The sequence below is a fragment of the Sphaerodactylus townsendi genome, linkage group LG01, assembly GCF_021028975.2.
Source record: "Sphaerodactylus townsendi isolate TG3544 linkage group LG01, MPM_Stown_v2.3, whole genome shotgun sequence".
NCBI lineage: Eukaryota > Metazoa > Chordata > Lepidosauria > Squamata > Sphaerodactylidae > Sphaerodactylus > Sphaerodactylus townsendi.
In genome coordinates, this window is record NC_059425.1 from 180,638,065 (window position 1) to 180,780,758 (window position 142,694).

The 142,694-nt window shown below is 49.6% G+C and overlaps 2 protein-coding genes across 2 annotated transcripts; one reads left to right on the forward strand and one right to left on the reverse strand.

Annotated features, from left to right (window-relative positions):
• Positions 1–5,902: 5,902 nt before the first annotated feature.
• Positions 5,903–18,159, reverse strand: LOC125435107 (McKusick-Kaufman/Bardet-Biedl syndromes putative chaperonin-like). Its single transcript, XM_048501157.1, has 4 exons — positions 17,150–18,159; positions 14,405–14,580; positions 10,735–10,843; positions 5,903–7,484 (listed from the first exon to the last, which is right to left on the reverse strand). Exons 1-4 carry the CDS (start codon positions 18,138–18,140, stop codon positions 7,042–7,044), a joined length of 1,719 nt encoding a protein of 572 aa, XP_048357114.1. The 5' UTR covers positions 18,141–18,159; the 3' UTR covers positions 5,903–7,041.
• Positions 18,160–37,592: 19,433 nt separating this feature from the next.
• LOC125435144 (SLX4 interacting protein) lies at positions 37,593–105,389 on the forward strand. The gene is made up of 5 exons (XM_048501219.1): positions 37,593–37,729; positions 41,605–41,658; positions 103,725–103,814; positions 104,589–104,706; positions 105,315–105,389. Exons 2-5 carry the CDS (start codon positions 41,632–41,634, stop codon positions 105,317–105,319), a joined length of 240 nt encoding a protein of 79 aa, XP_048357176.1. The 5' UTR covers positions 37,593–37,729; positions 41,605–41,631; the 3' UTR covers positions 105,320–105,389.
• The last annotated feature ends 37,305 nt before the right edge of the window (positions 105,390–142,694 follow it).

Sequence of the window (142,694 nt, forward strand, 5' to 3'; positions counted from 1 at the left end):
CTTTTCCTGGCTTACGTGAGGCAGCTGGTTCAACAATGATCTTTAATTCAAACAAAAAAACACACAAGAGAAACAGCATCCAGAACCATTTTATTTTAAGGAGAACACCTATTAAAAATCAAACCCATATATCTCAGAGGTCTGGCGTTGAATGTGTTATTTTATGGCTTTAATATTGTACTGATATGTATATGTTAATACTTTTAATGAGTGTATAATTGATTTTGTGTGGTGACCCACCCTGAGTACTGTGGTGATAGGACAGGATATAAATTCAATAAGAAGAATGAACCTCCTGCTGCTTGCATGAAAAAATCAACAGAGGGGGGGAGGGGGGTGAAAATGGAAAAAAATGTATAGATGAAAGAAAAATACTAAATGTAACAAATGTATAAATACTCTATACAATAAAAAATTTATATAAAAAAGGCTATAAATTCAATAAAATAACAAACAAACAAATGAGAAGTGTCTCAGGGTGAAGACAGCCCAGATTGTTTCCATGATCTCTGATCGCAGCCTGCATGGCACGCATACAAATGGAAAACAGGTTCCTTTATAACAACTGCAATGTGTTATACATTTGCTGTGCGGAATACACCTCAATGGTTTCAGTTTTGTAAGTTTAATACACTTCTGCTAATTGGAGGGAAAACTTAACAGTGCCCGAGGTACCACTTTTTAAAACCTCTTTCAGGGGTTAAACCTTGGCCCCTTCTGCACACGCAAAATAATGCGTTTTCAAACCACTTTCACAACTGTTTGCAAGTGGATTTTGCTATTCCGCACAGCTTCAAATAGCACTGAAAGCAGTTTGAAAGTGCATCATTCTGCATGTGCGGAATGAGCCCTTGTTTCATTGGGAAATGTGGTCCCCACCATGTCCTCGGAAAAATACGATGCAAGAGGCTATCTTCTTTATAATTTTTTCCCTAATGCCTTTTGTGAATATTGCATTGTTAAATGATGAAAAAACAGTACTGGCAGTGTTACCAGTTATATTTTGTCATGAAATGTGGTAATTGCTTCAAAATCCAAGTTGTCTGTCACCTCTCTTAGGTCCTGTTAATGGACCGTGTGGCACAGTTCAGGTATAATGCCCAAGAGAGAGATAACAACATGGTACTATCTGAACTAGCCAATTCTTATCACCCTCATTAGAAATGAAGGAAGAAGAATAGAATCATAAAGTTGGAAGAGACCACAAGGGCCATCAAGTCCAATCCCCTGCCGTGCAGGAACTCACAATCAAAGCGCTCCCGACAGATGGCCATCCAGCCTCTCTTATAAAAACCTCGAACAGTCCTGGCAGTCAGAAAGTTCTTCCTGATGTTTAGCTGGAATCTCTTTCCTGCACCTTGAATCCATTACTCCGTGTCCTAGTCTCCAGAACGGCAGAAAACAAGCTTGCTCCCTCTTCGACATGACATCTCTTCAAATATTTAAACATAGCTATCATGTCCTCCCTTAACCTTTGCTTCTCTAGACTAAACATCCCTAACTCTCTTTATACAGCATGGATTCCAGACCTTTTACCATTCCGGTTGCCCTCCTCTGGACCCGTTAGCTCTTTATACTTAACTGCCTCTGGGACATTTGTAGGAAGGGTGTTGCTCCGTAAGTAACACACGTTTTGTCTATTGTTCCCCTACCAATATCCATTTACTGAAGACATCGGCCCAAAATCTTGACAGGCTCCTGCCAGTTAGTGTTATATTTGGAAAGTTTGAATATTGTGAATGATCTCCCCCAGAGGTGGGATCCAGCAGGTTCTCACCAGTTCCCGAGAGTGGGTTACTAATTATTTGTGTGTGCCAAGAGTGGGTTACTAATTGGGTCTGCTTTTCCGTTAGAAATTCCATTAGGTCCAAAAATCATAAAGTCCTGTTGTTTCCTATGTGGCTGGTTAGTGAAGGTAGAAAACGGGATAATTCTCCCTATTGGGCTATTTTAAAAACATGTTTTAGAAATATGGTAAAGTTCCTTGTTTAAGGAAAGTCTCCTTCTTTTGATTTCTAGAAACAACATTAAGTATTTGAAAGTATTAAATATTTGACAGGCAGTCAATTAGAGGAGAAGTAGTTGTTTCTGTTGGCAGTAGACGATAGGACTTGCTACAATGAGTTTCAATTATGGACAGAAAGATACCAGCTGGAAATTAGGAACTTTTTTTTACAGTAAGAGTTTTTTACAGTAACAGAGAAATTATTAATGCCCCGCCCCCAGAATGCCCGGCCACGCCTCCGTCGTGCCCCGCCCAGCCCCATTGGCGCTATGCCACGGTTTGAATCTCACCACCATGGGAACTTGTTACTAAAATTTTTGGATCCCACCACTGATCTCCCCCCACCTCCACCACGGCTTTCATTCTGTGACGGTTCCCATAGCGAGGGGCCCAATTTTCTGACTGCACCCTTTCTAAAAAAAACCCCCCAAAGGTGCCCACAGACTCAACAAGGTTGGTGGCACCCTGCGCTAACTAGTTTGCAGCTCAGCTCTCAGGTCGACTGGGATCATCACATTTTGCATTAGTGCTTTAAATGCGTAAGCAAGCTGCAATTCTGTCTTACAAAAAAAAACACAACAGCAGGATAAGTAGGTTGCTTACTCATGCTTGCAGCTAAGGCAACTGCTGGGTCCTGGGAAATAAAGGGTGAAGGAAAGCAAGCCAGGAAGGTTTCCATTTGATTGTATGTTTCGACGTGAATTACATAAAGCAGCACCTAACGTGAGCATCGCTTACAGAAACTGAAAGAAGCTGGAAACAAAGGCTTCTGGCCTAGTTTAGGGTAAGGAATTCCTGAAGTGACTTTTCCCACGTGGGCAGAAAATGGTGGGAAGGGAGTTGCAGCTAGAACTCTCGCAAGTTGTCAACATACAAGTCCCTCCATCTTCGGCCTTTTTTTTGCATGTTCAAACCCAGCACAGTCACTTTTGAGTTCTGCATCCTTGTTTAAAAGGACCTACCCACTCAAGAGTGGCCTCTGCAACGAGGGGACATGTTGTCCAGTCGATTGTTAGCATTAAACCTAAGACCTAGTTTTGGGGAAGCAGTGAAGGTGACCCTGTTAAGCGCTGCTAAACCTCACTGATTTTCATGCGAAGAACGAAAGCGCGGTCCTTTACCTGGGAGTAAGCTCGGTTGCTGGCAATGGGGCTTGCTTCTGAGCAAACCCTCCTAGGGTCGTGATTCACCCGTTGGAAGAGTTCCACCGTTGCTTCAAAGCAAAGCCACCGACTACCACCAAGCTTACTCCCGAGTCACGCCTCGGAGCACACCGTTTTTTCCTAAACTAAAACCTCAGTATTCAGGTTAAATTGCCATGTTGGCACTTTGCGATAAGTGGGTTTTGGGTTACAATTTGGGCACTCTGTCTCGAAAAGGTTCGCTAACACTGCTCTAACTGCTACAACACACTGGCTTTCATAGGGTGGCTGCTGCTGTTGGAGAGTTACAAGCAGTCAGGCCTAGTGGGGCCATGCAAGTCGTATGGAATCAAGAAGCCACTGAATTATAACAGAATTCCTGATTATAGACATCTGATCTTCCTTCCCCAAAGAGAATGGCTGCTTTTGGGAATGGACTCTATGGCACTATCCTCTCCTGCCCAAATTCTCCCCTTATCAGACTTCACTTCAAAATGTCCAGGAATTACCCAACATGGAGCTAGCAACCATTATGGGCCTGACACCAATAAGCCCTCCCTCAAAGGCCAAGTTAGGCCTAGAAAACAACCTGTCTTCTTCCGCTGCCCTTTGCTGATAGAAACTGAATTTGTGATTGCCTAGCAACAGCCACTGAAGGAATTAAAGCTACAAATACTCCATTTATAATTTGTGGTTTTTTACCACTTCTCAATGTAGGGGTTGTTTTTTCAGTTTTTCACAGTTTTCAGCAAACGCTGGGCTCTTTTCAGGTTTGTAGAAAGACCCAACCTGTCCACAGCTTTTGTCACCACAATGAAGTATCCAAAGATATCTCCGACTTTGCCATTAGAATATCTATCTATCTATATAAAAATCTATCAGTGCATTTTTCTGCTGACAGGTAGTCTCCCAAACTACTGGACCGATTGCTTTGAAATTTTCAACATTGCATTCGCGTTCAGCCAGGTTTCCATACTGTTTCCATACCTCCTGTTGTGTACATGTCACCACTGTGACAGTTATTGTGTACATGCCACACCTGTGACAGTTGGAACCACAGTTCTGTTCCGCAACAGCGCCATCTGCTGGCCGTCAAAGCAACACCCTCTGATACAAGGGAACCAACCATGCCTTCCTTGAAAACCACTGCCTTATGGAGTGAAAGGAATGGGGCCCGCCATCTGGACATGATCCACCCACCCTAGCGGAAGAAGGGGAAGGTGAGGGAGGGTCCGGGGGTTTGCTGGACCAAACGCTCTGAAATTTGAACACAACATAGCTCATGCCTCCCAGTGTGTTTTACGCTAGATAATTTGCCTGCAAGGGAAGGGAGTGAAAGGGACAGGACCAGCCACCTGCACATGGCCAACCCACCCTACCAGAGGAAGGGGAACGTTAAGGAGGGACCAGCCGGGTTGCCATGCAAGGGTACGGGAGAGAGGGAAGGGAGCGAGGGGCCCCTTGCCCCTCCCCTCCCTTGCAATCATTGTGCAATGATACATGTTTGAACCGTTCGCTTCCCCTTTTCTTTCTTTTCCACTTCACCAGACTCAGCCACAGCAACGCGTGGCTGGGCCCGCTCGTAAGATTATATAGAACAATCATGAAATAAAATTAATATATAAGATTACTGGCTTGGGAGACCTACCTTCATCCCTGTACCAACAGTAGAACCACAATAGTTAGTTTTAAAAACCTATTTTAGATCACTTCTTTTCCTTCTGTGAAAGACTTTCACTTCCAAGAATTAACACCACATTTTACTGTATGCTACAGAACCTGGCCACAGAAGCAAATCATATCACAATGGACATATTTTTATTGACAAAGCAGAACAATTTAATAAACGATTCCAGGGGGAAAACTACACTGCGGATCATGCCTAGAGAAGAGTCTGGACATTTCTTTGGGCAAATCTAGCAGAATTAAAACAACTCAATTATTAACATTAATTTTATTCTTGCAAACTAATGTTTCAACTTGCCTTTTTATATACCTTCCAATGAATTAGCTGTGACCAGTGCTGCCCTTGACCTACAGTTCGTTTTTCACTCTGTAATCATCCTTTCGTGTATCAATAAGTCTCTTGAAACCCGCAAACATGAAAGGGCGTATCTCTGCTCAGGACTGCCCTGCTGGTATCTTCTCCGCTTTCAGATAATCTGTTATTGTTCTAGCACAGTGGTGGCGAACCTATGGCATGCATGCCAGAGGTGGCACTCAGAACCCTCTTTGTGGGCACGTGCGCCATCGCCCCAGTTTGGGCACTTGGTAGTGGCATAGCGCCAAGGGGGTGAAGGGTGCATGACGCACTGGGCGCATACCCCCGTGGGGGCATGGCAAGGGTGTTCCGGAGCTGTGGTGGGGGTGTTTCAGGGCATTCTGGGGGTATTCCAGGGCAGGGTGAGGGTGAACAGGGGCATGGCAGGGGCACAGGGCGCACATGTGCCCCAAGCACAGTTTCCCCTTGTTCTGCCCCTGGCACTCGGTCTTTAAAAGGTTCGCTGTAACGAACTTGCCCCACCCTGAAGGGCTGGCGTACAGCAGGCCTAGTTAAGAAGGCCGTAGCAACAGCAGGAGTAAAGAAAAAGGCTCCCCCTAGCTTTGGCCAAACGTTATTGGACCTTTTCCAACCAATCAGGTGGGTTCTTTGCTTGTGGAGCCTTTTTCTTTACTCTGGCTGTTGCTAAGGCCTTCTTAACTAGGCCTGCTGTACGCCAGCCCTTCAGGGTGGGGCAAGTTCGTTACATTCACCATCACTGTTCTAGCAGAACAAAGCCAACCGAAAGAGTTATGGGGTGCTTCGTGCTGCAATCCTATGCCGAGTTGCTCCCCATAAACTCTACACTGGATTGCAATGTCGATTTGCATTCTCCTCACCGCGCCTTGTATTTATTTGACTGTCTGCCTGACAACAGGCCTCTAAGGAAAAACTGAGATAAAGTTTTTAAAAATCACACACACACACACACAAAAGCCTTGACAGTGGGAGAGGGAAGGAACCTTTCTGGTCTTTTTTGCTCCAATTTCTGCTCTGTAAAGTTTTTGCAAAGGCTGGGAGGGAGCCGCGCCCGCTGGGACACATCTTCCCTAGCAACCAGGCCAGGAAGCACCAGATGTTTTGATCTTTGGGGAGAGAAGGATTGCCTTCAGGCAGATAGATGGAGAATCGGCTGCCCTAGCTTTTCCTGGCAGCAGCAATGGATGATAAATACGATATTGTTCAGCTGAAGGTTTTAAATCTGTGTGCGGATATTTCCCACAACGGAGTAGCAATCAAATCCTTCGTGCGGGCAAAATGCATTTGAGGGGAAGAACGGCTCTGCTCCGGTCATGATTAAATGGAGTAATGTCATCTTCTTTCGGCCTCCGGGGGGCGGGGGGGCGGGGAAGGGAGGGAGTAGAGTGGGGGGGAGGCTTCATCGCCATCTGCTTTTAAACACCTGTTCTAGAATTGGTTTCAGCACAATAGTATTATATTTGTCCTGTCATCATATATATATATATTAATGTTTCGGGGTTTGGGCTGTTATATTTTTTGGAAATTCTGTTTGTAACCCACCCTGAGCTCTACAGGGACAGGGCGGGATAGAAATGGAAAAATAAAATAAATAAGTGACGAAATAGTGATATTTCTTCCATTTCTCATAAATAGAGAAGGTGGGCTCCAAAGAATCTTGCGCATGAAGCACTTGTGCACATTGAGGTATGTACGGTTGGGGGAGGAGATAAAATGCGGAACAAATACAGATATCCAAACACACACACGTGTGTGTGTGTGTGTGTGTGTGTGTGTGTGTGTGTGTGTGTGTGTGTGTGTGTGTGTGTGTGTGTGTGTGTGTGTGTGTGTGTGTGTGTGTGTGTGGAGAATGCTGCTAGAACAGGGAAACCAGGCTAATTTTGATCTTCAACTATGTAAGACAGACCAGAAAGCAGACAGGCCGTCTCCACTGCAACTTGCAAACCGTTACATTTGGCAGCAAAACAATCCAGAATGGGATGATCAGCGGAGGTCACGGAAGATGCACTAACACAGCTTTGAGGAGGAAAAGGGCAAGGCTGACTATGCAGCACCCGCCAGCTGAGGCCCTGTTGGCTGCTGCAAAGGCCACATCCACACCTCAAAGCAAAGTCTGACCAAGGGGAGTCGCCGGGGACATCCGGTGGAACGGACCAACAGTGGCCCCAAGTCGTATCAGTGAGGGACTCGCCGTTGTCGTGCTCTAAAGAGCGAGCGACAGACTCTAGTGAGTGGCAGAAAGATTCAGCTACCTGATGGAACTCGGCCGGAGAGCACCCTAGATCTTCCAAGGTGCTACGTGGCACGTTAACATTCTGAAACAGAAGGAAAAGAAGAAATATTAAAGCCATCAGAGCCCTTGCACATAATGACGAAAGATGCAAAACAAAACTTCTAAAATCCACAAAACAAATGCATCGCGGCATGCACAGCGAAGACTGGAATGGATACCTCTAGCGAGAAAACAATTTAAATGGCAATTCTAATCATCCTTGCTTGGAACTCAATTGCATTTATAGCACTGTACTCAGAAGCCTTGTATTGCTTTTTTTTCATAAAAGGAATACTGTACTGAATTTGATTGCTTGAGGAACTAACTGACTGCAATAAGACTCTCAGAAGTAAAATTTAAAGGAGGGGAAAGAACAGGCTTCGTCTTTTGTTGGCCTGTAAAATTTCAATTTACCTCACGGTAAAGACATTTCTATGATCATTTAAACGTCAAAGGAATATTAAAGAAGATAAATAAAGCAGGAAAAGGACAAAATATGCCATGCTGCTTTGTACTAGGAAGACTATAAAGCAGTGGCGGGATCCAAAAATTTTAGTAACAGGTTCCCATGGTGGTGGGATTCAAACTGTGGCGTAGCGCCAATGAAGCTGGGCGGGGTATGACGGGGACGTGACTGGGCATTCCGGGGGCGGGACATTCCTGGGCGGGGCTGTGGCAAGGACGCAGCCACTGTGCCGGTCCTTGGCCGGGAAACGAATGCACACAGGCGCAGGCTGCCATGCACGCCAAAAAATCTCCTGCCAGACTGCTTCGCCCCCATGCTGCCATTGCTGAGGAAGGGCGTAACTAAGGCAAAAATCACATGGCAAAATCACCAATTAGTAACCCCCTCTCGGCACACACAAATAATTAGTAACCTATTCTCGGGAACCTGTGAGAACCTGCTGGATCCCACCTCTGCTATAAAGCCCAAACCATGATTTACAGCCCCGTCCAAAGGAGGGGGCTGAACCCACCACAGGAGATAGTGCAAGGCTGCGCCAGCGAATGTACCTTTCCTGGGGCACTTGCTCCAGCGAAGAGGCAGATCTGCCACAGTGGTGGGCGGCTGCCACGGCCCTCCACAGCGGTTGAACACAGTACAGAGTGGGGCATCAGCGCTCCTGCACCCGCACTGCTGTTGTAGCGGGGGTGGTCTGGAGGCAAGGGGAGGGGAGGAACTGACACTAGTCGACTTCCACCCAGCCACTGCCTCAACAACGACAACGGCGCTCGGGGCTTTGAATTTACGCCACCTTTTTGGTAACGTCAGTCCATTAAGCCCAATGGAAGCTTTCTGGCAGCGGAGAGGCCTCTTTGTGTTTTTTGCCTCCCCGTGCCACCCGAAAGCCCTCTTGGGAATGGAATGGCAGAGTGGCCGCAGCATCAAGTCCGGGCACCGGGCCCGTTGGATGGGGCAGCCCAAGAGCTCCCTGACAATTTCTTGCAGTTTGAAATCCAGACTATCCTAGGCAGAGAAATGGTGGCTGCTTCTTGTGCCTGCACATAATTTTTTAAAAAAGGAATAAAACACAGAAATGGGTATAATATGTAACATCCTAAAGCAGGAAAAGGGACAGGGCACTTTGGACTCTTGTCATCAGGCAGAGGAACAACGGGCACCCTCCGTCCTCCTGGGAAATCCACCCTGGCAAATGGGGAACAGCTGGCTGCAGCAATTGTCCGAACAAGACAGAGATGGGGATGCTTCCCCCGAGACTGCAGATCAGAGGCGAAACTACACCCTGACCGGGTCTCCAAAGGACAGAGGAATCCACCAGAGGAATCCACACTGATCTCTGGTCCATTCCCCCTTTCCCAGCAGTCCTTTCCGACCAGTGGTGGGATCCAAAAATTTTAGTAACAGGTTCCCATGGTGGTGGGATTCAAACTGTGGTGTAGCGCCAATGGGGCTGGGCGGGGCACGACGGGGGCGTGACCGGGCATTCCAAGGGCGTGGCATTCCTGGGCGGGGCTGTGGCAAAAACGCAGCCACTGCGCCGGTCCTTGGGCAGGAAACGAATTCACGCAGGCGCAGGCTGCCACGCACGCCGGTGCACCTCCTGCTAGACTGCTTCAAGTTCTGCGCGCTACTGCTGAGGAGCAGAGGAGGGGCGTAACTAAGGCAAAAATCACGTGGCAAAATAACCCATTAGTAACCCCCTCTTGGCACACACAAATAATTAGTAACCTACTCTCAGGAACCTGTGAGAACCTGCTGGATCCCACCTCTGTTTCTGACTCTTGGAAACTAGATATTGGGATGCTATACTCCAGTGTGGATTAATAGCCATGAAGGTTTGGGGGCTGTGATGGGAAAGAGGCGAGGGATAAAAGGGGCTCTCTCTTTTTTCACCTGGAATACTGTGTACAGTTCTGGGCACTGCAATTCAGGAAGGATATTAACAAGCTGGAACGGGTCCAGAGGAGGGCAACCAAAATGGTAAAAGGTCTGGAATCCTTGCCCTACGAGGAGAGACTTAGGGAAGTGGGGATGTTTAGTTTGGTGAAAAGAAGGTGAAGAGGTGACCTGATAGCCATGTTTAGATATTTGAAGGAATGTCATGTTGGTGAGGGAGCATGCTTGTTTTCTGCGGCTCCAGAGACTAGGACCAGGAGTCATGGGTTCAAGGTGAAGGAAAAGAGATTCCACCTAAACATCAGGAAAAACTCCCTGACAGTAAGGGCTGTTCGACAGTGGAATGCACTACCTCGGGGTGTGGTGAAGTCTCCTTCTTTAGAGGTTTTTTAAAGAGGGGTTGGATGGCCATCTGTCAGGAGTGCCTTGATTGTGTGTTCCTGCATTGCAGGGGGTTGGACTTGATGGCCCTTGGGGGTCTCTTCCAACTCTATGATTCCATCTTCAGTCAACAGAGATTTTTGCCTCCTTTCTTCTCCCCACTGCAGGTCCTGACCTCTGTGGCTATTAATCCACATGGACCCGCCACCTAGCTTTTGGGGGTCAGAAGGGACTAGTGGGGTGAGTGGGGAGCACATGGCAACCCCCCCCCCCAATCTCCTGCTGGTGGTGATTAGGATGCAGCCCAAGGGGTGTAGGATACTTCTGCCACTGTCATACAAGCAAGACGGCCAGCGACGGATGACCTGCCTGGCCCCATAAGAGACGAACTGCTCCACCACCTCTACCTGCCTCCCCCTTCACCACAGTACCTTTCCCATTGAAATCCTTTTTGATGTCAGCCATTTTGGAGGGGGAGGGGGAAACGAGAGAGGCACAAACGTATCAGGATGCCTAAGCAAGGCACCAGCCTGCTTGCATTCTCTTCTGCATCTTTGTGCCGCAGGTACGAGGACAGGTGTGTCTCCGTGCAGCCGCCGCCGCATAAGGCCCAGGGATCCTTGAGTGTTAACTGCAAAACACGTTCCGCTGCCTGGCAAGCGAGCTGGAAAAGAAACCAAAGACAGGGATGGCCAACGTATGGCGCTCCAGATGTTCATAGTGACTCGCGCCGGCCTGGGGACTCCTCCTTCGCATTTCTGCGGGACTGTCTTACCCTATACTGCCCCGAATCGCGCCCCGTGCCTCAGCAGAGGCCAACTCCACTGGTGATCCCTGGCCCCTAAATGATGCGGCTAGCCTCCACCCGGGCCAGAGCCTTTCAGCTCTGGCCCCGGCCTGGTGGAACGCTCTCCCTCCAGCTGTCAGGGCCCTGCGGGATCTTAGCGAGTTCCGCAGGGCCTGCAAGGCTGAGCTGTTCCGCCGGGCCTTTGGGGAGGCTGGCCGCTGATGGCCCCCCTCCTTTATAACATCAGTGGAACCTGCCGTCCCCTTCCCCCTTTTCTTTTAGGGGACTTGATAGTAGGTGCCATCTATCATGTTGATTTTAGTATGCTGCGCTTAAATCGGGATGGGTAAGCATTTTTTATATAGAGCCAGGAAACTAATTTAATAGATTTTAGTTTTAGTCCTATATGCTCTATTTATGTTTGTGCTGTTCACCGCCCTGAGCCCGCCAGGGGAGCGCGGTATATAAATATAATCAATCAATCAATCAATCAATCAATAAATTCCCATCAACCTCTGCCAGCAATGGCCAGTTGGCAGGGGCTGATGGGAATTGTAGTGCATGAACATCTGGAACGCCATGCATTGGCCACCCCTGGAATAGCATAAAGCAAGCAGGGAAAGCAAGTTTTAAAATCTAGAGGGAAAAAAAATAAAAATAAAAGAGAGGTAGTATAGTGCAGGAGTTAGAGTTTCAGATTAGGATTTGGGAGACTGAGGTTCGAATTCCCGCTTTGCCATAGAAGCTTGTTGGGTAATCTTGGGCCAGTCAGGCACTTTTAGTCCAACCAACCTGAAAGGGTTGTTGTTGTGAGAATAAAAATGGAAGAAGGAAGAGGAGTTTGGATTGATACCCTACTTTTCTCAACTAAGAAGTCTCAAAAAGGCTTACAAACTCCTTTCCGTCTCCCCACAACAGACACTTTTTGGGGTAGGTGGGGCTGAGAGAATCCTGATAGTATTGTGTCTAGTCCAAGGCCACCCAGCAGGCTTCATGTGCAGGAGAGGGAATTGAACCCGATTCTCCAGATTAAAGTCCACTACTCTTAATCAGTATACCACACAAAAGAATTACATAAGCCACCTTGAGTTTCCGGGGGTGTGTGGCATACATTGAATTCAAATTAGGAGCAAGCAGGAAGCGTAGGAGGTTAAGAGCCTGCAGGCGTCTAATCTGGAGGAACCGGGTTTGATTCCCAGCTCTGCCGCCTGAGCTGTGGAGGCTTATCTGGGGAATTCAGATTAGCCTGTAGACTCCCACACATGCCAGCTGGGTGACCTTGGACTAGTCACAGCTTCTCGGAGCTCTCTCAGCCCCACCTACCTCACAGGGTGTTTGTTGTGAGGGGGGGAAGGGCAAGGAGATTGTCAGCCCCTTTGAGTCTCCTGCAGGAGAGAAAGGGGGGATATAAATCCAAACTCCTCCTCTTCTTCTTCTACATAAATATTTGGGGGAGAGGGCTCTAATATTTTTACTGGTTTTTCTTCCCACATCTCCAACCACTAGTCATTTCATCAGAGTTCAGTGAATGGGGATTAACTCACTTTATCCCCACAAACTGTTCTCTGAGACAGTTTTGTCTATAAAGAGGCAATAAGATCAACCACATGCATGGCTGAGCAGGGATGTGAAGCTTGGGTTTCCAAGGTCAACTTGCAGCTGCTGCACCACAATGCTTAGAATAATAAGAATTTTAGGAGTTCACTAGATGTCTCACGATAATGCCTTCCTGCGACCATACTTAAGATGCCTTATTCCTACTGTGCAGTTTTCAAGAGCCAGGATGATTTCAGATGGCACTGCACAGCTGGAAGCTTGTTTGGGAAGCCATGTTTGTTGCTTATGTATAAAATAGGAGGGGTGTGGGGGGGGGGTCTAGTTTTTATGAAAGAAGGCACCTGCAGATAAAGGGAACTAAACCTTCTCCTTCTTGTACTTTATTTCACCACAGTCAATTTTTCCCCACCTGATATGGGAAAAGAGGGTCATCTAGAAGGAAAAGCAGACGAGAGAAAGGATACCAGTCCCCTCGCCCGCACATAACATTTGAAGTTGAGCCCTCCTCCCCAACAAATTAATGGGGCAGACATATGAGCAAATGTGGCCATTGCCCTGTCAGCTCATGTTTGGCCCTCAGACAGGGATTCGCTGAGGTAACTTGCAGGCCAAAACATTTTCTCTCGATCGAAACACCTCACAAAATCACAGTTGACTGTAAAAGTCCTCGCGATCTCCTTAGAACGGCAGGTTTCACAAGGAATTAAGGTCCTCAGAAACAGACAGCTGTAGTCGATCCACGTGGTCAGCGCAAGAACGAGACGAGACGCGGAGATAACATCTGGTGGAGATCGCCAGCAGCGGGAGACCTGGGGTGGGGACCAACGTTCCACCACGGCACTGCTGGGTCGGCAGTGCACTACTACAGACAGCAAACAGAATCCCAAAACGGGTCAACAACCCCAAATAAAAAGAACTTGACGGTTCTGTTCCACTGCCTGTTTTACAGTATGCCTCCCCTTTCCAGGTTCCACTTCTGCTGCAAGCTAGCAGCTTTTGACATTCTTCCATTGGATCAGGGGTGAAATAATCTCAGTGAAGAGAATTGGTGTGGTCCAATGGCTGAACTGCATCCACCGTTTTTGCTTTTATCTCACCTGTGGGTAATGGCGGAGTTCATAAGGAAAGCGAAAGTATAAGGCTCCTGAGAATACTGGATCTAAGCTTTGAAGCCTCCTAGCGTCTCTTAAATCCCCATTTTGCCATGGGAGCTTACTGTGTGAACTAAAAGTGCCTGACTAGCCCAAGGTCACCCAACAAGCTTCTATGGCAGAGCGGGGATTCGAACCTCAGTCTCCCAAATCCTAATCTGAAACTCTAACACTGACACTATGCTAGCTCTCTTTACTTTCTTTTCTCAGCATAACCCACTTCTAAGTGTTGCTGTGAGGATAAATCTATATGTTATTCTCTTCTGACCTCCCTAGAGAAAAGCTGAGATTAAAAATATGCTACAGAGAACAGTGGCAAAAGGGAAAACGTTTGGAGGGGAAGAAAGCTTTATTTAAATGCAATGAGTTTTGCTGTGGACTTGAATCTGCGTGAGAGACTTTCATGTATCTATGACTCCACGAAGCAACCTCTAAAGCCTTTCTAAAGACCTAGCAGCCTTCCTTCCGTTTTAAGTGGTGCTTGTGGTTTCCTTTCTTAGGTTGGTGGAACAGTCCTTGGAGCATGGTTGGAATCGAACCCGGTTCTCTATATCGGCTCTGCAACCCAACTCTATGACCTCATGTCCAAGACCTCTACTGCCTCTTACCAGCTGGAGTAACAGAGATAGGCCTGGGAAGAGAGTTTCTCTCATGTTTACGTTTTTTGATACATGTTTCCTACATTTCCTCACTAAGTATGCTCCAGTTAACATGCAGGGATTTTTCTTACCTTCAGCTCGTCCCACGAAGTTTCATTCCTGTTACAAAGCATCAGACTGCACACTGCCTGATCCTCAGGGATTAGATGCAAGAACCACTTGGAAGCAAAATACTGAATTTGCAAGCCCTTCAGATTGCCGTAGCAAGCAGGGGACAGAAACTGTAGAGACGGAATAGGCTGGGATCCTGTTCGATGGGGAAAAATAATTACGTGCATTATTGTCTTAACAGAAAAGGTCATACGTTGTTTTAGTATGGTATGGCACTGAAACTATTTGGTTTCTTTCAGAACCAACATGAATCAGAGCCCTGAAATACACTAAAGGTTTTCCCTGTCCTCAAATGACACGTAGAGTTCAATTCAATGTCAATTTATTACAGTCAAAGACCAGCAAATTACAGTCAGGGACCGACAAATTCTATACAGCAAATTACAGTCAAGGATCAACAAATTCTATACACCTCTCAACCTTGTAATTCCCAGTGTAATTGTAATATATAAACTACCCTAAAATCAACACTGAGGCCTAATTTGTTTCACTTGTCCCATACATACGGTAACTTAGAGTTAAAATACATCCAGTCCATAACTTAGCGTTAAAATAAATCCAATCCATAACTTAGCGTAGAGTTCAGGGACAAGACGGGCTGTTCCATGCCACACTCAGCTGGATTGAGCTTTACACTGTAGGCTCAAAGCCTGCAGTTTAAATCTGGGCCCGACCAAGCCCAGCCCAGCTTCAAACAGGCCTGCCCCACTCCCAAATCCCTTGTGAAGTTTGGGGCAGGGTGAGCCCACTTGAATGCTGGCCAGGTTCAGCGTTCAACTGCGCTCCGACCCCCGAACTCTATGTGGAGTTTGGGGTCAGTGCACAGTTGTTGTGGAACGAGGATTGGCACACCTCAAGGGATGGCACCCGGGTCCTGTGCCCTGCCTCGTCCCACCCTAGATACCCCTCTGCCTGGGAGGGAGGGAGGGAGGGAGGGAGGGAGGAAGGAAGGAAGGAAGGAAGGAAGGAAGGAAGGAAGGAAGGAAGGAAGGAAGGAAGGAAGGAAGGAAGGGGCCTTGTTAAAAGGACTCTGAAGGACATTCCCCTCAGACCAAGTGTGTGTATGTGAGGTGGGATCCTTTATGTTTTGGCAGACCAGCAGCAGTTTGGGGGATTTCTAGTTTTCTTTTCTTTTATGGTGGCAGCGAAGTACATAAGAAAATTCCTTTTTCTTAGTCTGAAGGAGAGTGTGGGGATTTTTGAATCTCTCTCTCTCTCACCCTCCTTCTTCTCCCAACGGGGTCTCGAAGTTTTGAAAGGGCCTCTCTCCTTCCCCGCGTATCCTTTATCCTTTACAATAATGCCCCCCCCATTCATTAATGCCACTGAGAGGCAAATCCGTCAAGGAAGGCTATAGGGGCCATTTATTGTGACAGTGATGGCACGGAACAAAATATCTCCCCCCATAATGCCTAATTTTGTTTACTTCTATGGCCTGCGTGTGTGTGTGTGTGAGAGAGAGATGCTAGTCACACTGGAAGCTGTTTGCTTGAACAGAGTCCTCAAGAACCAGGCAGCATACAAGCGGCTTAGAACGCGATAAGCTGAATTGTTCGTGTGGTACATTTTTCCTGAATTACTACTGGCCTCCGTATTACCGTGACCAGTTCTTCAACCAGTTCTCTGGGAGAAATGGGGGCTTCGGGGGGCAAACTCTAGGGCAGGAGTCCCCAACCTTTTTTGAGTCTGCGGGCCCCTTTGGAATTCTGACACAGCTTGGTGGAAAAACCCGCAAAATGGCAGCTGCAGATGGCAGAGCCCACCACGCAATGGTTGCCACGGGAGGTGGAGCCAGCCACAAAATGGGTGCTGCAGCTTTCTTTCGGTCACGCAGGGAAAGTCCTTGAGCTGTGGGTACAGTTGCTGCCAAACCAATGTTGCTAATCTGCCAATGGTCAACAGGAAGCCTTGCATGAGGAATCCCTCACCTACTTTCTAAAAACAGTAAGAGAGAGCCAAGGAAGGTACCAGAGGGCACCATCCCCACAAGTACCCCACCGGGGACCTCTGCTCTATGGTATCACATCCCTCCCCAAACTCTGCTCTTTCCCTGTACTCATCGGACAATCCTCCCAATACAGGAGCAGCAGTGGCGTAGGAGGTTAAGAGCTCGTGTATCCAATCTGGAGGAGCCGGGTTTGATTCCCGTCCGAGCTGTGGAGGCTTATCTGGGGAATTCAGATTAGCCTGTACATTCCCACACATGCCAGCTGGGGGACCTTGGGCTAGTCACAGCTTCTCGGAGCTCTCTCAGCCCCACCTACCTCACAGGGTGTTTGTTGTGAGGGGGGGAAGGGCAAGGAGATTGTAAGCCCCTTTGAGTCTCCTGCAGGAGAGAAAGGGGGATATAAATCCAAACTCTTCTTCTTCTACCTGCTCATTTGCACATCACTGCAGGACTGTGGCCACTTTTATGCACATTCTCCTTTCAGCTCACCCTGTCAACATTTGCTGAGCGGAAAATGGGCCAGACATCCATGCATTCGGTATTACACCACACCAGGGATCTAACAGAGCTCGCTGGCCATACTGCCAGAGTATCTATCAAAAGGATCTTTGGCTCTCAAAAGGTTATACTCCTGAAAATCTCACTGGACTAGAAGGTGCTACTGGACTCCACCCTACCTGGCAGAGTGAGTTAGAGAAACGTGGCTGTTCTTTGAGACGTGCACCATGAGGCCGCCGCCGACAGTTGTATCCATTACCTGTTATTTCCTTCAGAGGCTCCATCATGGCCACTCCGACCCGTTCTACGGCGACCACTTGGTTCTCCTTCAAATACTGTTTCAAAGCCGGGTGGATGACCTTCTGGCAAACCACAAGGCCCACTCCATCTTTGACCATCCGCTGGCCTAAACTAAGCAACTGATCCAACACCGCCGCTTCTAGGGAAACGCCGCGATGGACGATGATGGATCCTTCTCCTGTATCACCAGTGTCTCCAGACAGAGACGCAGAGAAAAGGGCTGTTTTGATTGGGCTCGAAGCAGTTATTCTCGCAGGAAGCAATTGTGTCTGGTGGAACCCGGGTGTTTCAATCAGGAGCCCCGGACAGACCATGGAATCCATAACCCTCTTTTCTTTTATAGGTACATAAAGACATTTCCCTAATCCGACACCAGCTCCAACATTCTGGGGAACCGTGAGCAAGAAAGCTTTCAATATCAACAGACTAACATGATCGGCTTCCTTTCGGCTCAGCATGCAAGCGCGTTTGCCGGCTAATACGCTACGGACCAAATCAAGGAGAATCTTGGAGCAGCTAAAATCCACCGGAATCTTACAGCCGCAAGCTTCGGAAGGGAGATAGTCGAGACACTGGCTTAAAAGGTGCTGGCTAATTTTGACCCGGGTACAAGGAGCAACGTTTAGGTCTCGCCATTTCTCCAGCAGGCTACCGCACAGAACAGCCGTGAACAAACCCGCGTCTCCAAAGCGAGAGACGTGATTCTGCACGGAGGCTGTGAGGAGCTTTAATACGGGGTGGGTGATGGAAAGGGAGCCCAGCAAGGCTGACGAATGTGACGTCGTGCGGACGTGGCCACCAGCGCCGTTGTGAAGCTGCTTCAGCCTTCCGGTAGGGCCAAAGCAGGATCTCACTATTTTACTGAAGGCAGACAGAGCGTGGCCAACAGTTTCTTGACTTAGAGGTTCACTGGTACACAAGGATGCCTTTTTAACATCGACACGAGACATCTTTGCAAGAAAGACTCCAGTCCAGGATCAGTTGTATTTCCACTTCTAAAATTTATATAATGAATCACAGTTAGCATGTGCACATTGTACGTGTACTTTTGCAACAGTGACAATCACGTCAACAGAGCAACCCTAAACAAGTTACCAAGCGAGTGTGAAATGTGATCCTGCAAAAGTACTTCATTTGTCCAGATCCTTGCGTTTAATTTCCGTGCCTGATTTCGCAGAGCTCTTGGCGGCCCTTTGGATGAGATAGGTACCGATATGGACACTGACAAAGGCTGTCCCAGCCACCAAGAGCCAGTTCTTTCTAATCCAGCTGATTCTCTTCATCTCTTCGTTCACGTAGACTTTTGAAAAAGCTATATATACCTGCAGTGACACAAAAAGAAGACTGCTTAAAGCGACCAGCAGGGGGATAACCTTGGTTGAGATTGTCTATGTTGGTAACAAGAGCAGGCATGACAGAGGACACAGGGCTGGTATAAACATGATGTGGAAATGCTTCTTCCTGTCTCTCAAACTCAGGCCCCTTCCGCTCATGCTGAATTAATGCACTTTCAATCCACTTTCACAATTGTTTGCAAGTGGATTTTGCTCTCCCACACAGCTTCAAAGTGAAAGTGGATTGAAAGTGCGTTATTCTGCATGTGTGGAAGAGGCCACATACAGGCCGTTTATAAATCCCTCTCTGCAGACGGATACTATATGATTACAGATATCCCAGACTATCTATAATTATGCACAGAAAAGAATACTGAAGAAGAGCATCAAAAATCTGGCCAGAGAGCACATTCCGTTTTGTTCTGCTTTCATAAGAAGTTCACCTTTCATCTCACACGATAAGGATCACGTATGACTTGGAACTGATGAACTGTATATATTAAGTGTTTCCACTACAGGACGTTACTCCTGAAAAAAATAGAAAACTCTTGTATGATGGTTGTATATTTTGTAAATAATGTGCGATTAATAATACAAAGGTGCCTACGCGGCAAATTAAGGTACAACGCGATTTGTGTACGATTGTACTAGCTTTCTGAGAAGCCAAAATGAAATGTTCTAACTCTGTAAATCAGTTCAAAGTGCTGGCAGAATGTCATTTTTAATTTTTTTTTTTAGTCTCACAAAAGAGGCTTTAAAAGCCATGTTTAATCATGAGTGATCACGATTGATATTTATAGATGGGCAGGCGGAGAAAAATGTTACTTTACCACTAAATGTTACTGGTATTTGAAGATAGTTATTGGTTTTACACAAATTGGTTTTAAAGTTTTAATGGATATATTTATTTCCCAGTTCTTCGGTCACATATTATATGTGAATAAGACTCCTTGGAACGCTAATTATTTGTTGTACACTGGAATTTCTATGGTCTTATTCTAAGTTTTATGGACGGTCTATGACGGCAATAAACAAACTTTTTCTTCCTGGGAGGAAAGAGAGATATGAGCCGCATTTTAATGTGTGCTTTCAGTGCACTGATAGCTCCCATTAAGCAAACGGTGGCCGCCTCAAACATTTGTTATGAAAGTACATCGGTACCCAAATCTAGTATTGTCACATGCATGACAATTGCGAGGTAAAAGGTGATCACTTTCAAGAAGTGGGAGGGGCGAATTCTCAAGTCAGTTGTACATCAAGATGCTACAGAGTTTCAGATTCTCGTTGCACAAAGAACTTACTTTTCCGTTATCCCACAGTGGCGTGCAGCTATTTCCCCTTTGCTTTCTTCTCTTGCTCCAGCACATATGTCACAATAACAGGTTCCGGGACAAACTCCTCATCTCTCTTGGGGTGAAAAACAGGATTGGACTTGATGTTATACCAGCCCCAGTGTACCAGCGCGAGACCAGTTCCCATAACAATCAGAACTCTGTAGTTGCTCCAAATGGTTTTAAGGCCCATAATTTTCCGGCAACCTACCTATGTAAAGACAGCAGAAATTTTTAAATATGTTCTGAGAGATACTACAGAACAACCCGTTTCCCATAATAGCAGAATCAAACCCAGTTCTTCAGATAAGAGTCCACTGCTTTTAACCACTACACCACACTGCCTCTGACCAGTTCCCCTAGAAAACCCAATCACTGGAAAATCAAGCATAGAAACTTCATGTGAGGAAGGCAGTCATCTCTATTATTGACACCCAGAATTGCACAGTCTTATAGGCTACAGTTACACACATTCAGGTAACAACTGATGTGTCAAGGGGAAACCAAAACCAATGGTCATAGAAGGGTATAGATTAAGGTGACCAGATTTTAACATTGGTAAAGTGGGACACCATTGACCGGGGGGGGGGGGGGGGGGGGGGGCCGGCCTCACTCCGGCTCCTCCCCGGGGCCTGGATTAGAGGTCGCGAGCCCTGGCTCCTCCCTGCAGCGCTGGAGACCCAGGCGAGGAAGGCGGAGGTAGCAGGAGCAAGAGAGAAGGGCTTCACCCGGAGGAAGGAGAAGCCGCATCTGCCTAAGAACAAGTCTTATTAGACCTCCCCTGTAAATCTGTCATTTGCCCAAAGTAAGAAGAAACAAAAGTCAGGAAAGCTCAGAGCATCCATTCACACTAGCTGGCAAGCCTTATTATTAATGCAAGACCATACCCACAACCTTGCTCAAATGTGCTTATTTCCCCTCTCTTTAAGCAAAAGATGTTTTAGAAAGTTGATTGCTTGCGCACCACTGAAGTACTGCGATTCTAACTACTTCACCAATGCTAGGGTGGTCAGTGGTGTCTTTTAACCTCAATGCTCCATTGACCAATCTAAAGCTTACTTTGGATTGTTTATATGAAGGAGTCTTACTAAAGTTTCTTCCTTTACAAATCAAGTTCTGGTATTCAGGAAACTTTACTGTAAAAAACCTTCCATATGTGCTCTATGGAAATAGGCAAAGTCTGAGGAACTTCAGCAATGTATTTAGTTTATTTTAGCTTTACAAGTGTCAAGAACAAAAGTGCTACCTATTCTGTCTGATGCATTAGCCAGACTGAGAAAATGCTAAGTTTATATAATTATAGATTGAAGCACACTTGACAAAAACTGATTTAACAAGCTGAAAATTAAAAGATAATGGAACCAAGGTATGCCTCGATAACTGGAGTGCTTCAATAATATATCAACACCAACACACAGTACATGGGAAGCAATTACCCATTTGATCTGAAACCCTACAATCATACACACAAGCCTTCAGACATTAAAATCTGTTCACCTCCTGAAGCCTCATATGGTTATCCTTTGGAAACCAGTCTGGTTAGATACACTAACTGTAAAAGCAAGGCTGCAATACCCTCACGGAATCTGGAAACTTGTCCAGGATAAAGCTTCTGTCTTCAGGTTTCCATACTCCCAACATTAAGCAAGAGTTGGGGGAGTGAGGTGAGAGCACAATGCAAAGCTGAAGCTTTGTGCAACACTATGCTTTTCTACTTGGCAGCTTGATAGACCAAGTAGGATGGACAGATGGCTTTCCTGCCCCTGAAGGAAAAATCAGTCCTCCAGATGAGGCTGCTCCACAGCACATCCAGTCACACCCTTTGGAAGGAAGCTTAGGAAGGGATGCAAGGAGGAAGAGAGTGTTGAGTTCTGCCTCAGGAGACAGCTCAGATCTGGCTCAGGAAAAAAGAGCAGAGTGATGGTTGCTCTCCCCTGGTAGAGTGGGGAGAGCACTTTGCTCTATCTCTGGAAGGAACAGAGTGCTTTATTGTTTGGCCTGCCTCCTGAGCAGGCCTTAGCCTGAAACTAGTCTGATTCTGAGGAAAAGAGCAAAGGCTGTTACAGTAGGTGGAACCCTGTATGAAGAAGGAAGATCAAACCCAGCAACTAGTCCAATAAATGTGTGTTTGATCCAGCTTTGAAACCAAAGATCCCAGAGAGATCCTTTGTTAACAAAGAGCAAAACCCCAACCCCTTAATTTGTATTTAGAAGGCTTTTCCGGACCAAAATTCAACTGGTTGTTGTGGAGCTTTTCGGGCTGTGTGGCCTTGGTCTGAGTAGATCTTCTTCCTAATGTTTTGCTGCATCTGTGGCTGCAGCATCTTCAGAGGTGTGTCATAAAGTAGAAGTGTGTTACACACTGTGTCCAGAAGTTTGAGGATTTCCCTAGCTTGTAGAAGTGTAATGGTTAAGAATGTCTGAATAGGACCTCTGGGTAGGCAACCTTGGGGGGTCTCAACCCTCAAAGATTATTATTATGGTCATGATCTGGTAGATTTTTGTTTCTAACATTTTCCACCTGCATCTGTGGCTGGCATCTTCAGAGAGTTGTATCACAGAGAACAAAAGGACCTTCCTGAGATCTTTGAGAAGCCAAGTGAAGCTCGGATCAAAATGTAGTACCAGAGAATCCTCTGCCCCAAAGAAACATATCCTTGCTTTTGGCCAACGTAGGGCAGAGCACCGAATGGAAATAATCAAGCCACTACAGACCTTATTTCTTGCTTTTTTAAACAAATGCCCTACACCACAATAAACAAAAAAAAGGGTGCACAGTGGCATTCTTGACTTTAAAAGTGCTTTAACGACAAGTCAACTGACCAACTTTCACAATATCCTCTGAAGAGTTTGTGCTATTTGCTGAAATAAATAAGTAAAACAAGAGGAGTCTTTTGTGGGATTCAATTAAATATTATGATTTGTTCAACACTTTGGTTCCTGAACGCTGAAAGTTATCATAGAATTTATCTTCCATGACCAAACACTGTCCTTCAATTTTTTGCAAAGGCGTTTAACACTGAACCTACCTAAACCAATTAATTCAAAACCAAAAGAAATTTTACCCAAGCTGTGGATTCAGCGAACATGCTTTGAAAACATGGATCCTTGTGGATTCTCACTTGGTTTCCTCCACTTGGTCTACCCAAAATCCCACCTGCACATCACAGCTCATACATCTAGACAGATGTCTAAATACCAAGCAATAATCCTGCATCCCATTCTCCATGGGTACCACAATGCTTACGCGAAAGTGTGGTTAAAACACACGAATCCTCATGATTTTTATGCTTGGTCACCCCAAAATCCTGTAGCACATCACAGCTCATGCCCCTGGCAGCATGTTTGACACAACAATCACATATCCCATGTGCTCTGTGTTGCTGCAGTGAAGTTGCAAAATCAGCTTGAGAAAACATGAGATCCTCAAAGATTTTTTTTGCACCAAAGGAACCCCACAAAATCACCATCAAATCTAATGCCAAGCCAAACCCTTAGCCACATCTCTGAACACAACAATCATGCATCCCTTGATCCATTGGCGCGCCAAAACCTGCTTAAGGAAAACATTGAATCCTTGTGTGGATCCTCATGATTTTTTGCACTGTCACCCCAAAATCACCACCATCAAATCGCATTAGCTCCAGGGTGGGAGAGGGGTACAGGTAGGGATAGGAGAAAGGTGACAAAGGGATGGTTCAAAGGGGAGTGGGGAGAAATGGGGAAGGGGTTAGGTTAAGGGGTGGGGGAGGAGTGGGAACCAAAAATGTTCCTGCACAACCTCAACCCCCATCCAGGAGAAAGGAAACAAAACACAGAGAGAAAAAAACATGAAGTCATGTTTTTTTAAAATTTAGAAAACTAAACGATTGAGAGTAATGTTTTTTACATTTTTTTATGTAATTATTTCCAACTTCACAACAATGATAAATATTTCCACATTGATTAATGTGATTACATGTGAGTAAAATTAAAACAGGAAGGAACAAAAAATATAACCGCAGTAAGTAAATCTTTATGTGAGATATTATCTATCCCTTCATAGCTAATGTCCTTCATGTTATATTAGAATCTCTTTTGCGCCCCTCCCCAAGCCTTGCTCCAGCTCTGGATCATTCCTCTTAGCGAACACTCAACAAAAAAAACTCTTTTCAAGGTGTCAAAAAAACACGTTTTAACTCAGTAAAAAAAAAATCAGAAGTCTGAACTCGCAGGCGAGCTATGAAAATAATTAAAGAGGTAGGCTAGTCACTTTGCATGCTTGCTCGGAAGTATTAAGTCACACAGAGTGTGCAGGACTCTCGATTGCAAGCCTCCTCTATCATTACTCCAGCGTAATGAAAGAGAGTTACTTATGGAACTCAGTGCATTACAGGACTTACTTCTGAATATCATCCACATCTCTAGCAACGAGGCTCCTCCACCGCTTTACTTTCACCTCTGGCTGCATTTCTGCCCATTATAAGTGCAGCCGGTGACGAGGGAACAACGGGGCAGTTTTAGAATTTTATAAAAGCAACAATCAGGAACAGTCAGCAAGACCGCATTAGCTGCCCCAGCCGCTCTGTCGGGCCAATCAAAACTTCTCAAGCGGAACTTTTGCAATTGCTACCCTAAACTAGTGGCTGCCTTCATTCAAAGGAGGGGGGGCGTGGCCCAACCTTTGACTTTCTGATCAAGCAGAAACCACCTTAACTCTTCATTATTGCCGGGTGAGCTCCTGGCTTTGCAGAATTCTGATCCTCTTCAATAGGCAGGCTGTTTCCCCACCCCGGACGTGGAGATCCTTAAGCAGGCGCAGGAACGCTTTTCTCTCTCCAAGACAGCCAACCTGTTTAACTGTGGCTTAATTTTCCCGCCCCCCCCCCCCCTCAAATTTAGCCTCTTGAGGCCAAACGATTACCAACTTTTTTTACTGGCCCTTACAGCCTGTGTATGACACCATCTTTATGGATCTCTTGCATTCTCAGTGGTTTCTGCATAGTATCCCCCTGCTTAGATGCTTTGCTTGCGAAAGGGGAAAAAACTGATGGCACTTTGTTCGCTCAGGGATCAGCCAGCATTTTGTTAGAGATAGAACAAAAAAAAGGATTTCACTTGCCAGATCCTTGCATGGCTGGAGGCATCGTTTGCAGGTGCGCTTTCCACAGAGACCCTGTTCCCCAACTGGTGGCTTCCACTTCCATCCTGATTTCCACATTTCTCTCCTCTCCCTGACCTCCCCAAAGTGCTTCCCTGCCCCAGTCTGCTGGACATCTTGCCCCCCAGCCCTGGCTGATCCAGCCTGCACAGTGCACTGGTTATGCCACGGACAAAGCTGCCAAGATCCCTGCTAAAAAAGTAAGAAGCGTGGGAGCCTGCGTTGCACCTCCATAGGAGGAAAGTGGAAGTGAGGGATTCTGCTTACCAGCTGTCCCTGGGGAATGAGTGAAGGAAGCCCAGATCCTGGGAGAGGAATGGATCTCCAATAGTGTCCCGCTAATTCTTAGCGGAGCTGGCAGGCGAAGCCGGTTGTCAAGCATGCATATGCCAGTGATTTAAGCCAGCTCTTTGCCCCAATGCAATTGGGCTGAAGGCTGGAGCGGAAGCTTTAAGTGAAGCCCGCTTAAGAGCCCAGCTCCTCCCTGCACGAATGTGTGGAGCACAGCTTTTAGGAACTAGTCAATGCCAGGTGCAGAACCCCTCTCCCAGCAACTTCTGCCAAGTGGGGCGGAGCAGCTGATGGGAGAAAGGATCTGAGGAAAGCAATGTTCCCAGCACCCCCACATAACCACAAAGGAGGGAGGATGACCAGAGAGAGGCACCAAGCAGAAGCTGATGAGGGAGGACGTCGACTACTGCACGAAGGACGAGGCAGCAGGGAAAGGGAGGCGCGACGGAGCAGAGGGCGGGGAGGCATGATCCGGAGATTTTTACTGGCCCCATGTGACTCTCCTCCCACAGAAGGCGCCCAGGTCATTTTGTCCCTGTGGGAGCTTCACCACACCCTTAAATCTCCCAGCTGTGCCCACCGCAGCAGGCGCCGCATCAGGCAAAGCACCAAACTGCCTGCTTTGTCCGCTCCCGCCCGGCTGCAAAGAGCTGGCACTTGTGAGAGCCGGGCTGGCGCTGCCCTGGATGCCCACCTGCCTTTCCTGCCCGAGTGGGAGCTCGAGGCCACGCCACAACTCTCTCTTCCAAAGCAGAGCTCCTCTTCCCTTCCACCTACCCAAGGCTGGTGATGCCGCAACATGCTGAAAAGCTGCACTGCCGCCCCGGCTCTATCAGCGGCACGCGGCCTCTCTGCTTTCGGCCTTCCCCTGCTGCGATTTCCATGCACCCTGGGAAAAGCCAGCCTTGACACGCGCTTGTGAGAGGATCTTCTATAACTAAAGATTCGCCCTCTCCGGCTGCTTGGCTTCCCCACCATTCAAGGCTCTAGAGGAAGGAGGCGGAGGAACAGAGGAAGTGGCTCAGGCTTCCCCTCCAGCTAAGTGAGGCCAGATTGTCATACAAAAGCGGGACTTTTTTTTTTTAAATGGCCGGGGACCGGGGACCAGAATTCTAAAAATGCGGAAGTAGTCCCTTAAAATCGGGTGTCCTGGTCACACTAGTATAGATGCACAGCCTGTCTCTGTAACCATCTCTGTCTGTGGGATGACAACTCCAATCTGCAAAGCCACGCTAGTTTACGCTTGTTATCAGATCTGTACACCCCACAAATTCTTATAACTATTTTCAGGTTTTTAAAGATTCGACACACTCCAGCAAAGCGCTGACATTTGCTAATTGAACAATCCTGTCGGATCTTGTTCTTATTAAGAAATCGCATTTGGATTGGGGCTTACGGCTTTGGGTGGCAGGTGGGGCTCATACTAAAAATGTACCGGGGGGGGGGGGGGTGGTGTTGGAGAAAAATTCCAACCCTAGATTTCAGGTCCAGAGGCGTGACAAATCCTCTTCCCTGAAACTCCCATGTTGAATTCCGAAGCGAATTTGGCGGAAAGGACCAACATCTAAGAGCTGCTTTCAGAATGGTCACCTCAGGGAACACCTGGACACAACAGTGCTCCAAAATAAAAGCAAGAAAATAGGCAATCTCCCTGTCACAAACCCAATACCCTTGCTCGCTGCTGTTCAGTTCCAGGACGGCGGAGGCTTCACATCTGTCCCAAGGAAACAAGCCGGAAGCCTGAGAAGTTGGAGACGCTTGGGGCAAACTGGAGAAAGAAGGCTGTGAGAATGAGAATACATAATCAATCAATCAGGAACCCTAGCCTCCATTACCACCCCTTTAAACTTTCCAAATATGAACCTATTAAAAATGGTCTACTGAGAAAAACAACCATTGGACCTCTTATCTTAGGACCTCTTATCTTAGGCGGCATCACAACTAGGGTCACCAGTGGGAAGAATATGTCCCATTGCGATTGTATAACATTAGACCAATTTGTCCGCTTCCTCCTCCCCCCCTTTTTGCAAAGTGAAGCAAGGAGTGTTTATGGCGATTCCATTGCTTTCGCGTGGTTTGGAGAAGGACAAACAGGACAAGCCTCATTTCCTTCCATCCCCAGCAGCGGAAGGCAAAGCCCCCCCCCCCCTTGCCCCACTGCCCTGCCCCACTGCTCGCTCCATTGCCCCATTGGAGTGAATACCTCTCTTCCCAGCTTACAAAAAGTCCCTTCCTTCGACCTTCCAGGCTCTACCGGAAGTGAGTCCGGCCATTAGGACTACAAGTCCCAGCACGCCTCGCGGCACAGCCAGACGTGGTCTACTGTTTGTGTTGCTGCAACTTTGGCGATGGGAGATCGAAATCCTGGAGTACCAAGGGCTGTCAGTCCAAGCATGCAAGCATTTTAGGCACACCCAAGTTTGCACAGAGCGATTGGCTGTCGCAAGTCACATGGCCTAGAAATGCGAAATTCTATTGGTTAAGGGAGGCCTGGAAAGGCGTTCTAAACGACATCTTTGAGTAGGCACCAGGTCTGTGGGCCGGTGGCCATTTTGAGGCGTGCGGTAGACGAGTGGTATCCAGAGGAGCGGTTCTTTTGTCTCCAGACCGGGTTTCGCAGCCTTTTGAGTGGAAGCGGCAGCATGGCTCATAAGAGAGCTCAGTGGAAGTCGGACACTTTCAAATTCTAACAACATTTAATTTCCGCAGGAGCTGAAAAAAATATCGCTAAGGTGTAGTTCTTTTGGGTTTTTCTGCAACAGACAAACATTATCTTCTGCCAATGCACGTAGAAGAGAACGCATGCAAAGGTTGTGCATGCACAATGCAAAAAAACAACAACAACATTGCGAGGTCTTGCACATGCCTTTCCTGCACCAGGGCCCCGCTAGCCGTCTGTTTTGGAAAGGAGATGTTCCGCACAGAGCCGGAAAGGAGGAGGCTCTGCAAAGTTGTATAGCTCTAGGGCGTCCTCCGAGGCGCGCAGATCGGTGGTTTGAACGCCTGCGCGGTGGGGGTGAGTGCCTGTTGGGCGTTACGTGGGGACCGGGATTGGGAGTCCTGACCTTGTGTCCGGGCTGACTTGCTGTCTGTTCCCGGTCAGAAGCGTGTCTTGGAACGGCTTTTCCCTCCTCTTCGGGGTCGGTTTCTCCCCCCGGGCTTGTTTGCGCCTGCAGGAGAGGCTCCGGGATGGCATGGGATTGCATTGCAATGCAAAGCAATGCCATGCCATGCAAAAATAATGCAATGCAATGCAATGCAGTGCCCCCCCCCCCCCGCCCCATCAGGTTACATTTTGGGTTCTGCTCGAGATTCGAGAGTGGGGGAAAGAGGCCTCCTTTCTTTTTATTTCCCCCAAGTTGAACCCGGGTCTCCGAGATCCCGCAACCCTCCAACCTCGGCTGGCTTTCCTTCCCTGGAAACATTAGGATATGACTTGCAAAAGCACATTGGAATCACCGAGAGCCCGTGGAGTGTAATATAGTGAGTGGTTAAGGGTGTAGAACTCGTACTTGGAAGCCCCAGGTTCGAGTCCCCACTCTGCCAGGGCTGATTGCCAGGTCACCCCCTGGATTAGTCTCACTCTAGCCTACCTCCCAGGGTTGTGAGGATGTGAGCTGCTCCGGGTTCTGGGAGTGAATCAAATAAATCTGTAACTGACCTCAAGTTAAAGTTGAGTGGGGGACGATGGGCAAGTCACAGGCCGTCTGCTTCGCCTACCCCACGCAGTTGTTTTGAGGATGAAACGGAGGGGAGAAGTTATTTGGGTCTCCTGGGTGAATCGAGTAAGCAAATAAATTAAATACATAAACAGCTCTTGGACCCAGTGGGGATTTGAATGGGGTCCCCTCGCATTTGAATCTGATGCCCTGACCGGGGTCCTGAAGCGGGACTTCAGCGTGGAGGCTCCGAGGCGTGTGTTACTCAGGAGCAATCTTGGTGGTAGTCGGTGGCTTTGCTTTGAAGCAACTGACTCTTCCAACAGGTGAATCACGACCTTAGGAGGGTTTACTCAGAAGCAAGCCCTATTGCCAGCAACCGAGCTTACTCCCAGGTAAAGGATCACACTTTAGTTCTTCGCATGAAAATCAGTGGGGTTTAACAGCGCTTAACAGGGTTACCTGCACTGCTTCCCCAAAAGAGGTCTTAGGTTTAATGCTAATAATCGAGCCTAGCGGCCGAGGCCAGCCTAAATGTAGGGGGGGGGGGGGGGGACTCTGTTTGCGCGTAATACCCACAGAAGAGAAGGGTTCATGAAGTGCCACCTCTGGCACCTGTGGCATAGGTTCGCCACCACTGTTCTAGGGCAGTGATGGCGAACCTTTTCGAGGCTGAGTGCCCAAATTGCAACCCAAAACCCACTTATTTATTGCAAAGTGCCAACATGGCAATTTAACCTGTGAATACTGAGGTTTTTAGTTTAGAAAAATGGTTGTTTCCATTCCCTGCCATTCCATTTGGTGGCTTTTCTTCCCTTTCCATGGTGTATCCATTCCTTCACTCCCCACAATGTCCTCATACCTTTCATTACTCATCAGTGTTCTTTCCTTCCTTTCCGTTTCCATTCCTTCCTCCATTTTCTCTCCTCCGTCTTGCCCCTCTATTTCCATTCTTCCATTGCCTACCACTATTCCTTCTCTCCAAGTTATGTCCATCACATCTGCTTTCGTCCATTATCCTCCTTATCCATCCGGTGTGTCCATTCCTTTCATCTTCTTCCTCCATTTCCTTCTCGTGGCCATTCAATCCACTTCCTGCTCCTGTTCCGTCTGGCCACCAGAATGGCTCGGTCATTCCTTGCTCCCGGCTACCTTCCACTGTCCTTTCACCACACTTGCTCACACTACTTGCCTTGTCTACCTCCTTGCCCACCACCTGCTTGTGGGCAGCCAGGCATGGGCTCCACTTAGGTGGGCCATGCTGGGCCATTAGAGCCACGGCTGTGCTCCGTTCGGCTGTCTCTTCATTGTGTCACTGTGCTGTGATTCCTCCTTGCCTTTGGGCCTCCTTTCGTGGCCTCTGTCCTGTTTGTCGTTCCTCCTTGTCCTGGCCAGATGTGTCTGCCTGGGTGTGTTCACTGGATGGGGCAGGTACTCTCCAGTTCAATTCATTTTGGGCTTCCATGCCTGGGCTGGGGTCTCGGTTCTTATCCAGGGGCTGTTTGTGTCCTGGGCTGGGTCCTCTTCCTTTTCCTTCCATGCCATCCATCCACTGCTGGCACCACTTTTTGGGTTTTCCACCTGCTTGTCCATTTTCCACCTTGTCCACCTTGGTCTCCATGCCGCCTGCCTTCCGCCGTATTCCCTGCCCGCCGCCTTCCAGTGCCATTTTTCCTCCACCCCATGCCTTTCACCACACCACCATATTTTCCTTTTTCCTTCCACCTTTTCACCATATGCCATATTCCACCACTGCCGGCACTCCGCCGCCATGTCCATATTCACATCCGTCCATTCCTTCGTCCTTTTCTGTCCATTCCGCTTCCACCTTGGGCCACCTGGGCTCACTGTGTCCTCGATCCGCTCACTTGCCTGTTTCCTCCCCCCTTGCTCTCTCACTTGCTCACCCCGGCTCTGCTCTTGGCTCACCTGGTTCCAAGCCTTCAGTTTCCGGGAGGGGCAGCCGTGCAGGGGGCCTACAGGAAGCTGTGAAGCGTCAGCCATGCTCCCCGATTCCCGTGCAGCCAGTTCCCGACTCCCTGGTCCTGGCTAATCTGGATCTCTGTAATGTCTTTGGCGGCTGTGCAGGGGGCCCCAGTGATGACGGAACCACCTCTGCTTATCTCTTGCTTTGAAAACCCTACGGGTTGGCTTCAGCCATCTTCAACTTGACTTCACTTGGTGAATGCCCCTGTCCTGAATGTTCCAGCCTGATCTAGTCTGGTAAGGTCTTGGCAGCTATGCAGAGGCAGCCAATGGCAAACCATCTCTTGCCTTGAAAACCCTACAGAGTGGTCATAAGCCAGCTTCAACTTGACAGCACTTGGTTAGCAGCGCTGACCTGAACGATCCAGCTTAATCCTGTCTCATAAGGTCTCGGAAACTGAGTAGGGTCAGTCCTGGTTTGTATTTGAATGGGAGCTCACAAGACACTTCAGGGTCGCTAAGCAGAGGTCGATATGCAGGGGTTGCTAGGCAGGGTCGCTATGCAGAGGGTGGCAAACCACCCTCGCTCATCTCTTGCCTTGGAAACTCTACAGGATCGTCGTACGTTGGCTACACTATAGCACATTCCATCAACAAGTTTCCAGTGAGCAAAGGAAGTGTGGGCTTTAAAACATTGGATGACGTTCAGTGGCTGAGATGGCTGCAAAGTCAGGCAGTAGCCAGTTCGAATCTCTTTTGGCCTTTATCTCTCTCTCTCTCTCTCTCTCTCTCTCTCTCTCTCTCTCTCTCTCTCTCTATCTATCTATCTATCTATCTATCTATTTAATAGACCGCCCTCCCCTATAGGGCTCAGGGCGGTGAACAGCTGATCCAGAAAGAGCGGCATTTGGGGCGTCAGTGGAAATATGGATGGTCTCTAGAAACACACCTGAAACAGGAACCATAAAACTCCAGTTTTATGTTCTCTACCTGCTAATCAGTGATTCTTTCGTTCTTCCGCAATACTGCTGTTGAACACTAGGTGTCACTGTGGTATTACAGCAACAGCTCAGAAGCTGGACAGATCGGAAGTCCCGTGGCCCTTCTCATAATTGGGACTTCTCGCAAGGTTGTTTTCTTATGCTGGAGAACTTCAGTGACAACTGAAGAAAGTTCTAATAAGTTTATAGAAGAATGAAACGCATGAGTTAGAAAAGGGTACCACTCATGATTTGTTGAGTCATTACGGCCCGATAGGCCTATTTACCGGTAGATATGAACAGGCCTTCCAGGGCTGGCATTCCAAAAGGCAGAAGGCGTTGATAGGGAAGAGGAAAGATAAGGAAGAAGTTAATTGCAAGTTAAAAAAGAAAATTAGATGTTAGCGGGAGACTTAGGTGAGCTTTCTGCTCGCGGTGCCGTCAACTTGTATGTGCCAACGCTGACGTGAGAACATTGCTTCTTTCCAGCTCTGAGTGGTGTGTTGTTGCATACTCCTAAAAACATCTTGCACCTTGTGTTACAGGTCCTATGTAATTTTGTCCCTGAATTACAGAGCCGGGGTGATAAAAGAGTGTTGGTAAACTTCGGCATTTGACACTAAAAGTCTAGTTCCCATTGAGGTCCTCTCTATGTGTCCTCAGCCCCTTATACAAATCTTGGATGAGGCCATCCTTGGAATACTGTGGACAGTTCTGATCACCACATCTGAAAAGGGATATTGTGGAGCTTGAGAGGGGCAGAAAAGGGGCAACCGAAATGAGCAAAGGGCAGTGGCGTACTGCTAATGGTAACTTGGGGTATCCCATGTGGGAAATCGAACTGACTTCTGCAGACTAGAGTCCACCTCTCTGAACCATGATACGTGCTGGCCGTCTAAGGCACAGGTGTCAAACTTGCGGCCCTCCAGATGTTCATAAACTACAATTCCCACCAGCCCTTGCCAGTATAGCCAATGCTCATGTTGGGAGGGACTGATGGGAATTGTAGTTCATGAACATCTGGAGGGCTGCGAGTTTGACACCCCTGGTCTAAGGTGAGAGCAGGGGTGGCTGGCTGTTGTCTTCCTCTGCAGAATCTTGCATGGTGGTCTCCCAAGTAGGAAGAGTTTGAAGAGTCTGGATTTATACCCCCCCCCCGCGCCCTTTTCTCTCCTGTAAGGAGACTCAAAGGGGCTTGCAATCTCCTTTCCCTCCCCCACCCCCCTTGTGATCTTTTCGACAGTCTAAAACAGGAGTCTGAAACCTTCGGCTCTCCAGATGCTCATGAACGACAGGGGCTTATGGGAATTGTAGTTCACAAACATCTGGAGAGCCGCAGGTTGCCGGACTTTGACCACCCAGCGTGGTATAGTGGGCAAGAGCAGTTGGACGTGAGGGCCATCTGGCTGCGATATCTGTTGCCCCATTGGTCGCCAGGGGTGGATTCGCCTGATCTGGCTGGCTAGGCGAGTGCCTGTGAAGGGGGTGACGCCACTCAGGTAGGCCGGAGCGAGCCCCCATCCGTGCGGCTAATTAGACTTCTGAGGGACGTCCGTAATAAAGCTCCTGTTTTTAAAAAAATCCGACTGCCCAGGCAGCTTTGGAAGTTTTAATTTAAAAGTCTTGATTTAATTGTGTTTCTTGCAGTTCCTGTTGACTTTTTAATAGGCTTGTTTGGGCATCGGAGCTTTCTGAAGGCAATGGCGCGTTCTCCTTGCCTCGAGGGCTTGTGCTTGCAAATGCGTGAATGGGCACAGTTTTATTTATTTTATCTCCTCCTCACTCTGCAGCGGAGACTCGATACTGCTTAAGCAGCTCTCCTCTGCCGCACCGTACCCTTCATTTTACTGTGGCCTGTGAGTGATCCTGCTGGTGTGCAATAGCGCTTCACGTGTAAATATGTTTTATCAGCGGCATCGTATTTTTGAGAGCAGCTCTCCACAAAACTGGGAGAGAGAGGAAGAATCACACCACTAGGCCTTAGATCCTAGTTTTAGGTGATTTTTCGAGTTTCACTGTCCGGAGCAGCAGTGGCACAGTGGTTAAGAGCAGGTGCATTCTGATCTGGAGAACTGGGTTTGATTCCCCGCTCTGCTGCTTGAGCTGTGGAGGCTTAGCTGGGGAATTCAGGTTAGCCTGTGCACTCCAACACACGCCAGCTGGGTGACCTTAGGCTAGTCACAGTTCTTCTGAGCTCCCTCAGCCCCACCTACCTCACAGGGTGTTTGTTGTGAGGGGGAAGGGAAAGGTGTTTGTCAGCCCCTTTGAGTCTCCTACAGGAGAGAACGGGGGGATATAAATCCAAACTCCTCCTCCTCCTCCTCCTCCTGCTCCTCCTCCTCCTCCTCCTCCTCCTCCTCCTCCTTCTTCTTCTTCTTCTTATGCAGTGGCGTAGGAGGTTAAGAGCTCGTGAATCTAATCTGGAGGAACCGGGTTTGATTCCCAGCTCTGCCGCCTGAGCTGTGGAGGCTTATCTGGGGAATTCAGATTAGCCTGTGCACGCCCACATACGCCAGCTGGGTGACCTTGGGCTAGTCACAGCTTCTCGGTGCTCTCTCAACCCCACCTACCTCGCAAGGTGTTTATTGTGGTGGGGGGGAGGGCAAGGAAATTGTAAGGCCCTTTGAGTCTCCTGCAGGAGAGAAAGGGGGGATATAAATCCAACTCTTCTTCTAATTCTTCTTCTAATTCTTCTAATTCTTCTTCTTCTTCTTCTTCTTCTTCTTCTTCTTCTTCTTCTTCTTCTTCTTCTTCTTCTTCTTCTTCTTCTTCTTCTTCTTCTTCTTCTTCTTCGGTATTTTACTTGCGTGCTTCCCAGGATACTGCTTCATAAAGGAGCTGTTTTTCCCCTTAACCGATCGCTTTGTCATTTTGGTTCTGAAATGTCTACGGCAGGCTTTTTGAGCCTGCGAGCCCTTTTCGTATTCTAGCCCAGAGTGGGAGGCACAGTCCAAAATGGCTACTGCAGGAGCAGAGCCACCCACAAAATGACCAAGAGGGAGGTCGTGCATGACTTCAGTAGCAACTCCTTAGCATTTCAGGCAAAGTTCTGTTCACAAGACGCCTTTTAAAACGAACAGAGCATTTAAAAATGTTTTCTTACATGCACACGATTTCACCGCACGTCTGAAGGGGAGAGTTCTGAACCGTGGTAGAAGCTGCTGCTGAAGCAACCTTTTCTTTAAAAAAGCTCAGCCAGTTGGATCTCCACTGACCAGTCAGAAGCCTAGCTGGGTAGAAGTCCTACCTGACCCCTCCAATTGCTAAAAAACACTCGGTAGGTACCATGGCACCCAGGGCAGCATATTGGGTAAACTCTGGTCTGTGACAAGGTGACCAGATGTCCCGCTTTTGGCGGGACAGTCCCGCCTTAAACCAATTTGTCCCGCGGGTTTTTTGAGCCGTCCCGATGTTTGGAAGGCTGCTGCACTGCCTTCTGGGGCACTCCCCTTTTCCTGCCCTGTCACAGGGCGGGAAACGGGAGCACCCTAGAAGGCAGTGCGGCAGCCTCCCGCGCACACGGCCACAGGAGCACACTGCCTTCTGGGGCGCTCCCGTTTCCCGCCCTGTTACAGGGTGGGAAACCAGGGAGCGCCCCAAAAGCCAGTGCACTCCTGTGGCTGCGCGCGTGCGCACAGCCAGCCACCCGCCCACCCGCCTGAGTCCCGGTTTACAAAGGTGACAATCTGGTTACCTTAGTCTATAATAAGGTGTGTAGAATCTCGCAGGTTTCAAAGGACAGTGTCAGAAGTACTGTTGGGTTGCAAGCAGTTGAAATTGGGCTTGGGACAGTCCAAACAATTTGCTGACTTAGCAGCACTGGGTTTATCTGAGCCTGATTCTGAGGCTCCTTCCACACATGCAGAGTAATGCACTTTCAATCCATTTTCAGTGCACTTTGAATAGCAAAATCTACTTGCAAACAGTTGTGAAAGTGGATTGGATGTGCGTTATTCTGCATGTGCGGATGGGGCCTGAGCAAATCCGGGATGGAGGGTCACCCGTTGCTAGTTCTGTTTTGCGAGACTCTCATTGGGTCCTGGGCAGTGCTTGCTTTCATCCGGAGTTCTCTGCAGCCATCTGTCTGAGTAGCCTGTCCCATTTGAGACACCCCTCCTTCCCTCTCCAGCTGCCCAAGAGACACCCCCCTCCCCTTCCTTTAGGTCTTGACTTCCCAGTTTTGACTCAACGGGCTTTTATCCCGGCCTGAATTGTTTTGGAACCAGAAAACATTTGCTTTTAATTACCCAGCATTAGCTCCTCTGTCAGACGGCTAAGTGTTGAAGTGCAAAGATAAGTAATAAAAGAATCCGCTCTGGTTTTTCCCATGGTTTGAGGAATGCAGAAGGCATGTCGGTCTGACTCATGAATGGCCTGGGTTCTCTCCCGCCCCCCCCCGCCCCCCCCGCCCCCCCCCAGCCTGAAGCACATTTCCAGGCAGCATTTAGAGAGCTCAAAGGGAGGCTAAATACATTCTGTAGCATAATGCGAAATACGGGATATTTAGATGGCGTCGCTTCCAACAGTCTGCCCAGAAGAAAGACTGGGGCTGCTTACCATCTTAGGGTGTACATAGACATATGTACAAGTGGGGATCTGTTGCTTTTATTTTATTTTTGTCTTCCCACAATCCGGGCTTGGCTTGCCTCACCTTTGCAAACAGAAGCGGGATTATGTGGTTTCTTCTGCCCATCCTACTATGCATTTCATTACCCTTTTGGACTTTCTCTAATGGATTAAAATGATACAGGGCACTCAAAAGCAGTTTTTTTAAAAAAAAATGCTTTAAAAATGGCTTTGGGGAAGAAAGCGAAGAGGCCGTCGGTGACGGGATTGTTTCGGTGGTTGCGTGTGATTTCTCCGACAAAGAGGAAGAATACACGCTCTCGGAGCTCGGTTTCAGTGTGTCTGCAGGGAGAGAGGAAGCAGAGAATCATGCATCTGACCAAAATGTAATGAGCGTGCTTCCAGTTGGTTCACCGCTAAAATTTTCTGTGTCTGGGTGTATGTCTTAATTAACTCTCAGGGGCATCTTAAATTCCTCACTGTCCTTTTAGAAGCAACCCTAGCCAAGCTGTTACAGAACTGCCAAGTTATTGGCCAGCAGTCATCCCGGCTATACCCTTTTCCAAGTTATCTTTGCTTTCACTCTGCTCCAGGCCCCTTCCGCACACGCAGAATAATGCACTTTCAATCCACTTTCACAATTGTTTGCAAGAGGATTTTGCTAGTCTGCCCAGCTGCAAAGTGCGTTGAACGTGGATTGAAAGTGCATGATCCTGCATGTGCGGAGAGGGCCCCGCTATCGTTATCAATGACTGCTGTTTGCAGATTTTTTAAAATCTGATTGTGCTGTGATAACTGGACATTGCATTGGAGACAGAGGATGGCTCTGAAGTAGCGAGAACCCAAAACTTGCGATCCCATTAGCAGCCTAAAATATACCCCTGTTGTCTCACGTAAAATTTGAATCCTTCTTCCAGCCTAAGAGGACTTTCACCACCCAGAAGAGTATAGTTCCGTAGTGGCGAACCTTTGGCACTCCAGATGTTATGGACTACAATTCCCATCAGCACCTGCCAGCACGGCCAATTGGCCATGCTGGCAGAGGCTGATGGGAATTGTAGTCCATAACATCTGGAGTGCTAAAGGTTTGCCACCACTGGTATAGTTGATAAGAGCAGTTGGATGTGAGGGCGATCTGACTGTGATGTCTGTCATCCCATTGATCACCAGGGTTGATTCGACTGATCTGGATGGCTAGGCGGGTGTCCCCTACCTCCCTCACTGCTCCGTGTGTGTCCCTCCCAAAACTGTGCGCTTGGTGGAAGAGGACAACCATCCCAGATAGAAGGAGTGTACCATTCTTCGGTCAAGGGTATGTTTTAAAAGCAGTTGACTCTAATCTGGGGAACCACGTTTGATTCCCCACAGTGCCACACGAGCGGCAGACTCTTAATTGATGAACCAGATTTGTTTTCCCACTCCCACCCATGAAGCCTGCTGGGTGACCTTGGGCCAGTCATGGTTGTCTCAGAACTCTCTCAGTCCCACCTACCTCACAAGGTGTCTGTTGTAGGGAGAGGAAGGGAAAGGAGTTTGTAAGCTGCCTTGAGTCTCATTACAGGAGAGTAAAGAAGGGAAAGGTATAAATCCACATCTTCTTCCTCAACTTTGGCAGCTTTTCCATTGGAGGAACAGCCACCTAAGTTGGAGGAGTCACGTTGAAGGATGGTTGGATCCACCCATGACCAAATTCATGAATTCCCTTCCTGTTGGAGTTAAATGCATTTCATGGGTACCTCAACTGAATGCTCTAGACTTTTAAAAAATATTTTTAATCAAAGAAATATCTATATATATAAACGCGAAATACCACTCACTGACTGACCAACTGGCTCATCAAAAGAACTCAGAAACCACCGAAACTACAAAGTTGAAATTTGGCACACCAGTTCGTTATGTGCTTCAGGTGCCCGCTAAGAAAGGATTTTCCATAATATTCACTTCTACTCGACTTATTAGATATTTACTGTTCAACTCTGGCCATCTGCACGAACTTTCTAAGGGCGACAGTTAAACACCATGAGTTCCATGTCCTTCAACATGGTATTTTCAATGGTTTTTGAGTTCTTTTAATGAGTCAGTCAGTCAGTCAGTGGTAGTTCGCGTTTATATATAGCTTCATTTCACAGGACATTTTAATGATGGGCACTTTGAATCTCTAACTCCATTTGTCGCATCGATAAGTTCTGCTAATGCCCACCAAACAACAAGCACGATTGATCCAATGGTGCACCAACTGCATTCTAACACCGCCCTCCTCAATGCATACAAACCTGTACCTTCTGCTGAAACCGCTAAAGGGAGAAAAGGAATTAAAGGCAGAAAGCGATTTACGCATTGCAGTAGAAAAAGACAACTACAGGAAGCTGCTGCAAAATATGCGAAAACCAACCTGTCAGTCCACAGACAGGCTGTGAGGAAATATGCTGCATGTCACCCCAAGGTTCACAAACAGGCTGTAAAAAGTGTGCTGAATGTCACCCCAAAACTCATAGAGAGGCTGTGATGAAGTATGCGTAGCGAAGCATGGGTATCCTGCTAGTGATACTATATAAACCGTTAAAGAATAGGAACAGAGAACGAACTTAATTACAATTCTAAATATAAAAAGAGAACCCGTAGAGATGTTCTATACAGGCATAAATTTTCAGTCACTGTTGTTATTTTCCAAATATTTTTTCCCCAAAATCATAACATCTGCCAAATAAACTCCTCCAATCCACCAGCACAAACATCACAATACTGAGGCCTGCACATAGTAGTAATTCTCTGCATATGTACTTCAATTCCACTACATATATTTCATGTCATTGTTTCTTTTAACACTTATGAATAATGTAAGAAGCAGAGTTTCTTGGAATTCTTGATTAGGTCTTTCGTTGATCAAGCTCATTAATGTTGCCACTGTTATATACCCCTTGATTTATTTTCCCAGTTCTCTAAACTAGGACATTCTTCCATCTCCGAATATGTTTGCAAAAACACTCTAGTTTCAGGTTTCAAACACTTAAAACATTTTGTCAAGAGTTTTTTGAAATGTCCGTTGGTAATATGCATAGTACTATAGTGTTGACTGCAAATTAATTTGTAAAAATTTTCTGAAGTTCTGCATGTATTTTTTTCCAAAAATTTTGCACTTTCTTACATGTCCACCATAGATGGTAAAAAGAGCCATCTACTTCTTTTCATTTCCAGCATTTACCTTTATAGGTCTCATTCATTTCCCCCATATCTTTTGGAATAATATGAGAGCCAGCATGGTGTAGTGGTTAAGAGCATAGAGATCTTTGAGTAATACTCAACAGTACACATATTTTGGCTCGTGCACTAAAACAATTGCAGAAATGTGCTTCTGTGTATATTTATTACAGTGTGGAGTGGTTAGAGCAGTGGTTTTCAACCTGTGGGTCGTGACCCCCTTGGGGGTCGAACGACCCTTTCACAGGGGTCGCCTAAGACTCTCTGCATCAGTGTTCTCCATCTGTAAAATGGATAAATGTTAGGGTTGGGGGTCACCACAACATGAGGAACTGTATTAAAGGGTTGCGACATTAGGAAGGTTGAGAACCAGTGGGTTAGAGTAACATAGTAGGATCTGGGAGAACCAGGTTTGAGTCCCCAGTCTGCCATGGAAGCTTGCTGGGTGACTGGGCCAATAACACTCTTTCAGATTGATCTACCTCGCAGGGTGGTTGTGAGGATAGAAACGGAGGACATAAGAAATGGAAAAACAACATAACCAGCTTTTTGTTCCCTTTGGAGACAAAGGTAGAGCATGAATGAAGTAAACAAAATATCAGGCATTTTAAGTTGTATGTTTTCTGCAGACAGAGGTTCTCATTCTGGTTCACAGTCAACGTTCCCTGTAAGCTGTGCACTTGTGTGACTGCGCAGTCACCATATTGGTGCCGTGCAGAAAAGGGGCCGACCAGCAAGGGGAACTCTCCCAGGTGGCTCAGTTCTGCTCAGCGGTTGCAAAGTTCTACTCAGTGGTGGGGAACAGTTCGAGAGTCTGTTGCTCACAGTTAATCTTTTGCTCTAACTGTTGGACAGAGACTGGTGGTTCCTTCCTCCATTCTTATCTCAGGTCAACTGGCTGTTGGGAGGAAAAAGCAGTCCCTTGGTATCTCATTTGGCTGTTGGCTATGAGTCAGTGGAGTACCACTAATTGGGACAATGGGTTATCCCATGTCCCCAGGTACATGCCAGTTCATCGTGGGGGCACCCCCCCACGTGTCAAAACAGCGTGCACCTGAGCCACCCGTCGCCAAGCCCCACCCCCCCGGCCTCCCTGCAGGCCAGCTCCTGCACCGGCCTGCAGGGAGGCTGGGGGCGGGACTTGGCAGTGGGTGGCCCAGGCCCTGGGGAGGGCAGGAGGCGGGGCTCAGTGGCAGGCCCCTCCCTGTGGCCCCTGTCTGAGCCCCCCCAATCCCCAGCCTCCCCTGGCCTCCCTGCTGGCTCCCGTAAGTGAGATGCGGGGAGCCAGGCGGGGGGTGCACAGGGAGGGTCATGCCCCCGGGTACCATTTAGGCCTGGTATGCCGCTGCTTTGAGTCATCACATGAAGATAACCCCAGATGGGTAGTTGTGTTCTACAGCAGTGGAATATAACAGGGGCGCCTCAAAGACTAAGAAAATATATTCTATCTGACCTAAAGAGATACCACATGGAGGATGTGGTGGATGTTTTCAGTCCTGTTGAATGACAGGACTCAGACTAAGGAGGAGGTTTTGTCTGATTTTGAGGAAGAACGTCCTGACGGTCAGCCCTCTCTGGCTCTGCAACAGTCTCCCTTGGGAGGAGGTGGCTTCTTCATCATTGGAGGTTTTTAAAATATTGATTGGATACCCGCTTGTTGGGAATATGATAGATGCAGTTCCTTCTTTGCCAGAGGGCTGGCATAAATGGCACTGGTGGTCCCAAACAAGTCAGAGATTAAATAAATAAACATTCATGAATCAGAAGTCACCTCATCAAATGTGCTAATTTTTTACTGAAGTGAACCGTGACACGAAAGCTTACGTTGGAATCGATTTTGTTAATCTTTAAAGTGCTGCATTGGACTCCTGTTTGACAGAAACGGCGAGAAACCCAAAGATGTCTAGGCAGATGTCCCACAGTGCTTTCTGTTACTAATACATTACTAGTACCTCCACATCAATAACTCTTCTTTCACATATTTCACAGGTTCTGTCTGGAACGGAAGAGATTGCCATGACTTGTCACAAACTGGTTATCAAGGTAAATTCCCCTTCAAAGCAACTGGTGCTTGGCTTATGCCTGAGTACAGTGTAGATATTTTAACATATATTTTCTCAGTCTTTATTATGATCCAAGATCAGAGAACAAACACGGTGATTATACCTAGTCTACTATAACTGTATTAAGCGGTGCTCAATATCGGTAATATACAATGCTTATAATACAGAATACAATGCTGGGCTAATTAAAACTAACCACAATTTTCTGCCTTATTAAACATGTCATTGCACAAAATCTTGCTACTTGAAAGGAGCTATGGGCAAGAAGCAAGAGATGCAAAAGTGGTTCGTTCTGCCTGGGTATTTAGACAAAATTGTAGATGTGCACCAAGTTTGAATTTCTTGATAGAAACTACGATACAATAACACGTGTTCAACAATTTCTATCGTTCCCATTTTAAAACATTTTATTAAATAAACAATGAAATTAGATAAAACAATCAGAAACAAGAAACCAAAAAAGAAAAAAAAACAAATCATACATATTATATTGCATTAACAATAATTTTTTAAAAAGAAATCGAAAATATCTACATAAATAAAAATGTAAATGTTTGTTCAGAATCTTAAATCTTCAAAAGTTCTTCACCGATTGGTTTGAAATTTTGACACAACGTTGTATTCAAATACGCACGTGTTTGTATGTACCTATTATTATACTATGATACAGGTGTCACACCCGTGACAGGTAAAACCATGCTTTTTAAAAAACACGCCATCTGGTGGACGTTACAGCAACACAAGCTATATTCACTACTTTATGATTCCATCTCAATGTTTCCGATTTACAATCCATGTACAATTCTCAAATTTCCACTTTTACGCTTCCACTTCAATGTTTCCAATTGTATTGCTACAGTTATTTTTCATACATTCCGATGTTGCCTGTTCTCTGGTTGCATGTGCTCATGTTCATTTGGGACTATATTCTAACGTGGACAGCTTTCTCATTTTATTCATTTCATAACATTTATTGCCATAAGAGATAGTTTTCTAAACATTTACACCTCAACTGACATATTAAACAACTTTCTGTGACACACAGTATAATCACAGATCTTCATTTTGAAGCCTCGCCAATGCAAACTGGGAAATCTGGCAGGGAGAGGTCAAACGGGCACAATGAATGCAAACAGGTATCTGTTTCAAACTCCACAGAGACCTGCAGCTTCTTGATATCTCTTGGATAATAAGTTTTCGCCTGCCTGGTTAGGAAACCCACCGTACCCAACTGTGTTTCCTTCAGCCTCCCCAAGGTGTAGCTGGGGAAATCTGGGGGGTAAAAGGACCACGGGACCCCCCTCTCGTTGCCCGAGGCCCAGTCGGTTTCAACGACACAACATCCTCGCTTCTCGCAAAGTTTTTTCGTGACCACTGTGCAATTTAGTGATGTCAAAATAGGATTCCAAAGGATATCCCATTTCAATTTGAGAGATTGCTATTCCCAATTCAATTGTCGTTTGCGATCATCATCAGCAAAGCTCAGGGCCAATCTTTGCAATTGTGCAGTTTACATCTAGACACGGATTGCTTCTCACATGGTCAATTATATGTTGCGTGTTCCACAGTCGGCAAACCAGACAATCTCTATATCTGCACAGACAATGCAACAACAAAACATTGTATACCCACAAGCACTATTAAATCAAACATCTTAGAAAAGTGCGCTTTCGCTTTTCTTTCCCATTTCACCAGACTGGGCCACAGCAACACGTGGCCGGGTAGGGCTAGTAATACAATAAAAAAGAAAAGAAAAGAAATTATAGTTTAATTGACTTCCAAATATCTCTACAATTATACAAGAGAAACTTCAGATAGTTTACTATCAACATCTAAAGCTTTGTTATAATAATTTTTGAACATAATCAAACCAGTTTTGCCAATTTTCTCAAGAATCTTGTTCTCTTTTGAAATTGGTAGAATCAAATATCTTGGCTATTTTAGCCAATTCAAATGTCTTCATTTGCCATTCTGTTTTAGAAGGTGATTTATTTGCTTTCCATCATTTGGCCCAGATTAATCTAACCGCTACTGCTATATATGAAACATCATTATTTGAGTTTTAGTAAGTTTCTGTCATTCCCGACTGGCAGGGATGGTGGCGTGGGTCAGAAAGAATGTGGTCATATCTTCCTTCCAATAAAGCCTACGGTTAACATATTTCTATCCAGTTGCAAAATTGCCATTTTCTGCCAGTCATCTGTTCTTGTGCAAAATGGGAAGCAAAGTTGTGGTCGATCAAAGAGCGGAAGACATTTCAAATATATATTTGGATGTCGGCAAAATGGATTAATGTGAGTCACGTTTGTGTGATATGTCAAAAAAAAGCGGCGGATGCTTTGTTCTTTTAATTAAAGCGTCTGTTCTCTGGGTGATCTTTCCACATCAACTCGACAAATCTTGCGTCAATTAGTCTGTGATGTTGTCGCTGGGGTGATTGTTAATCTGGGAAAAGCTTTGGTGGCTGGTCTGTGCCACTATCCTAATGGCTTCTTGGCAATTAACTTTCCCCTGTGCAGTTTTTGAGGAAATGTCAAGCATTATCATTATGTGTCCGGGGGACTTATTGTAAGGGTCTAGTACCCCAGTCAATAACAAGACTCAAGAATGGCTTCAAGAGCTTTATTGAAACAGTGTCTGACCCCTATGGCCAGGTAGCTGAGACTGAGGTCCCAGCTCCCTGGCTCCCAGTATAAACCTTACAGTTACAATCAGATAGCCCCCACCCTTGCTTTCCCCATATCAGCATTAGAAAGGACAGTTGGAGACAGTTGTAGTAGATACATTGTTTTGGGAATGGCCAGACCAGGAATGGCCAGGAAGAGGAGACATTAGCAGGAATCGTTCAACTCTATTCACTATCTTGCTGCAAAACAGGGAAGCTGAACCTCTGACCTGGGGCAGGGCTGATGCAAGACCAGCCACCGAAAGGCATGCCCAGGCATGTCTCAGGTGCTTTGGCAGGCCCAGAATGGCAGGGCCTGACACTTACGTATACTTCCGAAGTCAAAGTTAAGGTCATTGATGCATTTGGCTCCCAACGTAGCTCTCCCTTCTTGTCGTAGACAATCATAATAAGATTTTCGCTCAATCCCGTTCATGTTGCTTTCATGACGGTCAACTAATAGATGCTGCTATACTCTGTCTCACGAAAAGATGATAGTAGATTGTATATTCCTCTGTCGCGGAACTCAACATGCCGGGCCTTCTTTGTTGTAGAATGTTCTGCCTGGGTCCTAGTGCCTACCTAGCCCTGCTTCCCCCCCCCCCATCCATTTGAAAGTTGATAGTCATTCAATGAACTATAAAAGCTCTTGTATCAAAGTACCATGTTCAATAAGGCACCAAATAATGGTTTTGACAAAGGCAGTGCGTAAAAATGAATGACGATTCTCATATTAGTTCGGGACTATATTCTAATGCGGAAGCGTACAATTTTCTTGACTGCTGCACCTCAATTGACTATACTAGGCTGACCAGATGTCCCGCTTTTGGCGGGACAGTCCCGCCTTTAAACAATTTGTTCCGCGTCCCGTGGGTTCTTCAAATTGTCCCGATTTTTGGGAGGCTGCCGCACTGCCTTCTGGGGCACAAGGCAGTGTGGCAGCCTCCCACGCACGGCCGCAGGAGCACGACCTTCTGGGGCTTGCCGTTTGCCGCCCTGTGACAGGGCGGCAAACGGCAACCCCCAGAAGGCAGTGCGCTCCTGTGGCTGTGTGCGCATGCGCATGTGCGCGCGCGGCCGCCTACCCCCCTGTCTTGGTTCACAAAGGTGACCATCTGGTCACCTTAGACTATACTAACATCTTTATCCTGAGACTGAGTATGAACAGGCAGATTATGTAGCCTTCTGCATTAGGAAAACGTAGGCTTTGAAACATGGACTTTAAAATGTCTACTCTCCTCACTTCCTGGGAGTATTGTGGTCATTGAGATAGAGCAGGGGTCCCAATGTGATGCCCACTGACACTTTTTCTGGTGCCCATCAAGTGTTTTTAGAAAGTAGGTGGGACCAGCGGGTTTTTTTGCCCCACAATGGTTCTGAAAGGCCATTGAAGGTTTGACTCAGTGGTGTAGGGGGGGAAATGGCACCCAGGGCAAAATGGCACCCAGACCCTGCCCCTCCCCACATCACTCCCCCCGTGCCCCCCTTACCTGAGTTGTAGCTGGCTGAACTCAGGTAAGTGGGAGGAGTACAGGGTTGGGGATGGGAACTACACTTTCTTGGAGGTCAGCCAACGGGCACAGGCCTAGTCCTGGGCTTGGCCCGGGCAGCATGCGCATGTTGTGCCAAGGCCCAGCCACTTCCAGGAAGGAAGGGGCATGGCTGGGCCTTGGTTTGACGTGCGCATGCCGCCCAGGCAGGCTGTGGCAGCTACACCACTGTTTTGACTGGCTGTGCATATTTGTAAAAATGTTGCTTTGGTTGCAGATGCCATCCCAACACAAGGATCTTCACTGCGTAACTGAAAGTAAGCTACAGCAGAGATTATTTGGCTGTACCCCCCACCCTGTGTCAGAATTCCAAAGTTGCCCACATGCTCAATAAGGTTGGAGACCCCTGGCATAGAGGGTGCTGCTACAATAGATTTTTTCCCCCCAGTGTTTGGGTTCTGGGAGCCAGGAAGGTATACTCTTCTTCCTTTTTTTCTTTCATGTTGGCTGGAATAGGCCGAACATGTCAGACTGAAGCTGATGTGTAGTGATTGAGAATGCGTAATGATTGACAAATAGCATGCACTGGGACTTGGTAATTTTTCACTATAGGTCCTGAGGAAATGGATCTTGGATATGAAGAAATACCATTACTTGTTCCCAGAAAGGTTAGTTGTATGGGTCGCAGGGAAACCAGTAAACTTAGGCACATTCCACACAGCGGAAAGGGCACTCCTCCACCGGCAGAAATTATGCCGGTGGAGGGGAGGGGGCTGTTCACACAGGAGCGTACGAGCGGCCCCCGCAGAGGCCGGTGCAGAAGAGGTGGCTCCACACGATCTGGAGGGCTGCAGGGACCTGCCCACTCTGCCCTCCGACCTCCAGGGGTCAGAGGGCAGTGTGGGCAGGTCTCAGCAGCCCTCCAGACTGACGCTGGAGGACGAGGTGAGTGGGGGGGGGACGGGAAAGCGGCACCTTCGGTGCGGTGCAGTTCGCACCGCACCGATGGGAAGGCAGCACTTTCCAAAAACCTCCCTTGGGAAGGGAGGTGGAAAGCGGCACCTTCCCGCCGCTCAGGGCTGCAAAGGCCTGTGCGAACGGCTGCCCAGGTATGCTGTTTTTGCCGTCCCTGTGCTGCTGTAAATGGCCCGTGCAGAAAGGGCCTTATTCTGTGAAGTGGTTTTTTTTTCTCCGTTCTGGACCTTCATATTTGTGTGGCAGGAGATCTTAGCCCAAAAACTTATTCTGAGCACCACAAGTCTTTTTCTTGACCCTAAACACTGAGCTTGGCATCTAGGAGACCAATATCCTTTTTGCGGGCTTAAAACTCTTAAATGTGGGGGGAAAGGGAGAGAACTTAGTTGTCTGAGTGTGTGCAGAATTCTTTCCTCGCTTCTGTTTAACCAGACGTAGCCCTTTCTTTATCTCTGTTCTTGAGATTAGATGGCTGGTTTGCAAGTACTGAGAAATTGAACGCGCGTTTCCCTGAAGTTATTAAATTTAGAATAATTCCATTCAGTTGGACGAGATTGCTTCAGTAAGTGGCTTGGGGCATTCAACTCTAAAAAATAACAGCAATACAAATGGAAATTAAAATTAGATTCAGAGAAACTAAATGAATAGGTTAATAGGTTATTAATACATTTGTTGTCAAGGCTATAAGCAGTCGTTTATTTGATGTATATGAGAGGGCTAATTGAATAGCAGAATATTGGGAACGTGGCAGAATTAGGGAAAATAAGTAAGATGGAAGGTTCTCTCTCAAACTGGTATCATATACTGACAATGTCAACAAATATTTTTATTGACATTAAGTTCCATTGTGTTGCTATGTTGTTTGTTACATGGTTTGATGTTTTTTTCAATAAGTTTCTGTCCGGGTGTGTGTTGTTATATGGATAAAAATAATTTTTTTTAAAAAAAGTCCTTTAACATTAAATGTAGTTTGGACACAGCGAGGGAAAAGGGAAAACAGGAATAAAATCTGTGTTCCTTATCCTCAGCGCAGTGAAGTTTTTTCTAAAGATGAAGCGTAACAATCTGGGATTCAGTTCTTATAAGTTTCTAGAAAGCTATTTTTTTTGTATTTGCATTTCAGTTTATATCCCGCCCTATCCCCGTAGGGCTCAGGGCAGCTAACAACATGGCCAGAGGTGGGATCCAGCAGGTTCTCACAGGTTCCCGAGAATAGGTTACTAATTATTTGTGTGTGCCGAGAGGGGGTTACTAATGGGTGATTTTGTCACGTGATTTTTGCCTTAGTTACGTCCTCCTCTCAGCAGTAGCGCGCAGAACTTGAAGCAGTCTAGCAGGAGGTGCACCGGCGTGTGTGGCAGCCTGCGCCTGTGTGCATTCATTTCGCGCCCAAGGACCGGCGCAGTGGCTGAGTCCTTGCCACAGCCCCACCCCGGAATGCCCCGCTTCCAGAATGCCCAGCCACGCCCCCATCATGTCCCGCCCAGCCCCATCGGCGCTACGCCACAGTTTGAATCCCACCACCATGGGAACCTGTTACTAAAATTTTTGGATCCCAGCACTGAACATGGCAAAACAATATACATTATAACAAAATAAATACTAATAAAATACATTAAGAACTAAAACATATAGATCAGATGGCGGACGGTGACTTAAACACATCAAGCCTAACAATTTGATAGTAACAATTCGTGATGAATTGGTTGGCAGTCACAGAACTAGATTCCATACCCGGCTGTTATCAGTGGGCTGGGGTTTGGATTTATATCCGCTTTCAAAGAGACACACCTCTTTCATTCTCAAAAGGCCTGCCAACCTCCACGACCTGTCTCTCCATTTCAGGCTTACAAACAGCTCGTGGCCATCCCACACTGCTACCTTTCTGGCTTCTTTTAAACTGCACAGAGAGATTTGACCATTTCAGCTCTCAGGTCTGTCTGTCTGTCTGTCTGTCTGTCTGTCTGTCTGTCTGTCTGTCTGTCTGTCTGTCTGTCTGCCATCTACCAATCTACCTACCAATCTACCTACCAATCTATCTATCTATCTATCTATCTATCTATCTATCTATCTATCTATCTATCTATCTATCTATCTATCTATCTATCTATCTATCTATCTATCTATCTATCTATCTATCTATCTATCTATCTATCTACGAAATCAGCAGGTAAGGTAGTTCAGCTCGGTTCAGTAATTTCCGAATAATTCCCCTTTATTTCCCAACAAATTAACTGTTTTTGGCACGGTTATTGGGGTTGGAAACTCAAAAGTCAACTCCACTCCCACCATTTATTCATTCTCAAAGATATAAGGAGACCGAAGTTTTTGGCCTCTCCGTGTGTATGTCTTTCTTTCCCTGAGACAACCAGCCTCTAGGGTTCAATAACTTTTATTTATGGGTTTGAACATGACACTGAAGAAAGATAGGTGGTGGTTACAAGATCTCTTTTCTATTGAAATTTTGAAATGTTCCCCATTTCAGCATTTGGTATCTTTTGTTACACACTGGCTGATTCCACACAGGTAACAACGGGTTCATGGAACCAGTTTCTGCTGTCTCTGCTGCCGTTTGTACGGTGCCTGCAAGAGCCAGCCGGGATCGCTGGGATCCTGGAGGCAGGAGGCAGCACAGTTGGCACAGAAATGCTGTGTTTCCGTGCGAACCACGACAATGAGAATCCCCCCACTTGAGAATCCCCCCCCCTGAGAATCCACCCCTGAGAATCCACCCCACCCCCACCTGCTCTTCATGGCAGCACTGCCATTTTCACTGTTTCTCTTGCTAACATTTAATCAATTCCCTTTGGCTGTTCTTAAGGAGAGGCGGAACCTAACCTGTCTATTTCACCAAGTTCATTGTAAGTATTAATCTGCTGGGTTGCTAATTTTAATGATTGTTTTATGCTGTTTTATGGAGAGATTTATATTTGATGTACACTGCCCTGAGCCTTCAGGGGAGAACGGTCTAAAAATGCAATGAATGAATGAATGAATGAATGAATGAATGAATGAATGAATGAATGAATGAATGAATGAATGAATACCAAAAAAGGCTTTCTTGGCCCGAGTTAACTGACTGTTGTGGGTTTTCTGGGCTATGTGGCCGTGATCTGCTAGTTTTCGCTCCTAACCTTTTGCCGACATCTACGGCTGGCATCTTCAGAGACATGTTGCAGTGTGCTCTGGAGAGAAACACATCTTACCATGAGATGCTAGTTGTAGATGTGGGCGAAACCTTAGGAGCTAATACTATCAGGTCACAGCCCGGAAAACCCACAACAGCCAGTTAGACAAAACATTGTCGCTCCTTGGGTGGCAAAGCTAGTTTATTGTGGCATGAGTTTTTGTAGGCTCAGGCAAGCGTGTACGGGCCTCTCCGTCTTTAGTTTACCTACACAACAACCTTTGAGGTAGATACAGCTGAGAGAGTGAATGGTTGGCCCCATGTCTGACAGTAGATTTAAGGGTTGAGTGTTTCTCTGAACTCATCTCTTCCCACTCCTAGTTTGACATTACAAGCAGTATGGCTTTTTCACAGAAAGAGACTTGAATGCTCTCTGTTGAAACCTGAGTTTTGTAGTCAATAATACCTACTTTATCAGTCGCATTTTCCACCTGTACCTGCTGTGATCTTTGATGCAAATAAATTTGTCAGACAAAGCAACTTTGCTTAAATTCCTATTATTTTAATTGTTTTTTTTTAAAAAAAATTCAATTTATATCCCGCCCTATCCACGCAGGGCTCAGGGTGGGTCACAACATAAAAATCATGTACAATATTTAAAACAGTTAAAATATCAATAATATAAATAATAATGCAATTTAAAACAGTAACATTTCATTGTCAAACCTTGACTGTTTTTGAGGTGAGCTCATGTTTGGGTTGTCTCAGTGTTCCTTAGTGAAGTGTATTGTCACCTTAGCAACATGATGAGCAGTGTTGCATTCGTGCAGTAGTCATTTGTGCGCAAAGCCAGGAAATTAAGTCATCTCATCTACTGGAGAAGACAGGATATCCCCCAGGGTCAAGACAGGGTCATTAAGTTCGCCAAGAAGTATTGTAAAGCTTTGAATCACTTGCAGTGATCCCCTTTGCAGACTCAGATGCATCTTTTAAAAGACTTGACATTGACTTGCCTAGTATTTATGCCTCTTCAGCCTTCAGCATTCATTTGTGAAAGTATTGTAAGAACTCAATATAAGTTTGGGTAGGTTCATGGGCAGGTACCAAAGGCACACTGAAACACCTAAGTGGTAAGTCTCAAATCAAGAAATCTCAAAATGCTTTTATTTTGTTTCATTACATGCCTTTAAAAATTGGAAGGGGGTAGCAGGGTGGGCAGCTGTGAGAAAGCAGCAGAAACATACAAATAGGGCACAGAATGTGGGCCCAAATGGTAGATGTTTGAGCATCACCATTTCCACCCTCTAGCATTTGTTTTGTCTTCTCCTTCAGTGAATTAATTTTTGCTTAGAAAAGAAGAAGAGTTTGGATTTATACCCCACTTTTCTCTCCTGTAAGGAGACTCACCAGATAAGCCTCTGCCACACAGGTGGAGGAGTGGGGAATCAAACTCGGTTCTCCAGATTGGAATCTACGTGCTCTTAACCGCTACACAACGCTGGCTCTTAAGATGTTAACAATATAGAGTTAACATCTAATGTAGAGTAGAGTTCTAACTGAAACCTGTAGTGATGCGCCATTCATATAACTCCTTAGCTATCCTGGCTCGCTGCAGCGTAGCAGGGGATTTGGTAAGGCTCCGTGAATCCCTAGTTGTTGTTTGTAGTGACTTTTTGTCTCTTGAAACTTTGAAGTGTCCTGGAAGAGGGTATTGAAAAGTAGTTTGGGGGGGATGAAACTTTTCTTCCCTGCGCCTCCAGCAGTGCTGGCTGGATTTTTTTTTAAAAAAAAGATCGTCAGGTTTAATGTTATGCCTTCTGCCTTGTTACATGGCAGATTTAATAAGCAAGAAAAGGCTAAAAGATTGTGCCCATGTAACGATGGCTCAGTTGAATCTCTGGCCCACCAATTACTTCACTGTCTCAGATTCAAGGAAATCAGATCCAAGTACGTGAATCTCACTCCTTTACATTTACCCGATCTCCCCGATTTAATTAGATGACACTACTTGTTGGACAATCCTGATCCTTCTCTCTGTATGACAGTGGCAGACTTTCTCCTGGAAATTACTAAATGCCAGTAGATTTCCTTTGTCTTAACACGGATATCCTGTATTGTATATGCTTTTTAATCTGTTTTTATTATTGTTACTGCTGTCTATGCCAATAAAGGCTTGCTTCAAAAAAAGATCTGGTTATTAATGAACATAACTATTCTGTGAAGTTTAGGTGCTCCTTGTTATCTGTATTAACTTAATGTACAAAAATACCCTTTTATAAAGTGTAGGCAATAATACGGCTTTGAGAGAGAGAGAGAGAGAGAAACGTCATTAATGTTATTAGGACGAGCATTCATGGTTCCTTTTGGATAAGGAAGTTGCTCCAGTGAGCTGCTTTCAACATTATTCGTGGAACGCCTAAAGAGAGAGGCTGCATTTGCCTTTTCAGATCCCCAGCAGAGCCTGGCTAATTTTGTGATAGACATCCAAATCACGTTGTGGTCTACAGAGCACTCTCTGGTAAACAATATACCCAACACAAGCAATGAATGGAACCGTAATAATAAGGGTCATTAGCTTGATAATTTCAGACCCAATTTCCTTAACGGTCACACAACTGCCAAGTTAAATAAGTAGTTAAGAGTATCGGGGGCCCTGAAATTATTATGGTCTCCGATCAGGAATTTTGCATGGACCTCTGGTACAGTTCAGACATTCCCAGTCGACTCTGCTGTTTATTTTGGCAGTGAGCTGTACTGGTGAGATCAGAGTCATTTAGCGAAATAGTGACTTCCTCAAATCTACTACACACTCAAAGTGTGGTTTCCGCAGGATGAGAGGGATTTGTCTATTAAAATATTGATATCTTTATTTCAGTTGTTGAGATAATGAAAAATCGTCATCTTTTTGCAGAGGTATCTCATTGCTAGATAACTACAAATACCCAACACTCATTAATGTAGGTTTATGGATGGTTTTACTAACGTATCTTTTTACTGAGTCGTAATATTAAAAACTGTTAGCTTTTCTCTTCTCGCTGGCGGAGGAAGGTGATGTTTTCTAGCCATGGCTCTACACTGTTTATTTTTTTTCTCCGCAAAGAAATGCTGGCTTGCTGCTTCTACTTTTCGAAGTGGCTATATTTCACTTTCAAAACTGTTTACTGACAGTGTTTCTCTTTTGAAACCTTTACCAGGAAATATAAAACTATTCATAGTAAACGCTTTTCAGTGATGAAGCTGCATTTCAGCTTGTATGGGAAACATGTTCAGTATCAAACTGAAAAATAGATGTTTTTGCTTTCTGCGCACCACTGCTTTTATCTTCCCGATGATAAATTATCCAAAACTGTTTTCACTGTGCTGTTAGTGAGACTCTGGAAAATTCATCTGCCTGTTGTTTATGTCTCAGTGGTTTCAAATGCAATTTAGGAGTTGAAGAACACCTACAGTCTTAATAGCTTTGCATCTCTGGAACATGTGTCTCTTATTAGAGGGTTCCCATAGGATCTAGAAATATTTTTTTCTCTGCTGCGTAATAGCAAAGTATTTTCTGTAGAGGGCGCTGTTGGTTTAAATTTGAACCGTTAATGGTTAGTGCTTTGGTTCAAATCAATATTCTATTAAGCGAGGAGCGTCTTTTACATTCTAAATGTATGACTTTTAGTTGCTGCTCCAATGGGATGCTGTGATATGCTGGTTAACATTGGTTTGTGACTAGTTAAGCATTGTCCCCCAGAGCTACAATTTCCCCCAAGTTGCGTGTGAGCTCTCTTGATCTGAAAAACAGAATTGCATGAAAATTCAAAGGTAGCTACTGTGCACTTCAGTCCTATTTCTGAAAACTGAAGCAGTGGATCTTTAAAGTGTGCTGCTTAAAGAACTTGTTATAGTGTGAAATACCCTACCCTATGAGAGCAGAAAGATGGGGTATACATTAGGCTACAGAATGGGAAAGTCACCATCTATGCTTGTTATGTCTATCTCAGTTGATTATACATGCTGCTATGATTATTGTTGCCTTATAGCTTATGACGTTATGATTATTGATGTTCTTGTTGTTTATAATGGTATGTTTATAATATGTTTATTGATCCTCTGTTTATTGATGTTTTGTTGCTTGATGTTATGATTACTGATGTTTGCTATTATGCTGTTGTTGTTCACCGCCCTGAGCCTTTCGAGGGAGGGCGGTATACAAATCAAATAATACAATACAATACAATACAATATTGCAGTCGCCCAAGATGACTGCGTTTCTTATGCTGTAATGATTTTTTTAAAAAATCACTGGAATGATGCGGACTGAAGCTACTTGTACCAGGGACGTAAATCAGTCTCTAAATCCATTTTAGATCATTTAAGTGAGGGCAGTGGTACTGCCAGATTTAAGTTGGTAACAGTGGTTTCCACACGGGGGTGGGCTTGTGTTGGCGATGTAGCTACAGGTAATCCACAGTGGCAAAGGGACTAACATGTGGCTGTTTTCCACAGTATCACTGCCCTAGCCCACCCTCCCCTGGGCCACTGGGTCTTCTGCATTTTTAAACTGGCACTAGAATATTGTTATATTGGTATAACAGCAGTGGCGTTGTGGTTAAGAGCAGGTGTACTCTAATTCGGAGGAACCAGGTTTGATTCCCCACTCTGCTGCCTGAGCTGTGAAGGCTTATCTGGGGAATTCAGATTAGCCTGTACACTCCAACACATGCCAGCTGGGTGACCTTGGGCTAGTCACAGTTCTTCTGATCTCTCTCTCAGCCTTACCTACCTCACAGGGTGTTTGTTGTGAGGGGGGAAGGGCAAGGAGTTTGTCAGCCCCTTTGAGTCTCCTAAAGGAGAAAAAGGGGAGATATAAATCCAACTCTTCTTCTTCTTCTTCTTCTTCTTCTTCTTCTTCTTCTTCTTCTTCTTCTTCTTCTTCTTCTTCTTCTTCTTCTTCTTCTTCTTCTTCTTCTTCTTCTTCTTCTTCTTCTTCTTCTTCTTCTTCAACCGTTGCAGTAATATGTGTAACAGGTTCTCTGAATCCCCCACTTTTATTAGTTTTAAGTCCGCGGTCTATTCACTTGCAGAGATACCTCTGCATCCAAAGGGGGTGGAGACTTAATTTTAAAAAGGGGACTCAGACAATATTTTAAATATATTTTTCAAACGGTTGTTGCCATAACAATGCTTGTAAAATAATAAAAAGCACCCTCCTCCCGGTGCTTAAGGGAGGAAACAGCTGCTGTAGAGATGGTGTCAGGGAAATAGGCTGCCACGAAAATCTGAATGCATTTTACCCACACCTCAACCAGGCAGGTTGTTCTGTTTCTGAAAACTTCAGAGCAAAGTGGAAGATAAGCCAGTGGTGCACAAATACACCATGATGCTGGGAGGAAACATGGGGGAGGGCAGTGGTGGGATCCAAAAAATTTAGTAACAGGTTCCCATGTTGGTGGGATTCAAACTGTGGCGTAGTGCCAATGGGGCTGGGTGGGGCACGACGGGGGTGTGGCCGGGAATTCCGGGGCGGGGCATTCCTGGATGGGTCTGTGGCAAGGACGCAGCCACTGCGCCGGTCCTTGGGCGGGAAACGAATGCACGCAGGCGCAGGCTGCCATGCACGCCGGTGCACCTCCTGCTAGACTGCTTCAAGTTCTGTGCGCTACTGCTGAGAGGAGGGGCGTAACTAAGGCAAAAATCACATGGCAAAATCACCAATTAGTAACCCCCTCTCGGCACACACAAATAATTAGTAACCTACTCTCGGGAACCTGTGAGAACCTGCTGGATCCCACCTGGGGGGGGGGCAGCACCCTCAAACTCAGGGGAGGTAACTTGTGTAGAAATTGGAGTGCGACTTTGGGTTTGTGCCCGAAGTTGCTGTTTATGGTCCATAAAACGCTTTGCTGTGAGTCGACTTTCTCAAAGGGCTCCGGCACCCCCCAACAGAGTTGCCATCTTTGGGTGGGAAAAGGCCTGAGGAGAGGTGGAGTTTGGGAAAAGGCCTCAGCAGAGTGTAACCCCATGGAGTCCACCTCCGAAGTCGCCCATTTTCTGCAAGGGAATTAATACGTGTCATCTGGAGGTCAGCTATAATTCCAGGAGATCTCCAGACCCACCTGGAGGCACCCAAATTGGACCCCATAATCAAAATGGTGCTCAGAAGTGGCGTAGTGGTTAAGAGCAGGTGAACTCTAATCTGGAGGAACCGGGTTTGATTCCCTGCTCTGCCACTTGAGTTGTGGAGGCTTATCTGGGGAGTTCAGATTAGCCTGGACACTCCCACACATGCCAGCTGGGTGACCTTGGGCTAGTCACAGCCCTACAGAGCTCTCTCCGCCTCACCTACCTCACAGGGTGTTTGTTGTGAGGGGGGAATGAAAAGGAGTTTGTAAGCCCCTTTGAGTCTCCCACAGGAGAGAAAGGGGGAGATATAAATCCAAGTTTTCTCCTTCTCCTCCTCCTCCTCCTCCTCCTCCTCCTCATTATTATTATTATTATTATTATTATTATTTGACTTAATAGGTGTACAATGAGACATAAAACAAATACAATATAAGGTCTCATAAATACAATATAACGATAAAACATTAAAATTCATTAAAATTCTTCTTCTTCTTCTTCTTCTTCTTCTTCTTCTTCTTCTTCTTCTTCTTCTTCTTCTTCTTCTTCTTCTTCTTCTTCTTCTTCTTCTTCTTCTTCTTCTTCTTCTTCTTCTTCTTCTTCTATTTCAGCAATTTCACCCAACCCCACCAGTCTCCTGTTTTCCTCATCAAATGCTGTTCTTCTCATTTTTGCTCTGTTTGGCCTTTTGCACTGAGGGAATCGTTCCTCCCCCCCCCCCCCTCGGTAAACAAGCAAAGTCTTTCTTAACAAATGAATGCGCTCTTGCGATCTCTGATGGAAACGACAGCCCTGATTAAAATATGAAACATGAAATGCTCTCCCACGAAACAAGCTTGGGTTCTTCGCGCTTCCCGAGGGCACTCTCGGGAAGGCTTTAAAGTAGACTCTAATAAAACTGGGATTATCTGCTCATTCCCTGACTTCCCTCCTGGTTCCCCTGAGAAATTGTTCCCTTACCAGACATCATGTGCTTCTCCGTTTTGGATTCGTTTCATTCAACTGCATGGACATCTTTGGCCGGCTAATTGGTCTCGATGTGAGCAGAATTCTGTGCTACAAGCAACAAACATTTGGCTTGCTGTGAACGCAAGGCTGAACTCATCTCTGGACGTAGACCTAGTTTTTTTTTATCCTGGGTTTCGTTTTGTTTTTTGGTACTCCTTGATAGCTTTGTTTCAGTGGCTGGAAGTCTGTATAGAGATGTGAAATTCTGAAGGGGGTATATGTGATAATTTCTGATCATCGAATTCATTTTCTCTCGGACTGTAATTCCCTGGTCCACCGTCTGCTCTCTGACACCCATTCCAACCCCTGGTTTTCCATAATTGAAGAAAAAATTGCCTCTATTGGACTGTCAGTGGATTCACTTTGCCCTTTGTCCTATTCAGAAGCGTATAGGAAATTAAAAGGTCAACTATTGGATAGAGAGTTCTCTACCCTAATCACCGCAGCCAAGAAAACGTGCTCCCCCCTGTATTTTTCTCTCCCATTTGAACGGGGCCACTTGGCATACTACCTGTATTGCTTAATAAACCCTGTTCAAAGGAGAGCCATAATGCTCGCCAGGTTTAATGTTATGCCTTCTGCCTTGTTACATGACAGATTTAATAAGCAAGAAAAGGCTAAAAGATTGTGCCCATGTAACGATGGCTCAGTTGAATCTCTGGCCCACCAATTACTTCACTGTCTCAGATTCAAGGAAATCAGATCCAAGTATGTGAATCTCACTCCTTTACATTTACCCGATCTCCCCGATTTAATTAGATGACACTACTTGTTGGACAACCCTGATCCTTCTCTCTGTATGATAGTGGCAGACTTTCTCCTGGAAATTACTAAACGCCAGTAGATTTCCTTCGTCCTAACATGTATATCCTGTATTGTATATGCTTTTTAATCTGTTTTTATTATTGTTGTACTGCTGATCATTTGGGGGGGGGGGGGAATATGGTGGGCTTTGCTATTTTATTTTTGCTTTTAGCCAAGGAATCCTGTTGTAGGCTGCCTTGAACTTTGAGGAAAGATGGGATATAAATGTTCAAGTAAATAAACAAACTTTGAGCGAAAATTGAAATACACGCAATACTTTTTTCTTTTCTACCCTAAACTTATTTTTACCCCTGCTTTAACGACATAAAACGCACCATTGAGAATGCAGTCGGCACGTAATGTTGTATTAATGGCATATTTTTGTACAGCAATGCAGTCTGAACCAAAGTTATACCCCTCTAAGTCCGCTGAAATCCGTAGGCTTAGAGGGATGAAACTGCTTAGAAGTTCACTGTTTGTTTTTCTACAAGTAAAACTTAAAAATTAACTGGTTACTGAAGTGAGAAAGCTACAAGTTGGTGCCCCCCATTCTAGCTTAGGTTCCATTCAAATGAAGAAAAACATATTTTGTTGGAGTTTTTGTGCACCTCTCAAAATGTCAGGGTTTTTCATGCCGTAGGCTATTAGCAAGTGAAACCTTTTCTTATGTATTCGTGCATTCCAAAATAAAAGTCACAGGAATTTTTCCAGTGCTTCCTCCAAATTTCCCATCCCTCTCTCCTTGGAAAAGGGAGAGAGGGTGGAAGTCCTGGGAAAAATAACAATTTCACACCTAAATTTCTCCAGGCCTTTTTCTAGGCCTTCATATATCTCAACATGAGTTTGACTTCTTGTTGATTTGAGAACTGGTTGCAATTAAGGATGTTGGAAAAACCAGTCTGTGAATTATTGGGGTGACAATTGGGCTAAAATCTCAGAGGCCCCTTCCGCACACGCAAAATAATGCGTTTTCAAACCACTTTCACAACTGTTTGCAAGTGGATTTTGTTATTCCGCACAGCTTCAAAGAGCACTGAAAGCAGTTTGAAAGTGTATTATTCTGCATGTGCGGAATGAGCCAGAGATATCGTGGGGCCACCTGTTTGGCTTACATGCAGCAAACTAATTGTTCGTTCGGTTTTCCATTTGGTGAAAACAAAATTATTGTAAGGCGTCCGTTGGGCATCGTTAGTGATCTCCCACATGTAGCATGCATTGCTGAGTGGGGAGGGAAGAAGGAAAGACACTCCCAAGTATTTACGATTGAAAAATAGCAACAGCGGCCCCTCCCAATATGGTCCTGTACCTGTCACATGTCTCAGGACTTTAGTACCACTTGCAAAGCCTGGTCAAGGTTCCCCTGAAGAAAATAGTAGCTTTGTAGAGTGGACTCTGTGATATTATACTAAGGTGACCAGATGGTCACCTTTGTGAACCGGGACAGGCGAGCGGGCGGGTGCCCGCGTGCGTTCGCAGCCACAGGAGCACGCTGCCTTCTGGGGTGCTGCTGTTTCCCGCCCTGTCACAAGGCAGGAAACGGCAGAGCCCCAGAAGGCCGTGCTCCTGCGGCCGCGAGTGCGGGAGGCTGCCGCACTGCCTTGCGCTCCAGAAGGCAGTGCGGCAGCCTTAAAAAAATCGGGACAATTGAAATAACCCACGGCATGCGGGACAAATTGTTTGAAGGCGGGACTGTCCCGCCAAAAGCGGGACATCTGGTCAGCCTATATTATACCCTTCTGAGTCCCCTCTTGTACTCAAACCCTGCCCTTTCTATGCTATCCCCCCCCTCAAAAAAAATCTCCAGGAATTTCCCAACTGAGAACTGGCAACCCCAGGGAAAACAGGTGTACTTCCTTCCCTAAGAAACAATCACGATCCCTTTGTTAACACTTTCTGTGTTGGGGGAACTTAAAAGAGAAATTGCCTTTTCAGAGGGCCTCTGGATGGTAGGGTTGCCAGATGCAGGCTGGGAAACTCCTGGGGATTTGGGGATGGAGGACACAGATGTCAGTGATGTACAGTGCCATACAGCCCCCCCCTCCGCCCCCCAAAGCATCCCTTTTCTCCAGGGAAACTGATCTCTGCAGTCCGGAGCAGAAAAGAATTGGAGTCCAGTGGCACCTGTAAGACCAACCTTTTATTCTTGATATAAGTTTTTTTGTGTGCGTTCCTATGAAAGCTTATAACAAGGTCTTAAAAGGTGCCCTGGACTCAAACTTTTTCACTGCTGCTTCAGACCAACCTGGCTACCCACCTGGAGGGGATCTGCGGGGCCCACCTGGAGGCTGGCATCCCCACTGAATGGTCTGGGGGCAAAGATATCAACCCCGGAGTCTTTTAATTAGCAGTGGCGTAGGAGGTTAAGAGCTCGTGTATCTAATCTGGAGGAACCGGGTTTGATTCCCCGCTCTGCCGCCTGAGCTGTGGAGGCTTATCTGGGGAATTCAGATTAGCCTGTACACTCCCACACACGCCAGCTGGGTGACCTTGGGCTAGTCACGGCTTCTCGGAGCTCTCTCAGCCCCACCCACCTCACAGGGTGTTTGTTGTGAGGGGGGAAGGGCAAGGAGATTGTTAGCCCCTTTGAGTCTCCTGCAGGAGAGAAAGGGGGGGTATAAATCCAAACTCTTCTTCTTCTCTTCTTCTTAATCTGCCGTCTCTGTGCAGACAGATAGCTCTTGCTGCTTCGCCACACCAGCTCAGCCCTGATAGCCAACCAGGTTCTCGCATTTAACCTAGGCCAATAGCGCTAGTACGAGAACAAGACTGCACGTTTCTCCGTGTAAACCAGACTTGGACAGATAGAAGAGAGCCTGATTTATGGGTGGCTTCTTTTGATGTGATTCATGGCATGCATGGTGGGGCGTTCTCTGCCGCCCTGTCATATCTAAGACTGCTCCAATATTGTCATCCTACCTGCTACCTCAGAACCCAGCCATAAATCCAACCCGAAATTCAGCTGCAGACCTGTAATGCACAGTGACAACCACACACAAGGAAGTGATAAAGAGCTTTAGACGTTTATGTCTGGGAAAAGCCTTCCAGTTATTATTGTGTGTCTTGATGTTATCGGGCCGCCTTGAGGGTTCTAATTATGCTTCTCAATAAAACTCTCTCTCTGTCTGCGATTTCGCCATTTCCAAGGTCTCGGTGCTTTTTTCAAACTTTGCCAGAGAGTACCTTGCCGCTTAAGTTGCCCAGAATGAGAGCCAGTATTCCCTCATGGTCGGAAGATCTGACTAGGATGTAGGAGACCCAGGTTCGAATTCCTGTGCTGCCGTGGAAGCTAGCTGGGTGACCTTGAGCTGGTCACACATACTCAGCCTCCCCAACTTCACAGTATTTGTTGTTGTCAGGATTAAATGGGGGAAGGATAAATGATATTGTAAGCTAGTTTGGATCCCTATTTGGGGGTGGGGGGGGGAAGCAGTGCAGAATTAAATTGAGTGCACAACCAGTGGTAAAACCTAAGCCGTTCCTAGGAGCGAGAGGCTGTGGCAGGTGACCCTTCTCACGTTTAGGCACCCAGACCTTCCGCACATACAGAATAACGCACTTTCAATCCACTTTCACAATCGTGTGCAAGTGGATTTTGCTATTCTGCACAGTAAAATCCAGCTGCAAAGTGTGTTGAAAGTGGATTGAAAGTGAATTATTCTGTATGTGCAGAAGTGTAACTATGCCCGTTTCTGCATGGCCACGCTGGGGGTTGGGTCGGCATACATGACGCCGACCCAGCCCCCCCCCCCCCGGGGATTGTTCGGGGGCGGTCCCGGTAACAAATGGGAAGGCGACGCCGTGGAGCGCCATCATCCAATCGACTTACCTTCTCTGCGACGCGTCTGGTAATCGCTTGAAACCAGGAGACCGTCGCCCCGAGTGACCCTTCCACCTAGTGACCAAGCTCCGGAGTCGCAAGGGCAGGGCGTGTCCCCACGGTCCAGCGTCATACGGGCCGGACGGTCGCAGAGAAGGTAGGTCGATCAGGCAAAGGGGAGAGGGATGGCGCCTTCCAGCTGCTGCTGTTCGCACGGCAGCAGCTGGAAGCCGCCGTTTTCCCAAAACCTCGCTTGGGGAGCAAAGTGGGAAAATGGCGGCTTCGAAGCAGTTGCACCCCCCATGCGAACAGCTCCCTGGGGACAGCGTTTTTGCTATCCCCAGGGCGCTGTATTTGGCCCGTGCGAAAAGGGCCTATGGGTCAAACTGGAAAAATGGGCAGCATTCACACAGACACACATCTTTTTGGGTACACACATCCCCTCGCCACAGGTGGCATTCCCGGTTCATTTCGCAAGTCGATGTATGCCAGTCGAAACTGGAGGAAGACATTCAGACCATTATGCGATCATGCTGTGAAGATTTGAGTCTAGTTTCACTCCTCTAGCAACCCTGGATTTTTCTCTGCATCACAGTGTCCTTAATACTGCACCGTGACACAGCAGAAAGTATTTTCAGACACGCCACTGCATTTCGACAGCTTTTCTCTCCCCTTTGCTTCTGTCATGGTTAGGATTCTGGAGGAACCCTTTTTGGGACGCTGACTAATGTTCAGCTGATGCCCATCGGTTATTGTCTGGCCAAAAGGACCGTGCCCTTGATCTAAAATATGCCACGGTCGTCATGCAAGCTGCTTTGTCATGTTTTAAAGTTTGGTTAGTTGAAAATAATTTTAGGAACTGAAATTTTGTCTTCAGGGTGAAACGATAGACAGTGCCATTGGGACGGCGAGCTGCTTCATGCTTCCGTTCGGAGTGGTGATGGTGAAATACTGTAATGCCTCCTTGATTCTTGATGGACTAACTCCCTTGGTTCCAGTGGAGCATCCCTAAAGAAGGAACAATTTCTGTTAGGAGAAGACTTTCTTGTTTCCCCCTGCAGCCCCAAATGCCCCTCAAATGCTGTTCCCAGCAGTCCCTTGTTCCTTGGCCTCTGGGGGAAGGGGCATTTTGGACTTCAGTGTCGGCCATAGTTGAGACAGCCATGTCCCTTGAGTGGAAATTGTTCAGTTTGTGAAAATGCTCCATTGGATCCAAGCCAAGTCACAGATTCTTTTGAAGCGTTTTGAATATTGATCTTCCTTGCAAATTACTGCATTTTGAAAACAGCCACCGCCAAATAATTGTCGTTCATGCTGCAGCTTTCTACGTTTGGCAGAAAGGTTCATACAGCCCTGACTTACTGAAAGTCACTGAGGGAAAGTAAATTTTTATTCTGATCGGTGTAGAAAAATATCTGAAAGTGAGCGCTATGGCAGGCCTCTGGATTTCTTTAATCTGCTCTCTACCCTTCTGTCTTTTTATAAACCTTGCAAGAGAGACAGTAGCAGGAACAGTTATTGTTTAGATAGATAGATAGATAGATAGATAGATAGATAGATAGATAGATAGATAGATAGATAGATAGATAGATAGATAGATAGATAGATAGATAGATAGATAGATCATATCTTTATTTATGGTCAACAACCAGAAATACAACAATTCATAAAAGGCCAAATCCCAGATTATTTACAAAGAGGAAAGAAAGTGAAAATATAAAATAGAACTTATTTTAGCATTCCTCTGATGGTTTCCTGTCCACCTGTTCTCCTGTATTTATTTACTGAAACACGAAACAGGGCTACGTTACTGGAGGTTCTTTGGTCCTTACCCAACAGCAAATAGCTCAGTTTCCATTTATTATCTTTTCCAGCCCATTCAGTCAAAATAGGCCCCAAGATTTCTTCTCTAAGCTTATCATATAGAGGGCACTTAAGCAACTTGTGTTCAAGGACTATATTGTTTGTCATTTGGGTAACTTTAAAAACACAGAATAATGTATATATCCCATTTGGCAATGCTCTCCAGGTTTAATTACAGTTAACAATTTGTCATAAGGAATTCCATCAAAACCCCTTTCACATTAAAGGGTCATGTTGCAACCAGATACATGATTTCCTATTTCACAATCAAGACAAATGTAATATAATCTTCAAATGATACAATAACACGGAAGAATAAAGAATGGTGTATTTTAGTTGCCCTAAACCCTGCACAGCTCTGCTGCAAGAAGGTATCCATGTGAACTGGAATAATGTTCCAGTCGCTATAGTAATAGGAACGGGTTCCCCGCGCTCATTCCAGAACTTCTGTGCTGACTAAGAAAGTCCATTCTTCTAGGCTCGTACTAAAAGAATTGCAGACCAATTACTTGCTCCAGTGAAGGCTCTTCCAAATGTAGAAGAAGAAGAAGAGTTTGGATTTATATCCCCCCTTTCTCTCCTGTAGGAGACTCAAAGGGGCTTACAACCTCCTTTCCCTTCCCCCCTCACAACAAACACCCTGTGAGGTAGGTGGGGCTGAGAGAGCTCCGAGAAGCTGTGACTAGCCCAAGGTCACCCAGCTGGCGTGTGTGGGAGTGTACAAGCTAATCCGAATTCCCCAGATAAGCCTCCACAGCTCAGGTTGCAGAGCTGGGAATCAAACCCGGTTCCTCCAGATTAGATACACGAGCTCTTAACCTCCTACGCCACTGCTGCTGTACAGAATTTTAGATCGTGGCTTGTTGAATGACAGGAAGTCCAACCCAAAGACCCAGATAGGCAGGGACGGCACTGCTGCTGCACTGCCCCGCTCCTTCCAGTGGTTTTTTTTGGTGGCATGGGGAGGCAGGTTTTTTTTAAAAAAAAAAAACCCTCCCTACTGTCAGAAAGCCCTCCATTGGGTGACATGGACTTACACCACTCTGTTAATCCCGGTCTGCAGCATAACTGGAGCCAAAGCAAGGGTGAAAGCCAACTAACGTTGGCTCCACCCCCAGCCATGCCTCTGGAACACCCCCACTACACCGGTGCGGCTAGTTGCCCACTGGCGTATTTGCCCCTCCACCAGGGTACGTGCCCTGATGGCAGGGGGACAAATACACCGGCACTGCCCTGCATCACCTTCAAGAGTCACTTCATTCCCCGCTTCCCATCTGGATTGAGCTGTGATAAGGAAGTTTGCCTTCTTCTGCGACTACCCACTACCAGCTGGCTTGGTCTAAAGAAAATACACAGTGGGCAATTCCGCACACTCACCAACTCGACCTAGGTTCGACCCGCCAGGCTGAAGTGCCAATTCCTCTGTTATTCCCCACAGCAGCCGAGGTCGTCCTGCCGGAACCGAGCTCAGTGGGCGGGATCACCTCAGCACATCATTCGCTCCTTGTTCCTGATAGGCTGCTGTGTTGCGGCTGGAATGCAAGTGTGCATCCCTTTTTTGTTCCTTTTTCCATTTCGTTGCTATGAGCAGCGTGTGATCTGCCCTCCATTTATGCGCATGGTCGTCACTTCTATACAGAAGCGGGGGGGGGACGTTCTTTTCACCAGCGCTAGTCTCTCGTTCCGCTCATGGCCAAGACATTAGTCTGTGATTGGCTGAACGGGCGAATTGAGGTGTCAGAGATTCCCCACTTTACCAGCTTCAACCTGGGTTCACCGAAAAAACTACCTCTCTGGTGGAGTCGGAAATTTAACGGCGGGGCAGAGCAGAGCAAAAACGGACCTGGGTAGAACTTGCCAGATGTGGGGAGTACCTAGGTGGAACCTAGGTTGAGTTAGTGAGTGCGGAATTGACCAGTGTGGAGAGAGAGAAGCTCTTCACAGTTGTTAGGTTTGACCGCTTGCACAGGATGGATGCGCTACGTGCGACTGTCCTGTATGAGCCCGTGCCGTCGTTCTGGCCTTTCAGTAGCTTTATAGACCAGATAACAAGCAGACTACAAGGCTCCTCCAAACAGCTTTTTTTTAAATTCAGGAACCGGAGAAAGAAAGTCCCCTTAGATAATCAGGAGGCAGCGAAGAATTCATAACCAACCAAGCCTCTCAGCGTACCGAGCAAAAGAACCAGGGCCTCCTCCTCTTCCCCACCTCCCCCGCCTTATCTGACTTTCCTCATTAGCCCGCAGGTGACTGCAGTCATACCAGCCATTACTATGAATCCAACCTCAGATGTTTTAATTCTGTTTTATGCAGGCGACGTTTCAACTGGTAGAGTTATAATGCAATTCTTGCATACATGTCTGAAGTCGTTACGTGCGACGCAAGGAATAGGCGAGACGCTGCGATATCATGGTCCGGTGGAGAGAAGCCAGCAGCTAATCTGCCGAGCTCTGGTCCCTGGCACCTTTTATTAGGGTTTACAGGAGGCGGGTTAAGAGGCGGGAGAATGTTGCGCGATTCATGGCCTGCGGGGGCAGTGTACGTGCAGGAAGAAACGTCTCCGTCTGGGTCAATTCCACATCTGGGTCTTGTGACCCTTTGTCTGGGGCATCTTGTGACCCATGACTCAGGCATCTTGTGACCTGTGAGTCTTGGGGGTCTTGTGACAGGTGAGCTCACCTGCCCAGAGGGCAACAGATGGCGCAGGCATCCCTGTGCTCTGTCTGAGGCTCTGCTGGGTTAAGCTGGCTCACCCCAACACGTGTCCCCATATACATGACTGCCATTCTTCTGTAAGGGGCAACGTGTGGATTTTCAGCCTCAAAGTACACATCTCAGACACAGATTAACCACTGCATCCACAACACCAAGAACGTCAAGGCTGAAAAGGGGGGGGGGAACCCCAATAAAACCAAAGGATGTGGCTGACATTAATATGTTTTAATTTTGTTTTTTATTGAAATATTTACAAAGATAGAATAACTTTCCATACATTAATGCCACCCTTCATTTTCACAGTGATTTAACCAAAGGATTCTAGGATCCACGGCTCCTGGATAGAGTCCGTCTGTTATATCAGTATGATTACGTAGCATGAGGCTGTATATTCATGCAGTGTTTACATTTTTTTTGTAAATAGATTCCATTGATCCATTCACAAAGTCATGCTTGAGAGCCAGCATGGCGTAGTGGTTAAGAGCAGGTACACTCTAATCTGGAGAACCGGGTTTGATCCCCCACTCAGCCACTTGAGCTGTGGAGATTTAACTGGTAAACCAGGTTAGCTTGTGCACTCCAACACAGGCCAGCTGGGTGACCTTGGGTGAGTCACAGTTCTTTGGCGCTCTCTCAGCCCCACCAACCCAACGGCTTTTGTTGTGGGGGGGTGGGGAAGGGAAAGGAGATTGTGAGCCCCTTTGAGTCTCCTTACAGGAGAGAAAGGGGGGTATAAATCCAAACTCTTTTTCTTCTTCTTGAGGTATCTGTAAGATAATTTGGGGCCTAGAAGATATCACAGATGCTTGGCTTTGGAGTGGTAAAAAAATGTGGATTTGCTTCTGCAGAGATCACGTGCCTCTTCTTCACAGCAAAGATGTTACAACAAAAGCATATAGAGTTGAGAAAAAGACTGGGCTTGGTTGGGGGGGGTGAATGGACTTTGGGAGTGGCAAAAGGTCGTGTCAATGTGTTTGCCCCCTCCGCTGGTGTACGGGGCACCCACGCTGACCGAGAAAGCGAAGATGCTGGTGCCTGACTTCTGCACAGATCTGCAGTGGGGAAATTTGGAAGTGGGGGCTTCCACAGAGGTGTGAAAAGGGGCATTCCTGGGGTTGGAGCCAACTAGTTGGCTTCCACCAGCATTTCACCTGGGAAGACCACCCTCTAAGCCAGTGGTTCTCAACCTTCCTAATGCCGCGACCCTTTAATACAGTTCCTCATGTTTTGGTGACCCCCAACCATAAAATTGGTATATATAAAATATAAAAAGACCATTTTCCGATGGTCTTAGGTGACCGCTGTGAAAGGGTCGTTCGACCCCCAAAGGGGTCCCGACCCCAGGTCCACAGACTCTCGCCACACAATGGGGCAGTGTAAGCCTGTTTCAGCTATGGGGCGATTCAGGAGGCAGGAGTGTTTCTGTCAGTAAAGGACTGTATCTTTAAACCCAATCTGTGTTTCATTACACACCAAGACAAAAAAGAATTCTTCAATTATAATTGTTCCCATGTATACAGTTGTATTTTCAGTATATGTATATTGTTGGTGGTTTGCATTTTTGCAAGTTTTTGTATGTATGTATATTCATAGCTGTTTTAGACAGCAGTGCACTTATTTCCACTTTTCAATTCAATTAGTAAATTAGTAGTAAGTACTGAAGTTTGTGTGTTGGTGTTCTTAAGCAGCTTTTGTTTATTGTATTGCTAGAACTGTGACTAGCCCAAGGTCACCCCGCAGGAGCGTAGGGATGGAGAAACAAATCTGGTTCACCAGATAAGAGTCCGCTGCTCATATGGAGGAGTGAGGAATCAAACCCAGTTCTCCACATTAGAGTCGACCTGCTCTTAACCACAACACCCCACTGAGAGCTCTAGAGGCCTCACCTTTGTATGTATAATTAGCACCTATTTGTAAATAGCTGCTTGAACCTCAGGAGGATGCTTGGCTCAAAACCAACGTTTTGTAACTGCCCACCTCCCGTGGAATCCATTTTGTTGTCCATCTTGGGTCCCTTGGCCGCCATTTTACACATTCCAAAGTGCCCACAAACTCAACAAGGTGGAGGATCCCTGAGGAAAGTACATGGGAACACTTCTGAACATCATCCCGTATGTGCTAGAGCTGAATTTGTAATGACCTGTGTAACAAGATACTTAGGCACCCGTATCTCCTTAGTCTATACCAGGGGTAGGGAACCTTTAACACTCAAAGAGCCATTTGGACCCGTTTTCCACGGGAAAAGAAAACACTTGGAGCCGCAAAATAGTGTTTTTTTACCTTTTACTCTGCTATATATATTTTACCTTTTACTCCACTATATATATAGGGTTTTTTACCTTTTACTCCGCTCATTCTGAGAAGCGCATGGATGCGCCCGCCCTGCTGCCTGCAGGGCGGGCAAGGATGAAGCCGGCGGCTCAGCCTCGCCGACCGCTGGGAAAGCGCCTGCCCCGCTCCAACGGGGCAGGCGAGAGGGGAAGCCCGCAGCACGGCCCAGCCGACAGCGAGCAGTTGGTGCACCCGCCCTGCTGCCTGCAGGGCGGGCAAGGATGGGGCCTGCGGCTCAGCTCGTGGAGCCACAGTGCAAGGGCAGAAGAGCCGTATGCGGCTCTCGAGCCGCAGGTTCCCTACTCCTGGTCTATACTGAACCAGAAGTCTTGCATTTGCAAACATCCGTGAAGCTGTGTGTGTGTGTGTGTTTATTGACATACATGTGTACTCAAGGCATTTTCATCCCCTGTTTATTCTTGCCTCCATCTTCCTGGGTGGGCAGGAAGTCTCGGAAAACTTCGTGGGAGGACCCAGGAGATAGCAGCTCCCGTAGCGGAAGTTCAGTGTTGAAGGAAGAGGGCTGGGGAGGAAATGGGGGAGGGGGCAGTGAGCCAGCCACATGGGCAGAGGTCTGTGGGTTGGTGAGGGTTATCGGGAGAATTGATTTTCACATAACTGACCCAATCTTTGTTTTGGGGTCTGTCACGAGGATAAAATTTGACTTGCACGTGCACAAACGAGCTCGTTTGCAATCTTGTTTGCCCCCCGGTGCTGAGCTGTCTTTTGAACATCAAGCCGCTCTAAACCACAATTGGTGCCGAGTTTTAATTGTCCTCCCCACCGACAATTTAAGTTTCGTTTTTGAGAGGGAGGGAAGGAGGAAAGCAACACAGCACGGAGCCTCGATCCAATTAGACGATAGTTGAGCACATCTCTCTTGTCATTTTTTTGCGTGTGAAATTGTTTCTCGGGCCTCAGTGGCGGCTTCCTTCTAGAAGCATGCCGTCAAATACGTTCTGGGAACAAGTTTACGATCTGAAATGCCTGCCAAACTTGTGCAAAAACATGCTCTTCAGAAGGGATGAGATTTCAAACGCTGATTTTCATCGCGGATATGAACACAGGTTTGGGGCATTAATTGCAGAGGCTGGGATTTCCCACCCATTTCTCCAGCGGTCCAGGACGGGGCAGTCAAAACTTATTGGTAGAAACTCCTCCCTGGACGTAGGCTGGGTCAATCTGTTGCTGACTCCTAGTGGGAGGGCTTTTTGTTCAATCTCCCAGGTTTGGTCCACTTCACAGACAGGTGGTCATTTCTCTGTGCTTTTTAAAGAGTGCAGCAACTCCTTTGCTCCACCATCTTCTTTGTTTTCTTCCTCTTTCTGCTTTTCTGGAGGGGCTTCATCAGCTGTTGCTGCAGGAACCCTGAAGACTGGCTTTCACAGGTTTCCCAGAGAGCCAGCGTGGTGTAGTGGTTAAGAGCAGATGGATTCTAATCTGGAGAACCGGGTTTGATTCCCCGCTCCTCCACCTGGGTGGCAGAGGCTTATCTGGTGAACCAGACATGTTTCTACACTCCTGCTGGGTGACCTTGGACTAGTCACAGTTCTTTGGAACTCTTCCAGCCCCACCTACCTCACAAGGTATCTGTTGTGGGGAGAGGAAGGGAAAGGAGCTTGTAAGCCACCTTGAGTTTCCTTACAGGAGAGAAAGGTGGGATATAAATCCAAAATCCTCCTCCTCCTCCTCCTCCTCCTCCTCCTCTTCTTCTTATTGTTGTTGTTGTTGTTGTTGTTGTTGTTGTAGATTTCACAGCTGCCAGATCTTTAGCTGGTTGTTGGCCTTCATTACAATTCGAGCCTCACCCAATGGCCTAGGAAGTTGTATGTATTCGTGCGGATCCCAGCAGGGCTGCCGTCTGCATTTGACAGATGTTAATTTTGTCAATTCGAAGATGTTTCAAGCGCTGCCCTAGTGTTGTTGTTGTTGTTGTTGTTGTTGTTCCATAGTGGCAAGCAAAATAGCACCTGGATCTTGGATGAATAAGACTGCTGGACACTGGTACATTAACATTATACCTGTCACTGACCAGTTCTCCTTGAGCCTTCTGTATCTCTGTGTCATTTGCCGTTTCAAACCCGACTTTAGTGAGGGGGGGCACAACTCCAGTGCTTGCCCTGGACAACCTTTTCTGTATGTATGCCCCCACCTGGAGAGAAAGGGAAGGCATATCAAAACGCATGCCGAAACAACATCAGATCCCCTTCCTTGCCACAGACATGGATGTGGACCGGACCATTGGCTGCCTGCAGACCCATGGCTTTGCTGTCAACTGGGAGAATGGCCTTGTCCTCTCCGCAGCTATGCGGACCTCCCTAGTCTAGTGCTCCCTCAACTCTCTGGCACCTCCTACTTGGCACTTCCTACCTCCTGAGCTGATTCTCTGCTGAAGGTATCTGGCTCTGTCCCTATTTTCGGACATCATTATTTTTTCCAGTAACAACCATAAGTAAAGGAAAGGCAATAACACTAGGAAAAAAGCAAAGAAGAAAACAGATTTCTGAAGAGGCAGCCTGGTGTGGTGCTTAAGAGCAGGTGAACTCTAATTTGGAGAACCCGGTTTGATTCCCCGCTCCGCCACATGAGAGGTGGAGTCTTATCTGGTGAATCGTATTTCTTTTCCCATTCCTACATTCCAGCTGGGTGACCTTGGGCTAGTCACAGTTCTCTCTGAACTCTCCCACCTATCTCACATTGTGTCTGTTGTTGGGAGGGGAAGGGGAAAGAGTTTGTAAGCCCCTTGAGTCTCCTTACAGAAAAGAGTATAAATATAAATCCAAACTCCTCCTTGTCCTCCTCCTCCCTCCTCCTCCTTTTCCAGCATACAGTTCTAAGCATCAGAGAGCCAACATATTTATATAAATTATGTAGGGTTGAAGTGTTAGACTTTGAGAGTTATTTTATACCACTTTTCTCTTAATGTTTGGCAGACCGTGAATTTTATAGCTTTTTGTCCATAAATGTTCCTATTGTTGGAAGGATATTTTCTCATCAAAATATTGCGTGTGCTCGACCATACATGTTTGTGCTTGTTCAGTTTCTGTATCAAATTGCAACAAGAGTTTATCCTTCCTAATAAATGATCATTTTGTTGTGAAATCTCCTTTTCAAATTTTTTTCAGTCCTCTTATTGTTCGCCTTGCTGAATTAATTTCTCTTCTTACTCTAGAGGCTAATTGAAAATATAAGAGCCCTCGAACTTTTTCACCTTCATCTTTTACTATTTGCCAAGATTTAATTTCTCCTTGAGCATCTATTATATCTCCATTAGTTATTAAACCAGTATTTTTTCAACACATTCTTATCATAATATGCTTCTACCCTGTTTCCCCGAATATAAGACATCCCCTGAAAATAAGACGTAGTAGAGGTTTTGCTGAAGTGTGAAATATAAGGCATCCCCCGAAAGTAAGATGTAGCAACGTTTTTGTTTGCAAGCATGCCCGACGAACAGAACACAGAAAAATAAGACATCCCCTGAAAATAAGACATAGCACATCTTTGGGAGCAAAATTAATATAAGACACTTTCTTATTTTCGGGGAAACACGGTATTGGTATCATTACAGGGGAATATTGGAGGAAATTTATTTTTCATCCCAAAATTTTATTGGTCCATCTGTAATTACAAGAATCTCGTTTTAAACTATGTTTCTTTTCTTCGATTGTTTTACTGCCTACAACCAGTTTTGTAATCCTAGTTCCTGTTTCTAATCCACAGTCCGACCAGGAACAAAACTTGATAATATAATGTAATATTAGGTACTTCCAGTCCTCCTCTCTTTTTCTTATCCTGTAAACCTAATCCATGGCTTATTTAGTTATCTGTTTCTGCCATTCTTTTGGGTTCTTTTCTTGCACATGAATTGGTAGCATTTGAAATAAAGAGTTCAGTTTTGGTAAAATACTAATATTAACAGTGGATATTCTACATAGCCAAGACATTTTTAATTTATTCCATCTTTGCATGTCCTCTTGTATTTTTGTCCATGGTTTTCTGACATCTTTCAAGGTTTTCCTCTATTGTTTCTGGCTAAATAAGTTAGTTCTACTTATAAGTTAAGCAGGATTGAAAAATCTTAACTTTTGATTGGCCAGTCACAGTTCTTCGGAACTCTCTCAGCCCCACCTACCTCACTAAGGCCCCTTCCGCACACGCAAAATAATGCATTTTCAAACCACTTTCACAACTGTTTGCAAGTGGATTTTGCTATTCCGCACAGCTTCAAAGAGCACTGAAAGCAGTTTGAAAGTGCATTATTCTGCATGTCCGGAATGTGTCTGTTGTGAGGGGGGGAAGGGAAAGGAGCTTTTCAGCCACCTTGAGTCTCCTTACAGGAGAGAAAGAGGGGATATAAATCCAACTCTTCTTCTTCTTCTTCTTCTTCTTCTTCTTCTTCTTCTTCTTCTTCTTCTTCTTCTTCTTCTTCTTCTTCTTCTTCTTCTTCTTCTTCTTCTTCTTCTTCTTCTTCTTCTTCTTCTTCTTCTTCTTCTTCTGTATGTTGCACCTTTCCTTCCTCCATGCAATCCTTAACAAAAACTACAGCTCCCAGAAGGCATTTCAATACATCTGTATGCTTGGGCCAGCCACACACACTGAGCCTAGCCTAGCTGAAAAGTGTGATATAAATCCAAACTCCAACTCCTCCTCCTCCTCTTCTCAGTGGTTCTCAACCTGTGGGTCGTGACCCCTTTGGGGATCGAACGACCCTTTTACAGGGGTCGCCTAAGACTCTCTGCATCAGTGTTCTCCATCTGTAAAATGGATAAATTTTAGGGTTGGGGGTCACCACAACATGAGGAACTGTATTAAAGGGTCGCGGCATTAGGAAGGTTGAGAACCACTAGGCTAACACAACAACTCAATTTCCCCTCCTTCTTCTCTAATCGGTTAGCTTTGCAAACTCTGAATTCCCATGATTATTCAGCTTTCTAATTCACAAAAAGACTTTAAATCCATTCTAATATGTTTATTCATTTGTAGATTGTATTTTGTGCCAAAAACATGCACCCAAAGAGTCACTGAAATGTAAAGGGGGGAAGTTTATCACAGTTGGGCTTCAGGAATGAATTTGCCAAATTAACTTTGCTACTTTAAACAAACAAGTACATGTGTACAAGCATATACTTAGTGATATGACCCCCCCCCCCAATAGCTTGAGTCAGCATGACATAATGGTTAAGAGCATCAGACTCTAATCTGGAGAGTCCGGTTTTATTCCCCACTCCTCCACATGAAGCCTGCTGCATGACCTTTGGCCAGTCCCAGTTCTCTCAGGACTCTCTCAGGCCATGAAGAGGCAGACAATGGCAAACCGCCTCTGAAGTTCTCTTGGAAGCCCTCTGGGATCAGCTGTGACTTTACAGCACGTTACAGATACACACAGAGCGAGCTCTTGAAATCTATGATAGATTTTGACTCTCAAAATGGTTTGTCGTTCCTGCAATCTGTTGACCACCCGATCACAAAAGATATACATGCTGCACTTAACCGTTCCACCTTTTCATAGCATCCTTTGTCAGCATGCAACGGAAAGGTCCTGTGAGATTTACGACCATAGTGCCCAACAGTTGGTAATGATAATTGTTCTGAGTAGCTGATGGGGACCTCTGCCTCCTTACCCGCCCTTTTGTGGGCCGTTCTAGCCTCTTAGTTTTGACTTCTGTCCTCCATAAAAACCCGATATTGCTGGTTAGATTTCCTGTCTGCCCCACTGCAGTTTATCTTCTGCGGAGTCGTATTTATCCAATGTGTGCGCGTCTGTCTGTTTAGGACACACACTTGAATCTTGAGAGTTTCTGTAAGCAGCTTGTGGCCTCGCTTACGAGTCAAATGATTTCCATGCTGCCTCGCTTTATACTTGAGGTTGTAATCCCCAAAAACAGACCACACACAGACCGCCAAGTCTCTAGCCATTTCAGCATGTAAACAGTCTGGCTTCTTACGAAGTGGAAAAGTTTCTTGTGCTTAATACGATCAGCATGTGAAGGCCCTGTGAGGAACTGTGTCAACAGCGCTTGGCCTAACCTTCAGTTCCGTAGCCTCCCGATAATGTGGAACTAAATTGTTTACCTTTTTTCAGATTTGACGCAGCAATTAGGGTCGGCGTTTTTTCGAATGCGTTCGCAGTTTTGTATCGATCTGGCTGGGTTCAGTCAAAGAGAAACGCCTCCGTGATCTTCCGAGGTGGGGGTGACCGAAATAAGTGTGTTGAAAGATCCCGTTTGTGTTAGGAATCACAACTCTCCAGTTGCTCGTCAGGGCAGAGTCACTGGCAAGGCTCCCTCCTCGTTTGACTTCATGTAGCCTTCTTCCCGGTGGTAATTTTTAATTTACTCCTCAGTGCCATAGTTTGCATAGGGAGTGCCTGCCTAGGTCTCCGGGCCATCTGCATTTTCACTCTGGGCAGTAAAAGCGCTATGATGTGGTGGGGTGGGGGCTGAAATTAAACTAAGAACCATCATGAGCTCTTCTTTCTAGTTGCTACTGAGATAACGTGGGGGGATTGCCCAACTCTCTTCATTACTACAGCCCCATCCTATGTGACTTTTGTCTGTATCCTCAGCATAGCCTATTTGGGGGGTCAGAGGGGACCCTCCCTTCCTCTTTCACCAGTGGGAAAACTGGTTGAATTCCACCCACCCACCATGGCTGGGCGGGACCACATGGGGGACCCCAGCAGCACCACCTTGGGTTGCAGACCCCCCAGCAGCCCCGCTGAGCTCCAGGGGCTTTCCTGGCAAATGGCAGCCTGGCTGAGTCCAGGTGAGAAAGACGATGTCAGGTTTAAAAGGAGTTATTACCTGCTGCCCCGCAAGGTTGCACTCGTCGGGGCTATTTGATGGGGAGGCGGGGGTGTATGAGAATTGTTTGCTTCTGCATTGCCAAGGAGGGCAGGAGCGCATGGGGAAAGCCTTGCACGTGGATCTTGGAAGAGATACTTCAGAGTAAGCCAGTGGAGGGTAAGCTTGTAGATCGTGGAAGGGAGGAAGGCCGGGATCATCCTCAACCATGGTTGTCGCGGGTTGCCAACTTCCGGTGGGCAAATCCCAGGACATTTGGGGGTAGATTCTCAGAAGCTGTGGCTTTTGAGACCAGGGCGGGGGCCATGCTCAGTGAGGAATATGGCTGTTGAGTACACCCTCCATGGCAGACATGGAGGTCTGTTTTTATTTTTCAAGAGTTCAAAATGTGTTCTTTGCATAAATAAAATATAATTTTCTCTGTAGCACTTCATGGATTTCATAAGCAACACACTATAATTGTTTATACAAAGCGTAAAGGTAAAAAACAATATATACAGTGTTATCTTCATTTTAAATGTCAAAAAGTATTTGTGGCTCCAAGTGTTTTCTTTTCCGTGGAAAACGGGTCCAAATGGCTCTTTGGGTGTTAAACGTTGCCGACCCCTGGGGCCCAAGATCACCCAGCAAGCTTCACTTGTAGGAATGGGGAATCAAACCTGGTGCACCAGATTAGAGTCCGCTGCTCATGTGGAGGAGAGGGGGAATCAAACCTAGTTCTCCAGATTAGAGTTCGCTGCTGTGAGCCACTACATCACGCTGAAATACAGATTAGCACAGTCAGTGTTATTCCAAACTCTCTGCAAAGTAGTTAAAAGTTTGGAGAGTCCGGGTACTGAAAAAGGGCAAACAGGACTTGAAATTTGTTAAACGTTGGTTAGAATTGTGAAGTGCTTTGTAGGAGGTTGCATAATAAAGCTGGCTGCACAAGAGAGCTTTTTGGAGACATTCTTTGTGGAGTTCATATGGTAGCAATCAACACAAAAGGCACAGTTTTTCTTTGTATTGGGAAGGCCCTAGAATGTGGGTAGGAAGAGAAGTGTGGGTTTGTGTACAGAAGGAAGAGAATACAAATTACTGCCTGCAAGCCACCCCACCCAGCAAGTTCTAAGCACCCAAGGAGCTTTGGTGTACATACATGAAGAAATTGGGAATTTCCCTTTCTAGCTTCAGCCCCTTGCATTCACAACCTTCCGGGGGCCTGGAGCAGAAGTGGGATCCAGCAGGTTCTCACAGGTTCCCGAGAGTAGGTTACTAATTATTTGTGTGTGCCGAGAGGGGGTTACTAATTGGTGATTTTGCCACGTGATTTTTGCCTTAGTTATGGCCCTCCTCCGCTCCTCAGCAGTAGTGCGCAGAACTTGAAGCAGTCTAGCAGGAGGTGCACCAGCATGCGTGGCAGCCTGCCCCTGCGTGCTTTCGTTTCCCGTCCAAGGACTGGCGCAGCGACTGCGTCCTTGCCACAGCCCCACCCAGGAATGCCCCGCCCCAAAATGCCCAGCCATGCCCCCGTCATGCCCCGCCCAGCCCCATTGACACTACACCACAGTTTGAATCCCACCACCATGGGAACCTGTTACTAAAATTTTTAGATTCCACAACTGGTCTGGAGGGTGAGTGCTAAAAGGAGACGGACACTTCCTCACGTTTTGGGGACTGGGAATGGAGAAGCTGGAAAAGCCCTATGTGACAAATGCCCATATTTGAGAAGTGGTTTCCAGTGAGAGACTGCCCTGAAATAGTTAAGTCCTGCCCAGTCCTGATTGGCTGGAGGAAATTGCCTGGGAGAAGAAAAGGAGGCAGCTGGAGTACTGGGGGTTCTTTTTTCTCTGGGGAGAGTTGGAGTGAGGGAGACTCCAGAAAAGGAGTCTGAGCCCAAAACCCTGTCAGGGTTGCAGAAAATATAAAAATTAGGTTGACCCTAGGAATAAGGTGACCAGCCGTCCCGCTTTTGGCGGGACACTCACGCTTTTCCGCAATGTGTCCCGCGTCCTGCGGGGTTTTAAAATTGTCCCGATTAGGCAATGCGCTCCTGCGGTTCGTCGCCTCCGCACTGCCACTGCCTTCTCAAGGCGTTTCCCTGTTTCCCCGCCCTGTCACAAGGCGGAAACAGGAGGCACTGGCCACTCTTGGCCAGGCAGCGTGAGCATGACCCGCAGGCAGAAGCTATGGCGCTCGGTCAGGAAACAGGGAAGTGCCCCAGAAGGCAGTGCGCTCCTGCGGCCGCATGCGCCTCCTGCACTGCCGCACTGCCTTCTGGGGCGCTTCCCTGTTTCCTGTCCGGGGAGCGCCGCAAAAGGCGGTGTGCTCCTGCGGCTGCGCGAGTGCACGCCCCTCATTACAGGAGTTAAAATCTGGTCACCTTACCTAGGAAGCTTCTAGGCAGGGACCCATTGTTGGTCATAGGATCATTTGAGAGTTTAAGCGAACTGTCTGAATGACAATAAGTGCTTCTGTTCTTTTTGTTTTTGTTTTGTTTTAAGTTCCTCAACCCTACCAAAGAAACGTTTGATGTTACCGTTTGTTTTAAATAAAACTTTTTGTTGTGGGGCTGTAAGGCAATATGGGCTCTGGTGTTTCTTATTAGGGAGATCCTTAAAGTCAGTAAGGAATAATTCCTGAGGGAATAACTCCCTGGGGCCTGGAACCTGAGAAAGGGGAAATCCTCTCTTGCCTTTCCCCCCGTTTGGGGGATTGGTGTTACACCCTACTGTACCTTTCTTTGGGGAAGAAGGAAGTGGTCATTGGCAAAGGCCTCAGTGAAAACAATCGCAGCAATTTTGGGGGCCGCTGAGCTATTTAATCATTTATTTGGATATTTGTTCCCCCACGTTCTCCCCAGTGAGGACTCCAAGTGGCTTGCAACTATTGTTCCTTCTTCCATTGTATTTTCCCAACAACAGTCCCGTGAGTTAGATTAGGCTGAGAGAGAATGACTGTTGAGGATTAAGCTTCCCCAGGGATTCGAACTTGGTCTGCCCAATTGCCTTCTATGCCCAGAAATGTTGGACATTTTTAGGAATGGCCAGTGACAGTCTGTGGAAGGAGGTCATCTCCTGCTGATGGCGCCTGCCCTGAATTTGTTAGCGGAATGTAAAAAAATTGGTATTTTTTTCTGTGAGGAAGCCTTGCCGAGAGCAGATTGTCTGCAACCCCCAACAGCTTTCTCCGAGAGAACGGAACTGTGGAAAACATGATGGCTTTCTTTCCAGCTGGGGTTGACGTATCAGGATAGACATCTGCCCGCCAAGGGCTTCTTTTTATTCGCGTGGGTCTCTTGCACGTGGCCTTTAGGGGCTGTGTGTGGGGGAGGGCCAGAGGTCCATGGAAAAACACTGTGGTTGCCGAAATGCCTGAGGGTCGCTCTACAGTCTCTCAAGTTGAAATAGAATTCAGGAGCAGGGCTGGGAAAAGCCATGGAAACCACACCCACAAGTTATGGAGGAGAAAAGAGACCCAAAGTCCATGAGATAACGTCATTGAAACATGTATATAGAAGTAACTGGCTTACTTAGGCTACAGAGGGCTACCACCCACAGGGACAGCGGGGGTACAATGACCCTGGGTGCACTGGCAGGGGGTGAGGGATGGAAAATCACCCCCAACCCCCTCCTCCCCCACACTGACCCAGGGGTCATTTGACCCCCTGTCCCCGTGGGTGGTACGCGGCGCCCGTCCAAGCTGTCTCCTTCCCTCCCCAGGCCCTCGGGGGTGGAGGCAGCTCAGACAAGCACTGCAGTGGCAGGCTGCCTCATGGGCGGCCTGCTGCGATGCCCTGCCCTGCCCCCTGCTGGCCGGGTTCTGCCCTCCTCAGGGCCTGGGGAGGGCAGGAGGTGGTCTGTAGGGAGGCGGGGGCGGGAGCTTGGGGGTCGGCTTGGAAGGGCACCACAGCAGCAGGCTGACCCAAGAGCCAGCCTACCACTGCAGTGCCCATCTGAGCCACCCCTCGCCCCACCCCCAAAGCATGGGGGGCGCGGGGCCAGGGGTTGCCTGGAGCAGGTGTTGTCCTCAGGTGCCGTTTCCCCCTGATACACCTCTGAGGCCACATGTTTGAAATGTTTGTGAATATGTTCAATATCAATGAGTTAAGCATACTCACAGCTGTTATTGCCATTTCCTTTTGTGGAACACCAAGAAAAATATTCTTGTCGACTTCTGGGAAGTGTATTAATAAACACAATTTAAAATGACCGCTTTTTTTCACAGAAAGGGGTTTTTGGGGTTTTTTTAACAATAAGAGTAGTTTAGCAATGGAAATGACTGCCTAGGGAGGTGCATCATGAATGCTATTATTGTTTGTAGTAATAATCATAATGTGCTATTCGGACTTGCAGAAGAAAGGACTCACAGTAATGGGTTTAAATTTTGGGTGGAAAGGTACCCTGTTTCCCCGAATATAAGACATCCTCTGAAAATAAGACGTAGTAGAGGTTTTGCTGAAGAGTGAAATATAAGGTATCCCCCCAAAATAAGACATGGCAAAGTTTTTGTTTGGAAGCATGCCCGATGAACAGAACACAGAAAAATAAGACATCCCCTGAAAATAAGACATAGCGCATCTTGGGGAGCAAAAATTAATATAAGACACTGTCTTATTTTCGGGGAAACACGGTATCAGGATGTGGAGAAATGGCTCCTCCCCCCCCCCTTCCGTTTCCTTTTTCTTTCATCCTCTCCTTCTCCAACCAGGTACCAGAGATTTGGAGGACTTAGAAATCCCAGAGAAACATCAGGAAATGCTACCTGACCTAGGGGGAAATGATATCTTGACCCAGCCTGACCTGGTCAAAGGAGGGTGGGGTCTGGGATCTGATAAATTGAGGGGAAGAGAGGGGCGAGGTCTCTTGGCTCAGGTCTCTCTGGAGGGGAGCAGAGCTCTTGCCTGAACTGGGAAGGCGGCATCCATTTTCTGGACCATGTGCTCAGCCAGGTAATGTGAGCTCTTTGCCAATGGCAACATTTTAAGCTCTAAGGACCTACCCTGCTTTCTACCATCTTTAGCCAGGGTATGTATTAGTGATAGGAAAAGAGGATTTGCGTTTTATCTCCTTTTATTTTGTAACCCTTGCTAAATCTGGTGTGTGCTAAAACATATGGTAATCATTTTCCTTTTAATAAATACTTTTAAAACCTTAGCTGTGGAGGAAAGTTCTCTGTACCACTTATGCCCTACTGTCTTGGACACGCTATGTAACCAGGAGGTAGAGGAAGGCTGAGCAGCTTTTCCTCCAGGATCTCCAGTCTACCCTGTGGAACCCAGGAGAGGGGAACCAAGGGAAACTGAGGCAGAGGCCTAGCAGTCGGAAAGGAAGCTGGGAAATCCTGATCTTCCCAGCAGGCAGTCCCTCAACTGATCAGGTGGTGGCAGCATACCCAAAGAGAAAATTAGCCCTCCCCAGGAAAAGTCAGTAACTCCTGGGGGTGTGCAGAGAGTGAAAGAGGGCCTCCCAGCCAAAAGCAAGCCCGTTTAAGCCACAATTTGGTGGCAGCGGTGGGATCAGAACAAACAGAGAACTGGTGGGTTAAGAACAAATAGAGAGCTGGTACTTTGGAATTGAGCACGTGCACGCACCAAGAGAGCAACGGAACTTTTGGTTTTTTTCCCGGGTCAACTGGAGTAGGGTCAGAACAGGTTAGCTAGAATGGAGCTAGAAGAGCCTGTGAGAATCTTAAAAATGACCAAGCAACAGCTACAGGAGGAATGTCAGAAGCAGACTATATCCTGTGAGAACAAGTCTGTAGATGAGATGAAGGCTCTCCTGCTAAGAAATGGGATGGCAGCAGGGGCAGCTTCAGCTCTCACCACCCAAGCAAGCCCCAGCCCCGGGGACGCAGTCCGGATCCAGGAGTTAGAACTGGAAAAGTTGCGGCTTCAAGCAGAGAAGGAAATAGAGCTTCAGAAGCTGAGAATGCAGGAGGAGCAACGTAAAGAAGAGGCCCACAGGAAAGATCTCGAGAGGGAGGAAAAGCTGCTGGAGAGAAAGGAGAAGATGCAGCAGGAACAGAGGAAGCCTGATTTCGAGATGTTGCGTCTGCAGGCAGAAAACAGCAGGAAAATAAATGTTACCCCAAAGACTTTGTGCAATACAGGGGGGGAGGACCCCCCATATATCTTGCAAATTTTGAAAAGGTAGCTATGCAGTGGGGAATTGCAGAGGCCCAGTATATGTCCTACCTCCGTAGCATTCTAACTGGGAACTAGCAGCCATCTATCATAGCATGCCTAGAGCGGAGAGGGAAGCAACTTTTAAAGATTTCAAAGCCACTGTGCTTAAAAGGTTCAAACTGGGGGCTGACCACTTTTGAAAGCAATTTCGGGTCTTATCCCCCCAGCAATGCAAAACATATTCAGAATATGTGGTGAAAATGAATGAGATGGGGGGGGGGAGATGGGTGGAAGAAGCCAAAGCAGATGACTTTGAAGCATTATTCCAGTTACTGGTGCTAGACCAATTCTATTCCAAACTCCCCAAGGAGCTGAAATGTCTGGTAAAGAAGCCCAAAAATGCTACTGAGGCCTCAGAAATTGCGGATGAGTTGGTGCTGAACAGGGAGGGTTGGACTGGAGGACTTCCCAGTTGGGAAGGGAAGGGAAAGGAGTTCAGAGGGGTGGGAAGGCAGAGTCTCAACCAAAGCGAGGAAGGGGCTGCTGCTCCGGCAGAGGTTAAGAAAGCCCCAGATTGACTAGTGGAACCGGCCTCAGGTTAGGAAATGCTTTATCTGTGAGGGCACCGACCATTCTGGTGGCGTGCCCACAGTTGCAAGTAAAGACCTCCAAACCGCCTCCAAAAGCACCAACCAGCCCAAAAGGTAAAGGAGCGAGGTGGCTGTAGTGAACCATGAGTTTCTCTTTACCACAATGGAACCTGCAGAAGCCTGGGGTGACTAGTGGAGCCAGTGCGGCTGAGGGACCAGTTGGTTTTGGGATATGCTGACAGGTTCCTCTGTTACCCTAGTGTGAGCTGATCTGGTGTCAGAGTCTGACATTCTGCCCAACACATCTTTTAAAATCCAGGGGATTGGTGGGAGACCCCCGACTGTCCCTGTGGAACAGATGCCTGTGGAATGGAGAGGGTTGGTAGGCCTCACAGAAACGGGGGTTATGAAAGACCAGCCCTAACCTGTGTTGATTGGCCAGGACCTTCTGGGAGGCCAGTATTCACTAAACAAGGTAACCCACAGCCAAACCCCGAGAGGGGGGGGAAAGGGGTCCACCTGCCAGAGGGGAGGTTGGGAGTGGGACCCCAGGTACTACAGGAGAAGGGGGAGCCCAGAAACCCAGGAAGGGGAGGGCCAACCCATCTCAGAACCTGAAGAAGGAGTGTCACAAAAAGCAGTGAGAGGGGCAGTTCTCCCCGACACAGCTGGAGAGCTGTGGATCTTTCTGGCAAGGAAGAGTATCTGTCTTGCTCTGGTGGTGAGCAGACAGAGGTAACAGGTAGAGGGGCAGCTCCCCAGGTGCAGCAAGGAAGCTGAGGGTTTCGAGGAGGCAAGAACTAGAGAGCGCTGAGGCTGGCTTTGGCTCAGAGGAGCAGATAGCCGGAATGTTTGGGTGCACCAGAAGGGTTTCTGAAAAGAGGTTCAGTGTGATCCTAGTCTGGAACAACTTAAGCCAAGTGGCTATATAGATCAAGAGGTGGAATTCTCTGAGGCCCTGTCTGAGCAAGTTGTCTGGAAGCAGGGAAGGTTGTATAGACTTTGGTTGCCACAGGGCAGACAGGTAACCGGGGATGCCATCAGGCAGCTGGTAGTCCCAAGGAAGTATAGGAGGAGACTTATGGAGTTGGCACATGACATCCCATGTGCAGGGCATCTAGGTATCAACAAGACTAGACAGAGGCTTCTGTTGAACTTCTACTGGCCTAAGTTAGCACAGGATGTGAGGGCATATTGTAACTCCTGTCCAATCTGTCAGAGAGTGGGCAAGAGTGGGTGCAAGGCAAAGGCACCGTTACAGCCCCTCCCTATCATGGGGAGAGGCATTCCAGAGGAGTAGGCATTGACATAGTTGGGCCTTTCCCAAAACCTACAGAGAGGGAAGAGGTTCATTCTAACTTTGGTGGACCATGCAACTAGGTACCCTGAGGCAGTACCACTGGCATCCACGGATGCCCCAGCAGTGGCGGAAGCTCTAGTTAAGGTCTTCTGTCAGTTAGGGTTCCCTACAGAGATCTTGACAGACAGGGGCTTAATTTCCTGTCGGAGTTGATGGACCCCCAGTCGAATGGACTCACAGAGAGATTCAATGGGACCCTGAAAGGGATGCTGAGGACATATGTTGATTCTCACCCCAGGACTGGGATGAGAAGTTGCCACAGTTGTTGTTTGCCTACAGGGAGGTTCCACAAGAGTCTACTGGTTTCTCCCCTTTTGAACTCATGTTTGGAAAGAAGGGTCAGAGGGGCAGCTAGATCTGGTAAAAGGAAAAGGTGGGAGGAGAAGATTCCTAAGGCAAAGAAGTCAGTGGTTGATTATGTTCTGTCATTCAGAGAAGCGGCTTAAAGATATGATGAGTGTTGTTCAGGAGAACCTAGCCAAGAGCCCAAAGCCACACAGAGCAATTGGTATGATAAGACAGCAAGGTCTCGTACTTTTGAGTTAGGGGACAAAGTGATGGTTTTCTGCCTCTTAAGCTCAGACAAGCTGAAGGCTGACATGGGAAGGACTGCATGTGATTGTGGATAGGCTGGATGATGTTACTTATGCAGTGGCATTGGAAGGTCTGGGAAAAAGACCAAGGTTGTACATGTTAATATGCTGAAGCCATATCTTGAGAGGAGGATGGTGTTGAATGTGACTAGGAGAGGGGAGGGGGCCGAGGAACGAGATGACAACGGAGTGGATGTTTTGGCCGACTTCTCTGAACGGGCTCAGTGGGAGGGGCTGGTGTGGCCTGCAAGTGTACCGGTAATAGACAAGGAAAGAATCCTGTCAGTGTTGCACAGGTTTGAGGATGTTTTAGGAAACTGATCCCTCGGAGAAAAACTTTGTCTTCAGTGCAAAAGAATGTTTGGCAATTGTATGGGCAATGGACAAACTGCGACCTTACTTGTGGGGGCAAGAATTTACCCTCTTGACAGACCATTCATCCCTCCAATGGCTGCAGACCATGAAGAACTCAAACACTAAGCTGCAGAGGTGGTCATGGAGGATTCAGGAATTCCAACATGAAAGATTGAACACATTGCTGGGCGTAACAATGTGGTGGCAGATTTCCTGTTCAGGAAGGACATGGACTCATGAAGCGAATGTCTGTATGTATCCTAATGTGTATCTAGCTGCAAATGACGTTGCTTGGATTAAGCTGCAGAGCGCCCTTCTGTAAAAGGGTGCTCCTCCCGCTTGAATCTTAGGAGGGAGATGTGGAGAAATGGCTCCTTCTTCCGTTTCCTTTTTCTTTCATCCTCTCCTTCTCCAACCAGGTACCAGAGATTTGGAGGACTTAGAAATCCCAGAGAAACATCAGGAAATGCTACCTGACCTATGGGAAATGATATCTTGACCCAGCCTGACCTGGTCAAAGGAGGGTGGGGTCTGGGATCTGATAAATGGAGGGGAAGAGAGGGGCGAGGTCTCCTTGGCTCAGGTCTCTCTGGAGGGGAGCAGAGCTCTTGCCTGAACTGGGAAGGCGGCATCCATTTTCTGGACCATGTGCTCAGCCAGGTAATGTGAGCTCTTTGCCAATGGCAACATTTTAAGCTCTAAGGACCTACCCTGCTTTCTACCATCTTTAGCCAGGGTATGTATTAGTGATAGGAAAAGAGGATTTGCGTTTTATCTCCTTTTATTTTGTAACCCTTGCTAAATCTGGTGTGTGCTAAAACATATGGTAATCATTTTCCTTTTAATAAATACTTTTAAAACCTTAGCTGTGGAGGAAAGTTCTCTGTACCACTTATGCCCTACTGTCTTGGACACGCTATGTAACCAGGAGGTAGAGGAAGGCTGAGCAGCTTTTCCTCCAGGATCTCCAGTCTACCCTGTGGAACCCAGGAGAGGGGAACCAAGGGGAAACTGAGGCAGGGGCCTCGTGCAGTGGGAAAGGAAGCTGGGAAATCCTGATCTTCCCCAGCAGGCAGTCCTCAACTGATCAGGTGGTGGCAGCATACCCAAAGAGAAAATTAGCCCTCCCCAGGAAAAGTCAGTAACTCCTGGGGGTGTGCAGAGTGTGAAATAGGGCCTGCCAGCCAAAAGCAAGCCCGTTTCGCCACACAGAAAAACATCTTTTTTTACAGTAAGAGTCATTGAGTAGTGCAATTGGCTGCCTAGAGAGGCAGTCCAAGCAGTGGCTGGACAAACACATGTCAGGAATGCCCTAGTGGTCAAACCTGCATTGAGCAGAGAATTGGACTAGATGACCTATGTGGCCCCTTCCATGAATCTACGGTTTTGTCGTGTAGCATAAATTTCAACAAGTTGTCTTATTAATAATTTGTGAATTAAGGAGCCGCGTGGCGTAGTGGTTAAGTGCTTGCACTGCCACTCATGCTGTCAGGAGTTTGAGCCCCCTGTGGGTCAGATATCCTGGCAACTGGCTCGTGGTCAACTCAGCCATCCATCCATTTCTTGGTCAGTAAATGAGTGCCTACCTCATAGCTAGGGGGTAAAGAATAGCCGGGGAAAGCAATGGCAAGCTACCCCACAAAAACAGCTTGCCTATGAAATCACCACTCGCAGTGGTACCCCAGGGTCGAACACGACTGAAGGGGAAACTTTACCTTTACCTAATTTGTGGATTTAAAAAATGAGCATTAGTTTTTGTATGTAGATGACTCCATTGGGATGTCATATCAAACCATAGGTTTAGGTCCCTTGGAATTCTCCAATTAATTTTCAGTGATTCCCCCCCCACACACACACACACATCAGATGTCTGCCCCCCCCCCAATGTGGTTTCTGAGGTCTCCTGTCCCCCAGGAGAAGTGTTGGGGAGTGTGTTAGCAGGGAGGGAGAGGGGAGGAAGTTCCACTTCACTGGCAGAAAGCTTTGTCATGGGATCCAAGCCACAGTTTCTGCTTCCAAACGTTCAACAAATCGTGGGTTTTGGTCCTCTTGGCCTAAATTAATTCCAATTTCTGTGGTGCAGCAGCTTCCAGAGGTGGAGCTAGGGTGCTGTAAGTGTGGTTACGTTAGGCTCTTTTAACCCCGGTTTAATGGAATGTTTGAACATAATTGCCAACTTTTCAAGTGTAAATATTAATGGAAAGGCAACAGTAATTTTCAGATGTTAAGCCTTTGATCTCAGCAGCAGACTTTCAAAAGCCGGCAGTACTTGGTTAATTTGCTATTGTTGGCTGTTTTGATGGTTATTTTTGATGTTTTTGTGAAGCGTTGTTGTTCATTTTTTGTTTCTACTCAACGTGGGTTACAGTTTTCTGGGGAAAAGGCAGGTCTAACTCTCTGGTTACCGCCTAGAAAGGTTGCTTTTATTCCACTGTATTGACTGAGAATTTTGCATGACGGTTGCTTCATTTGCAGCAAACTTTATCGTTTAAAATGCCTTCATTCTAATTAAAGATATAGTTTAAGAGTCAGGTGGTAGCCTTAAGCATGACAGACAAAATGTCTTGGATCCAGTGCAGCATTCTGAGGCTGGAATTCAGAACACATCTGTGAATGGAGCCCAGCTTTCTTGCCTCCTCTGCAGTGGTCGACTTACTGCTCAAAACTATGCTCAGGAATAGCGTTTGGGGAATGCGTTGGGCTGCAGTGGGGAGAGACGAGCAGGTTGTGTTCCATGGGTGGAAATCCGTTGTCCAGTGAAACGGGATGCTGAATCCAAGCCACTGTGATTAGGGCTGTTTGGTTCAAAGATCGATATATGTAAATTCTCAATCTGGCCAGTTCTGTGGAGACTTAAATACAGAGAGTGGAGTCATGAACAGACAAGACAGATCTTTCTACAAGTCTGAGAAAAGCCTCAGATTTGCAGAAAAATCTGAAATCTAAAAAAAAAACCACGGGGGGGGGGTTTATAAACCTCCCAAAACAATAGAAAAAGGAGCTGTAGCTTGAAGAAATGAATGTTTTCAGTGGCTGTTGCTAGGCAACTACAACATTGCCAGCCTTTAAGCCATGGTTTCTGTCAATAAAAGGCAGGGGGATATGACTGCATGACTTTTTCAGGTCTGACTGCTTGCTGCAGTTCAACAGCAGCCAGCCCACAAAACCCTAGTTTCAGACTAGGATCTGAAAGACCCAAGTTCTGCCTTGCGACTGGGCCTGACCTGGTTGAGGTTGCAAGGGTGAGGGAAGGAGGGAGGCTGAAAGTGCAGGGTGTGTGTGTGTGTGTGGCACAGATAATGGTAGACTGGGTGGAGGATGGGAAGGAGAGAAAAAAACAGGAGAATCGGGGAGAGGCTGTGGGAATTTTCGGGGAAGGGAACGAAGAAATTGGCCATGGTAAGATGTCCCCTCCAAATCCCCTGCTTGTAAATACATGTTATATTGAATAACTCTTATGATATTTATTATAAAATTGTTCTAAGATGTTAAATCCTTTCAGTGAGGATTATAAGTCCCCCTGCATGTTGTGTGTGTGTGTGTGTGTGTGTGTGTGTGTGAGTGAGTGAGTGAGTGAGTGAGTGAGTGAGTGAGTGAGTGAGTGAGTGAGTGAGTGAGTGACCGAGGTCTCTGCTGAAGTTCCAGCCTTTGATGGCAAAGGGCAACAGACAGTCCAATGGCCACCCAACAGCCTGATCTTTGCTATCGCTTTTCTTGCCGCAAGAACAGGCTTTGACAGTGGGAACTTCCAAAAGAGATTAATGAAGGCTGACGGACGTTTGGAAATGGAGGCTGACAGGCCAGAGTTACAGTTCAGAAAGTAGGAGGGTAGAAAGCAATATAAACTTAATACGCCTGCAATTGAATGAGACTGACTGACTGACTGACTGACTGAATGAATGAATGAATGAATGAATGAATGAATGAATGAATGAATGAATAAGCTTTTATTGGCATATAACAAAATATAAAAGGATAAGAAGAATAAAACAGTACATACACACCATAAAGTATCATTTACATTTGCTTATATCCAAAAGAAAATTTGCAAGATGTTCATTGTATATGGGATCAGGGTTACTTAAAAGTTTTGAGATGACAATTGAATCGTCAGATCCAGTGGGATCAGTAATCAGTAAAGAAATATAGTTAGCATATTTTCCCCTAGCTCCTTCAGTCCTAGGGCAATGAAGAAGGAAGTGGGCTATTGACTCAAAGCCTTTGAGCGTTATCAAGTTTGTTAAATCTCCCAGTGAGAAAGGCTGATGATATGCCTGCAATTATTCATTTATACAATCAACCAGATTCCCCCTCCTTTTAGAAAAGAATATATTTCTGATCTTGTGCTTGTTGATAAAGGGCAACTAGAGAGTCAACCACGACTGCTTTTGTTGGCCCATGAGGTGCATAAAATGGGGGAGAGAAGGCATGCCCCCGTCGAAAGTCCGTATTTTAAAGTTTGTTCAAAGAAATTGCTAAGTATAAAATGCCTTCTGTTTTTCTGAAGAGCGTTTTTTAATCACAAGCTCCCAAAATGTTCTGTCGGGAGATACTACTGCCATCTTTTTAGAAATGGCAGATTTGAGGAAGGTAATAATAAAGAACTCTGCCAGAGCATTCCCTGTAATAATCTGGAACAATGAAGAGAAGCGTTGCTTAGCGATTAGCATTGTTTAATTAATTTACTGTTGATGTCATTATTTGGGGGGAAAATGACAAGAGTGTTAATGTGAATGATATATATTTAAAATCAACTTCGGCATGTTACACATCTTTTTAAAACACATAATTCATTTATGATTGGTAGGACATCTTGGAAAAATATTGTTTATACCTGCAGTTTGTGCTACCTGCAGTAGTAAAGGTTGAAAGAGCAAAGGTTGAAAAAGCTTGAGCAACAAGATTCGTAAACCAGAGCCATGTTTTGGTTAGTAGGGGCGAAAACAGCAATCTTTTTTAAAAAATCATATGAGCCAGTATTTATAAATTTTATGATGGTGGCATAGGCGTCATGATGAAAAATCATGCAGACAATTAATAATGGATTAGATCCTTCCGCTCACAGGAGTTCTCTTTTCCTCGTAGAAGAGCTATGTAAGAAAATTGGAAGTAAATCTCAAGTCATTCTTCTGCCTCCTCAGAAAAGTCGTACAAGAGTTTGCACAATTGCTTGCACACGCAGGCAACCGAACACGACTACAGAAGCAACCTACCTCTCCCAGCACTCTTTGAACTCTTGCGCAAGTGCTTGCAGAACAGCGTTAGAAGCTGTTTTCCTCCTGTTCACAATTCTTTGGCACCAACTCGGTGCATTTTAATACAACATGTGCATCAGACAATTATTATGTTGTGTTTTGCCAAAGCATCGTATATACAACCTGTTTTCTCACACGCATTCCCCCCCCTGCTCTTCCCCATTCTCAATGGGAGACGTTTGTCACTTTGATCATGGGATATGACATCTTATCACTGGCGTAATGCCCATTGGGCAAGGTGGGCAGCTGCCCAGGGCATCACCTTGTGGGGGGCATCAAATTGCTGGGTTCGTTTTTGGGTATTTTAGTGGTTTTCCATTTTTGGCCTGCAGTTTTTAGGCTAGCGGCACCAAAATTTCAGCGTATCATCAGGAGACTGTCCCTATGCTACCCCCCAAGTTTGGTGAGGTTTGGTTCAGGGAGTCCAAAGTTATGGACTCCCAAAGGGGGTGCCCCTATCCCCCATTGTTTCCAGTGGGAGCTAATAGGAGATGGGGGCTACAGTTCTGAGGGTCCATAACTTTGGCCCCCCTGAACCAAACTGCACCAAACCTGGGAGGTATCATTAGGGCAGTCTCCTGATGATACCCTGAAAGTTTTGAGACTGTGCCTTCAGAAATGTGCCCCCCACAGCCTGCAACCCCCATTGACAGCAATGCAGAAAACTCAATGCAGAACAAAGATTCTTGGGCAAATTTCTAGGATGTTCCTGCAGGGGGTGCATTTTTGGATGTATCGGCACCAAAATTTCAGGGTACTATCTGGAGATGATGGCACCCCCCAAGTTTGGTGCAGTTTGGTTCAGTGGGGCCAAAGGTATTGGCCCTCAAAACTGTAGCCCCCATCTCCTATTAGCTCCCATTGGAAACAATGGGGGATGGGGCACCCCCTTTGGGAGTCCATAACTTTGGACTCCTTGAACCAAACTTGGGGAGTAGCATAAGGACAGTCTCCTGATGATATGCTGAAATTTTGGTGCTGATATGTCTAAAAATGCACCCCCTGCAGGCACCAATGTCCTGGTGCAAAAATATTTTTGGTCATGGTGGCGTGGCCGCCAATGGGGGGGGGCATCCAACTCAGGTTTTGCCCAGGGCTACAGTCTGCCCAGGGCTGCCTCGTTACGCCCCTGCATCTTATGGTCTAGACAGCCGGTCCGTTAGCGATGATGAAGCTGCCTTCCTCCTGCTTTCTTCTGCAATCACAATTCTTGTTACTATTAATATGGCAGCAACCGTTTCCAAACTGTCCAATATCAACACATCTTTTGGCTAACCACTTGGATTCTCTTGTTATAATATGACGAGCAGGGGACCTGTGTGACTCACGGGGATGAAATTCCGTCCTCACCACAGCTCGTTTGGTTGCTCAGATGGCTGTCTGGCCACCCACCCACCCACTCACCTGCAGTCTTGCTGCCTCTACCTGCTTGGTGGTGGAAGTTCTTGTTGCTCCTTGCCTTGATGGCTGGCTGGAGGGCTCATGTGTCAGCAACCAGATTATATTCTGCCTTGTCTGCCTTGCTTACGTGGCAGCAAGTGACCATTCTTCCTTTTTTTCAAAAATGGTGGCTGAGATCTCTTGAGGTAGCATTGCAAGAACTTTGTAGTTTTTTTAAAAAAAATGCTACTATTCAAAAATTGATTGCTTGTATTTTTTTTCTACAACCCTGAAGGGTACCTCTAGTAAGCAGAGAAATACCTGGCCTCAGTACCTAGATTTTTCGATCTGCATGGGTGCTTGGGTCAGAATTAGATGTGATGAAGCACCTTGACAGAGATAGTGATTATATACAAGTATTATTTTAAGATTGAAACTATACAATTGTTAATTGTCAGTAAAATGGTGTATAATGTGCAACAAACTGATAAATTACAATCTTTGCTTTTCTTGTATCTTCTTTCTCTTTTTAATTTCTGTATTTTCCATATTTTAACTAATAAAGACATTTAAAAAAGAACCTAACTACCCTGTTTCCCCGAATATAAGACATCCCCGAAAAATAAGACGTAGTAGAGGTTTTGCTGAAGTGCGAAATATAAGGCATCCCCCAAAAGTAAGACGTAGCAAAGTTTTTGTTTGGAAGCATGCACGGAAATATAAGACATCCCCTGAAAATAAGACATAGTGCATCTTTGGGAGCAAAAATTAATATAAGACACTGGCTTATTTTCAGGGAAACACGGTATGTATTCTCAGGTTTTAGACGTAATATTTAAGAATATTATTGACACATGAGAAAAGAGATACGAACGCCTTCTTTTCATCTTTCAGATATCTAAAGCTCTTTTGTGTTACTGTGGCTATGTACATCTGCCTAGGATTAAATCCACCTTATTGAACTGTATGAGTTTACTTGTGAATAGATTTGCGTCCACTTCATAAACTATTACATTCAGTTTGGGGGGGGGGGGGGAAAGGATTTTAAAAACTCACCTAGCTTTTGGCCAACTTTGTGTACAGCAGGTAAAGAAGGACTGGAAAGATAAGCTAGCTGATGACAAAAAGGCTTAAATTGAGGAAATCAGAAAAAAAATCTCTAATAAATGTTATTCAGTAAGAGTTATTGGAATCTCCATTTTTAGCAGCAACTTTTTTCTCTGAAGTGTTCTTGAGAATGCCAAAGATTTTCTACACTACAGTTTTGGTTGGGGGATGTTTGTGACAAGGCAGAATCTGTTAGGATTTTTACAATGAAGTTAGTGACTTCATTAAAAAAAGAAAAGAAAAAGGAAGTTCGTGGCAGCTATTCTTTTTATTTGAAAACTGATATTCATCGTTTGAACCAATGTAATGTTTCCCAGGTGCGTATGTTTTAGTCTTCCTAATTGCTGCCCATTACCGCAGCCGCTTGACATTATAATGGTTAACTGTGGGAAATATTTTCCGCCTAGAAACACAATCCAGTGGAAATTAAAAAATAAGGCTTTGAAGTATTAGACTTGTAAGGGCACGTTTGGAAGTGCATTTCTCAAAACGGCTTGTACCTTGCTTTGGAGGTACGTTTGGAAATAGTAGCCTTTGGTCAGTCGGATTTCTATAAATGGAGCATGTGGGTTCTTGAGAACATTTTATCTACGTATTGGAAGCCTGTGAAAATTCACAGACGAGCTTCGCCTTCTCCCACGGAGATGGGTGAACAAGGAAGGAACTCATCTTTTCTGGCTACTCAGCAAATCCTCAACTAAGTTTGTATTCCCTCTTACCACCAATGTTGGTTTTCTAGAAGAATATTAATTTGGAAAATGTCTGGCAATTTTTTTCTGATCCCCTAAATAGAAAGTGACAGGATATTTTGCATGTTTATTTTCACTTTTCTGTTTAGTAAATGAACACGAATGTACCCCAGGTTGATTTCCCTGTCCCAAGGGCAATAAATACTCGAACTGAAATATCTGGCTAGAAAAGAAGTAAATCAACTGAAGTGAATCAGTTGAACTTCCAGTATTTTTTATTGGAACAGAGATGATAGGGCATCTTCTTCCATGAAATTCTTTAAATATAAGAGGGCGTGAGAAACAAAAGCCTGTTTCTGTCTTTCTCACAATACTAGAACCAGGGGGCATTCATTGAAAATGCTGGGGGGAAGAATAAGGACTAATAAAAGGAAACACTTCTTCACGCAACGTGTGATTGGTGTTTGGAATATGCCGCCACAGGAGGTGGTGATGGCCACTAACCTGGATAGCTTTAAAAAGGGCTTGGACAGATTTATGGAGGAGAAGTCGATCTATGGCTACCAATCTTGATCCTCCTTGATCTGAGATTGCAAATGCCTTAGCAGACCAGGTGCTCAGGAGCAGCAGCAGCAACAGCAGAAGGCCATTGCTTTCACCTCCTGCACGTGAGCTCCCAAAGGCACCTGGTGGGCCACTGCGAGTAGCAGAGAGCTGGACTAGATGGACTCTGGTCTGATCCAGCAGGCTCGTTCTTATGTTCTTATGACACTGGAAAATGCTGCCAAACTAACTTGAATGCACCCAAAAATCCGTGGATGATGCTCCGTGGATGTGGCTGCCCCTCTATATCCACGGACTTTAATAATAATTCTATTCAGCGGAGGTCACTGGGATACTTCATCCTTTGCATAACTCATTAATTCCATATTGGATTGGTGACTACAATAACCCTTCTATCATATGAGAAGGGACGGATAAATAATAATTTTAGCTTTGGTATTAATTTGACCTGCAAAACCCATCAAGTGAATTCATAACTCAGTTTACATTTTGGCTTGTTTTATTATGTATTTATGGTTTTATTCCTCCCCCACCCCACCCCCCGCCCTTCCCCTTTGAGGAATGGTAAAATACACATGTACTCTCTTTATAGAAGAGAAGAAGAAGAAGAGTTTGGATTTATATCCCCCCTTTCTCTCCTGCAGGAGACTCAAAGGGGCTTACCATCTCCTTGCTCTTCCCCCCTCACAACAAACACCCTGGGAGGTGGGTGGGGCTGAGAGAGCTCCGAGAAGCTGTGACTAGCCCAAGGGTCACCCAGCTGGCGTGCGTGGGAGTGCCCAGGCTGATCTGAATCCCCCAGAGAAGCCTCCACAGCTCAGGCGGCAGAGCTGGGAATCAAACCCGGTTCCTCCCGATTAGAGCCACGGCTGCTCTTAACCTCCTACACCACTGCTGCTATACAATTCTGACAGATAATCACTTAGGAAAAAATATTGTTTCTATAATGTTGAAACTGCTGGGCTTAATCGATAGCGTATTGTATTGGCAGTGGCGTCCATTGGTCGTTGCTAGGAATGGAATGTTTTCCTCAGAAAGAGCCCTGCAAAAATTTCCATCTCATGTTTCTGCCTCTGGATGGATGGATTTGCATCCCACCCTACTGTTTTACACAGGGTTTCTGATGTGGAACCCTTGTGTATTGCATCAATTTTGAACGCTGTGCATGTATATAAATTGCATCATTTCCTCTTTAAAACTGTGCTTAGGTGGGGCGGAGGCCAGCCCATTCTGATTTGCTATTTACTTGCGTTTGGTAGGAGTCGGCTGTCGCTGATAAATGCGTGTGTCTTTCATAACTGATTCTGCAAGCATTTATTTTGCATTTTAAAATTGGATTGCACATGCAAAATATCTCGGCTGTAGTGGCTCTTAGGAGCTGGCCAGGACAGCCTTTCCATATAAAGTTGGGGTTTTTTTTAATCCACATCTCACCATAGTTTCCAGGGCAGCTGATAATCCTAAAACAGAATTCCCTAAGGTTTAGAATGTGGCAACGACTCACTTGCAACCAGTTGCCACACAGGACTCAGTTCCAGCCAAGCAGTGTGTGGAAATGAGTCCTGCATGGTGATTGGCTTCACCACATTCCTTGAAGCGTGGCCAGTACCCCGCCTGCCCTCCCCCTCAAGGAGCAAGCGGGTGGGGGAGGAGAGCCCAATCCTGGAAACACAATCCAGTGGAAATTAGGGGAAAACTATGTATTATGTTAACTTTGTTTTAAACTCTGCACACACGGAAACGCCCCTCCACTGGCATGAATTGTGCCGGTGGAGGCTCAAGGACTGCTTGCACATCAGCGTGCGAACAGCCCCGACTTTCTCCCCAGATGGAGAGGTGGCTCTGCATGGCTTGTCCGTATGTTCTTATGTTCTTAAGCAACAATATTCATAATACCTGATAAGCATAGATTAACAAAAAGAAACATAGATCGTGACTTGCCCCTTCTGTAGTGTAAACTATAGAGAACATAATAACCCAAGAACTAACCCTCAACAATCTACAGCTGCATTAGTATAAAGCCTAACCTAGTGAGTAATCCAAAGTACAGTCTCCTATCACTAAGCTAAACCTAAACAATCTAACTGTATTGAACACTAGCTCAGTAATTTACACAATACAATAACTTACTACCTAAACTGATAAATATCAAAATGGGAGGAAACCCAATACAGCCTAACTGACTAACTACCCATCCAGACATGGTCCACATCATGTTACATTTATTTTATTTATTTATTGTCAAATTTATATACTGCCCCTCCCCCAAAGGGCTCTGGGCAGTGCACAGCATAATTAATCCCAGAGCCCCTTGGGGATGGGGCAGTATAAAAATCTAACTAACAAACAAACAAATAAATACATGGAGCATATATACAAATTTAAAACACAGTCACATATAATATAGGCTCGATGGAATATAAAATTAAAAACCCCATGAAGACAGTGTATCATACAAATTACATTGGCGTCCAGCTTAAAAATCTTTATAAAAACCCTCCCAGGAAAGGAAAGGAAAGGAAAGGAAACGAAAGGAAAGGAAAGGAAAGGAAAGGTAGCAGGGGCCCTGTAGATGTTACGGGGCCCAGAAGGTACAGAATGGGGAGAGCTGCACAGAAACTCCATGGATGGAAACCCCGTGCCAAACTGTTCTTGGTTATCAGAGCATGGATATCCTGTACCTGGCGTAGGGATTTCCTCCAGATGGCCTTAATTGATGACCTGGCTTTAGTAGGAAGAAGCATTCTCCATGAAAAGCAAGGACATGCTATCCAGAGGTGGGATCCAGCAGGTTCTCACAGGTTCCCGAGAGTAGGCTACTAATTATTTGTATGTGCCGAGAGGCGGTTACTAATTGGTGATTTTGCCACGTGATTTTTGCCTTAGTTACACCCCTCCTCTCAGCAGTAGCGCGCAGAACTTGAAGCAGTCTAGCAGGAGGTGCACCGGCGTGCGTGGCAGCCTGCACCTGCGTGCATTCGTTTCCCGCCCAAGGACTGGCGCAGCGGCTGCATCCTTGCCACTGCCCCGCCCAGGAATGCCCCGCCCTGGAATGCCTGGCCATGCCCCCATCATGCCCCACCCAGCCACAGTTTGAATCCCACCACCATGGGAACCTGTTACTAAAATTTTTGGATCCCACCACTGATATATGTAGTCTACCCCTCTTCCAAATGAATTGCTCAAGGTGCTGATAAGGGGCCTGCCTGGGTTGTCTTACATTAGAACACCTTAAATGGGTCATCTTCTGGGTGCAAGGGTGGGAAACAAACGTGATAAAAGTAAAAACTCGGCTAGGACTCTCCAGTAACGAAATGGTGTCAAGTACTTCGATCGAAACTTTGCACAGTTGCAAGTTCATGCCTGTGTCATCCACGTATCTTTTTCTTTTAATGCGCTGGAGTTTTCTGCCATAGGAATGTTAACAGCTGCAGATGTTTTAACGCTGAAACATGGCTTAATGAGTTGATTGCTGCGGTAGGTAACTTCTTAAAAATAACAAAGACACGAAAAGAAACGGGGCCCCTGGGAGGTTCCCCTCCCCTCTCTCAGTCCAGTTGGGTAGCCTGATTTTTTTAAATAAAGAATTAATTGTGATTTCCGAGGAAGTGATAACGCTTAAGGGCCGAGGCAGGAGAGTAAGACTTCCTTTGCCTCTCACTTTCTCTGCATTTACCAGACAGTGACACTTGGGGAATTAACACCTAACTCTTTCAAGACTCCCTCAAAGCAGGTTGAGTCCCTTACTTTAATCTCCAGTTCAGCGTCACCTTACCTGAACTTCTGTAGCTCGGAAAACCTTTATCAGGGTGTCTTGACTGAAATTAGTGTCAGAGTAATAATGCACATCAAAAGGTGTGAAGAAGATTATTATCTCCTTTCTCTGGATGTTGACGCTTTATTGCAGTTTAAATAATTGAATGTATGGTTGTGCTTTATTAAAATAGGAGAGCATAGCTGCTCCCCCCCCCCCCCCATTTCTCTTGCGTCACACTTTGGGTTTTCTGGTCACGATTCTGCGTTGCTTCAGTTGGTCTGTGAAAATCCAGCTGAACAACAACTTAATAAAAAGGTACCTTTGGACCATGAAGTTCTTTGAACCGTTTCATGATTTGCGTTAGCAAGGCAAATGTGCAAATGTGTTATACTAGCAAATGAGCCTTTATGTAGAAAACCATGATTTAAAATAAGCCTAATTTGCTGATTGAAACTGGGATTGAAATCGATTTGATTTAAATCAAATCGTTTGAAACCCTGATTGAAACCCTGATTTAAATAAGTAGTCAACAAGGCTTGCTTTAAGTCATGGGTTTTCTACATAAAGGCTCATTTGCTAGTATAATCTTAATATTTACAACCAGATGAAGCTTTCATTTTTAGAATAATACCTTTTTGGATTAGTTTCAGAGCTATAAAATTCCTGACTTTGTTATACTATTAAAAATAGATAACTGTGAAATTATTACAAAATGAACTCTCTCCAGTTTCATTCAGGCATCTAGACCAGGGGTAGGGAACCTGCGGCTCGAGAGCCGCATGCGGCTCTTCTGTCCTTGCACTGTGGCTCCACGAGCCGAGCCGCCGGCCCCATCCCTGTTGACCACCTCTCACCACTTCAGCTGCCCAATGGGTCGGCTGGAGCCGTGCTGCGGTTTTCCCTCTCTGCGCCCGCCCCGTTGGAGCAGGGCGCTGAGCTGCCTGGACAGCCGGCAGAGGCCGTGAGCCGCCGACTTCATCCTCTTAAGTCCCTCAGCCCTGCAAGGTGGCAGCAGGGCAGGCGCATCCATGTGCTTCTCAGAATGAGCGGAGTAAAAAAAAAACCCTATACATATAGTGTTATCTTTATTTTAAATGTCAAAAATTATTTGCGACTCCAAGTGTTTTCTTTTCCTGTGGAAAACGGGTCCAAATGGCTCTTTGAGTGTTAAAGGTTCCCTACCCCTGATCTAGACTTTGCATTTCTTTGTGGCAGTGTTTGTGTTTTTGCACTCATGCTTGCCTTACCCATAGGTGGAGGAACCTGATTAAAATATTCCCAAACTGGGTCTGTTCTCTGGCCTGCTGCCATTATAGATTTTCTCCTCCAGGGAAATAATAATATGATCCACCTCAGGCTGTACATACAAAGATCCCAAGACTTGTGGAGTATTCTGCTCAAAAAGTTTCACTTTCATTTTTACTGCTTGCCCCTCCCTCCTCATACTTAGCTCCTTGTGCAGATCTATTCCACTCCCAACATTCTTTTCTATTCATTCAGTTTCTGAAACTTAGCACTTAAGAGATAAGGGGTTGTTTCTGTGTACATAGATTTGCAAAGGAACAATGGGTTTAAGGTCTTTTTCTTGACCCTGTATGTTTGTTTTACAACATTTTTACTGTGAAGAAGAGGCATGTTATCTCTGCAGACAAAAAAAATACAGTTTTGAGAACTGCAAACAAAATCAAGCATGTGTGATAATGTCTTCGAGATGGAAAAATTGGCCAGAATAATCTTACAGAAACCTATGGAGAAGTATGGCATTGTGAATGGATTAATAGAGTTCATTTACCCCAAAATTTAAACATTGCATAAATATACAGTATCACCCTACATAACTTAAAAACCAACCAGGGTTCATTTCTGTTCTGGTGATCCAGAAGAACCCCACAATTGAGAGTTATCAACATCGATTAAGAATCCAGGAGAGCCAACAGGAATGTACCTCCCCTACTGGTATATTGTCAGAGATCAGCCATCAGGATAACTGAGGCATTTTAATCAAAAGATACCTGGAGCTGAGAAGTCACAATAGAATCATCGTGTTGGAAGGGACCATACGGACTATCTAGCGTTAGTCCAATCCCCCTAGAGCAGGGGTCTGCAACCTGCAGCTCTCCAGATGTTCATGGACTACAATTCCCATCAGCCCAATTGGCCATGTTGGCAGGAGCTGGTGGGAATTGTAGTCCATGAACATCTGGAGAGCCGCAGGTTGCAGACCGCTACCCTAGAGCATCCCTGGCAAGTGTTTTCCAAGCCATAGCTTGAAGGCTGCCAGTGAGGGGAAGCTCACCACCATCTAGGTAGCCAGTTCCAATGCTGAATTATACTCACTGTCGAAGAGAAATCCTAATATCCAGCCATTATCTTTCTGCCCATAATTTAAACCCATTATCCCTTCCCTTGTCTAAGTGACATCCTTTCACATACTTAAAGAGAGCGTTCATTTCTCCCCATTCTTTCCAAAATCTTGTACAGGAATGGTAGATGGAATGCATAATCCATCAGATATAATATATCTAGGTAATTTTTTCCCCCAAAAGAGACCATGCCTTAACAGTCCAGGTGCTCGGGAGCAACAGCCGCAGAAGGCCATTGCTTTCACCTCCTGCACGTGAGCTCCCAAAGGCACCTGGTGGGCCACTGCGAGTAGCAGAGAGCTGGACTAGATGGACTCTGGTCTGATCCAGCTGGCTTGTTCTTATGTTCTTATATTACTGCCTCTTCTGAGACTGGGGTATTGTTGGTGATATATTAATGGCGGTTGTCATCATCCCTTGTGAGATGACTCCTGGCGTGGGGAGACACAAGTGGTCAGCAAACATGTGGCCCGTCCACATCCTCAGGTTGTATCAGCTGGAAGGTATCCACAGAAATCTGACCAATGGAAAACCACCAAAAATTGGTCCACCAAAAATTGGAAATAGCATAGAGCTGAAGGGAGGTTTTCACGGGATCTGTTTTATCCTTGACATTACTAGCAAATTGATCCCCGGTGTATTCCTTGGTTAAATACTAAGTGGTTCGGGGGACAGTTGGTTGCTAAGGAAACTGTGGATTCATTTATGACCGGTCACCAATGATTTCACAGTTCATCAGAGCCAAACTTTGACAGGGAAAAACTCAAGTGTAGTTTATTGGCTGCTGATTGGAAACTCTCAAAGACAGACCAAAAAAAAATTAAAAACTGATTATAGAAGGATGCTTTGATTTGGAGAACTGATTTTTGAGTTCCCCAGAAATCTTCCTTGGGATATATTTAAAGGGGCGGGGGGCAAACTGAGAAAACTGTTGGTGGGGAAGGACATGGTGATGGCCCTCTCTGCAGTAGATAGTGGCCTTAAAACAGTAGAAGAAGAGGAGAGTTTGGATTTATATCCCCCCTTTCTCTCCTGCAGGAGACTCAAAGGGGCTTACAATCTCCTTGCCCTTCCCCCCCTCACAACAAACGCCCTGTCTGCAGTAGATAGTGGCCTTAAAACAGTAGAAGAAGAGAGTTTGGATTTATATCCCCCCTTTCTCTCCTGCAGGAGACTCAAAGGGGCTTACAATCTCCTTGCCCTTCCCCCCCTCACAACAAACACCCTGTGAGGTGGGTGGCGCTGAGAGAGCTCCGAGAAGCTGTGACTAGCCCAAGGTCACCCAGCTGGCGTGTGTGGGAGTGTACAGGCTAATCTGAATTCCCCAGATAAGCCTCCACAGCTCAGGCGGCAGAGCTGGGAATCAAACCCAGTTCTTCCCGATTAGATACACGAGCTCTTAACCTCCTACGCCACTGCTGCCCCTTTTTGCAGTACTTTTTGCAGACCAGTTAAATTAATATCTGCTGAGTACAAAAATATCTCAGGTTGCACCAAAGCATGCGGGGATGAAGTAGCTGTTGCTATTTTCCCAATATCAAAACTGTTATTTTAGGAACTGTACGATTTCCCATAGGGTACACTCTGAAATGCCGGTCTAAAAACATTTAGAGAGCCAGTGTGGTGTAGTGGATAAGAGCAGGTGAACGCTCATCTGATGAACTGGATTTGTTTCCACACTTGAAGCCTGCGGGGTGACCTTGGGCTAGTCCCAGTTCTTCAGGACTTACTCAGCCCCACCAACCTCACAAGGCGTCTGTTGTGAGGAGAGGAAGGGAAGAAGTTTGTAAGCCGCTTTGAGACCCATGTAGGAGAGAAAGGCGGGGTATAAATCCAAACTCTTCTTCTTCTTGGTATACCATAGATTCCATCCTACATTTTCTTCAGGGAAATGATTCTCTGTTGTCTCAGTGGTAATTCCAGGCCATCTCCAGGCCTCACCTGGATGTTGGCAACCCAGGTTGCAACTTTTGGGTTGGCAGCTATGTAAGGTTTCTGTAAACAGGTTTCTATATATAAATATACATAAGCCTTTATTGGCATAGTCAGGGAAAAGTTGCATGAATCGGGAACAATTGCATGGATACATGATAGATAAAAGGCCCCACGGGGAGCACAACAAATACGTTCTACTGGGAACTCTCAACTATCTCCGCAGTGAAATTGGCGATCTCTTCACAAAGACCGTTGTTTAACAATAGAGATAACCTAGTCAGATCAGGCAGCCCAGATTGGAAGAAACAGGTTTCTGTTTAGCCCAGGTACTGTGTGCTGCTGCTGCTGCTGCTGCTGCTTCGTCTTCTCCTTCTCCTCCTCCTCCTGGGTGCAGGCATCTAGTCACCTGCTGCTGAAATTGACACCTGGTGGTATTCAACCATGGGAGGTGAAGTCGTCCTGCAAGGGTCGCAAGGAAGAGGCGAGACGCAGCGATATCATCCGGTGGAGAGAGCCAGTGGCAGGAAGCGTGATCCGTGGATCTGGCAACTCTCCCGTGGTCTGGTCCCTGCCACCTTTTATTAGGGTTTCAATGGGGGCGTATTGGGAGGCGGGAGAGCGGGAGAATACTGTACAGTATATGACTCATGGGGTTGCCTACGTGCGGGAGGAAATGTTCGCGTCTGGGTCAAATCCATACCTGGGGGCAGGCGCCCCTTTGTCCCTTTGTCTGGGACATCTGGTGACCGTGAGTCAGGTAGTTCATGACCTGTGACTCACGGGGCCTGGGGGACAGAAGGGCACAGAAGGGCACAGATGGCACAGGCATTCCTGCGCTCTTTCTGAGGCTCTGCTGGGTTCGCGGGGCTCATCCCTACAGGAGGCCCTTGTGTCCTAGGAAACATAGAAAGAGGCCGATCTTACCATAGATGAAACCCAGAAGGCTCTGGTTTTTTTTGGGGGGGGGGGGTGTCACATCATATACGCGGAATGTGAAAAACAAACCACTACGCTGTTGTCTTCTTTTTTACATTATATTTTTATTAATTTTCTCAAATATAATTCACAAACAAAAAAAGAAAGAAAAGAAAAGTAATACACCTACCCACAAAGCTATATATATTCTAATGCATCGGATCTTAAAATTATAACACTAATATCATTTAGAGAGAATATTCCACAGCCTTACAATCCGTTGCCTTCCAACCTTTCGTTCCAAAACAGCAATAAGCACCTAATAATCAGTTACTGACACCTTACTCATTAACAAATTAGTCATCTTACTATTATTATTACTTCGTTGTCTCCTACATGCCTATTTAGGCAGCCTTAATGGGCTTGTAAAAACTTGTTTTCGACTAGCATGAGATAATGTAAATAATTTCATCGACCCGTGTGAAATGTGAGGCAGTCGTGGTCAGTTCAAAGTAGAACATTATCCATTTGTTTTGATATTAAGGTGGTGATCGATCTGACTTGTTTGGTGTGCGTAAGAGCGTGTGTATCAGCTAAATGTATTGATTGTTAGGCGTGATCATTTTCTTTCTTTCTTTTTGCCGTCAAGCTGCAGCTGGACTTATTGGCAACTTCGTGGGGGGGGTGGGGGTTCAAGGCAAGGGATGTTGGGAGCTGGTTTGCCATAGCCGGCTTCCATGGCATGACATGGCCAGCGTGGGGTAGTGGTTAAGAGCAGGTGGATTCTAATCTGGAGAACCGGGTTTGGTTCCCCACTCCTCCACCTGAGTGGCAGAGGCTTATCTGGTGAACCAGTTGTGTTTCCGCACTCCTACATTCCTGCTGGGTGACCTTGGGCAAGTCACAGTTCTTTGGAACTCTCTCAGCCCCACCTACCTCACCAGGTGTCTGTTGTGGGGAGAGGAAGGGAAAGGAGCTTGTAAGCAGAGGTGGGATCCAACCAGGTCTCACCACTTCTCTAGAAGTGGTTACTCATTTTTTCTGAGTGCCGAGAAGGGGTTACTAAAGCAACCTCCCTGCCCAATAGAGACTGGAGGTGCGTGTGTGCGGCGGCGCCACTGTTTGAATCCCACCACCATCGGAACATTAACATTTTTGGATCCCACCACTGCTTGTAAGCCACATTGAGTCTCCTTACAGGAGAGAAAAGTGGGATATAAATCCAAAATAATCCTCCTCCTCCTCCTCCTCCTCCTCTTCTTCTTCTTGGTGGTTTCCCATCCAAATACTAGCCAGGGTCAGGTTTTAGCTTTTAAGGCCTTTTCTGCTCAAGTCACTTACAATGTCTCCTGTCTTTTTTTTTCGGCCAAAGTGCGGGAAGTTTGCCATCCTGGTGGATTTCTACATTACGCCACAAGACTCCAGTGAGGATGCTCAGTGGTTCTCGAATGATAAGAGAGAGGTGAGACCAGATCGTTTTTGGAGAGAAAAAACACTGAAATTTCATTGGTTTATTTATGTTGTGTGTGTGTGTGTGGGCAAACGGTAGCTTGCCTCGGTAAATGCTTGCATCCTTGGTGTCTTATCTCTGTTTATGCTATTTCAGATATTCTGCTCTACTGACTGATATTAATAGGACGTTTTGAACAGATCAGTCAGTTTTAGACCTAATGGTAACACCTGTGTATGTGCGTGAAAGTCTGTGGTCCGACAGCTTTGGTCCAGGCTGTGTTGCTGCGGAAGAGTCCCCTCTTTTGTTCCGACAAAACATAGGCCCCTTCCGCACATGCAGAATAATGCACTTTCAATTCACTTGAAATAATAATGCACTTTCAATTCACTTGAAATAATAATGCACTTTCAATTCACTTGAAATAATAATGCACTTTCAATTCACTTGAAATAATAATGCACTTTCAATTCACTTGAAATAATAATGCCCTTTCAATTCACTTGAAATAATAATGCCCTTTCAATTCACTTGAAATAATAATGCACTTTCAATTCACCTGAAATAATAATGCACTTTCAATTCACCTGAAATAATAATGCACTTTCAATTCACTTTCAAGTGGATTTTGCTATTTCGCACAGCTGCAAAGTGGATTGAAAGTGGATTGAAAGTGCATTATTCTGCATGTGCGGAAGGGGCCATAGTCTTTCTTTTACGTTTGGTTTATGGGAAGCTTCATGGGAATATATTTAGACCTCTCTATGAAAAGGCGTTCTCTTCTAGGAAGTCTGCATGCTGCTAAAAGACACAGTGGAATCAAGAGTGGAGCAGTACCTGAAAACCCGCAAGAAACACGGTCCAGGGAAGCAAATGGAATATGCTCAAGTTAGTCCTTTGGAAGGTAAAGAGCTTCTTTTATTTCATTGCTGGAGGTTGTTAACTTCTTGTTACATAGCATGCAGCTGCGCAGTCAAGACTGCACTTGAAAAGAGCCAGGGATTATGGGAATGCTGACCATTTTCAATAGTAGTAGCAGTATTTATTGCATTAGCCATAGGCTGTCACAATCAGCATGTAAAACAATCGTTAAAAGGCATATACCATAACTACTGAGACCCAGCGTGATGCAGTGGTTAAGAGCAGGTGCACTTTAATCTGGAGAACCAGGTTTGATTCCCCGCTCTGCCACTTGAGTTGTGGAGGCTTATCTGGTGACCTTGGGCTAGTCACAGTTCTTCAGAGCTCTCTCATCCCACCTACCTCACAGAATGTTTGCTGTGAGCAGGAAAGGGAAAGGAGATTGTAAGCCCCTTTGAGTCTCCTTACAGGCAAGAAAGGGGAGATATAAATCCAAACTACTACTACTACTACTACTCGTCCTCCAAACCTATAAATCCAAACTACTCCTCGTCCTCCTCTTCTTCTTCTTCTTCTTCTTCTTCTTCTTCTTCTTCTTCTTCTTCTTCTTCTTCTTCTTCTTCTTCTTCTTCTTCTAAACTGCATTCAAAGGATAAAGTCTTCTGAATTAAAGTTGTCTGAAATAAAGCAGAAACTATTTTGAAAGAATTGTGAGTAAACTTACCCTTTATAACACCCATTTCTGGTAAATATGTTATAATATGTTAAACATTGCCTATTGCCTATAGCAACATATCAGTGGGAAATTTAACAGCACGAAGTACAATATCCAACACAAAATACTAAAAACGATAGAATCAATATGACCTGATACGTTTAAACACCAAAGGGGTATGGGACCATTTTCAATATGTCATGTAGGCCAACTTGCGCTCACTTATGCAGCACATATATTAAAAGTGAGTCATGGCAAGGGCGTGGCAGGAGCGTGGCGGAGGACGCACCGGTCCATCAGGCGCTGTCCCCCCTTGCTACGCCTCTGTCTGCACATGAAACATGCTGTACCACTGGGCTACGTCCGCTCCCACCCAGTAAATAAGCATAATAACTGTGAGATGCCCGTGCACATTTGATTGTTTTATCTCTTGAATCCTCTCGGTGCATGGCCTGAAAACATCTTACTTGAGAACAGGTCGCATATCAGACTAGAGAGAATTCCGATGTTTCAGAAATCAGGAGAAGCTCTTCCGGAATGTCATAAACTAGTTAAAATTGTGCACTTTCTTATAAACATGTGGCCCCGCCTCCCATGGAATCTTTTGAGTATTCAACTGGCTTTGGATTCTTTGGGAGATAGAATTCAAGGGAAAGCCCTTTTCTATAGCTCCAAGCTCGGTGTTGAAATATTGAGCAAAGAAAGATCATTAAAGGATTAGAAGTTATTAAGAGTGCTGAAAACGGCAAGGAGGATATACTGGCAACGAGAAATATTTACGTGGTGATAAAGTATGAGGGCTAATAATTTTTTTACAAGTTTTTTAATGTTTCTTTTAAAAGAATGAAATGAGACTGGGGGGGGGCTGGCTGCAGATTTCCCGCCCCCCACTGAGGCTACCAGTCTCCATCTTGACAGGACCTGATACCGTCTTGGGCCCTGCCTTTTCCCTTCCCGGCCTTTAGATCGGGGCGCCTGTTGTTCAATTTGTTTGTCTTAGCTCTTTTGTTTAATTTTAAAGTGATTGCTGCTATTGTAAATTTGTTTTAATGGGGTTATGTTGTAGTAGTATTTTATGGGCTGTTAGTGAACAGCATACTGTGAGCCGCCTCGAGCCCTTTGGGGAGGAGGCGGCCTATAAATCTAATAAACAAACAAACAAACAAGCAAACAAACAAACAACCAGGTACGTCTCTCCGGGCCTTCATGAACTTCTGGGTCAAACCTTTCTGCTTCCATTTTACAGATGCAACCCCCCCCCCCTTTCCATGTGATCTGTTTCCCCAGACATTTGAGTTTGCTTTCCACCTGTGCTATGAACTGTGTTGTTTTTTTCATGCTGGGAGGACAAAGAATCTAATGTATGGAGGCGGGGAGTTGCTTGAGAAATGAGCTTGGGGGGCGGGAAGCAACTGTTTGGAGACTTGAGTTGCAACCTCCTTTGGCGATCAGTGGGCTTCCTTAAGCCTCTCTTGTGGTTTTGGAGAAGACGTAGCCGAATTCGGGAGCTCATTAGGTGCCAGATTTTGCTGGGAAGGGAACACCTGGCTGGCGACTGCCGCTAGCTTGGCAGCTGAAAGGCATTTTCCCAGGCTCTTGGATGAATGGCTTTTAATAGCCGTGGGAGACAGTTCTGCAAAGAACCACAGACTCTTGTTGGCATCCTTGTAGAAGCTACTGTCGACTAAACCGTTGCTTCTTCTGTGAACTTGCAGGGGAAATGAGCAGAAAAGCTTTTCAGTGATAGTTTCTCCCAGTTCTAGAATCGTGAAACGTACCAATCAGGTTAATTTATTGCAACCCTGACCTAGCATGGTGTAGTGCAGTGATAGCGAACCTTTTTGAGACCGAGTGCCCAAATTGCAACCCAAAACCCACTTATTTATCTCAAAGTGCCTACACGGCAATTTAACCTGAATACGGAGGCTTTAGTTTAGAAAAAAACGGTTGGCTCCGAGGCGTGCATTACTCGGGAGTAAGCTTGGTGGTGGTCGGTGGCTTTGCGTTGAAGCAACCGTGCAACTCTTCCAACGGGTGAATCATGACCCTAGGAGGGCTTACTCAGAAGCAAGCCCTATTGCCAGAAACCAAGCTTATCCCCAGGTAAAGGATCGCACTTTAGTTCTTTGCATGAACATCAGTGGGGTTTAACAGCGCTTAATAGGGTTACCTACACTGCTTCCCCAAAACTAGGTCTTAGGTTTAATGCTAGTAATCGAGCCCAGCAGTCCAGGCCAGCCTAGATGTGGAGGGGGGGGCAACTCTGTTTGCGCGTGCCCACAGAGAGGGCTCTGAGTGCCACCTCTGGCACCCGTGCCATAGGTTTGCCACCATTGGTATAGTGGTTAAGAGCAGATAGACCCTGATCTTGAGAACTGGGGTTGATGCCCCACTTCTCCACAGGAGTGACCAACTGTAATCTGAAGAATGGTGCTTGAATCCCCGCTGCTCCACATGAAACCTGCTGTGTGACCTTGGTCCAGTCACAGATCTCTCAGAACTCTCCCAACCACACCTACCTCCAAGGTGTCTGGGTTCTTTTAAATGGTTTTTTTTTATTTTCTCAACATGAAAAACCCCATATATACTTTCATGACCACTGTTAACTTAATGCAGTGTTTCCCAACCTTTTTGAGGTCAGGGTACCCTTGACCTCACTCTTCATATCTCACGGTACCCCTGCCACCACCCTCCACCTTCCCCTCCCATTGCCCCTGCTTGCCACACACCCCACCTTCCCCTCCCAGGGTGAAGGGTAGCACTAGGGGTGGGGGTGGCTGCTGACCTTGTGGCAGGCCCTGCCCCATGGGCCAGCTCCATGTCCTTGCTGGCACCGGTGAGAGACACCACAAAAATGAGGGGGGGGGCGGTAGTGTTGCCGCGGTACCCCTGGGACATGCTCACGGCACCCCAGGGTACCACGGAACCCTGGTTGAGAATGGCTGACTTAATGCAAAACAAAACTAAGAAAACACAAAAGAAAACACAAAAAGAAAATTAAAACATAAATCTTGCAATAACTAAACTACAAGCTATTATAGCCAACTAAATGACATACCATAAAACCTTCTAATGGATTCCTGCTATCTCATGGTTGAATTCTAGTCCATTCTAGGTTCATTCATCTATTTAAAATAAAACAACTGTATCAGTTACGCACTAATATTCTGAGTCCATCTGCTGTTTTCTTTTAGATCGAAATCCTCCAATTATTTCTCTTCCACCGTGTTCTTTATAAGGTGTCTGTTGTGGGGAGAAGAGAGGAAGGAGTTTGTAAGCGGCTTTGAGACTCCTTACAGTTGAGAAAAGCGGGGTATAAATCCAAACTCTTCTTCAACCTATAACTTTTTTCTTTTTAAGAACTCAGTTAATTTGAAAGCTTGGGTTAAAAAAAAACCCAGATTGCTTCAGGGCCATTCCTTTTCTTTTCTGCCTTGATTTCATGAGTTCACAGCATTATTCTTACAGGACACACACTCAAGACCTGAGGGTGCCTGACACGTGGGGACAAGTACTCTGGGCTGGCTCCCGAAGAAGTTGCCCCCTCGGTGAATCCCCACCTCCTTGGGTGACCACGTTTCGCATCGGACGAGGCGGGCCCAGGAGACGTCTGCAGCGGCTCCCGTAAAACTGGGCGGTCTTTAGAGTCTGCCTAGCGTCCGTTGTGCCGCGGGTTAATTTGGCTCCCCCTTGAGGGTTTGTCTCATCAGCTGGAACTCCTGCCTTTATTTGGATCCAGGGTCTTTCTGGTTACGTTATGATGCCTGCTGGAGTTGCCAAGCAAGGCATTTATCATCTCCTGTGTCATGTTCTAATCTCTCACCACAGGGGTGTGAACAGGGTGATGAAAAGCTTTGTCTGTGGTGGTTGTTTTTGAGGCACTTTTCCAGGTGAAATTTGTATTGGTTGAACCAGATCCAAATCCGAGAGGATGTTCCTTTCCCCCCCCCCCCCCCGCCCTTCACGGGGCGCGCCATATTCGTTCCTTCCAGGCTGCACACAACAATGAGGAACTAGGCTGCATGGAAATCAAATGAATTTGCATTAAAGAGAGGGCATTTCCCACCCTCTCCAAATAGAGTGCAAAGAGATCTTTAGAGCATGATAGTGCAGGGGCGTACCACCAAGGTACGCCCTAGAACCAGGGGGCATACATTGAAAATGCTGGGGGGAAGAATTAGGACTAATAAAAGGAAACACTTCTTCACGCAACGTGTGGTGTTTGGAATATGCTGCCACAGGAGGTGGTGATGGCCACTAACCTGGATAGCTTTAAAAGGGGCTTGGACAGATTTATGGAGGAGAAGTCGATCTCTGGCTACCAATCTTGATCCTCTTTGATCTGAGATTGCAAATGCCTTAACATTTATGTTGTTCACCGCCCGGAGCCCTTTGGGGATCGGGCGGTATAGAAATTGAATAAATAATAATAATAATAATAATAATAATAATAATAATAATAATAATAATGGGGGGGGGGTGGGGGGGGGGGGTGGGCGGGGGGGGGGGGGGGGGGGGGGGGGGGGGGGGGGGGGGGGGGGCGGGGGGGGCGGGGGGGGGGCGGGGGGGGGGGTGGGCGGGGGGTTTGGGGTGGCCGGGGGGGGGGGGGGGGGGGGGGGGGGGGGTGGGGGGGGGGGGGGGTGGGGGGGCGGGGAAGTGGGGGGGGTGGGGGGTGGGGGGGGGGGGGGGTGGGGGGGGGGGGGGGTGGGGGGGGGGGGGGGTGGGGGGGGGGGGGGGTGGGGGGGGGGGGGGGTGGGGGGGGGGGGGGGTGGGGGGGGGGGGGGGTGGGGGGGGGGGGGGGTGGGGGGGGGGGGGGGTGGGGGGGGGGGGGGGTGGGGGGGGGGGGGGGTGGGGGGGGGGGGGGGTGGGGGGGGGGGGGGGTGGGGGGGGGGGGGGGTGGGGGGGGGGGGGGGTGGGGGGGGGGGGGGGTGGGGGGGGGGGGGGGTGGGGGGGGGGGGGGGTGGGGGGGGGGGGGGGTGGGGGGGGGGGGGGGTGGGGGGGGGGGGGGGTGGGGGGGGGGGGGGGTGGGGGGGGGGGGGGGTGGGGGGGGGGGGGGGTGGGGGGGGGGGGGGGTGGGGGGGGGGGGGGGTGGGGGGGGGGGGGGGTGGGGGGGGGGGGGGGTGGGGGGGGGGGGGGGTGGGGGGGGGGGGGGGTGGGGGGGGGGGGGGGTGGGGGGGGGGGGGGGTGGGGGGGGGGGGGGGTGGGGGGGGGGGGGGGTGGGGGGGGGGGGGGGTGGGGGGGGGGGGGGGTGGGGGGGGGGGGGGGTGGGGGGGGGGGGGGGTGGGGGGGGGGGGGGGTGGGGGGGGGGGGGGGTGGGGGGGGGGGGGGGTGGGGGGGGGGGGGGGTGGGGGGGGGGGGGGGTGGGGGGGGGGGGGGGTGGGGGGGGGGGGGGGTGGGGGGGGGGGGGGGTGGGGGGGGGGGGGGGTGGGGGGGGGGGGGGGTGGGGGGGGGGGGGGGTGGGGGGGGGGGGGGGTGGGGGGGGGGGGGGGTGGGGGGGGGGGGGGGTGGGGGGGGGGGGGGGTGGGGGGGGGGGGGGGTGGGGGGGGGGGGGGGTGGGGGGGGGGGGGGGTGGGGGGGGGGGGGGGTGGGGGGGGGGGGGGGTGGGGGGGGGGGGGGGTGGGGGGGGGGGGGGGTGGGGGGGGGGGGGGGTGGGGGGGGGGGGGGGTGGGGGGGGGGGGGGGTGGGGGGGGGGGGGGGTGGGGGGGGGGGGGGGTGGGGGGGGGGGGGGGTGGGGGGGGGGGGGGGTGGGGGGGGGGGGGGGTGGGGGGGGGGGGGGGTGGGGGGGGGGGGGGGTGGGGGGGGGGGGGGGTGGGGGGGGGGGGGGGTGGGGGGGGGGGGGGGTGGGGGGGGGGGGGGGTGGGGGGGGGGGGGGGTGGGGGGGGGGGGGGGTGGGGGGGGGGGGGGGTGGGGGGGGGGGGGGGTGGGGGGGGGGGGGGGTGGGGGGGGGGGGGGGTGGGGGGGGGGGGGGGTGGGGGGGGGGGGGGGTGGGGGGGGGGGGGGGTGGGGGGGGGGGGGGGTGGGGGGGGGGGGGGGTGGGGGGGGGGGGGGGTGGGGGGGGGGGGGGGTGGGGGGGGGGGGGGGTGGGGGGGGGGGGGGGTGGGGGGGGGGGGGGGTGGGGGGGGGGGGGGGTGGGGGGGGGGGGGGGTGGGGGGGGGGGGGGGTGGGGGGGGGGGGGGGTGGGGGGGGGGGGGGGTGGGGGGGGGGGGGGGTGGGGGGGGGGGGGGGTGGGGGGGGGGGGGGGTGGGGGGGGGGGGGGGTGGGGGGGGGGGGGGGTGGGGGGGGGGGGGGGTGGGGGGGGGGGGGGGTGGGGGGGGGGGGGGGTGGGGGGGGGGGGGGGTGGGGGGGGGGGGGGGTGGGGGGGGGGGGGGGTGGGGGGGGGGGGGGGTGGGGGGGGGGGGGGGTGGGGGGGGGGGGGGGTGGGGGGGGGGGGGGGTGGGGGGGGGGGGGGGTGGGGGGGGGGGGGGGTGGGGGGGGGGGGGGGTGGGGGGGGGGGGGGGTGGGGGGGGGGGGGGGTGGGGGGGGGGGGGGGTGGGGGGGGGGGGGGGTGGGGGGGGGGGGGGGTGGGGGGGGGGGGGGGTGGGGGGGGGGGGGGGTGGGGGGGGGGGGGGGTGGGGGGGGGGGGGGGTGGGGGGGGGGGGGGGTGGGGGGGGGGGGGGGTGGGGGGGGGGGGGGGTGGGGGGGGGGGGGGGTGGGGGGGGGGGGGGGTGGGGGGGGGGGGGGGTGGGGGGGGGGGGGGGTGGGGGGGGGGGGGGGTGGGGGGGGGGGGGGGTGGGGGGGGGGGGGGGTGGGGGGGGGGGGGGGTGGGGGGGGGGGGGGGTGGGGGGGGGGGGGGGTGGGGGGGGGGGGGGGTGGGGGGGGGGGGGGGTGGGGGGGGGGGGGGGTGGGGGGGGGGGGGGGTGGGGGGGGGGGGGGGTGGGGGGGGGGGGGGGTGGGGGGGGGGGGGGGTGGGGGGGGGGGGGGGTGGGGGGGGGGGGGGGTGGGGGGGGGGGGGGGTGGGGGGGGGGGGGGGTGGGGGGGGGGGGGGGTGGGGGGGGGGGGGGGTGGGGGGGGGGGGGGGTGGGGGGGGGGGGGGGTGGGGGGGGGGGGGGGTGGGGGGGGGGGGGGGTGGGGGGGGGGGGGGGTGGGGGGGGGGGGGGGTGGGGGGGGGGGGGGGTGGGGGGGGGGGGGGGTGGGGGGGGGGGGGGGTGGGGGGGGGGGGGGGTGGGGGGGGGGGGGGGTGGGGGGGGGGGGGGGTGGGGGGGGGGGGGGGTGGGGGGGGGGGGGGGTGGGGGGGGGGGGGGGTGGGGGGGGGGGGGGGTGGGGGGGGGGGGGGGTGGGGGGGGGGGGGGGTGGGGGGGGGGGGGGGTGGGGGGGGGGGGGGGTGGGGGGGGGGGGGGGTGGGGGGGGGGGGGGGTGGGGGGGGGGGGGGGTGGGGGGGGGGGGGGGTGGGGGGGGGGGGGGGTGGGGGGGGGGGGGGGTGGGGGGGGGGGGGGGTGGGGGGGGGGGGGGGTGGGGGGGGGGGGGGGTGGGGGGGGGGGGGGGTGGGGGGGGGGGGGGGTGGGGGGGGGGGGGGGTGGGGGGGGGGGGGGGTGGGGGGGGGGGGGGGTGGGGGGGGGGGGGGGTGGGGGGGGGGGGGGGTGGGGGGGGGGGGGGGTGGGGGGGGGGGGGGGTGGGGGGGGGGGGGGGTGGGGGGGGGGGGGGGTGGGGGGGGGGGGGGGTGGGGGGGGGGGGGGGTGGGGGGGGGGGGGGGTGGGGGGGGGGGGGGGTGGGGGGGGGGGGGGGTGGGGGGGGGGGGGGGTGGGGGGGGGGGGGGGTGGGGGGGGGGGGGGGTGGGGGGGGGGGGGGGTGGGGGGGGGGGGGGGTGGGGGGGGGGGGGGGTGGGGGGGGGGGGGGGTGGGGGGGGGGGGGGGTGGGGGGGGGGGGGGGTGGGGGGGGGGGGGGGTGGGGGGGGGGGGGGGTGGGGGGGGGGGGGGGTGGGGGGGGGGGGGGGTGGGGGGGGGGGGGGGTGGGGGGGGGGGGGGGTGGGGGGGGGGGGGGGTGGGGGGGGGGGGGGGTGGGGGGGGGGGGGGGTGGGGGGGGGGGGGGGTGGGGGGGGGGGGGGGTGGGGGGGGGGGGGGGTGGGGGGGGGGGGGGGTGGGGGGGGGGGGGGGTGGGGGGGGGGGGGGGTGGGGGGGGGGGGGGGTGGGGGGGGGGGGGGGTGGGGGGGGGGGGGGGTGGGGGGGGGGGGGGGTGGGGGGGGGGGGGGGTGGGGGGGGGGGGGGGTGGGGGGGGGGGGGGGTGGGGGGGGGGGGGGGTGGGGGGGGGGGGGGGTGGGGGGGGGGGGGGGTGGGGGGGGGGGGGGGTGGGGGGGGGGGGGGGTGGGGGGGGGGGGGGGTGGGGGGGGGGGGGGGTGGGGGGGGGGGGGGGTGGGGGGGGGGGGGGGTGGGGGGGGGGGGGGGTGGGGGGGGGGGGGGGTGGGGGGGGGGGGGGGTGGGGGGGGGGGGGGGTGGGGGGGGGGGGGGGTGGGGGGGGGGGGGGGTGGGGGGGGGGGGGGGTGGGGGGGGGGGGGGGTGGGGGGGGGGGGGGGTGGGGGGGGGGGGGGGTGGGGGGGGGGGGGGGTGGGGGGGGGGGGGGGTGGGGGGGGGGGGGGGTGGGGGGGGGGGGGGGTGGGGGGGGGGGGGGGTGGGGGGGGGGGGGGGTGGGGGGGGGGGGGGGTGGGGGGGGGGGGGGGTGGGGGGGGGGGGGGGTGGGGGGGGGGGGGGGTGGGGGGGGGGGGGGGTGGGGGGGGGGGGGGGTGGGGGGGGGGGGGGGTGGGGGGGGGGGGGGGTGGGGGGGGGGGGGGGTGGGGGGGGGGGGGGGTGGGGGGGGGGGGGGGTGGGGGGGGGGGGGGGTGGGGGGGGGGGGGGGTGGGGGGGGGGGGGGGTGGGGGGGGGGGGGGGTGGGGGGGGGGGGGGGTGGGGGGGGGGGGGGGTGGGGGGGGGGGGGGGTGGGGGGGGGGGGGGGTGGGGGGGGGGGGGGGTGGGGGGGGGGGGGGGTGGGGGGGGGGGGGGGTGGGGGGGGGGGGGGGTGGGGGGGGGGGGGGGTGGGGGGGGGGGGGGGTGGGGGGGGGGGGGGGTGGGGGGGGGGGGGGGTGGGGGGGGGGGGGGGTGGGGGGGGGGGGGGGTGGGGGGGGGGGGGGGTGGGGGGGGGGGGGGGTGGGGGGGGGGGGGGGTGGGGGGGGGGGGGGGTGGGGGGGGGGGGGGGTGGGGGGGGGGGGGGGTGGGGGGGGGGGGGGGTGGGGGGGGGGGGGGGTGGGGGGGGGGGGGGGTGGGGGGGGGGGGGGGTGGGGGGGGGGGGGGGTGGGGGGGGGGGGGGGTGGGGGGGGGGGGGGGTGGGGGGGGGGGGGGGTGGGGGGGGGGGGGGGTGGGGGGGGGGGGGGGTGGGGGGGGGGGGGGGTGGGGGGGGGGGGGGGTGGGGGGGGGGGGGGGTGGGGGGGGGGGGGGGTGGGGGGGGGGGGGGGTGGGGGGGGGGGGGGGTGGGGGGGGGGGGGGGTGGGGGGGGGGGGGGGTGGGGGGGGGGGGGGGTGGGGGGGGGGGGGGGTGGGGGGGGGGGGGGGTGGGGGGGGGGGGGGGTGGGGGGGGGGGGGGGTGGGGGGGGGGGGGGGTGGGGGGGGGGGGGGGTGGGGGGGGGGGGGGGTGGGGGGGGGGGGGGGTGGGGGGGGGGGGGGGTGGGGGGGGGGGGGGGTGGGGGGGGGGGGGGGTGGGGGGGGGGGGGGGTGGGGGGGGGGGGGGGTGGGGGGGGGGGGGGGTGGGGGGGGGGGGGGGTGGGGGGGGGGGGGGGTGGGGGGGGGGGGGGGTGGGGGGGGGGGGGGGTGGGGGGGGGGGGGGGTGGGGGGGGGGGGGGGTGGGGGGGGGGGGGGGTGGGGGGGGGGGGGGGTGGGGGGGGGGGGGGGTGGGGGGGGGGGGGGGTGGGGGGGGGGGGGGGTGGGGGGGGGGGGGGGTGGGGGGGGGGGGGGGTGGGGGGGGGGGGGGGTGGGGGGGGGGGGGGGTGGGGGGGGGGGGGGGTGGGGGGGGGGGGGGGTGGGGGGGGGGGGGGGTGGGGGGGGGGGGGGGTGGGGGGGGGGGGGGGTGGGGGGGGGGGGGGGTGGGGGGGGGGGGGGGTGGGGGGGGGGGGGGGTGGGGGGGGGGGGGGGTGGGGGGGGGGGGGGGTGGGGGGGGGGGGGGGTGGGGGGGGGGGGGGGTGGGGGGGGGGGGGGGTGGGGGGGGGGGGGGGTGGGGGGGGGGGGGGGTGGGGGGGGGGGGGGGTGGGGGGGGGGGGGGGTGGGGGGGGGGGGGGGTGGGGGGGGGGGGGGGTGGGGGGGGGGGGGGGTGGGGGGGGGGGGGGGTGGGGGGGGGGGGGGGTGGGGGGGGGGGGGGGTGGGGGGGGGGGGGGGTGGGGGGGGGGGGGGGTGGGGGGGGGGGGGGGTGGGGGGGGGGGGGGGTGGGGGGGGGGGGGGGTGGGGGGGGGGGGGGGTGGGGGGGGGGGGGGGTGGGGGGGGGGGGGGGTGGGGGGGGGGGGGGGTGGGGGGGGGGGGGGGTGGGGGGGGGGGGGGGTGGGGGGGGGGGGGGGTGGGGGGGGGGGGGGGTGGGGGGGGGGGGGGGTGGGGGGGGGGGGGGGTGGGGGGGGGGGGGGGTGGGGGGGGGGGGGGGTGGGGGGGGGGGGGGGTGGGGGGGGGGGGGGGTGGGGGGGGGGGGGGGTGGGGGGGGGGGGGGGTGGGGGGGGGGGGGGGTGGGGGGGGGGGGGGGTGGGGGGGGGGGGGGGTGGGGGGGGGGGGGGGTGGGGGGGGGGGGGGGTGGGGGGGGGGGGGGGTGGGGGGGGGGGGGGGTGGGGGGGGGGGGGGGTGGGGGGGGGGGGGGGTGGGGGGGGGGGGGGGTGGGGGGGGGGGGGGGTGGGGGGGGGGGGGGGTGGGGGGGGGGGGGGGTGGGGGGGGGGGGGGGTGGGGGGGGGGGGGGGTGGGGGGGGGGGGGGGTGGGGGGGGGGGGGGGTGGGGGGGGGGGGGGGTGGGGGGGGGGGGGGGTGGGGGGGGGGGGGGGTGGGGGGGGGGGGGGGTGGGGGGGGGGGGGGGTGGGGGGGGGGGGGGGTGGGGGGGGGGGGGGGTGGGGGGGGGGGGGGGTGGGGGGGGGGGGGGGTGGGGGGGGGGGGGGGTGGGGGGGGGGGGGGGTGGGGGGGGGGGGGGGTGGGGGGGGGGGGGGGTGGGGGGGGGGGGGGGTGGGGGGGGGGGGGGGTGGGGGGGGGGGGGGGTGGGGGGGGGGGGGGGTGGGGGGGGGGGGGGGTGGGGGGGGGGGGGGGTGGGGGGGGGGGGGGGTGGGGGGGGGGGGGGGTGGGGGGGGGGGGGGGTGGGGGGGGGGGGGGGTGGGGGGGGGGGGGGGTGGGGGGGGGGGGGGGTGGGGGGGGGGGGGGGTGGGGGGGGGGGGGGGTGGGGGGGGGGGGGGGTGGGGGGGGGGGGGGGTGGGGGGGGGGGGGGGTGGGGGGGGGGGGGGGTGGGGGGGGGGGGGGGTGGGGGGGGGGGGGGGTGGGGGGGGGGGGGGGTGGGGGGGGGGGGGGGTGGGGGGGGGGGGGGGTGGGGGGGGGGGGGGGTGGGGGGGGGGGGGGGTGGGGGGGGGGGGGGGTGGGGGGGGGGGGGGGTGGGGGGGGGGGGGGGTGGGGGGGGGGGGGGGTGGGGGGGGGGGGGGGTGGGGGGGGGGGGGGGTGGGGGGGGGGGGGGGTGGGGGGGGGGGGGGGTGGGGGGGGGGGGGGGTGGGGGGGGGGGGGGGTGGGGGGGGGGGGGGGTGGGGGGGGGGGGGGGTGGGGGGGGGGGGGGGTGGGGGGGGGGGGGGGTGGGGGGGGGGGGGGGTGGGGGGGGGGGGGGGTGGGGGGGGGGGGGGGTGGGGGGGGGGGGGGGTGGGGGGGGGGGGGGGTGGGGGGGGGGGGGGGTGGGGGGGGGGGGGGGTGGGGGGGGGGGGGGGTGGGGGGGGGGGGGGGTGGGGGGGGGGGGGGGTGGGGGGGGGGGGGGGTGGGGGGGGGGGGGGGTGGGGGGGGGGGGGGGTGGGGGGGGGGGGGGGTGGGGGGGGGGGGGGGTGGGGGGGGGGGGGGGTGGGGGGGGGGGGGGGTGGGGGGGGGGGGGGGTGGGGGGGGGGGGGGGTGGGGGGGGGGGGGGGTGGGGGGGGGGGGGGGTGGGGGGGGGGGGGGGTGGGGGGGGGGGGGGGTGGGGGGGGGGGGGGGTGGGGGGGGGGGGGGGTGGGGGGGGGGGGGGGTGGGGGGGGGGGGGGGTGGGGGGGGGGGGGGGTGGGGGGGGGGGGGGGTGGGGGGGGGGGGGGGTGGGGGGGGGGGGGGGTGGGGGGGGGGGGGGGTGGGGGGGGGGGGGGGTGGGGGGGGGGGGGGGTGGGGGGGGGGGGGGGTGGGGGGGGGGGGGGGTGGGGGGGGGGGGGGGTGGGGGGGGGGGGGGGTGGGGGGGGGGGGGGGTGGGGGGGGGGGGGGGTGGGGGGGGGGGGGGGTGGGGGGGGGGGGGGGTGGGGGGGGGGGGGGGTGGGGGGGGGGGGGGGTGGGGGGGGGGGGGGGTGGGGGGGGGGGGGGGTGGGGGGGGGGGGGGGTGGGGGGGGGGGGGGGTGGGGGGGGGGGGGGGTGGGGGGGGGGGGGGGTGGGGGGGGGGGGGGGTGGGGGGGGGGGGGGGTGGGGGGGGGGGGGGGTGGGGGGGGGGGGGGGTGGGGGGGGGGGGGGGTGGGGGGGGGGGGGGGTGGGGGGGGGGGGGGGTGGGGGGGGGGGGGGGTGGGGGGGGGGGGGGGTGGGGGGGGGGGGGGGTGGGGGGGGGGGGGGGTGGGGGGGGGGGGGGGTGGGGGGGGGGGGGGGTGGGGGGGGGGGGGGGTGGGGGGGGGGGGGGGTGGGGGGGGGGGGGGGTGGGGGGGGGGGGGGGTGGGGGGGGGGGGGGGTGGGGGGGGGGGGGGGTGGGGGGGGGGGGGGGTGGGGGGGGGGGGGGGTGGGGGGGGGGGGGGGTGGGGGGGGGGGGGGGTGGGGGGGGGGGGGGGTGGGGGGGGGGGGGGGTGGGGGGGGGGGGGGGTGGGGGGGGGGGGGGGTGGGGGGGGGGGGGGGTGGGGGGGGGGGGGGGTGGGGGGGGGGGGGGGTGGGGGGGGGGGGGGGTGGGGGGGGGGGGGGGTGGGGGGGGGGGGGGGTGGGGGGGGGGGGGGGTGGGGGGGGGGGGGGGTGGGGGGGGGGGGGGGTGGGGGGGGGGGGGGGTGGGGGGGGGGGGGGGTGGGGGGGGGGGGGGGTGGGGGGGGGGGGGGGTGGGGGGGGGGGGGGGTGGGGGGGGGGGGGGGTGGGGGGGGGGGGGGGTGGGGGGGGGGGGGGGTGGGGGGGGGGGGGGGTGGGGGGGGGGGGGGGTGGGGGGGGGGGGGGGTGGGGGGGGGGGGGGGTGGGGGGGGGGGGGGGTGGGGGGGGGGGGGGGTGGGGGGGGGGGGGGGTGGGGGGGGGGGGGGGTGGGGGGGGGGGGGGGTGGGGGGGGGGGGGGGTGGGGGGGGGGGGGGGTGGGGGGGGGGGGGGGTGGGGGGGGGGGGGGGTGGGGGGGGGGGGGGGTGGGGGGGGGGGGGGGTGGGGGGGGGGGGGGGTGGGGGGGGGGGGGGGTGGGGGGGGGGGGGGGTGGGGGGGGGGGGGGGTGGGGGGGGGGGGGGGTGGGGGGGGGGGGGGGTGGGGGGGGGGGGGGGTGGGGGGGGGGGGGGGTGGGGGGGGGGGGGGGTGGGGGGGGGGGGGGGTGGGGGGGGGGGGGGGTGGGGGGGGGGGGGGGTGGGGGGGGGGGGGGGTGGGGGGGGGGGGGGGTGGGGGGGGGGGGGGGTGGGGGGGGGGGGGGGTGGGGGGGGGGGGGGGTGGGGGGGGGGGGGGGTGGGGGGGGGGGGGGGTGGGGGGGGGGGGGGGTGGGGGGGGGGGGGGGTGGGGGGGGGGGGGGGTGGGGGGGGGGGGGGGTGGGGGGGGGGGGGGGTGGGGGGGGGGGGGGGTGGGGGGGGGGGGGGGTGGGGGGGGGGGGGGGTGGGGGGGGGGGGGGGTGGGGGGGGGGGGGGGTGGGGGGGGGGGGGGGTGGGGGGGGGGGGGGGTGGGGGGGGGGGGGGGTGGGGGGGGGGGGGGGTGGGGGGGGGGGGGGGTGGGGGGGGGGGGGGGTGGGGGGGGGGGGGGGTGGGGGGGGGGGGGGGTGGGGGGGGGGGGGGGTGGGGGGGGGGGGGGGTGGGGGGGGGGGGGGGTGGGGGGGGGGGGGGGTGGGGGGGGGGGGGGGTGGGGGGGGGGGGGGGTGGGGGGGGGGGGGGGTGGGGGGGGGGGGGGGTGGGGGGGGGGGGGGGGGGGGGGGGGGGGGGGTGGTGGGGGGGCGGGGTGGGGTGCGGGGGGTGGTGTGGGGGGGGGGGGGGGGGGGGGGGGGGGGTGGGGGGGGCGCGGGGGGGGGGGGGCGGGGGGTGGGGGGGGGGGGGGGGGGGGGGGGGGGCGGGGGGGGGGGTGGGGGGGGGGGGGGGGGGGGGGCCCGGGGGGGAGGCGGGGGTGGGGGGGGGCTTGCCGTTTGCCGCCCTGTGACAGGGCGGCAAACGGCAAGCCCCAGAAGCCCGTGCGCTCCTGCGGCCGCGCGCGCCCGCATGCGGCTGCCTCCCCGTCCCAGATCACAAAGGTGACCATCTGGTCACCTTCACCGAGAGGGAAGAGCAGAGGAATAAAATGCCAGGAAGTGTGGGGATGACAAGGCATCACAGGGGTTTTTGTTCTGCTGGGGAATCTGGAAATGAGAGCTGCCATGTTTGATAAAGCAAAAGCCTCAAGTTGCTGGCATTATGTCAGCACAGGGGGACAACAGTGTCCAATATAAAATTTAATAAATAAATAAATAAACTTCCCCTTCCCCCTCGCCCCGCCAGGAGCTCACATGCAGGAGGTGGAAGCAATGGCCTTCCGTTGCTGCTGCTCCTGAGAACCTGGTCTGCTCAGGCATTTGCAATCTCAGATCAAGGAGGATCAAGATTGGTAGCCAGAGATCAGTGGTGGCGAACCTATGGCACGGGTGCCAGAGGTGGCACTCAGAGCCCACCCTGTGGGCACGCGTGCACAGAGCTCGTCATGTGATAATGCAATTATTTCAGGGAGATTATTAGCACTAAACCTAAGGCCTAGTTTTGGGGAAGCAGTGTAGGTAACCCTGTTACACCCTACTGATTTTCATGGGAAGAACAAAAGCATGATCCTTTACCTGGGAGTAAGCTCAGTTGCTGGCAATGGGGCTTGCTTCTGAGTAAACCCTCCTAGGGTCGTGATTCACCCATTCGAAGCGTTGCACAGTTGCTTCAAAGCAAAGCCACCAACTACCATCAAGCTTACTCCCGAGTAACACGCGCCTTGGAGCCAACCGTTTTTTCTATACTAAAACATCAGTATTCAGGTTAAATTGCCGTGTTGGCACTTTGCGATAAATGTGGGTTTTGGGTTGCAGTTTGGGCACTCTGTCTCGAAAAGGTTCGCCATCACTGCCATAGATCGACTTCTCCTCCATAAATCTGTCCAAGCCCCTTTTAAAGCTATCCAGGTTAGTGGCCATCACCACCTCCTGTGGCAGCATATTCCAAACACCAATCACATGTTGCATGAAGAAGTGTTTCCTTTTATTAGTCCTAATTCTTCCCCCCAGCATTTTCAATGGATGCCCCCTGGTTTTAGTATTGTGTATTGTATTTTGTATCGTATTTAGTATCGTATAGCTCATGCCAGAAACAGAGCTAATTTATACATTCAGCAACCTTAGATTATGGGAGCCAATGTGGTATTGTGGGCAGAGTTGTGGACAGCTAAGTGACCTTGGGCCAGTCACATGCTCTCTGCCTCACCTATCTTACTGGGTTATTGTGAGAATGAATGGGCAGGGGTCAACCACCCATGCCATTTTTATATGCTGGAGGAAAATGGGATAAAAATATACTAGAAGGACTGGAAAGGACCGTCAGGGGTGGTTGATTTGACCACTTTCCCAGCTTAAAACTCCTTGTTCATTAAACTATTCTAAGGGCTTTCCCCAGTGGTGGGATCCAAAAATTTTAGTAACAGGTTCCCATGGTGGTGGGATTCAAACAGTGGCGTAGTGTCAATGGGGCTGGGCGGGGCACGGCGGGGGCGTGGCATTGCTGGGTGGGGGTGTGCCAAGGACGCAGCCACTGCGCCGGTCCTTGGGCAGGAAACTAATGCACGCAGGCGCAGGCTGCCATGCACGCCGGTGCACCTCCTGCTAGACTGCTTCAAGTTCTGTGCGCTACTGCTGAGAGGAGGGGCGTGACTAAGGCAAAAATCACGTGGCAAAATCACCAATTAGTAACCCCCTCTCAGCACACACAAATAATTAGTAACCTACTCTCGGGAACCTGTGAGAACCTGCTGGATCCCACCTCTGGCTTTCCCTCAACATTCTATTTTGCCTAAAAAAGGCCTATGAACAATTCAAATAAGCACCCCTCCGCTGCCGTCTAAAATGGAACAGTCCAGGGGAAAATGTCTTAAACCGTTGCTTAGCAGAGGAATCGATGTGGGGAAAGTCAAGATCAGGCATCGATAACAGATGAAGTGGAGTGAGAATGAGGAAGGAAAAGAAAGATTGGGGTTGGGGGGGTCGGCAAGAGTGCACAAAGAGCAGGTGAGCCCTCATGGTTTTTAAGCCATAAATGCGTTCACCTTTACTGGGGTATTGCTGTTGTGTAATGCTGGTGTACTAGAATAATCAGTATTGCAAAAATTAGGATGTCTGTACGGTATCAAAAATGAAAGCAGGCTATGGTGGAGCAGCTTAAGGAGTTCTTCCATTAAAGAAAGTTGGAGAAGGCTCCAAGTAGTTGTCAATGGAGTGGTGGTGTAAGGGCTAGGGTCCCACTGTATCTCAGGTTGCATTCCCAGAGGCATTAGACATGGTTCTAGTACAGGGGTAGGGAACCTGCGGCTCTCCAGATGTTCAGGAACTACAATTCCCATCAGCCCCTACCAGCATGGCCAATTGGCCATGCTGACAGAGGCTGATGGGAATTGTAGTTCCTGAACATCTGGAGAGCCGCAGGTTCCCTACCCCTGTTCTAGTAGCTACCTGTTAGGAATTGCACCTACTTGATTGAGATGCATCCTTACCTCAGTGTAATCACTACAAGATATATGTAACCAGCCTGCTATGTGTTACTGCTATAAGGGGACAGTCTTTCCTTGATCTCTTCTTTATGGCTTCACACTCTTCGTAGATAACTACACTCACCCCTGACAATCTCACTCCATTCTGTTGGTCTGTGGTAGCAGGAGGCCAGGTGGCTTTATCTCTATCTGTCACTTACCGTGGGGCGCCTCAGCTCCGAAGTAACTCTTTCTCACATTATTTGGGGAAATAGGAGGGGGGATGATTTCTGAATAAAGGGGATAGCAAAAGCTAGGTTCACCAGAACTGGCTTTGATAAGCTGGGTGTTTCGTTGCCTTCCAATAAACGCTGCCAATCAACAATCCAGAGTCCGTTTATTGATTCAAAATTCAAGACCTAACATATTGTGCTATGGCTTGCATAAGTGGAATTGCTCTCAGCGCACTTGCGTTTCTGTTTTGTGCATTGCTGTACTTAGCTCAGTGTATGGCGGAAGGACAAAGCATCTTTCTCTTGGTGTCATAAGAACATAAGAACATAAGAACTAGCCTGCTGGATCAGACCAGAGTCCATCTAGTCCAGCTCTCTGCTACTCGCAGTGGCCCACCAGGTGCCTTTGGGAGCTCACGTGCAGGATGTGAAAGCAGTGGCCTTCTGCGGCTGTTGCTCCTGAGCACCTGGACTGTTAAGGCATTTGCAATCTCAGATCAAAGAGGATCAAGATTGGTAGCCATAAATCAACTTCTCCTCCATAAATCTGTCCAAGTCCCTTTTAAAGCTATCCAGGTTAGTGGCCATCACCACCTCCTGTGGCAGCATACATCTAAACCCCCAACTACACGCTATGTTGAAGAAGTGTTTCCTTTTATTAGTCCTAATTCTTCCCCCCAGCATTTTCAAATGAATGCCCCCCTGGTTCTATTATTGTGAGAAAGAGAGAAAAATTTCTCTCTGTCCACATTTTCTACCTCCCCATGCATAATTTCCTGCTAGACTTCAATCATATCCCCCCTCAGCCGCCTCCTCTCCAAACTAAAGAGTCCCAAACGCTGCAGCCTCTCCTCATAGGGAAGGTGCTCCAGTCCCTCAATCATCCTTGTTGCCCCTTCTCTGCACTTTTTCTATCTCCTCAATATCCTTTTTGAGATGCGGCGACCAGAACTGGACACAGTATTCCAAGTGCGGTCGCACCACTGCTTTATATAAGGGCATGACAGTCTTTGCAGTTTTATTCTCAATTCCTTTCCTAATTATCCCCAGCATAGAGTTTGCCTTTTTCACAGCTGCCATGCATTGAGTTGACATTCCCATGGAACTATCAACTAAGACGCCCAAATCCCTTTCCTGGTCTGTGACTGATAGCACTGACCCTTGTAGCTTGTATGTGAAGTTTAGATTTTTTGCCCCTATGTGCATCACTTTGCATTTTGCTACATTGAACTGCATTTGCCATTTCTTAGCCCACTCACCTAATTTATCAAAGTCCGCGTGGAGCTCTTCGCAATCCTTTGTGGTTCTCACCACCCTACATAATTTGGTATCATCTGCAAACTTGGCCACCACACTACCCACCCCTACTTCCAGGTCATTTATGATTATCTGCAAATTCCCACTTTTTGCTAACGTTATAGGGAGCCCAGTGACTGCCTGGCTACGCTCAGTTCTGCCTTCAGCGATTATTTGGTAGCACTTGTTCTTGGCTGTGATAAGCTTTGCTAATGAGAAATCCAACGTTTGTTATCACATCTGTTTCTTTAAACCAAATTAGAAACATATGGTAGTCTTGCGAAGTTGGAAAACATGTATGTCTCAGACACAAGGAGTCATCTTGTGGCAACTTCAAAGAGTATAAATACTTATATCACAGTTTGTTAGCCTTTGTGACTTCTCTTGCTTTTTTTTGATCTAACAGATAAGAGGGCTGCTACATTCTCTGAGATTTGTTTGGTAAGCAACTAGTGCAGCAATTTTTTTTTTAAAAAGGCATCTCAGACAATTAAACAGCTAAGGAGGTTTAAAACTCCAGAGACAGCTATGGCTTGGATTTCCTTTGCGTGTCATTAAGGGAATGTTTTCTTTGCTCATATTCTCTGACCTCTGCCCCGTCTTTGTCTTATCAACGAACAATAGAGCCATTCTCCGCAGATATTCCCTCTGAATCCATGATCTTCAGACAAATGACGTCATCACGTAGAATCTGGGCTGATTCATGCCTCAGATAACATCTTAGCTTTGGAATAGTCATGTCAAAGTGTGTATTGTATAAATCTCAAAAGCCTATAAATTTGTGTCTAGCCATCAGTCACTTTTGTGAGGCAGCACAAGGAAAGCCCTGTTTTCATTAGTACAGTCAAAGCAAAATAAGCCCTGCCAAGTTATTTGGGGAAGCAGGTGGGAAGTTGTTTCTGTGTTTTAGTACCTTAGAGGTACCCAGAAAGACAAACTCTGTGCTCCCCAAATTGACTGGCCCAGTAAAAGCATCTCCCAAAGTTCCAAAATTTCACTTTCACTGTGTAATAATTTGTTTTGTGCCCTATAAAGCTAACATTTGTCCCTGTCTCCGTGTTGTTTTCATATAGGGCAGGGGTCCCCAAACTTTTTAAACAGGGGGCCAGTACACTGTCCCTCAGACTGTTGGAGGGCCGGACTAAAAAAAACTATGAAAAAATTCCAATGCACAAATGATTGTAAAATGTTTGATTTCACCTTTCAGCCTTTCTGTCATGATCTATTTTTAGAACAGTGACCAAAGTATGTCAAGTACAGGGTGGGCGCCAAATATTGTTGGGGAGGCTGTGAAATACCTTCCCCTGTAAAAAAAAAAAAAAGCAGAACTTTCCCAATGAAGCATTCCATCTAACCCAGGATTAGGTATCTTCCTGGGTTCTTCTTCCCTAGCAGCCAGCGAGCGATTCGCCAGCCTGGCTGATGCCAATGGGAGTGAGGCGGAACAGAAAGCCTGAGAGCAACACATGGAGTAGCTGAGAGGGAAGGGCGGAGCAGGCGTTGCCACATGTAAGGTTTCCAACTCTGGGTCAGAAAATTCATGGAGATTTGGGGGTGCCATCATGTAACTGCAATCAACAGCCGTTGGGGCCGGTTCCTCCTCTCCCTCGAGCCCCCACTGCACATGAATGGAGCCATCGCCGCCATGCCTGGCGGGCCGGATAAATGCCTTCAGGGAGCCACATTTGGCGCCCGGGCCGTAGTTTGGGGACCCCTAATATAGGGTGATTTAAAAAATGCTTTGTCTATAATTTAGGCACATAAAGCAATGTGTAAAGAACAGCAAGCTTCTCCCATTCAAATCCTGCTATAAGGCCCACTAGTTTGCTATAGGTGGATGTCTTTTCTGCCTTTGCTTGAACACATAAAGTTGCCTTGTAGTGAGTTAGACTGTTTGGCTGTCAAAGTCAGTATTTCTACTGTGTTTGATGAACTTTTGCTTGCATCTGGTGTGTTTGGGTCAAGCATACATTACTATCAGATCAGGTTGTCAATTGCGCATTTCCCCCTCTCTTCAGAACACGCTGCGCCACAGATCAGAGAAGCCCCGCAGTTTCCAAGAGTGGGCAAAGTGAGATTTTTTTTCAGGATCAATGGCCATGTCAGCTGGTGCCTTTCTGCCTGTAATTTAAACCTATTGTTGTGAGTCTTGTCCTCTGCTGCCAACAGGAACAGCCCCGTGCCCTCCTCTAAGTGGCAGCCCTTCAAATACTCCAAGAGAGCAATCATGTCCCCTTCTCAATCTCCTCCTCTGCATACTAAACATTCCCAAGTCCCTCGGCCTTTCCTCACTGGGCTTGATCTGCAGGTCACCGATCAATGCAGTTTGGGTCTTTGCGTCAGGGTAACAACATAATACCGGCACGGAGAGCAGGAGTGATCTATCACTTGTTGCTCACGGTGCTCATACAGTTGCCCTGTGATCAGCTTTCAAAACTGGGCAGACCCTACTAATTAAGGCAATACAGGTTTATTTCCAGCAGTGACTTTGCATTCTGAGCGCTGTCGAAATTTTCAGAGGAATCGAAACGAAATTTTCGAAATTTCCAGAGGAATAGAATCAAACACATTTCCTTGGACTGTTTATTAAAAGAGCATTTAAACCCAGATGATTTGGAACGGCTCCTCCTCAGTCTTGACGGCTCGTGGGGTTGTGACCACAGCCAGAAGCCAGAGGAACTGACAACTAGAGGTTTCTTACAACCGGGGAACAAAGGAGACAGTTCTCCCCCTTTGATTCTCCCTCAGTATTTCTTTCTTCATTTGTTCTTCGTTTATGTCCTACAGTTCTTCCCAATGGGGATTCGCCATGACTTACATAATTTTCCTCACCTCTGTTGTATTCTCACAACAATCCTGTGGAGTAGACTCGACTGAGAGCGTGCGTGGCTCAAGATTGCCCAGCAAGCTCCCACAGCAGAGTGGGGATTCGGTCTTGGTTCTCCCACATCCTAGTCCAGACCTGGGCATTATACAGCCCGCAGGCCACATCCGGCCCGCTGGATGACCTTGATTGGCTCTACTGGAGTTTATGCTTTGAGCCCCACAGAAGCCGGGTGCCTTGCTGCCTTCTGCGGCTTTCAAAAGCGCCCCTGCGGGGCCGAGCCCCAAGCCCACAGAGAAGCGGGTGCCTTGGCTGCCGGCTTCTCTTGAACTTTCAAAGCCTAAGCCCCCCTGCCTTTTGGCCCGGCCCTCCACAATATTTTCTGTTTCTTATGTGGCCCCATGGAAAAAATAATTGCCCACCCCTGTCCTAGTCTCTGACCACCCTGTCTGTCAAAATTACTTCCTTTAGAAGCATGCTGTCTCTGAATTCAATGCTTCCACCTAATATCTCTTGGCTTGTAATAGTTTATTTATTTATTTATATATCAAATTTCAAATCTGCCCACCCCCGAAGGGCTCTGGGTGGTGTACACCAGGCCAGAAACAATATTACATACAATAGGCCAAAAAAAAATACACAGAATAAAATAAATTAAATCAGGTTAAAACAATTTACAAAATTCATAAAACTAGCAGCATTAATACAGTACAATACAATACAACAAGAAGATTTGGATTTATACCCCCCCTTCTCTCCTGTGAGGAGACTCAAAGGGGCTTACAATCTCCTTTCTCTTCCCCTGCCCCCCAACAACAAGCATCCTGTGAGGTAGGTGGGGCTGAGAGAGCTCCACAGAGCTGTGACTAGCCCAAGGTCACCCAGCTGGTATGTGTTGGACAAGCTAATCTAGTTCACCAAATAAGCCTCTACAGCTCAAGCAGCAGAGCGGGGAATCAAACCTGGTTCTCCAGATTAGAGTGCACCTGCTCTTAATCACTACACCAGGATGGTCTTCTATGAATTCCTCTGATCCTTTTTCAAAGCCGTCCATGGGCCACGTCAAGCATGATTCTGTGGGCCCTGTGAATGGAACTTTCAGCATTTCTCCTTTTCCCTTTGAATGGCAGGTGCTCTTGGATTGGGGCCATGTTGCAAGGGAAAGGTGGGTGAAACCTTTTCCCCTGATTTGAATGGCCCCTGAAGATCAGCAGCTTTCTCACCTTTGGGAAGCATCCAGGTGGCGCTCAGTGGGGAAACAGTATCTCTGCATTGCCATTTCAGGTCAGGAAAACGGGGGACTCCGCCTCCCTTGTGGCACAGTCCCAATCTGAATTGGATCTGCCCCCAAATGCCTACTCTTTAAAGGGGAAAAAAACCTGTCTGGGAAAACCTTCCCAGAATGCCTGCTGTCATGTCTGGTTTGGCCTAAAGTCAACACATCCTGTGGCAGTGAAATCCATTAGTCATGCGGTGTCTGAAGGACTTTCTCTTGTCTGTCTTGAATGTACTGATATTCCTTTTTATTGAGTGACCCTGAGTTCGCCTCTTGTGTGAGGGGAGGAGAGTTTCTCTTCTTACTCATTTGTTTGTTTGTTTGTTTGTTTGTTTGTTTGTTTATTGAATTGGTATGCTGCCTCCAGAGGTGGGATCCAGCAGGTTCTCACAGGTTCCCGAGAGTAGGTTACTAATTATTTGTGTGTGCCGAGAGGGGGTTACTAATTGGTGATTTTGCTACATGATTTTTGCCTTAGTTACGCCCCTCCTCTCAGCAGTAGCGCGCAGAACTTGAAGCAGTCTAGCAGGAGGTGCACCGGCGTGCGTGGCAGCCTGCGCCTGCGTGCATTCGTTTCCCGCCCAAGGACCGGCGCAGCGGCTGCGTCCTTGCTACAGCCCCGCCCAGGAATGCCACGCCCCCGGAATGCTCCGCCCAGCCCCATTGGTGCTATGCCACAGTTTGAATACCACCACCATGGGAATCTGTTACTAACATTTTTGGATCCCACCACTGGCTGCCTCCCTAGATACCTGCTCAGGACAGGTGACTGACAACCGAAAGCAATAGCAAAAAGAAAAGAAAAGGTTTTAAAAAGACATAAAATTATCAATTTCAAAAACAAGTCGAAGCACAGAACAGCCTTTTGCAGCCTAAAAATAAAAAAGTCAGTTCTCAGGCTGGAAGCAGACCATAAAGCTAACAAAGATGGAACCACCTCAAGATAATACCACGATTTGAAGATTCAGCGACTATGGCACAAACCAGCTGAGCTTGTCCCAGTGGCAGCCGGCACCCTGGGTGCCATTCCGAAAACACTCGGGCAGCACTTGAAACATCTTGGCGAGTTCCGCAGGGCTTGTAAGACCGAGCTGTTCCACCGGGCTTTTGGTGAGGCTGTCCGCGGACTGGCTGCCCCCTTGTGAGGCCCTGCCATGGTTTTGTCATCTCTGGCAGTGCCCCCGCTGGTTTCATCTTTGGGCGCTGCCAGCCCCTCCCAGCCTTAAGGCCGGCCTTAAGACCGGGTGCCACCAATATGGGTAGAATGTTATTATTGGAATTGATGCTGCATATAGAATTTAAATGTTTTTCGATGTTTTAAGTAACGTATTGGGTTTTATTATATTGTGAACCGCCTAGAGCCCTTTGGGGATGAGTTGGTCTACAAAATCTAATAAATAAAATAAATCTTCAAATCCACAGAATCAACCTGTCAGATTCAGAAGACAGCCCTGCTGGGATCTGCACAAATACTACACCGATACCAGTGGTGGGATCCAAAAATTATAGTAACAGGTTCCCATGGTGGTGGGATTCAAACTGTGGCGTAGCGCCAATGGGGCTGGGCGGGGCACAATGGGGGCGTGGCCGGGCATTCCAGGGGCGGGGCATTCCTGGGCGGGGCTGTGGCAAGGACGCAGGCGCTGCACCGGTCCTTGGGCGGGAAACGAATGCACGCAGGCGCAGGCTGCCACGCACGCCGGTGCACCTCCTGCTAGACTGCTTCAAGTTCTGCGCGCTACTGCTGAGAGGAGGGGCGTAACTAAGGCAAAAATCATGTGGCAAAATCACCAATTAGTAACCCCCTCTCAGCACACACAAATAATTAGTAACCTACTCTCGGGAACCTGTGAGAACCTGCTGGATCCCACCTCTGACCGATATAACATCCTAGGCCTCTGGATGAGGCTCGCATTGTAATGAAAGGCCAACAACTAGCTAAATAACTGGCGGCTGTGAAAGTAAACAAAACATAATAATGTGCCGTCAAGTGACAATTGACTTATGGTGTTTCCGAGTCAAGAGATGGGCAGAGGTGGTTTGCCATTGCTCGCCTTTGCAGATCATCCCAGGACTTCCTTGGTGGTCTCCCATCCAAATACTAATCAGGGCTGACCCTGCTTAGCTTTGCTTTGACATACTTGGGCTAATCTGGGTTATTCGGGCTGTTGCCTCAGTTAAAATCCCAGGGGAAAAGGCATTGGCAGTTCTCTCAGAACTCTCTCAGCTCACATGAAGGCAAGCAATGGCAAACCACCTCCAAATGTCTCTTACCTCGATAACCTTACCAGGTCACCATAAGTCAGCTGTGACTTGGCAGCACTTTTCCACCACACAACATTTAGAAGGATAATTGTCAAGCAACCCTCAAGGGGGAGGGCATTCCACAGGTTAAGTGGTCACCAGGTTAGTTAAGAGTGGTGGACTGTAATCTGGAAAAACCAGGTTCGATTCCCCGCTCTTCCAGATGAGCAGCGGCCTCTTACCTGGAGAACTGGATTTGTTTTCCCACTACTCCACGTGAAGCTTGCTGGTTGACCTTGAGCTAGTCGCAGTTCTCTCAGGACCTTCTCAGCCCCACTTTCCCCACAAGGTGTCTGTTATGTTAGGAGAGGAAGGGAAGAAGTTTGTAAGCAGTGCTAAGACTCCTTGCAGGAGAGAAAGTGGGGCATAAATCCAAACTCCTCCTCTTCTCCACTGAAAATGTTCTGTTCCTGGTGACTACCTGCAGGTGGGGAAGTAGGAGAGCAGATCTTATGGGGATGTAAATAGTTGTTGTTTTTTTAAAGATCATCTTTTCTGTTGGTCATCCTTTTTCCCCTCCCAAAGAAAAAATCCGAGCCCTTTCAGCTTTCCCTCTAGAGAAGTCCCAATGCTTTTGCTCGTTTTGGTTGCTCTTTTCCCTGGGACGGTCACACTGTTCGTTTTGTTTTATTTATTTTATTTATATCCTGTCCTTTCCCAAGCAAGTCAGGCTCATATGATATCTGCTTCTTCTGTCCTTTTTTTTAAAATGCCTGTAATATTTGTCTTTAATTATCTTAACTGGCTAAAAAGAGTTTGGGATTACTGGACAGGACAAGAACAAATTTAATCTTTTTTTTTTTGGGTTCACAAGCTTTGGCATTCCCACAGGAAATAAACAGTATTCTCTCCATCCCCCCCCCACCTCCCCACAAAAGCCAGCTATTCTCTCCCTTCTTCCTAATCAACTAATTATGAAAGCAAATATCAATGTTAATATTCCGATCCCTTTTTGGTACATCTGCTGTCCTCCGCACCCCCCACCCCCCTTACTTTTGTCCTGGGTTCTGGAGTGGTTCCAGCCTTCGAGCTCATTTTTTTTTTCCCCCCTTCCCTGCTAAAAACAAGAGGCGCTCCGGTTCCCACAGAGTCGTTCAAGTAGTGACTCATATTCCTGATGTTAATTGTTCAGCTCTCAAAACATAGCACTTGCAGGGCGCGGCTCCAAGGGGAAAATCTACTGTACTTACAAGGCAAGTTGAGAAATGTTTCACAGATACATCATTTTCTCCCTTTTTTGTTTTTCAGAGCTTTAACCCTTTTTCTGGTGCTTTATTTATTTATTTTTTAAGTAGGTCAGATATTTTAAAAACAAAACAGGCTATTTTTTTCCCACAGATCGACGGCTGGGTTCAAAACAAGTGTGGGTCACAAGTGAAACGGTGGTCCTGTTCGTGTCTTTTAAATTTCTCTGTCCCATTTCACGAAGAGTCAGTCCAACGATCGCCGGAGTTTTGCTTTTTATATTAATATAGCCAGAGGGGTGGTGTTTAACCTTTTCTTTTCCTACGAAAACCCCTATTTTCCCTGTCGAAATCATTGCAACTGCTCTCTCCACCCAGCCTTTCCCCAGAAACGATGTATAAGAGTTTGGGTGCTGTGTGGTTTCCGGGCTGTATGGCCGTGTTCTAGCAGCATTCTCTCCTGACGTTTCGCCTGCATCTGTGGCTGGCATCTTCAGAGGATCCTCTGAAGATGCCAGCCACAGATGCAGGCGAAACGTCAGGAGAGAATGCTGCTAGAACACGGCCATACAGCCCGGAAACCACACAGCACCCAAGTGATTCCGGCCGTGAAAGCCTTCGACAATACGATGTATAAGAGCTTGTGGGTTATACATTGAACCACTCTGCTCAGCTAAGGCCCCTTCCGCACATGCAGAATAATGCACTTTCAGTCCTAAGGAGACAGTGGAAGAGAGTGTTCTTTTGGCTGGTGGAAGGTGCCACACTTAGCTGCTTAGAGCGCTGGGATACAACACGATAACTTTTATTTTGTTGTTGGAAAAGTAGCTGGGGTGGGGTGGGGGGTGATTTAGATCAGAAAAGCGACCCACGAAGAAGAGGGTAATCACTTTCTCCCGTTCCCCTCTACGTTGATCAAATGCTGGTTTTTCTGCAGCATTTATGTTTTAAAAGAACTAATAGCTCGGAGACGCCCAACATATCTCCTGTTTTGCATGTAGCTTGGCTGTAAGTCTCTACAATGAGCAAGGATGCCGTGATTCTTGACTTCATTTGAAAAACAGTCCAACTGATGCTTTCTGGTGAGGTTTTTATTGTCCTGCTGTTAATAGGCACTTTCAGCCTGCTATTTTATATTATGTCTAAAGCACTACGTGTGGCCCACCCAAAGATCTGAACAATGCTAGTGGATGTTGGCACCGAACTTCAGCCTTTTGGTAAAACACGGGAGGAGGATTCCAGCTTTCCTATTTTTAGTTATTTAGCATGAAAAGAGATACGGGCAGTGCATTGATGGGGGTTTTTTTTCACGGTTTAGAAAAATCACATTTTAAAAACTTCCATGTAGCTATAAGGACTCTGAATTTTATTCGTGGGGGCTGTGCTTAAGAACATAAGAACAAGCCTTCTGGATCAGACCAGAGTCCATGTGCTACCCTGTTTCCCCGAATATAAGACATCCCCTGAAAATAAGACATAGTAGAGGTTTTGCTGAAGTGCGAAATATAAGGCATCCCCCGAAAGTAAGACGTAGCAAAGTTTTTGTTTGGAAGCATGCCCGGCGAACAGAACACAGAAAAATAAGACATCCCCTGAAAAATAAGACATAGTGCATCTTTGGGAGCAAAAATTAATATAAGACACTGTCTTATTTTCAGGGAAACACAGTATTTCTGACAGCAGGGGAGGGGGGGACCAGAGGCATACAGCGCGGGAAATGGCGCCCCTCAGCCCGACCCCATTAGGCTGCTCCTTCGGGAGCCTCCCGGGGGGGGGGGGAGCTGGCCTGCAATTGCGGCAACCAGCTCACGCCTTGTGCTGTGGGAGAGGCCGGATTCAGAGACCCAGCACCCTCAGTGCCCCCCACGTGATGACATGGCGCATGCCCGGGGACATTGGTTACCCCATGTCCACATTAGCGGTCACTGGGGGGACACTTTGAACTGCACATTTCGCTGCCTTATTAGCTTTTGAAAGGCCCAGTTTTCATTGCGGTGGCTGGCCTGTGTATGAGCAGGACCACTCAGGGCTCAAACTGACCGAAACGACCATCTGAAGGATGTAATTGTACCTCTCTATTCTGCATTGGTTAGACCTCACTTGGAATATTGAGTAGAGTTCCGGGCACTGCAATTCAAGAGGGTTATTGACAAGCTGGGATTGGTCCAGAGGAGGGCAACCAAAATGGTAAAAGGTTTGGAATCCTTGGCCTACAAGGAGAGACTCAGGGAGCTGGGGATGTTTAGTTTGGTGAAGAGAAGGTTAAGAGGTGACATGATAGCCATGTTTAGATATTTGAAGGGATGTCATGTTGGTGAGGGAGCAAGCTTGTTTTCTGCCGATCCAGAGACTAGGCCCAGGAGTAATGGGTTCAAGGTGACGGAACAGGAATTCCACCTAAATATCAGATAAAACATCATTTTTAAGTACCTGTATTTTTAAAAAGTAATTTATTCTTTATTCAGATTTGCCCAATTAGTTGAGGGCACTTGTAGGCAACTGAAATGTTTTTAATCAGGGTAACCAGTTAACGACAAGCCTACATTAGAAAATCACTTGCACCTCTGTTGTATTTTTATTCATTTATGTCCATAGATGTGTCCAGCAGAACTTCCCTGTGCCCCATGTAGCAAGTCTGGAAAATCATGGGAATCATGGGAATTCTTCAGTCTTAGAGGTAATAATCGGCAGTGCAACAATACCGCTAGCTGCTTCTCAGATTCCTGGCATTTGTCACCATTGGAGCTGCGGAGATGTTGACTGTTTCTTCGGACGGCTTGGGAAGGATCTCGTTGGCCTCGTTTTATTTGTGGTGCAATTTGTTGGGCAAAAAAAACAGCATTTGTAGCAGAGGATTTTTTTTTTGCGGAGGACTCGCGTCAAGGAGCCAGAAGCATTACAGAGATTAAGCACGGTTCTCTTTCCACCCACTTCCCCATTCAGAGATGGGAAAACATACCTGTCCTGTCATATTTTGTGTTGATAGTTCTATTATCTTTTAAAAATACAAGGGTGTTTTTTTTTCCATTTAGGAAGAGAACCTGCCCCACGGGACATCTGAATATTTTGCACGGTCCGATGCAGACGAAAAATACGAGATTTCCCAGACGCAAGAGAAGAAGAAAGATGCTCTGAGGAAGATGCAAGTCTCCTCCTTTATTTCGTATTTTTATTGTGTGAATGTGCAGAAGGAGCAGCAGTGGCGTAGGAGGTTAAGAGCTCGTGTATCTAATCTGGAGGAACCGGGTTTGATTCCCAGCTCTGCCGCCTGAGCTGTGGAGGCTTATCTGGGGAATTCAGATTAGCCTGTGCACTCCCACACACGCCAGCTGGGTGACCTTGGGCTAGTCACAGCTTCTCGGAGCTCTCTCAGCCCCACCCACCTCATAGGGTGTTTGTTGTGAGGGGGGGAAGGGCAAGGAGATTGTAAGCCCCTTTGAGTCTCCTGCAGGAGAGAAAGGGGGGATATAAATCCAAACTCTTCTTCTTTTTATTATTATTATGTTAAGGCTGGAGACGGTTACAACACCCCCACCCCCATCCCCCGCCTCAGATGTTTGCTGCATGGTTGTGCTGGGTCAGAAGAATGCATCCTGTATCCTGCTTCTCGCAGCGGGCAATAAGATGCCCCTGGAAAGCCGGCAGGCTGGAACCAGCGTGGTGCCGTGGATAAGAGCAGGTGGATTCTAATCTGGAGAACCGGGTTTGATTCCCCACTCCTCCACCTGAGTGCCAGAGGCTTATCTGGTGAACCAGATGTGTTTCTGCACTCCTATATTCCTGTTGGACGACCTTGGGCTAATCACAGTTCTCTCTGAACTCTCTCAGCCCCACCTGCCTCACAAGGTGTCTGTTGTGGGGAAAGGAAGGGGAAGGAGCTTGTAAGCCACCTGGAGTTTCCTTACGGGAGAGAAAGGTGGGGGATATAAATCCAAACTCTTCTTCTTTCTGTTGCCCCAGATGTTTCTAAATACTAGAGGCTTCAGACCATTTGTCTTATTTGTTTATTTTAAAAGGATCTGACTGGGTGAAAGATAAACTGGGATTTGCAAGGTGTTGCAGGAAGAAGGAAAGGAGGGGTTCCCTTTCTAGCCTCATGTCCTCACTTTCTTCCTCTTTTGGGGGTGGGGGATTGAGGTGAGAAAAATCTCTTCCCCACCAGCACAAACCCCAAATCTTATAGGTCTATAAAGTGCTAATGGACTCAAGTCTGGCTGTTATGCTAGTTCTCAAAATGTAGAATAAAACCCAGAGGTTTCTGCACCTCATTCTTGCTTTCAGTGGCTTGGATGGAAACTGGGCATCTTTTTTGCTAAAAACTAAGCATGTCCCCTCCCTTCTTGCCTGTGTACTTGGTACGAATCGCAAAACCTTTTTTTTAAAAAAAAAAAATCGGGTGTGAACTTCAGTCTTGGCATCAGCAGGGGCCCGATGTTGTTTTACGCTGGTAACTTTTTCTCTGCTTTCCAGTTGATAATCCCACAATTGTAGCAAAATGCCAGCCAAACACTCTGGTGTATTTCCAACCGTCCATGTACAGAAATCACACCGATTTTTTTCCCCTGCATTCCTCTGTTTCTGCTGCACTTTCCAATCCTGGCATCTGCAGGATCTGTGCTGAGCAACAGCTGGGTGGTCCGGCACGAGGAAAGGCAAGCAGGTGAACTTGATGCCTTTTGCCAAAACATCTGGATTCGGGTCCAGCCCCACCTTAGAGACAAACATGATGTTCAAGGGTGCAAGCTTTCAAGAGCCAGAGCTCCGTTCATCCAACATGAAAGTTTAGACTCTCTAAAGCAGTGGTGGCGAACCTATGGCACGGGTGCCAGAGGTGGCACTCAGAGCCCTCTCTGTGGGCACTCGCAAACAGAGTCCCCCTCACACACATCTAGGCTGGCCTGGGCTCGATTATTCGCATTAAACCTAAGACCTAGTTTTGTGGAAGCAGTGTAGGTAACCCTGTTAAGCGCTGTTAAACCCCACTGATTTTCATGCAAAGAACTAAAGCGCGATCCTTTACCTAGAAGTAAGCTCGGTAGCTGGCAATGGGGCTTGCTTCTGAGTAAACCCTCCTAGGGTCGTGATTCACCCGTTGGAAGAGTTGCACGGTTGCTTCAAATCAAAGCTACCGCCTACCACCAAGCTTACTCCCGAGTAACGCACACCTTGACGCCAACTGTTTTTTTCTAAACTAAAACCTCAGTATTCAGGTTAAATTGCCATGTTGGCACTTTGCGATAAATAAGTGGGTTTGGGGTTGCAATTTGGGCACTCGGTCTCGAAAAGGTTCGCCATCACTGCTCTAAAGCTTATACCCTGAGAATCTTGTTGGTCTCTAAGACCCCTTCCGCACATGCAGAATAAAGCACTTTCAATCCGCTTTCACAGTTGTTTGCAAGTGGACTTTGCTATTCCGTACAGTAAATTCCAGCTTCAAAGTGCATTGAAAGTGGATTGAAAGTACATTATTCTGCATGTGCGGAAGGGGCCTTAGGTACTACTGGGTTTGAACGTTGCCGTTCTGCTGCAGGCCAGCACAGCTGCCCTTTGAAACTACTGTTTTTCAGAGGCTACATTTGCTAAAGAGGGAAGCAGAAGCAATTCCACCTTCTTGCCCTTCTTCAGTCCACCTCCCCATTCACCCTCAGGGCGATTCCTTCATGTGAGTTGCCCGGCCCTGGGAAAGATTTCCGAGAGCCTGAAGGGGCTGCAAGAACAGAGAGGAATGTGTGAAAATTCTGTGTTCCATGTGACGCAGAGGCGTAGCTGCACTAGGGACATCTGGGGCGGCTCGCCCCAGGCGCCGCCATTGCAATCACAAGGGGGCGAGGCGGGGCAGGAGAGGGCGCATGCGGGCAGTTCATGCCCGTTCCCCCTCCATTCGTCACTGGTGTGACGAGCAATAGGACCCACGTCTCTGCCTTCTCAAGCAGCGTGACCACTCACTTGCCTTTATTTTGAGCTTTGCCGCAACTTACTCTTTATTGAATAAGAGTTCTGGGAATGCAGGTGCCCACAGCTTGACGTATCTGGGGTGGACGGAAGCACCAGTCTTTTTCAAGATGACAGGCGGGCCCGCCGTTTCCGAAAGCCGATGCCTCGCTAGCTTCTCGGCATTTGCAGAGCAGGGTTGAGCCAAAGCCGCTGGGAGCCCTTCGTGATTCGAAGTCGTTGCTTTGATTGTGTGTTCCTGCACGGCAAGGGGTTTGGACTTGATGGCTCTCGGGGTCTCTTCCAGCTCTTACGATTCGATGATTCTAAGTCGTTTTCTTTACATTAGAGTGAAGAGGACGAAAACCGAGAGAGCTAATGAGAGCAAACCTCAGCTCAGCAAGGACACCGTGGAAGTGTATCTTGGCTCGCTGCGCTCAGACAGGGAGTAGGAGAATGCATCTCCGGCCCCTTCCAACGCTCAGTCTAAAGTGAGACGTAGGCGTGTAGAACAACCAAAGGATTGCACAAATACAGCTGAGAGCAGCTAGGGGCTTCCTGTTTCGGAATTGGACAACGATGTGGATCGGAGACAGCCGAGGAGTGCTAGCAGCCAGCACAAACTTTGTTCTGCGGCGTGGTTAGACATTGTTTCTGTGCCGGAGCCCTTCGTGGGACTGTGAGTCAGCACGGCCTCGTCCAAACCAAAGTCAAAGGGTGACTGAAACAGCAAAAATGCAGTTCTGAGAATGCAAGAGCAACAGGGCTCTTGGAGATGGGATGAACTCTTATTTCCAGACATGCAGCTGGGCTGCTGGTGGGGGTGGGGGTGGGGAAATCTTTTGGAGACATCCTCCCCAAATCCCACATTGTTTTCTGAATCGAGGTTTGGTCTGATGAGGATTTGCTTACTTGAAGAAAAATCCTTCCCTCGAGACCATTTTGGGGAGGAATACTACAGACAAGCCCAAATCAACTCGCAATAAAGATTAACCCTTAAGGCTTCTAACCTCCCTCCCCCAACAGACACACGCAAGAGTCCAGAGACTCATTCAGGGAAGCAATCCAGAACTCAAGGGTGGAAAACAGATCCTAAAATATGAAACTGTTTTTTTTTAATGTGGCACATTATTAAATGATTGGTCTGATCTCGGTTATCGTATCTTGCCAACGCAGGGAAGCTAGTTTCTGGAGCCGTCTTGCACAGAGGTTGAAAGTGATGTTTACATGAATCTATCTGCTGATCCAAGTGGTTTTGTCAAAAGCATAAAAAAGGGTTTAAGATTCAGAGCGGCATTTATGTTTAACAGGATGCAGGACAATGTGAGACTTTTTAAAAATACCTTTACTTATACGATTTCATCAAACAGTAGTTACATAACACAAAAAACGGTTGTTCATCATTTGTGCACATAACACAAAAGGAAAAACCAAGAAACACTATGTGTTCCCTATAGCACCCCTATACTTGTCGTCTACAGTTCTCATGGTGCAATTGGATCAACATTAACCCTTGCGCCTGTATCACAATCACTATTTGTTACACCACTTAACACCCTAGTGATTTATACTGAAACATAAATACACACATATAGACATGTCGTAGACTTCCCCATCGACTCATACCTGTTGTTATCTATCTTCCCTTCTACTCTGGAGAATACTATGGCGGCGAACCTTTGGCTCTCCAGATGTTATGGACTACAATTCCCATCAGCCCCTTCCAGCATGGCCAATTGGCCATGTTGGAAGGGGCTGATGGGAATTGTAGTCCATAACATCTGGAGGGCCGAAGGTTTGCCACCACGGCTTGCTTTACCTTACTTCATTACTATACATTTCTTTCCCCTCTATTTTATCTCTACTATTCACCTTTTGCTCTCTTTCTTACTAACAGCTATAGTCTATTAGTCTACATTCTATGTTATAGTTGTTCTGTCTTGTTTATTCTTACAGCTTATATCTATCTCTGATGAAATTTTTCCAAGGTGTCCATTTCTTTATTTCTCTGTTCTCTTTTTTTTGAACTTCCCAGATGTTTTGTTGTTTTACATTGTCTATTTGAACAACTTCTTGCACCTTGTGGATCCATTCTTCAGTGGTTGGTATTGATGTAGTTTTCCACTTCGCTGCTAAAAGAGACTTAATTCTATAGCTGGGTCTCGAAATCACTCATTTGGGAGGCATTCCAGTGTGTTCTTGATTGTCCTCCAGGAAAGGCAACTGGAGTCCTGAAGATTTTAAGTGCATTTCTTTTGCTTCCAGCCAAGAGACCCACATCTCTTTGCCACAAACTCCTTTTTAACCTTTTATCTGTCCAGCTTTTTTATAGTGTATACGAGGCGGAAGGTGGGGGGGTGGGGAGCTCCTGTGCTTTTGCATGTTTTCCCCCTGGGCCTTATTGCTGTTTCATTGTGTAACTTTTAAGTGGCAAAATTGTGTGTAAACTGAACATGCAACCATATTTGTGCTTCTGATCCCATTTAAACAAGCCTTTAAATGAAATATTCTTTGCTGGATGGTTACGAAATGTGTCTTTCACCTGACTCAGGTTTTTTTTTTCCCCCTTCCTTATTCTTTGGCAATAAATGTTTGTGATGAAATCTAACTGCATCCAAAAGAGAGCTTCCAGGGAGACCACAGACAGCGAGTCAGCGTGATTGATTGCTCTCGAAACAATGTACCTGTTCTATTTCTCTCTCACACACCCTTTGTTTTATACCCTATCCTTTCTCTAAAGCAGGTTAGTGCAGGGGGCGAAGCAATCCCTATTTTTGATCTTCATAGGAGCCCTCTGCAATGGTAAAGGTTAAACTGAGGTCATCCAGTGAGTTTTGTTAACGCTTACGCCAAGGATCCCCAATTTGGGCTTCCTCGGTTTCCTCTTAATGACCGGACTCACCCAACTATCTGCTGGTTTGGTCTGTCTCAGGAAGCTGGTATTTATGTTATTTTATCCATTGTCCTGAATGTAGGGTTTTACTGCATTCTGCTTTCTGCAGAAAAGAACTAATAGTCTCCAAAGTCATAAGAAGGGAAACAACTTGCAAATTCATGTGCAGGCGAGACGTTAGGAACCAGATCTACCAGACCCACCGGCCATGCAGCTCTGGCAGAAAACCCACCAGAATCCAGCTGAATCCGGCCGGTGAGAAAGCCTTCGACAGCAACTTTCAAATTATTCACGCTTCCAGAATATGCTGTCTGAAGTAGCGTTTCTGTCTCTTCTCATTCACCTCAAACTCCCCTGATTTGCACCTTACAACAGAAGTGGGAAACACAAAATGAGAGATTTGGTAACACTGCAAGCCCATATTATGCTCCGAGTCTAACAGCTTTATTCTATGCATGTTTACTTGAAAGTAAACTGCATTGTGTACAGTGGCACTGACTACCAGGTAAGCATCTATAGGACTGAAGGTCAAATTGATTTTGATTCTATATTGTGTTGTTTTTATCATGCTAATTGTTAAAGTCACATTCTCCCTATTTCTACTCGTTACGGGAAACTTCTTTGATTTCAGTAGCAATCTCATGAATATAGATGCATCTGTTTTACCAAGATTTCAACTTCCATGTAGCCTAAACTTGCTAATCTTGGTTTTTAAATCCTGGGGAGGGGGGGGGCGTTAATCATTTTGTGTAGTGGTGCTTTTGAGCTTTTGCCATTCAGCTTCTTTTTACTACTCTCAGGTTCACAACCTACAGGTACAGGATGATGGGCTTCAAATATTTGTGATTGTGCCAAAACCAGAGGTCCGAGAACCAGCGGCTCCCGAGCGTGCGTTGACTCTTTACGCCTGTGCAAGTGCCCGGGCTCAGCGTGGCTTCCCCTTTCTGTGCAGGGGGGAGGGGAGAGAAAGAGGCCTCGCTCAGGCCGGTCGCCAAGCCCAGCCTCCGTTGGCACTGCACGGGAGCTTAGGTGAACCCCCTCCCCTACTGAGGGGAGGGAGAGGAGCGCCGGCGTTCAGGCTGGGTCGTCTGGCATAGGGTCGGGATCCCCTCCTGCAGGGGAGGAAGAGGCACCCGGCTCCAGGCGGAGTGCGCCCACAGCTGCCTCCCCCTCTGTTAGCACGGGGAGCTTGTGGGATCCCCTCCCCTGCAGGAGGGAGAGAAGGCGCCGGCTCCGGGCCGGGTCGCCCATGGCAGCCGCTCCCAGTTGGCGCAGGGCTTTGGGAACCCCTCCTGCAGGGGGAGGGAGGGGAAGAAGAGAGCGCCCGGCTCAGGCTTGGATCTGCGGGGAAAGTATAGGCTTGGAGTGGGGAGAGAAAAGTGGTGCTGGCTCATGGATCTCTTCCAAGCAACACACACTATAGCTGCTTTGTACAAAGCCTGGCGTAAAGGTGCAAAAAAAAAAACAAAATAAAGCACTGTTATCTTCATTTTAAAATGGTCAAAAGAGTATTTCGCTATGGCTCCATGTGTTTTCTTTCCCGTGGAAAATGGGTCCAAATGGCTCTTTGAATGTCAAAGGTTCCCGACCCCTGGGCCAAACACTTCGTTTTTTGACATCTCTTTCAGTTCTGTTCCCTTTGCGATTGCTTTGCTGCGCTAAGTGTTTACATACAACAGATGACTTCCTTCGTAGCATTTGTTGGAAGCACAATGGATAATCTTTTCTACCGGCCTGCAATGACTTGAATATGGGAAATCACCCTTGGTTTCTTTCCCCCTCCCTTTTTTGTCCATTAAGAGATTCTCTACCCGGTTTGTCAAGACTCTTGGCTAGATTTTATTTTATGAGCTCCTTTGCATATGTTTAGACAAGCTGGGGCTCTGGAAGCGTCCAGTAGCCCAGCTTCTGTGAACACTTATTCAGTCTTTGCTTGCACTAAAAAAGCAGGAAGTTTTCAAACAATTGCAAAGGAAAAAAATATCTGACTATGTATGGTACAGGCATCATGCCACATTACTAGTCAAATTCTGGCAGAAGGGCATAATTGGGTTGTTTCTTTCAGGGAAAAACCAATCCTATTAATTGGGTTTCACTGTAATTGCACAGGGTAGATTGTGCGTACTCCACATCAATTATTTTTTCCATAAAATGCACAAAAGGGACTTATATCAGTAAATGGAATCGTTATTATTGTCTGCAAGCCCTTGGTACAGGTCTGAGATATCCCTGCTTTTTATTTTGGAAGTCAGCCTACTACCATCACTTGCTTTCGCATGCACCACCATCTAATTACAATCTAAATAATAATAATGATAATGATAAT

Bases quoted from the DNA above. Each gene is read 5' to 3' on its own strand.
- LOC125435107 (XM_048501157.1), bottom strand. From the start codon at position 18,140: ATGTCTCGTGTCGATGTTAAAAAGGCATCCTTGTGTACCAGTGAACCT. The intron at 14,581-17,149 runs GTAATGGATACA...CCCATCGAACAG, and splicing joins GCCTCTGAAGGAAATAACAG to GATCCCAGCCTATTCCGTCT. The intron at 7,485-10,734 runs AAGATGCAGAAG...TCCTTCTGTTTC, and splicing joins GTCCTCGTACCTGCGGCACA to AGAATGTTAACGTGCCACGT.
- LOC125435144 (XM_048501219.1), top strand. From the start codon at position 41,632: ATGACTTGTCACAAACTGGTTATCAAG. The intron at 41,659-103,724 runs GTAAATTCCCCT...TTTCGGCCAAAG, and splicing joins GTCACAAACTGGTTATCAAG to TGCGGGAAGTTTGCCATCCT. The intron at 103,815-104,588 runs GTGAGACCAGAT...GTTCTCTTCTAG, and splicing joins TCTCGAATGATAAGAGAGAG to GAAGTCTGCATGCTGCTAAA.